General features: G+C 40.6%; 1 protein-coding gene across 2 annotated transcripts; it reads left to right on the forward strand.

The window, feature by feature from the left end:
* The first annotated feature begins 7658 nt into the window (after positions 1–7658).
* Positions 7659–73926, forward strand: LOC147624512 (glycosyltransferase BC10-like). 2 transcript variants are annotated; one of them, XM_086819533.1, is made up of 12 exons: positions 7748–7764; positions 7802–8047; positions 16593–16709; positions 16816–16916; positions 40417–40488; positions 46770–46851; positions 66208–66288; positions 66583–66621; positions 66755–66820; positions 72210–72356; positions 73223–73351; positions 73446–73926. In XM_086819533.1, the coding sequence occupies exons 2-12, from the start codon at positions 7805–7807 to the stop codon at positions 73461–73463; spliced, it is 1095 nt and encodes a 364-aa protein (XP_086675659.1). In that variant the 5' UTR covers positions 7748–7764; positions 7802–7804; the 3' UTR covers positions 73464–73926. The 2 variants fall into 2 exon arrangements, with proteins under 2 accessions (XP_086675660.1, XP_086675659.1); XM_086819534.1 differs by lacking the exons at positions 73223–73351; positions 73446–73926 and adding an exon at positions 72559–72762 and having other exon boundaries at positions 7659–8047.
* The last annotated feature ends 70253 nt before the right edge of the window (positions 73927–144179 follow it).

The raw sequence follows: 144179 nt of genomic DNA on the forward strand, positions 1-144179 counted from the left end.
GATAATGAAAAAGATAAGTTCTTTGATGAGAGGCTAATAGGAAGGTCCTTGGAAGGCCTCAAGGATGTAACATGACAAAGTGCCTTATATTCCCAAGGGCTATTAACCCCATTTTGGGCTTAACAAAGGCACTCCTTAATTACTACAAAAATGAGAGTAGAACAAGACATGTCATATAAAGGCACCTATCTATCTAAAGGCACTTATAAACATTGTACATATTATGAGAAAAGCTAGCAAATGACCAATCTTAATGAGTTAAAGTTAAAGTTTAGGCACCCAAGCGTGAATAAGGGAAGTTGTGTATAAGTGAGTTTCATAATACAATCCCCCTTTGTGCCAATTAAGTCCTATTGTGATAGTTGTACCTTATCCCAACAATTAAAGTGAGAGAGTTGATTAGAGACAATAGCGTGTGGTATCTCCACTCTTGTGATGATGTGAAAGAGAAAATTTCCCTCTGATGAGAGGTTAATATGAAGGTTCCTGAAAGTCCTATTATGACAGTTATACCATATCCCAACAATTAAAGGGAGAGAGCTAATTAGAGGCAATATCATGTGGTATCTTCACTCTTGCTGTCATGATGATGAAAGAGACAAGTTCCCTTTGATGAGAGGCTAATAGGAAGGCTCGTGGAAGGCGTTAAGGATGTAATGTAATAAAGCACCTTATATGCCCAAGGATTGTTAACCCCATAATGAAGGCACTTCTCCCTCCTACATATGGAAGTAGCATAAAGGCACTATAAAAGTTGTACATATTATGAGAAAAGATCACAAATGATTAACCTTAATAAGGTAATGTTTGAGTTTGGGCACCCATGTGAATAAGAGCTAGTTGTATATAACTAAATTTATCATAATAAAGTGATACAATCCCTTTGTTTGCCAATTCAATATTGCTTATCTACTACTGTTCTTTTATGCTCTCGTCTTATGTGAGAGAGAGAGAGAGAGAGAGAGAGAGAGAGAGAGAGAGTTAAGAGTAGAGTGTCTCTTATCTACTATGTGAGAGTGAACAAGAGTGAGAGAGGTGAGTCCTTGCAAGGAAGTGCAACCAACTTTTTGATTATGATAATAAGAAGGAGATTTGAGAGATTAGAGCTAGCAACCACTAGTGGTCCTTGGAGATCAAAGAGATCCTAGGCTTGATAATGTACCTCAATGTGCTTTGTGCAAGCATAAAACACTAGGTTCCTCCTAATGACTAATGCACTATAGTTATTAGTGAAGATGGAGGTGGGAATACACTAAGATCTTCTAAAAGGCATTTGAGCCATACATACTCCATAGTTGCTGTAGAAGTTGCCATGTACTTAGCTTCATAGCTTGAAGTGGCCACTCTTAGCTCTTACTATGAGCCATGGTATATATGAATTACAATGTGAAAGCAAAATCCACTAGTGGATACTCACATATCATAACATCCAGGCCAATCAGGAATCATTGAAAGCATGCAATTGAACATCACCCCCTTTAGCATAGAATAGGCCAAGGGACTGAGTTTCCTGTAAGTATTTAAATACTCGCTTTGGTAGCGTGCCAATGTTTACTTTCGGGACTATGCATAAATGTGCTCAACTAGGAGACACCAAACAAAATATACGACCTCATAATAGATAAATAGATAAGTCATCCAACATCCTATTGATGATAAAGTGATGTATCAAATGATTCACTTGCATCCTAGATACTAAGCCTAGTACATGTCTCTACTGGTGTAGTAGCAACATTCTTATAGTCTTCAATACTAAACCATGTAAGCAGCATGAGTATATACTTTGATTGTAACATCATAATACCATCATCACACTACATAAACTGTATGCCCACATAATACTGCAAAGAGTCCAAATATGAAACTATTTAGTAATAATATTACTAATAGTACCAATAGTATTGTGAGTAGTATTAGTACCAATAGTATTGTGAGTAGTATTAGTACCAATAGTACTATGAGTACTATTAAGACTATCAGTACTCTCAGTGCTATTAGTAATATATGTACTATAATTGCACTATTTAGTACAAATATTACTATTAGTACTAATAGCACTATTAAAACTAATAGTATTGTGAGGTAGTATTAGTGCTCATAGTACTATAAGTACTATTAGTACTTTCAGTGCTATTAGTACTATCTGTATTAGTACTCATAGTACTGTGAGTACTATTAGTACTATACGTATTGTCTAGATTACTATAATGCAATTTAGAACATAATAGGATAATGTACTACTATCTCAAAGCATCAATAATGTCCAGTACTATGTAGCACTATTTAGTATTAGTTACATAGTACTATGTAGCACTGTTTAGTACTATGTAACAAGACAAGATTAAGTATTATAGTACTAGATAGCATTACACTATAGATAAAAGTGTTTAGTGGTTCTATTTAGTGCAGAATGTTACTAATTAGTATTGAAAAACTCTATTAGTACTACTTAGCAGTACTCGATTTAATGGATAACATGTTTTAGTACTAAATGGCATGTGAAGAACCTTTTAACAAGATAAGTTGTAGTGTAATTACAATTATTTAGTACTAATAGAACTATTTATTACTATTTAACTACTATTGGAGGGTATTATTTAGTGTTGGATGGTACTACTTTATACATATGTCATCTCACACAACACATGTAATTTAGCCTTGAAGGTTGAAATATTCTCCTTTTTAGAGCTTGTGAGTAGCATGTCATCAATGTATAAAATGATGACCAAAAAACACACTTTACCCCTCCTGTCATCTCAAATGACACATGTAATTCTCCCTCAAAAAATCTTCTCCTCATTAGGGCCTACAACATGTCATCAACGTATAAAATGATGACAAAAAAACAAATCTTTGCTTCTCTTCACATAGAGGGTACCCTTAGTTGGACTTTTGCAAAAACCATTCATAGTAGTGGTGATTTTTATTCCAGTTTGACAATTAAATCTCTTAATTTTGTCATATGTGAACAACATGTTAATGCTATGCATAATAATGAACAAACTTTGAAAAATTTTCCTAATCTCACTCAACAAGCTTGTAATTTTCCTAATCTCACTCAATAAGCTTGTAATTCTTTGCAAAGTCTTTTGCATGAATTTCATTATGTGTTTCCAAGGGACACTTGCCGTTTGGTTTGCCCCTTGAGTGCAATGTCCAACATGCCATTGACGTGCTCAAGGATGCTAAACCAGTTTGCAAGCTTCCGTGTCGACTTAGTGCTAGTGAAGCCAGTGAGAGGTAGAGCGTCAGCTTGTCGACTCCCTTGCAAGGGGCTTCATTAGGCCTTGCAATTCACCATGGGCATCACCAATTTTATTAGTAAAGAAGAAAGATGGGTCTATCGGTGGACTATCATGGTTTGAATGCAATCGTCGTCACTCACGATAAAGAATAAGTATCCATTACTGCAACTTGATGAGCCTTTTGATCAACTGCAAGGTGCACGATACTTTAGCAAAATTGACTTAAGGTCAGGCTATCATTAAGTTTGCATCTGCATGCAGGACGTGCCTAAGATAACTTTTTGTACCAGATTTGGGCATTATGAGTTTTTAGCTATGCTATTTGGTCTAACTAATGCTCCAACTACGTTTATGATGCTTATGGATAGCGTCTTACGCCCGTATCTTGGTCGATTCATTGTAGTATTTCTTAATGATATTTTTGATCTTTAGCCACACCAAGGAAGAGCATTTGCAACACTCAAGATTAGTGTTTGACTTGCTAAGGCAAACTACACTTTATGCTAAAGAGAGAAAGTGTGAATTCTTTGCCTCAGAGATCTATTATTTGGGTCACATAATCTCGGCAGAGGGAATTCAGATGGATCATATGAAAGTAGAGGCAATCCTTAAGTACCCTCATCCAACCACTCTAGAGGAATTATAGATATTCCTTGGGTTGGCATGGTTCTATCATAAATTCATCCGAGATTATGCTAAGTTAGTGGTTCCCATGATGGACCAATTAAAATCTAAGGGTCACAACTTTGTTTAGGGTGCTGAAAAGCAACAAAGTTTCGATCGTCTTAAGGTTGCCATAGCTATCGCACATGTGTTGGCAATAGTAGATCCTAATCAACTGTTTGTGGTTAAAACGGATGCTAGTGACCATGCAGTTGTGCTTCAAGGAGGAAGACTGGTAGCTTTTGAGACCAAGAAGTTGGATAGAGCTCAGCGGAATTATTTTGCGTATGAACGTGAGATTTGTGCCATCATTTATGCTCTAGGGAAGTGGAGATATTATCTCTACGGTGCTAAGTTTAAGATTGTCTTTGATCATGAGAGCATTAAATGGTTGACAACTCAAACTGATTTGAAAGGTCATAAAGGTCGGTGGACATAAATCCTCCAAATCAACTAAGGTATCGCAAGGGCCGATACAATGTCGTGCCTTAAGTCTCATGCCTCAAGTTAACTCGTTGAGTTTCACGAAGTTGAAAAGTGAATTTTCAGATTCACTCAAAGGCAAGTGCGAATATGATCAGTCATATGCAAAGGTGTGGAAAGTTGTTACACGTAGGGATCCCTCCCACTCCGCATTAAATGGTTGACAACTCAAACTGATTTGAAAGGTCATAAAGGTCGGTGGACATAAATCCTCCAAATCAACTAAGGTATCGCAAGGGCCGATACAATGTCGTGCCTTAAGTCTCATGCCTCAAGTTAACTCGTTGAGTTTCACGAAGTTGAAAAGTGAATTTTCAGATTCACTCAAAGGCAAGTGCGAATATGATCAGTCATATGCAAAGGTGTGGAAAGTTGTTACACGTAGGGATCCCTCCCACTCCGCAGTAGTAGCGAGTGTAGATGATAGTTCCACACCCAACCCTTCTCTTTTAGGGGCGAGCTTAATCATTGGAAGCATTTTTCCATTGATATTGGGTACTTATTACACAAAGGAAGAGTGTGTGTACCCTCAGACTCTAACACTAGGTGCCAAATACTTTATGAGTGTCATGATAGTCCAAGTGCAGGTTATCCTGGAATTAGGAAGACCTATGCCTTAGTGAGAAGGCAATTCTATTGGCCTAGACTTCACAGGGACGTTCAAGAATATGTTTTACATTGTAAAAAATGCCAAGCTGAGCATCTTAAAATAGGCGGGCTAGTACAACCCTTACAGATCCCTGATGGTAAGTGGGAAAGCATCTTTATGGGTTTTATCATAGGTCTACCTATAACTAGTAGAGGCCATGATGCCATTTGGGTTGTAGAGGACAGGTTGACCAAGATGTCTCGGTTTTTTTTGAATAAAACCACAGTGAAAACGCCAGAGTAAGCTTGGCTTTTCATTGAGAGTATCTATCGACTCTATGGGCTTCCAGCCAATATAGTCAGTGTGATAGAGATAAGAAGTTTAATAGTCACTTCTAGCGGTGAGTAGTGTTCAAAAGGTTGGACACAATGCTCAGTATGAGCACAGCTCTAACCACCCTTAGAGTGATGGTCAGACAGAAAGGGTCAACCAAGTACTCGAGGATATATTAAGGGCATATGTGAGTAAATGGCAAATGAATTGGGAAGATGACTTACCAATTTTAGAATTTTCTTATAATAGTATGGGCTTTAGTCCTTTCATGCTTATGTATGGGTTTCAACCTCAATCTCTAGTAGTTGTGGGGTTAGCTACTGAAAGAATTCAAAAGGTTAAAGATTTTTTGCAAGATCATAATGATATGCCGAAGATCGCTAAGGAAAATGTTAAACGAGCCCAAGATCGTTACAAGCATTATGCGGATGAAGACCACATAGTGGTCACATTTGAACAAGGTGACCGAGTATTTCTTAAGGTCCCTCCAAGTTTGGAAACTTTGAAGACGGGCAAAGTGCTAAAGTTGTCGCTGAGGTATTGTGGACCTTTCACAATATTTAAGCGTGTAGGTAAAGGTGACTACAAGTTAGCTCTGCTAGAACATTCCTAGGTTCACTCAGTTTTTCATGTTAGTCAATGACTAGGCAAAGATGCCAATGTGGTGTGGATACAGGTGTTCTTGTAGATTTAATTGAGCCTCCGGTTTTACCACATGAGCCAGAGCGCATCTTGGATTTTCAAGAGAAGCGAACTCGTCACAAAATTAGACAACAATGTCTAGATAAGTGGAATGATAGACCGGAAGAAGGTTCAACTTGGTAGGACGTTAGTACTCTCAAGATACGATATCCTACTTTTGTTTTCGAGGACGAAAACTCTTCTAAAAGAGGGGAGTAATGTTCGGACAAGGGTAGGACTATGGGGAGTCGTGCAGTTTAGGGGAGTTTGGACTAGTGTGGATAGCCAGGGCTATAGTTAGCTGGCTAGGGTCCCTATATGCGGCGGTTAGGTGGTGGAGAGTTGCCCTATTCTCTTCTAGGAGTTCTCATGGAGGTTTCATGGTGGCAAATCGTAATTGGGTTCGATTTAAGAATCATCTCTATCTTCCTATAGATACTTGCTCCCACATGGCTCTTCCACTGCATTATTCACCTCTCCATCTACTTGCCCTAGTAATAAAAAACTATTGACCACTCCATTCTTGCCTTTACAATTTAGCTATTCCTCTACAAAGACTAAGGAAACTTACACTACCTTATTTACATTTCTTCCCCACAATATTGCCCTTTATTGAGCTTACACAATATTAGCAAAGCTACATGTTGTCTCAATCCCCCAACCAACAAGAATGACCAGCCCTTTATCCAAAGCCATGACCACCATGGTGACCAACTCAACCCAGTTGTTTTGTCACTTTTATATTTTAAATCTTAATATAAATATCTACTCCTCATAAATTTTTTATTTAGCTTCACACATTGTGCACATACACAATGCATGGGCCATTGTTGTTGGTTTTTGTGCATGTTGTGAACATAATCATGTGTCCAGACTCCTTAATTATGAAGACACTAATTCAAGCAAACAAGCAAATATCCACTCGAATGTCAATCCAACCTAACAACGCAAAAAAAAGACCCTTTTTGCATTTTTGAAGTCCAAAATTTGGTCTTGCTTTGAAATTATTGATGGGTGAAATTTTGAGAATCTTAGGGGGGCTTCACAACCGTCCGCTCGGGGTGTATGGATGGTGGGGCTGTCCACTAGAGGCAATTCACACAAGTGGATGGACACATTATAGGCCAAAAGCAAGGAGGGCCAATCATAAGTCTATGATTGGCTTAGTGGGGTAAAGCTATTGGGTGGAATAGACGGTCGTGAGGGTTCGATACCCAGTAGGAGCGGCGTATCTTTTGCTGGACACATTTCCATCCGGCCTTTTCATGCCGCTTGCAAAAGTTTGAAAAAAGCATCCCCGTGACGTGTAAAGTTCCCCTAGCTGATTGGTCCAAGTAGGATAGCACCCCTTCACAAACTTTTTGGGCGGATGGTTGTGAAAGCCCCTTAGTCATGTAACAGATTGATGCGTAGATTTTTGAGAGAAAAACAAAACCGTACTTTCATGAGTCTTTGCCTTGAAATTGATGGCTAAGAATTTTAGTTATAAAAACGAGGTGTACAGTTTTTTTTTTTGTAACACCTACATTATTGGGCTGAAGTCACCGGCCGGTAGCGGCACGACTGTTGGAGTGGCTTTTGGCAAGGTTGTCCTGTCTGTAACACGCATCCATCCATCATCAGCACCATTACAACTGCCCACCCCAGTACGCGCGCGCACACACACACGCACGCGCGCACTCACGCATACCCACACACCCACATTCACAAGGAACACGAGAGCTAGGCTTAGTTCTTCTTGAAACCCTGCCCTCATTTCTGTCCAGAGTTCTTGTTACAGTGGCCTGCATCGGCCCGTAGCCTGCACCCCATGTCGAAGAAAAAGAACGTTGGCCATCATCGATGGAGATGGAAATTAGGGTTTTGCCTCTGCATGTGCACCGTGCTGCTGACACTGTTCAAGCTGCAGACCCTGGTGATCTGGCCCTATCTCTCTGTCAGCAGTTACTGGGCCTTACGTGAAGCAGCAGCACCCGCCCAGCCCAAATTGGCCTTCCTTTTTCTCGCCCGCAACAGAATGCCCATTGACATTGTGTGGGATCTCTTCTTCCGGGTCAGTTACATGTCATGTCCATATCCCAAATTCCATGTTGTGTATGTCTGTTTATGCATTCATGTCTATATTCCATGTTGTCAAATCAATTCCCTAACCATGTGTGATCTCTACATTCTATCTGTTTTCTTTGGTTGCATTCAACGATCATCACACGCATCTTGCTTCTTATGCATCAAGAGAAAACCATGTTTTTACAAACACACATGTTCGCTCGCGCACAGAGGTCATGCACACAAATAATGAAATGTTCAGTAAAAGTAGTCATGCCGTGTGGCAACTTGACAAGAGGCGCCAATAAAAGGTCGTTAGATCCAGGGGATGAGGGCTTTTTTACCAGATCAAATTACTAGAACCTAGTAACAGTAGCTTAGAAAGTTATGCACACTCAACTAGTAAGGAAAATTTTCGATACTTGCTGAGGTTATCAGGCTGCTATGATGCAGGCTTATGTGCATGCCTATCTGATGAAAGAGTTAAGGATGGAACATTAAAGGTGGAACCAAAAAACAAGGGATTGTGTAGGCCAACTTGTCTAATTACATGGCCGTCTAAATTCACAGTTCCTCTGACAAGTCGTAATTTTAAAATGTAGCCTTCAAACTATGCAATGTCCCCAGTAGAGCTTGTACCAAGAGAAGGCTTCTAAGAGTACAACATAGTGCTAGGCTAGCATAAATCTTGCTTTTGTGCCATGGCGGTCAGTTTAAACTGCAAACTGCACCTTACATACTAGGACGTCAGGGGATGATGCGCCATTTCTAGAACCAAAATTTTCTGTAGGAACTTAGTGGGTTTATAGCTGCTTAGAGGGATTGATGATATTATCTTTCATTATTTTCTGGGAATTCCTTGGCTGCTAAATGTATCCAGTTACTATTTAACCAAGATAAACGGTGATGCTTAATCATAGATCATTGACCCTACACGTGACACACCTACGAGTATTCAGGGCACAACCCCCAAGCATGGACCAGCCAGACATCAGATAGCAGGCAGTCAGGCAGCATGCACAGCATTCTGGATGGGTGCCTGTGCCACATGGCAGTTAGCCAGTGAACAACAGTTGGCCAGCTCTGAAACAGGTTGTGGCTAGTCCTCTCTACAGGCCGACCAGCACGAGCAACTGCACCTGGGGTGTATATATATATGGGCGTTGGAAAACCACGAAAATCATTTGCATTTCTCAGAGCTAGTCTTTCTATAGAACGTTTCTCTTAGAGCATGGGCTGGCCAAGGAGATCTTCCAGCAATGTTGGGCTGCAAGTTGACGTCTTCACTCTTAGCCATCTTTTGTACTAGAGATTCAGTTGTAACACTTTCTTCTTGTACATAATACGTGCATTTTTTTTCTGTTCTGACACTCTTGTGCGTTGATTGCGTGGATAGGTTAGAACCCCTATATTCAAGAAGTGCACAAGTTCGGGTCTGGGAAAAGTCACTATTTGGTTTCTTTATGGTGTTTTGGTGCTCGCCTTATCCCACGCACCCTTCCTTAGTCCGAAGGGTGCAATTCTCACCATCCTTCTCTTGGTGGTCTCACTGGTTATAGCTCTTCATTATGGATTTGTCATGTGCAAGAATCGCCATGGACATTCTTTGGAGCTAGTCCAGAAGGGGCAGCCAAGGAAAAGATGATTAGAACCAGGTCTTGGAGCATGTTATGCTGTTTTGGCAGGAAGATATTTGATGGAAGAGGCGGTGTTGCTGTCGGCCAGCAAAAGAATAGAATAATGAACCTGTCGGCTTTTTGGACTGGAATCTGGCCGACCAGCAGTCAGCCAGGCCATCAGTGATTTTCCAGCCTATAAATAGGCGCATGTGCTCATTGATAGACTCATTCACTCCCTTATAGAGTGGGTCCTTAGTGTAGGACTGTTTTGGTGTATTCCACCTTTTCAAGAAGGCAGCCTATGGCTGTAGATCTAGGGTACCTTTTTTGTACCATATGAATATACTGAATTTCCAGCTCTCTCTCTCTCTCTCTCTCTCTCTCTCTCTCTCTCTACTCTCCCTTCTGTCTGCGTTTTTGCATTAGCATGTTCTAAGTGGTGTTTAGGGCTGAAAGAAGATTCCTAGAGCTTCCGCGTGTTACATTGGTATCAGAGCATCAGGCTCAGCAAGGCTAAACGCTGTTTCAGTCCCATATGATGGTGTACAGGTCCAAGGTACAAGAAAGTACGAAGCCCAAGGCAAGGAACACAAGATCGGAAAGAGCTCCCAGGAGGTTTGTTGTTGGTGTTCCACAACGCCAGAAGGGATGGTAGTCCTGTGAGCCAGATAGGTTCTCGGGCAACGGTCCCAAGGGAGGATTATCCTCCAAGGGGTGATGTGAGTGCCATACTCATTTCTCAAGAATGAAGACCAAGACAGTGTTTAGAGTCAAGGCAGGAACGGGTTGGGGACTGGATGGAACAGATGCATAGATCTTATTTAGAGTCAGAGTGGTTTTGGAGACCGAACCGGGTTTTCAGTGAAAAGGGTTGCTAGAGATGGATGGATGACAAAAGGACTTCGGGAAAAGAATGGGATGATGACAGTTATCCAAGAACAGGTTGGAATCCCGTCATCAAGTTTAGTAGAGGGGGATGTCATGTGCAAGAATCGCCATGGACATTCTCTGGAGCTAGTCCAGAAGGGGCAGCCAAGGAAAAGATGATTAGAACCAGGACTTGAGCATGTTATGTTGTTTTGGCAGGAGGATATCTGATGGAAGAGGTGGTGTTGGTGCCGGCCAGCAAAAGAATAGAATAATGAACCTGTCGGCTGCCCAATTGCACTTATGGATGCACTTTTCTGTATGGAGGAGCGAATTGGTGCTCGTAGGGCCTGACGGTTTTGAGGATGAAAACTTCCCACAGGAATGCCTATAGGAGGATTATTAGGTATAGGAGGAATGCGTAGTGGTTAGAAGTAGATATTTGTCACCCGACTACATTGAGAGGTTGAAGAATGTGTATAGGAGGATTATTAGTGAGAATAAGAGATGGCTGCACAATTATGTGATCGGTCTAGTGATTAATAGTCCGACTTCAAGAGGACATGGAGAGCCAATGGGAAACCTTTGTTTCTGGGTTATTGGGCCGCCAATCAGTGAGTGAGTGATGGACAGGTTGTGGGCTGTCTTTTGACCTAGCCGATGACATATATGCTGGGCGACCAGCAACAATGATGCTTATATATACATGTATAGGAATTCGTCATTTTTCATCTGCATTTTCAGCGATTAAAGCCTATAGAGCGCCTCTTTGCACGACAATAGGTAATGTGTGGAGTGTTTTGGTGTATTCATTCTCAACCATCTTTTGTACTAGAGATTTAGTGATTTGGCGTCTTCATTCTCAGCCATCTTTTGTACTAGAGATTTTGTTGTAACACTTTCTTCTTGTACATAATACCGACAAACTCTAGCACATAGGCACACATGTTTTACAACAAAGGTCGGGCTAGAGCCTATGAGGACCTTTGCACATAACACTTGGCACATGAATGGAGAGCCTCCCCCCTTCTGAAACTAGCCATACTATGGTTCCTATCCATAAAGTAGGAGATCCCTTGAACCCAAATATCTACCGGACTATCATGATTGGTCACACTTTGGCCAAACTATATGGGAAAGTTTTGGAGGTTCATGTTAGCTCATGGGCGGAGGGACCCCATTTGAGAGCCATCAGCAAGGGATGCTTTGCAGGTTATACTTTCTTACGCATGATGAAGAGTAAGCCCATAGTGCTCCATGAGATCGTCCTTGTAGAGTGGATTGGCGCCTAGTTCTTGATGCTCTCTTCAAGAAGATCACTTACATCTCACACTTGTATACTTTGGATAGAGATAGACTCCCAAGATGGCAACTAGTGTCCTCCATGCAATTGGCATTGGAGCGACATAACGAGTTCTAGTAAAGGAAGTGTCAAAGAGGATGGCTTCATTGAGAAGCTTGGATACTTTCATTCACAAGCCATAAGAATTGCTATTGGCCAGATCAAGGTTGACTCGGGATAGAGATAGGACGAGTTGAGTGTATCCCATGGGAGGCTCAAATATGCAGGCTATGCTCAACCGGGGAGAAGTGTCAAAGTACCACTTGTTCAGATGCCAAATGTACTATGAGATACGGGGGAGGTTTCATTGCCTTGGCCCTCTTCAAAGATGGATTTGTCCTCTTGCTGGAGTGATGAACTACAATGATCGGAGATGCTTGGGATGTGCTTACTAGAGATGCACTGCCATCGAGAAGCCTTTACGCGTCCCACATAGAGAGGAGAGGACAACATAGTAGGACCCCACTCTGGCCTCTATCACGCTTCCCTCTAGAGATCCTAGATGTCTCACCCTCAAAGATGCGAGCTCTCCATCCATTAGCTTCAGAGCCGAGATATTCTTTGATGTTACAAGGAGACACCACCATAGGAGGTGGACATCATGGCCTTATACTTGGTCCAAGACACATGAGACTTTTGTTCTTGCTTACAACATTGTATACACAAGGACCTAGGTAGTACGTAGGCCTTGCTTCGCCCGCCCCCGCCCCCCCCCCATCCCCTCCCTTCTCTCTTTTGATGTTCTATTGAGATCTGCTTCACGTGGATTACATGTAACGTTTTTTTTGGTCTTTCTTTGTATCTCCTGGGTGCCCTGCTTTCTGCTAGTTGATCTGCCTGCTGCGCACCATTTACTAGTTGCTATGTAACACCTCATTTCTGATGCCTTGATCAACTGGTTTCCTTAGTAGCATTTCAACATTAGGATCAATCCCTTCATCAACATTACGGAAGCCATTTTTACGTCGACTTTTTGAAGACCTTTGTAAACTGGCATTGCTAATGGCTCGAGCGTGGATTCTCTCATCGTTTTTAGCATCCAGTCAGAGAGAGGTCTTTTGAGGATCGAGCCAGCTTCGAGTGTAACCAATTAGAGTCTCGCTCATCATGCTCTATCACAAAGGGGATGGGAAAACACCTTGTGATTTGATTCGTGGAGAAGATCTTGTTAATTTGGCTTGGCTTCTCTAAAAAACAAGGCGTGGCTTGACTCTTGAGAAGTATTCATCATTAGTGCCATTGTACTTGTTTTTCTTTTAATGGTTGCATTTTGGAAATCTGGCATCCTATGGTGACCGGGGGTGGGGTGGGGTCTTCAAGCTTGTACAAAAATAATCCTTTGGATAATACAGATTGGGGGTGGGGTTGGTCTATTTGAGCTCGAGTGGTGTGTCATTTTTATTTTATGATTATTGTGGGTTTTGAGTCTTAATTACGTTAATAGTTTTTTTTAAAAAAATCTGGAAAAAGATCCTTATATCACGTAACAAAAAACAGCCTCGAAGGGCTAAATACAACCACGAAGGGCTAGATACAAACTCGCCTCCATGTATGGGGCGAAAACCAAATAATCAAAAGGTGGAGAAAGATGCACTTCTCCTGCGGTCTGCTGGCCGCTCTATGAGGAGAGGGGGTGGGAATAACCACACAGGTGGTCTGTAATGCCAAGTGGGATCACCATCTCTGTCTGTGAGAAAAGGGCCAGGCCGCCAGAGCCTCGAGAAAGCTCTCGTTGCTTCCGCATGCGGTCAGAGCCACCTTTCCCATTGACCACAGAGGGTATGAATGATGTCAAGCCAATGCTTCTGATGGACTCCGCAGGCAGAGTATGGGTGCCCTCGATGGCTTCACTGCATCGAGCTCTCCAGATGCGCCAGGTTGCAATGCTGCTACAAATCTCCCATCTCTGGCATGAACGTGGAGTCCAATGATCAGTAGATGGGGCTGGGACTAGTATTGTCGAAATGCGAAGGTGAGAGACCTAAAGGGCTATCTCCCCACCTTCCTCCTCCTTATAAGCCATGACAACCTTAGCCTCTGTGGCCCTAGCGACAGGGCCCCATGAAATGATACGGGTCGAGATCCCGTCCATCGTGAAAATGCAGAGAATCCGTTGCCAAACCTCTGTCAATCCCAAAGACAGTGTCGCTGAGACTCGTGGAGGTGGCCGCACCTCGGACAAGTTGTTGGTGGTTGACCATCAATGGCCAACCACCCTGTGGGCTAACAACCAAAGAAAAGAGGGTGATCTTTCGAGGCCGAAAACTGTCCTAGAGCCTCTTCCAAAAAGTTGAGAGAAATCGCTGTGAGAGGCCTTGTGATTGCCATTGTACTGCTGCTGCTGGGTGCCCTCAACCCTTGGCATCTAAATCCGCGACTTAGCCGCACGGTGTAAGCGAAGAACGGGGTATCCAATGTTGCCTCTCGGTTAGTAGGATCACGCCAAGTCCACTCCCCCAGGTACCACTGGAGGCGCGAGGGGCCGGCTCTCCCAAATCCATAATCGCCAGTCTCTCTCCCTGGCCACCTTGGCCGACGGGGGTTCAATGTGCCTCATGTGCCTGAAATCTGATCACCCTCACCCTTTGTAAGGTGCAGCCACTGAAATCATCCAGAGGGGGCTCTTATCTCTCTAATCTGCCATGGGGTCCAATAGAAAAAGTGAGCAAAGCGTAGCTCTCATTGGTGCCATGAACAACCAAGAGAATATCATGCTCAGAAAACACGCCCAGCCATTGTGGGGGGTCGGGTCTAGGATAGGGGTTAGCCACTCTTGGGGAATAGTAGAGTCGATGTGGATGCTGAGTCCATCTCTACCCTAGATCCTAGCCAGGCCTCTCTCCTGAGCCTATGGGGGAAGCTGTCTGAATGCAAGCCAATCTCCAAGGGACCCGAAAGGTCCTATACTCAGCGCTCCCCATGATTCCTGAGGTTGGGCCCCCAACTTAGGGCCACTGGGTAAACGGATTAGGGGGTTCTAGATCAGGGGTTGTCAAAGACACTCCTCGGAGGCTACTAGAGCTAACTGCTAGAGGGCCGGCGTGAGGTGATCCCAAGTTCGGGGCCCACAAGAAGTTCCGGATCAACCGCTGTACCTGACCAATGCATGCTCAAGAGAAGGCCCAACAAGAAGTAATGTACCACATGGTGGCAAGAAGGACTTGGTTCGTCACCACCACATGGTTGGCTAGGAGAGCCTCGTAGAACTCGAGTATAAAACCTTCTTCAGAATGCTCAGAAGTAGAGGAGCTGCTGCTCCCGGGAGATACTGATGCCCACCTGGCATCCCATGAGATCCACTGGAAAGTCTCAACTGGATGTCAAGTTGGGGCGGATGTAGAGCCTACCCAAAAACCACACGACTTGTGCTAGTTGATCTGTGCCCTTGATGTGCGACAAAAGTTCTCAGTCACCTCTGCGAATCTTTGGAGATTCCCAACATCTTCGGATAGGTATGCGGCTGTGTCATCTGCAAACTTAGAGTCTAGCAGCTCCTCGAGTATGGATGGGGAGGTGCAATCCTTGGAGCCTCGTCTCTTGAGCTGAGAGAAAACTGCTCATGGCCTCGGCAACAAATAGGAAGAGGTAAGGTGCTAATGGTGGACAACCCTGTTGGACTGAGTGAGAAAGGAGGAATCTGTCACCCATGGCTATAGTGTCCTCCAGAAAGCTCCAGTCAACTCTATCATAAGCTTTCTCAAAGTCTAGGAGGCACAATGAGGTCCTGTTGTCGCATCCAGGCCAAAGCGGTCGCTTCTCAGAAAGCAAAGATGGTGTCCAGAATGCTCCGATCCTGAACAAAACCTGTTTGAGTGTTAGGGATCAAGATAGGGAGGAAAGGCTTCATAATATGCGATGATATGCCAATGTAGGGCCTCATAAATGGCCAATACAAGCATGAAAATGGTGATGTAGACCCTCTGGAGATGATATAATCCAACACATCCTGGCCACGCAACTTGCGAATACCCTCTCTCTGCTTATGAGGGTCTGGAATCTCAAAGAAGTCCCCGGTGACTCTATCTCTGGCCTGGGTCCAAAAGGAAGCTTTGGCATGGTATCTATACTCCACCGTCCTCTCCTTAGTGGATCGTATCTCTGTACGGGCGGCAGCAAGCTGACTCTCAATCCACGGGCTATTGGGGGAACTCTCCTGAAGATGCTGAAGAGAAGCAAGACCCCTCCGAATGCTCCTCTCCGGCTCACGAAATCCCTCCAATCTGCTCTATGCTGCCTCTGCAAAAAGCTGCTGATCTCGTCAAGGCCTGTATCCAAGGTGCACGCGGCAGAGCCTGCGATAAAATCTAGTCCCGCCCATACCTGCTCTTTCTTGCTGCAGATCTCATGAGGCTGTCCAGAATCCTATTGCCCACATGCCTGTCTTGCCTTCAGGGGTCCTCCAAGGACAGAATAACCGGAGCATGATCAGAGAAAGTAATAACATTAATAGTTAAGTGGTTCTGATATTTGCGGTCCGTGTTACAATTCAACAAAAGACTCATGGGCTCATGATTGGGATTACTGATTACTTTCTAAGTTACATTGATGCTTGACACCTTATTTCCTAGCCTTAGCTACTAGGTTTAGTGGTGGGTTTTAAATATTTGTTTGCTTAAAATTCTGAATCAGCCAATGCAATTGTAGCTCATCAAGGGCCTGATTCAGGACACTAGATGCTGCTCTCTGATTTTTGTTATCTTGATGGGTTTCTGTTGTTTTTACAGGAAGCTGAAAAGAATCTTTTTTCAATATACATTCATTCGAGGCCTGGATTTGTCTACAACAAGAGAACCACAATCTGCAAACATTTCTATAACCGTCAGCTGCGGAATAGCATTTTGGTACTGTTGGATTGCTTTTATGAAATTTCACCTCTTCTATTACTTTTCTACCCTTTATGTCTATTTACCTTGTAAAGCACCCCTCAGAGTTCGGCCGATTTTGCAGGTAGACTGGGGGGAAGCAAGCATGATAGAAGCAGAACGGTTATTACTTGCAGAGGCTCTCAAAGATTCTGCGAATGATCGTTTCCTTCTCCTATCTGACAGGTTATTATTCATTCACTTTTTTTTTGGGATCAATTGTGTGCGAATGTTGGAGCATTTGAAAAGCATTATTATTTTCTGAATCCTTGAATATCAGTTTAAACATCAACTTGCATGGTGATTTCCATTTAAAAAAAAATGTATGGTAGTTTTTTATTGTTTTGCCTGGAGTCATCGGTGGGGAAGTTTATGGGATCACAAGATCAAAGTTGACCATGGGCATCAAAATGTGTGTTGCATATGACGGACATAACTCAACAACCTTCAAAGGATGACCTTGAATGTACTTTTATCCCTACAAGTGTAGATATTGACCTATTGTTTATATAAGGCTCCAACACTGCTGGTCAGTTTGTAGAAAAGGTTGTTGGTCTGTATTTGCTGCTCCATGACTTGAATAAGCACCAATAAATCAGGCGCCTTTTCACTGTCAGAGGGCAGTGGAAAGATGTAGACGAATGACAAAAATGCTGAAGCTCCAAGAGATATTAGCTTCAGAAGCCATCATCATCAATATTAGCTTCAGCATGACCATCATCATCATAAACATCATCATGGGAAGGTACAGGAGGCCTGTCGGCTGGCAGCAACAGCATGTTGGCTGGCAGCAGACCTCTGTACAGCAGGCGGCTAAGGGCTAGAAGGTGGGCAGCAAGTGTGGCAAGGGCAACAGACAAAAAACACATATTTTATCACGTATTTCATGCAGGTTCTTGTCCACTGCAGGCCGACAGCAGGGGCAGCTGCCTGACTGCTTTCCAAAACATATATATAAGCACAAGTTATTTTCATCATCATTCATCAAGCGCACAATTCAGTTCATTCATTCTAGCATCAGTAGAAGTATGTAGAAAGGGGCCAAAAGGTCAACCCCTTGGGGCTGACCAAGGCCCACACATGTACTAACATATTTGCAACCTTTTTGTACCATATTAAATATAAGAAAACCCTGACACCCAATCTCTCTCTTCTTCTCTCTCCTCTGTCTTAATCATGTTATTTAGCATGAATGTTCTTAATCAGGCTGAGGGCTGTGGATCAGTATAGCAAGGTTTCTGTGCATGCAACAAAGGTGGTGAGACCCTCACGCAAAAAAAGCTACTACCACCTACCCCATCCATCTTGCCTTAAGAGCTAGACTTACCATTTGGCATGGTCATAGAGTCTCCTCCTATCAGTCTCCAGGGAAAGACCGAGTGTAGGAAGGCCAATACTTTGTCAACCCCTTGCTCTTATCATGGGATAAACTAGAAAAATACAGAGCCTTTTATAACACAAGGTGGTAAAAAACACATAAACATCAAACATTTATTATATCTCATTTTGGGAGACTACTCGAGCAGAGGGCCCATGACACTTACTCACATAGAAACGTAGATATTTATGGGAGATTAGATCCTCCCCTCGAACAGATGTTGGTGATGAATCTTCTTCCGGCAGTGTTGTCAAGCAGTTGTTGGGAAAATCAATATAGGAGTTTTGTATAAGTGTGTGAAATAGGTCTTAAATAAAGTGCTTCCTGTGTGTGAAGAACCTCTAAGTGTATAAGGGTTCTTTGTACATGGGAAGAGCCCCTTAAGGACTTATGTAAGCAATGATGTGTAAAGGTGACACCTCAATGGACACTTGGCACCTCATCTTGACATCTGGCATACGTGGTGGTAGCCTATGGCCACACCTTGTAAGGGAGGTCTCTCCTATTTAAAGATACTTGTAAAGATGCAGTTTCTCGTGGATCCCCGTTTAGTGCAGCTTTAACTTGTTTATGCTTTTATGCTTCATATACCTGCCTCTCGCCATGGCTTAATCTTGAAATATCAATTGGTATCGGAGCTCTCAATTCCTGTCGCCGTTGCCAGCAGACGTGCGTGTGGAAAGCCAGTTGTCGCCGTTGTCCACCACCCTACAAAGCTAGTTGCCGCCTACCCTAGCTGATTCAGAGCCGCCGTCGTCGCTCGCCACTGATCTAGAGCCCACTGCCACCCAACCATGGCAGCTTGACAGATGGCACTTGTGTGGAGGGCTAAGTTGCGGTGGAGACTCCTCTCGTGCTTTTGAGAAGCTTGGACTTTGTCTTGAGCAGCCGTTCGTAAGAAAAGGTTGCCCTTTTGAAGAGAAGCATGGGTGCCAGAGGGAAGGAGAGAGATTCCCAAATCTCCTTAATTTGTTGTGTCATAGTCCCGAATGGGGTTAAGCACAAGCTTGCTGCACACTTATTAATACTATTAAACAAGATGAAATGGCACCAAAACCAAACAAGACAGCAATGCTGAAATTTAAATGACAGTGGCTATAGGGCCAGACAGAGCTGACCCCCCTTGTAATGTGATTGTTTTACAAAGGGTTCCTTAAGATAAAAGCTTCGTGGGCGTCACATGCCAGATTTCCAATAACATTACTCCCCAATCCCCAGTGCTTGCCAAGAGCAACTATGCTCCATTGGCATCCATACACAAGCATGTGGGTGCCAAGACGAGACATAGGAGACCTTAATGGTCAAGCACACAGATATAGAGTAGGTTAAAAGAACTTGGAGCAGCTCTTACTAGTGAATTTGCTGAAATTTTTAAGTAGAAATGAGTTTTAGGTTGAATTGTTGGCGATAAAAATGCTCAAAGCATTCTCAGGAAGAAGATATCCAAGAGATAACAGTTGGAAAGGACATCCAAGGGCTGGACACAATAGAGAAGTAATCATTTGCCGGTTGAATCAAACATTGGAGAAGCAAGAAAGCATCCCAAAAAGCATTGGTTTTGCTGAAAATTGCTTTCCTCCACTTGCTCTTGTCAATTTCGTGAGAGAGAGAAAGAAAGAAAGAAAGAAAGAAAGAAAGAAAGAAAGAAAAGATATATTAACATCTACGGAAGGCCAGATTGGCCCATGAGATCATAGTCACATGGAACGGGAACGGATTGATGGATCGGGGGTCTGTTCTAGAATGGGAACGGGAACCCGGAAAGAAAATGGGAACGACACGTCATCACCATATGGCTACCATTTGCAAGCTAAGGAGATTCAAGGGCATATATTGCCAAGCCTTTTAGATGCAAAATCATACACCACTCTCATATGATATGATATGATCATAGAAAATTACAAAAATTCTCATTTACTCAAAAATTAGACCCAAAACGCCTTAAGCCAAGGATGCACATTTGCGGAACGGGAACGAGAATGAGAACGACACAAGTTATGGAACATGTTCCCTCGTTCCCAAGGCTACGGAATGACGTTCCATGTTACTATGCATGAGACAAATGTAACCGCTCCCTACCGGAGGCCTGACAAATATTCAAATTCAATTCTCAGGAGAGAAGCTCATCCCCTTTTTATTGCACTCCCAAACTGTAGGCAGGTCCTATGTCATGTGCATGAAAGATGTCATGGACATTCTTAGGTGCTGGTCCAGAAGAGGCAGCCAGATAAAGTGTATGAACCAGATAGAGCTAGGACTTGGGGCATAAGGTGCAGTATTGGACTGGAGAAGGACAAGGATGCACTGTCGACTGCGTGGCAGAGCTGTCGGCTGATTCAGATAGGACTCCAGGAGCTGTCGGCTGAGACAGCTGCAGGCGCATGGGCTTTTATAGATTTTATGATTTATTTTGTCCAATGGGCTGCCCGACCAGCACTCCAAGAAGTCCAAGAGGGTATAAAAGGCAAAGTGTGCTCATAGTTTTATTCATTCAACTCACTTAGGAGTTGGGTCCTTAGGGTCCCAGTTAGGGATAGATTTTGGTGATGTTCACCTTTTCCAAGAGGGCAGCCAAGGCATGATGATTCACAGTTGTATCCAGACACATGCACACTTTTTCTTTTGTTTCTTTTCTTCCGATGATCGGAAGAACACAGTTGTATTATTTTTTGTCTCATAGGCCGACTTTGGCCTCTCGTAGACGTTAATATATCTTTCTTCCTGGAAGTCGAATGTCGTGTATCTAGCCTAGAGAAGGTATCAAAAACCTCATAACCAACCAAGAACAGATCCTGTATATAATCAATCCTGGGAGAAGCAAAATGCTCCTCACTGGAACCCTCAAAAATAGAGTCAATCTGCTCCAACTCTGTACCAAGAGTAGCCAAATGCTGTACAAAAGATGTAAAGACTCTGTAGAAAAGATGGGGTCCATCTGCTCAAACTCAGTACCATGAGTTGCCCAATGTTGTACATAAGTACACGCCACTGAGGTGGGCATCGCAAGATGAAAGGACTCCACATCCCCCTCTGAGAAAAGATGTCGTCGAACTGGTACAAACCCAACCTGATTTTGATCCAAATCCAAAAAACTCTGGAAGTGCCACTGTGCTCCAGGCACGGTTAGCAACCACAGATCCAAAGCATCCCACTGGGTCCAAAAAACCATCCTCCAAAACAACAAGCATGCAGAACTCGCAGGGAGAGGGGCATCCTCAGAAGCATCACAACGAGAGGCAGAGGTAGACTCCTCACAATGAGGAAGGGAAGCAAGAATATAAATTGTAGTGGTAACAAAGTCCTCAAAAGCATCATAGATAGCAAAAGACTATTCTAGAAGTAGAACCAGATCCCAAGAATCAGCAACAAATAAATGATCCATGTGAAAGGATCACACCGCAAAGGGCAAAACACCCTCCTTGTTCTGCAAACACTGCAAAGAACACAGGCTCGGACAAAATAAACTCTGCTCAGGATCTTTGAAAAGATCACTGCTCTCCTCCAAAATCTGTAAACTCCTCACAGAAGAAAGTCTCCACAGATACAACACAGCTCCCAAAACTGATCCTCAAGTGAAGTAGTTGGAGATAGGCCCCCTCGAGTGTAGAAAACTCCTGTGGGAAGCAAAACACAGTCAAAACACAGCTATCCAGCAAAAAATAGCACTCCACCGCCAATAGAAGGCAAGGAACATGTAGAAATCGGGAAACCGTGAAGGCCAGAACAAAACACAGGTACAAATGCTCCAAAATCAGCAAAACGCTGACTCAAATCTGAAATTCAGAATCCTCCTCAAGTACCAAACTGCCTCCAAAGCCACAATCCAAACAAGAAACCCCAAGTACAAATGGGTACTCCAGCAGAAGCAGGTGCTAGGTACACCAGCAGGTGTAGTCAGGTATTGGACTAGTAGGTGTAGTCGGGTGCAGGACAACAAGTATAGGATAGAAGGTATAGTAGGTACAGGCACGCCTCTGTCTCTCTCTTTCTCTCTCTTGTGCTGTTATTTTTGCATTGCGTTTTGCTCGTGTTCCCAGATCTGGTCACAATCTCCGCTGCTGCATTCTGACAGGGGAATGTTGCTCGTTGATAGGCCTTAAGGAGCTGGTGATCTGTGGCTGGGATCTCTGGCTGTGCACCTGTAGAAGTCTCTCTCTATGTCGTTGTAGCTCAAGGAGGAAAAGGCCTAGGCATCTCTGATTAGGATACTCCATCATCTGGCTAAGTGGGCCGAAACCCTCTCTGAACAAGCAGTGGTATCTCCCTCTGATCTCATAATATACAAGGCATCTGCATATGTAATGCTCCTTTGACTCTACCTCTCTGTGGCGTAAGCTGCATACTCTGTCCTCTCTAGGGGTCCGTGCTGCTCTCCCTGGAAACTCTTATCTGACCAATAGTCACCCTCATAGCGTGAGACGTGTACATGCATGTAGCTTGGGCGTCTGACAAATCCATCCTCTGTGAATCTAAGGAAATGATCTCTGTAGTACTGCATCTTTGTGGGAAGGGGACCCGACCAAGTCTCCCTGGTGTGCATCTGGATCAAATCTTGTCTTAGAACTCTATTCCTCTCCTCTTAGGAGAGTGTTAAGTATGGGGAGTCATCATCATACTTGAAGGGCGGTAATCTATCCATGTTGAGCCCATGTGGTGAGAACCACTCATCTATTGCAGCATACCATGATGGGTGATGGCCCTCGGTGGCAATATTCTGTGAGGACTCCATCGCTAAGCGGGGTAGTCTCTCTGGACCCACGGATTTGATGCGTCTGATGTAGGCTATGGTATGAAATAGAGCCTCTACCATCATGGGGGGCATTGCAAGCTCTGCTCTGATGATCTCATCTGGTACTGATTTTTTGCTGCGAATCATCCTGGAGATCATGAGGATCTGCGGTCTCTCCATCCGACGCCAATCATATGTGGAAATGTCAGGGGCCCATACTGATGCTGCATACATCATAGCTGGGGTGACTAAGGTGTCAAATAGCCATCTTTTGGTGAGAGAGAGAGAGAGAGAGAAATGAAATGAAATGAAATGTTATATTAACGTCTTCAAAAGGCCATAATGACCTATGAGACCAAAAGTTACATCATGGTGGATCTGATACAATGTCTGGATAAAAAAACCCAGAAAATGAAAAATAAAGATGATACTACTGGCACCTAGAAAATGAAACTGGAACTGGAAGGTACACTATGGAGGTACCTCCATCTCATAATATGTGCCGCATCGGACACTGGCGGATCTCCTCAATATCCTCTGTGGTCAGCACCCTGACTGGGTGTCTCGCATGCCTCGCAAGAATAATCCGAATCTGCCGCTGCAACCTCCGTCTATGCTGGGATGCCCTCCTCCGTGGTCGTGGGCGTCTGGACCACCCAAGCTCAATCGCACGATCAATCAGTGTACCCCTGGTGTGGGCGGTATCCATGTCCTGCTGCTGTGGTCCATCTGGCGCAGTGATGGCTGGACTAAAGAAGTCTGTAATGTGCCTCTGAGTCTGGCTCTCTGTGCGCCTAAGCAGGCTATCTCTATGTCTCCGCAGCTCAAGCAAGAACAATCCCAAACACCTCTGGTCCTGGTACCCCATGACTCTGGAAAGTGGTCCAAAACCCTCTCTGAATAAACAGTGGAAACGACCACGTATCTCATAGTATGCAGTACAATGGCATATATAATGCAGCTCTGTCTCTGGCTCCCCATGGCATACTCGGCATATCCTGGCCTCAGCTGGTATACCTCTATATCGGCCAATCTCAATCTCAAGCTGGTGTGAGGATGTGCGAATCTGACCAATAGCACATCGTACTGCATGAGACAAGTGTACATCCATGTAACTGGGTCTGATCACAAAACCATCTGCTGTGAGCTGAAGAAAATGTTCTCTGTAGAAAGCCATCTTCGTGCCCAGCTCCTCAGTCGGCTGTATCCATGTCCTCCTAATGTCCAGCTGAACTAAATCCTGACGGATGAGTCTGGTAATCTCTGTCCGTGTAAGAGTGAGAGAGGGTGCCTCCAGAGAATACTGGAAGGGAGGCAATCTGTCCATGCTAAAACCAAAGAGAGAGAGAGAGAGAGAGAGAGAGAGAGAGAGAGAGAGAGAGTTATATTAATATCTTCAAAAGACCCAAAGGGTCTATGAGACTGAAATGATGTGTACGTAGTGTCCATGAAATCTTCTCATGGATGAGTAAGAGAGAGAGAGAGAGAGAGAGAGAGAGAGAGAGAGAGAGATTAAGCGTCTACCAAAGATCCAATGGGCCTATGAGACCAAAGTGATATAATAATGTCCATGGCATATCTCATTATGGAATGGAAAATAAAATAGAAACAAAAACATGTGTATATTTTTGTTGAGAGATGAAAATGTTATCTGGCTTTTGCCAAACCTCAATCCCCAAACAATAATGCACGAGCCCAAGATCTGGCATCTCAAACTTTGCACTAAGCATGTGCTATATTTGTGAGATCTTTTTTTTGCGATCCCCTATCAAGATGCAGTCATCTACTCACAAAAGACCATATACTTTCTCTGCTCACAAAAGACATAAATTTGCATTTGAAGGATCAATCCTTTGGTACCTACTACCATGTTCATGGGCTTGTTTCAGCCCATAGAGTGTCTTCGGTAACGTGCAAACTTTGCTTTCGGAATTGGGAACCACGAACTCTAGTGGCTGCTCTACATTACATCCATTTGGAGAACATGCCACCCCCTTGTGTTGCCAATGCAAGAATGGTGTAGATTGTGGTTAGCGTGGGTGTAGGAGCAAAACTCTCCGAAAATTCAAAACCTTTAACCTATGCAAAACCTTTGGCAACTAGCTGTGCTTTGTACTTTCCCAAAGTACCATCAAATCTATATTTTGCCTTGTAAACTCACTTAGTGCCAATTACCTTGCGTCGTGGAGGATGATCTACAAGGTCCCAAGTGTGGTTTTTTAGGATGAGTGATATTCTTCGCCATCCACTTCGGATCCCCTTGTGCTTCAATCAAGGTGGTAGGCTCCTAAATTTTGAGTACCTCTGTCATGAGAGTATAATTCACAAGATACTCCGAACTCCTCTAACCTTTTAGATTTACGAACATCTTGACGTGCACGTGTTGGGGTAAAGGCATTATGCCCACCCTTATAGTGTGTACTAGCCCATAAGTTATAGTACATAGTACACTTAGTACATTAAAAGTACTAAGTGCACTATGTGTACTAGTGCAATATACATGTGTGATAGGGGAGTCACACACTCAATGCTTGAGTTGACTTATCCCCACAACTCTCTCTCTCTCTCTCTCTCTCTCCCTTCTTCTCTGTGTATGTCTCCCACATGAAACCCTAACAATTGAAGGAGCAAGGAGGACCTGCGGCTTTAGGGTTTCATGGGAGAGACATACACAGAGAGGGAGAGTAAGAGAGAGAGAGAGGGAGAGAGAGCACACCAATGTTTGGTGGGTGTGAATAGTTGGCTTGTTGTAGTTAGGGGCACACCACAACCCCTTTATAAGAAGAGTGACCTTTACAATGACTTGGAGTGCACTCCACACATATGACTTGGAGTGCACTCCACACTTATTAATAAGTGAATGTGAAACGGACCAAATAATGGGCATACACTTATACACATGTACACACTTGTACATACTTGGGGCCTTTACCCCAACAACCTCCCACTTAAAGGCCAGTGTGTGCCTAAAAGAGGAGAGAGATCAGCAGATGTCTGATCATCCAATGCCCATCAAGTGCCTGCAGTGAGCAAACCTCTCTGGAGGTAAACTCTTGGTCAACAGATCCGCTGGGTTGTCATCCGTATGAATCTTGACAAGCTGAATCAGCTTGTCCTCTATCACCTCTCTGATGAAGTGATACTTCACATCCACATGCTTCGTCTTTGCATGAAAGACAGGGTTCTTTGCCAACTGGATGGCACTCTGACTGTCACAATGCAACAATGGAATATCCCCTGTATAGCCCAAATCTGCCACTAACCGAGATAGCCATAATGCTTCCTTGCAAGCCTCTGTGGCTGCAATATACTCGGCCTCTGTAGTAGATAAGGCAATGCACTTCTGCATCCTGGATATCCATGATACTGCACCTCCTGTGAATGTAAACACATAACCGGTAGTAGACTTCCGGTTATCTGGATGACCGGCATAATCCGAATCCGTGTAACCATGCACTAATGCATCCTGTTTGCCAAAGCAAATGCACATATCCTGTGTGCCTTTTAGGTATCTCATGATACCCTTCACTGCTTCCCAATGCTTCTTGCCAGGGTTGGCCATATATCTGCTAACCACACCAACTGCAAATGCAATGTCTGGTCTGGTAGCAACCATGGCATACATGAGACTGCCACAAGCTGAGGCATACGGAATCTTGGCCATATCAGCCCTGTCTCTATCTGACTGTGGGCTGTCCATAGCACTGAGTTTCACATATGGAGGCAACGGAGTACTAGTCTTCTTCCCCCCATCCATATTGAACCTCTGCAAGACTTTGCCAATGTATTCCTTCTGAGACAAATACAACACATGCTGATTTCTGTCCCGAAGAATCCGCATACCCAAGATGTGATTTGCATCACCCAAATCCTTCATATCAAAGGTCTGATGCAGCCTCTGCTTCAAGGCATCCATCTCCTTACGAGATTTCCCGGCAATCAACATATCATCAACATACAAGATGAGGATCAATAGACTGCCATCCAAAGCTTTCTTGGTGTACAAGCAGTGATCTATGTCACTTCTCCTGAAATCTTGGGATTTCATGAATGTATCAAATTTATGATACCATTCCCTTGGTGCCTGTTTGAGCCCATAAAGACTCTTTTTCAGCTTGCATACAAGCTTCTCTTTCCCTTTCACTGCATAACCCTCTGGCTGCTTCATATATATCTCCTCATGGAGATCTCCGTGAAGAAAGGCTGTCTTCACATCCATCTGAACCAATTCCAGATCCTCATGTGCAACCAAAGCTAACACAGCTCTAAGTGTAGTCATTTTGACCACTGGAGAGAAGATCTCATCAAAGTCCACACCATATTCCTGCTTAAAGCCCTTTGCCACTAATCTGGCTTTGTACCTTGGCTTAGTCCCAGGTGTAACTTTGAGCCTGTAAACCCACTTGCATGGCAATGTCTTTTTGCCAGTAGGTAGCTGCACCAAATCCCATGTGCTATTCTTATGCAAAGAATCCATCTCTGACTGCATAGCACGCTCCCATAGAGCCTTATCTGCCCTCTGTAAAGCCTCTTTGTAACATGAGGGCTCCCCACAGTCAGTGAGCATCAAGTAGTCAACCCCTGGAACAAACCTGTCAGGGACTCTGGAGGGTCTAGTGGACCTCCGTACCCAATGACCATCATTTGCAGGTTGTTGTCCAGCCTGCATATCACCCATCGGTGGCTCCTGTTCCATGCCATAAGGCTGAAAAATCATGCCCGGTATCTCCTCTAACTGTGGTATATCCATAGGGATATCTTCTGCCATATCTGGCTGTCCATTTGGACCATTTTCAGCACCATTTAAGGGCTGGTTTTCCTGCTGTAATGGCTGATTTACAGCCCTTTGTTGTTGTCCATGATGTCCATCATCATCAAAGATGACTCTGCCAGGCTCCTGTTGCCTTGCAGGCTCCTTATACATGCATGTTTCATCAAAAATGACATCATTGCTGCGTATGATCTTTCTATTCATGGGATCCCAAAGTCTATACCCCATTTCACCTTTGTCACCATATCCTAGGAATATGCATTTATGAGACTTAGGATCAAGTTTGGTGCGCATTTCCCTGCGTATGTGCACGTACGCAACGCAACCAAACACTCTCAAGTGCTTGTATGACGGAGGCTTCCCTGTCCATACTTCTTCTGGCACTTTCCCACCAAGCCTCGTGTTAGGTGACCTGTTTATAAGGTGAACGGCTGTCATAACAGCTTCAGCCCAAAAACCATGAGGTAATGCAGCATGTGACAACATAGAACGGACCTTCTCCTGAATGGTCCTGTTCATCCTCTCTGCTGTCCCGTTTTGTGGAGGATCATAAGGAGTAGAGAGCTCCCTCTTGATGCCTTTAGCATCACAAAAGTCCTGAAACTGTTTGGACATATACTCTCCACCATTATCGGAACGCAAAGCCTTCAGTGTTTTGCCAGTTTGATTCTCAACATGAGCAACAAACTTCTCAAACACTGAAAATGTATCACTCTTCAGACGAAGAGGATATGCCCACACCTTACGTGTGGCATCATCAATAAATGACACAAAATACTTTGCCCCACCCAATGAAAGCTGAGGCATCTCACATACATCTGTATGCACAAGCTCTAACTGAGCATCTTTCTGTCCAAGAGCTTTCTTGTGAGGGCACTGTAGTTGCCTACCATAGATGCAATGCTCACAAAACTGAAAACCTGAGAACTTAAGAGAAGGCAAATAACCATAACGAGATAAGAGCTCCATTCCTTTGACACTCATGTGTCCCAACCGGTTATGCCACAAAGAGATTTGCGGCAACTCGGTTGCATTCACATCGGCATGGTGACAAACACCAGCATACATGAAGTATAGAGTATCAACCTTAGAGCCTCTGGCAACAACCAGTGAGCCCTTACTAATCTTCCACTTTCCACTACCAAATGTGGTAACATAATCAGCATCATCAAGCTGTCCAGTAGAAAGCAGATTCTTCTTGATCTCAGGCACATGCCTGACATCATGGAGCATAAGCTGTGAGCCATCTGAAAATACAAGCCTCACATCACCTCTGCCAAGTATCTTGCATGCATGGTTATCACCCAAATAAACAACTCCTTCATTGCCAGCAGTGTACCTGACAAACAAGTCTCTGCAACCTGTGACATGAAAGGAGGCACCTGAATCAATGATCCATGAGTGCATACCATGACCACCTGTAAGAAGTGAATGGGCATCAAGTGAAGACGTAAATAGGACTTCATCCACACTGTCACCTGCATGTGACACATTGACTTCTTCAATCTTGACTCCACTTTTACCCTTTGGCTTTGCATCTTTGGCTTCACTTGCTTCATCCTTGTCTTTGCCTTTTCCCTTTTCCTTTTGATCATTTTTCCACTTGTAGCATTGCTTTTTGAAGTGTCCCTTCTTGCCACAATAATGGCATTCCAAGTCCTTTTTGGAGCGAGACTTGCTCCTTCCCCTTTCTTGGCTTTTCCCCCTTTGCTGGGATCTCCCACGTGCATTCATTGCATTGGACTTTCCAACAGAGTTGTTTTTCCTGTTCATCTCTTCTTGAAGAAGAGCACCCTCAACATCTGCATATGACAGCATAGCATGCGAATTGCTAGTGGCTGTCCTGAATGTGTCCCAACTCTCTGGCAAAGTGCATAACAAAAAGGTGGCTTTGAACTCATCGTCCATTGCCAACTTTTGATTTATAACCTGGCTGACAATACCATTAAACTCATTGAGATGGGCTGTCATAGAAGCCCCTTCCTTCATCTGAAGGCCTATGAGTTTCTTCAACCAATACACTTTGCTTGAGGCACTTTGTTGGGCATACAAGTCCTGCAATCTCTGCCACATTCCCCAAGCAGTCTTCTCTTCACGAATGCTGAAAAGTAATGAGTCTGACACAGACAACATGATAGTGGATCTCGCAAGCTCATCCACATCTTCCCACTCTTCAGCAGTAAGAGAAGCAGGCATTACACCCTTTTCTTTGATAGGCTTGTGCTGCTTCTTCTGGAGCAACACATTGTAGCACTGAGTTTGCCAAATGTCATAATTATGAGAGCCTTCAAGCTTCTTGATGTGAAGCAAAGAAGAACTTTCACCTGTGGTTGCCATAGCAAAGTACAACCAAAGTCAATACTTGACTCTCTACAAACCTGTGCAAACACTACACCCAAATGCACACAAAGTGCTCAACCCTGTGCAAACACTGCACCCAAATGTTCTCCCAAGGTATATCTCCCACTGCGGAATCTGTGCAAAACACTGCACCCAAATGTTCTCCCAAGGTATATCTCCCACTGCGGAATCTGTGCAAAACACTGCACCCAAATGTTCTCCCAAGGTATATCTCCCACTGCGGAATACTCCCACTGTCAATGATCAAACTGACACAATGACATAAAATACATCTCCCAAAACTGTCATAAACAGTGCAGCCACATACATTTGCCAAAAGCCCCAAATTTTGACAGTCAAACTTGGTCAAAATTGACCCAAAATTGTCAAATATGCATGGACAGTGTTACCACAAGACATATGCATCACCAATTGTCCAATTACATGAGAAGCCCCAAATTGCCACTGCAATGAGCTTCGATTGACGGTCAATTACCCAAAATTGGACTCAATTGATGCAATAATGCTTCAATTAACACCTTAATGCCTGCAATTGTGACTGTCCGGTGCCAATACATGAAAAGCCCCAAAATTTCGGCTTCAATGTCTGCAAATTGGCTTTAATTGACAAAAGCCCCAATTGTTTTCCACCATTACCTGCGTAATCTGCACAATTGCATGGAAAACAAGAAAAAGCCCCAGAAAATGAAGCAAAATACCTCTTGAAATTTGCTGGCTGTGTGTCTGCAGATCTGATAAAGGGAGGCACTCCAGGAGCCCGTGGGCCTGCTGGGCAGCCACGTGGGCTGGGTGGCTGGCTGGCTGGGCAGCCCCGTTGGCTGGCTGCGTGGGCTGGCTGGGCAGCCCTGTGGGCTGCGTGGGCAGCCTGGGCAGCCCCCTTGAGCTGCCTGGGCAGCCTTCTTGGCTGCAACAGCAGGGCGACCAGCAAAAGGAAGGCGGCCAGCTGCAAAAGTGAGGCGACCAGCAGAAAGGGGGGCGACCAGCAGAGGAGAAGAGGGAGGGGAGCACCGGCGACCAAGCTCTTGCAGTTCTTCGCGACAGAGTTGAAGTTCTTCGCGACAGAAGTCGTCCCCAAGCTTTCTTCGCTACAGAATTGGAGTTCTTCGCGACAAAAGTAGTCCCCAAGGTCGAGGGAGATGAGAGGAGAACAGAAGAGCACCGCAGCCAAAACCCTAAGCAAGAGAACCAGGCTCTGATACCAGTTGAAGGAGCAAGGAGGACCTGCGGCTTTAGGGTTTCATGGGAGAGACATACACAGAGAGGGAGAGTAAGAGAGAGAGAGAGGGAGAGAGAGCACACCAATGTTTGGTGGGTGTGAATAGTTGGCTTGTTGTAGTTAGGGGCACACCACAACCCCTTTATAAGAAGAGTGACCTTTACAATGACTTGGAGTGCACTCCACACATATGACTTGGAGTGCACTCCACACTTATTAATAAGTGAATGTGAAACGGACCAAATAATGGGCATACACTTATACACATGTACACACTTGTACATACTTGGGGCCTTTACCCCAACAACAATTAACTCTCCCATTCAACTGGTATCAGAGCCCTGGTTTTAGGGTTTTGTTCTCAAGTGCTGCATTGCTGGAAATCAACTGTAGAAGAGCTGCGTGTGGTGCCGCCTGTTTGTGCTCCCTGCGTGTGCTGTACGGACTTGTTTGCTGCGTGTGTTGAACAAGTCGCTGGCAGGTGGGCCTTAAGCAGGTAGGTGAAGGCTTGCTACCCTCAAGGAAGCGTAACAGCTCGACTCTCCAGCAGCTGCTTTGCTGCACGACTCTCTACACTGGTGGAGCTTCGCTCGAGCTGCTGGTGAAAAGCAGAGGCCTTTAGGTGGACTCCGTGGGGAAGCGTGTAGCGCTACTAGGTGAAGGCGTAAAACCACTCAGCAACAACGAGCGAACACGTCTACGAGGCGAACACAGGCGAACACGCTTGCAGGTGTGCGCATGTGTGCGCTTACAGTTTTGACTCCAACGCGGCCAGCACAAAAGTCATCGCCACGCGTCAGCGCCTAGAGGGAGTTGCAGGCAGCAATGCGATTGGGTGTTAGACGGCTGGCTACTAGGTGCATCAGCATCAACACCAAACAACGAGCAGCAGCACCCGCAGCAGCAAAAGCAACACCAAGCGCAACCAGCGCTTGCAAAGCAGCAGCAGCCAGGCGTATCCGTACAACAGCATCAACATCAACATCAACATCAACATCAACATCAACATCAGCATCAGCATCAGCATCAGACGTGCCCCCCCTCCTGCAACAACAAAATTCAGCCTGCAAATTGTAGAAAATCAAAAAATTAAGAGGTATTTGCCTTCAATTTTGGGATTTTCCTTGTCAATTATCATCAATTGAGCAGGTACAGGTTGCAATGGCTCAAATTTGAGCACAATTGGCAAAATTGGTGACATTGGTTACATTCTGGGTCAATTGGCAAGACATTGGCCGTTAAAATTTGGGGGTTTTGATGTAATTGTGCCATTGGGCATTCATACATGCTGTATGATGTGAGAAATCGCATATTCGGGCAAAATCGCAGCAAATTGCAGTGCAGATCAAAGGGCTTTTGTGCCGATTGGGTTGATTTGCATGCAGGCACTCGCATTTGATGCTTTGGGCAATGTGTTGATGCTTGTCAAGCACTCAATGTGTAAATCAAGGGGCTTTTATGTACTGGATGTATATGTGGCCAGGGGCAAGCATCGTGAAGACTCTGGATGCCTTCATGTGCGTTAATGTACCATGTATGATCAGAAATTGATCTTAAATCAAGGGGCTTTTCAAGATTTTATGCTTGTTGAGCTTGGCAAAGCAGCAGGCAAGACTTTTATGCCTTGAATCCTCAGAAATCAGCTTGCAGTCAAGGGGCTTTTGCCCAATTTCTGTTCGGGACTGTTGTATGCAGTGATCGGGACTGTGAAAGTCTGATTTTCACTCATTTGGACAGCCAAGAGAGCATTTATTGCTACTGTACCTGCTGGTACAGATTTGGTACAACTTTGTGCAAGTTTTGGCATGGCTGTACACTGATTTGAGTGAGGAAAAGGTTCATTTTCAGCTGTTGTACTTGTCGGTACAGGTTTGGTACATCACAGGTGAGCACTTGGTAGTGTTGTACAGTACTTTGGAAGGGCAACAGAGCACATTTAAGGTGCTGTCCTAAATCTTCAGCAACCAGATTTTGGTGATTTCATCACATACAGTGGGAGTAGAGTTGCATTTGTGCTTCCGCAGTGGGAGATAAACTTTGGGAGAACGACTGTGAGCACTTTGTGTGTTTTTGGTGCAGTGTTTGCACATTTTGCAGGGAGTCAGGCATTGACAGGTGGCATATTGCTATGGCAACCACAGGTAAGAGCTCTTCATTGCTTCACATCAAGAAGCTTGAAGGCTCACATAACTATGATATTTGGCAAACCCAGTGCTATAATGTGTTGCTTTAGAAGAAGCAGCACAAGCCCATCAAAGAAAGGGGTGTAATGCCCGCTTCTCTTACCGCTGAAGAGTGGGAAGATATGGATGAGCTGGTAAGATCTACTATCATGTTGTCTGTGTTAGACTCTTTACTTTTCAGCATTCGTGAAGAGAAGACAGCTTGGGGAATGTGGCAAAGATTGCAGGACTTGTATGCCCAGCAAAGTGCCTCAAGCAAAGTGTATTGGTTGAAGAAACTCATAGGTCTTCAGATGAAGGAAGGGGCGTCTATGGCAGCCCATCTAAATGAGTTTAATGGTATTGTCAGCCAAGTTATAAATCAAAAGTTGGCAATGGACGATGAGTTCAAAGCCACCTTTCTCTTATGCACTTTGCCAGAGAGTTGGGACACATACAGGACAGCCACTAGCAATTCGAATGCTATGCCGTCATATGCAGATGTTGAGGGTGCTCTTCTTCAAGAAGAGATGAACAGGAAAAACAACTCTGTTGGAAAGTCCAATGCAATGAATGCACGTGGGAGATCCCAACAAAGGGGTAAAAGCCAAGAACGGGGAAGAAGCAAGTCCCGCTCCAAAAAGGACTTGGAATGCCATTATTGTGGCAAGAAGGGACACATCAAAAAAGCAATGCTACAAATGGAAAAATGATCAAAAAGAAAAGGGAAAAGGCAAAGACAAAGACAAAGATGAAGCCAAAGATGTAAAGCCAAAGGGCAAAAGTGGAGTCAAGATTGAAGAAGTCAATGTGTCACATGCAGGTGACAGTGAGGATGAGGTCCTATTCACGTCTTCACTTGATGCCCATTCACTTCTTACAGGAGATGGTCATGGTATGCACTCATGGATCATTGATTCAGGTGCCTCCTTTCATGTCACAGGTTGCAAAGACTTGTTTGTTAGGTATACTGCTGGCAATGAAGGAGTAGTTTATTTGGGTGACAACCATGCATGCAAGATTCTTGGCAGAGGTGATGTGAGGCTTGTGTTTTCAGATGGCTCACAGCTTATGCTCCATGATGTTAGGCATGTGCCTGAGATCAAGAAGAACCTACTTTCTACTGGACAGCTTGATGATGCTGATTATGTTACCACATTTGGTCGTGGAAGATTAGTAAGGGCTCACTGGTTGTTGCCAGAGGCTCTAAGGTGGACACTCTTTACAACATGCATGCAGGTGTTTGTCACCATGCTAATGTAAATGCAACCGAGTTGCCAGAAATCTCTCTGTGGCATAGCCGGTTGGGACACATGAGTGTTAAAGGAATGGAGCAATTGTCTCGTTTGGGTTACTTGCCTTCTCTAAAGTTTTCAAGTTTTCAGTTTTGTGAGCATTGTATATATGGCAAGCAACTCCAGTGCCCCCACAAGAAAGCTCTTGGACAGAAAGATGCTCAGTTAGAGCTTGTGCATACAGATGTATGTGAGATGCCTCATCTTTCTTTGGGAGGGGCAAAATATTTTGTCTTTTATAGATGATGCCACACGCAAGGTGTGGGTTTATCCTCTTCGTTTGAAGAGTGATACATTCTCAGTGTTTGAGAAGTTTGTTGCTCTTGTTGAGAACCAAACTGGCAAAACACTGAAGGCTTTGCGTTCCGACAATGGTGGAGAGTATATGTCCAAATAGTTTCAGGACTTTTGTGATGCTAAAGGCATCAAGAGGGACCTCTCTACTCCTTATGATTCTCCACAAAACAGGACAGCAGAGAGGATGAACAGGACCATTCAGGAGAAGGTCCGTTCTATGTTGTCACATGCTGCATTACCTCATGGTTTTTGGGCTGAAGCTGTTATGACAGCCGTTCATCTTATAAACAGGTCACCTAACACGAGACTTGGTGGGAAAGTGCCAGAGGAAGTATGGACAGGGAAGCCTCCGTCATACAAGCACTTGAGAGTGTTTGGTTGCGTTGCGTACGTGCACATACGCAGGGAAATGTGCACCAAACTTGATCCTAAGTCTCACAAATGCATATTCCTAGGATATGGTGACAGAGGTGAAATGGGGTATAGACTTTGGGATCCCGTGAATAGAAAGATTATACGCAGCAATGATGTCATTTTTGATGAAACATGCATGTATAAGGAGCCTGCAAGGCAACAGGAGCCTGGCAGAGTCATCTTTGATGATGATGGACATCATGGACAACAACCAAGGGCTGTGAATCAGCCATTACAGCAACAAAACCAGCCCTTAAATGGTGCTGAAAATGGTCCAAATGGATAGCCAGAGATGGCAGAAGATATCCCTATGGATATGCCACAGTTAGAGGAGTTACCGGGCATGATTTTTCAGCCTTATGGCATGGAACATGAGCCACCAATAGGGGATATGCAGGCTGGACAGCAACCTGCAAATGATGGTCATTGGGTACGGAGGTCCACAAGACCCTCCAGAGCCCCTGACAGGTTTGTTCCAGGGGTTGACTACTTGATGCTCACTGACTGTGGGGAGCCCTCTTGTTATAAGGAGGCTGTCAGAGATGGATTCTCTGCACAAAAATGGAACATGGAAGTTGGTGCATTTGCCTGCAGGCAAGAAGGTTTTGCCATGCAAGTGGGTTTACAGGCTCAAAGTTGCACCTGATGCAAAGCCAAGATACAAAGCCAGGTTAGTGGCTAAGGGCTTCAAGCAGGAATATGGTGTGGACTTTGATGAGATCTTCTCTCCAGTGGTCAAAATGACCACACTTAGAGCTGTGTTAGCTTTGGTTGCTCATGATGATTTGGACTTGATTCAGATGGATGTGAAGATTGCTTTTCTTCACGGTGATCTCCATGAGGAGATATATATGCAACAGCCAGAGGGTTATGCAGTGAGTGGAAAGGAGAAGCTTGTATGCAAGCTGAAAAAGAGTCTTTATGGGCTCGAACAGGCACTAAGGGAATGGTATCATAAATTTTATACATTCATGAAATCCCAGAATTTCAGAAGAAGTGACATAGATCACTGCTTACACACCAAGAAAGCTTTGGATGGCAGTCTATTGATCCTTATCTTGTATGTTGATGATATGTTGATTGCCTGGAAATCTCGTAAAGAGATGGATGCCTTGAAGAAGAGGCTGCATCAGACCTTTGATATGAAGGATTTGGGTGATGCAAATCACATTTTGGGTATGCGGATACTTCGGGACAGAAATCAGCATGTGTTGTATTTGTCTCAGAAGGAATACATTGGCAAAGTTTTGCAGAGGTTCAATATGGACGGGGGGAAGAAGACTAGTACTCCTTTGCCTCCATATGTGAAACTCAGTGCTATGGACAGCCCACAGTCAGAAAGTGACAGGGTTGATATGGCCAATATTCCGTATGCTTCAGCTTGTGGCAGTCTCATGTATGCCATGGTTGCTACTAGGCCGGACATTGCATTTGCAGTGGGATGGTTAGTAGATACATGGCCAACCCTGGCAAGAAGCATTGGGAAGCAGTGAAAGGTGTCATGAGATACCTGAAGGACACACAGGATATGTGCATTTGCTTTGGCAAACAGGATGCATTAGTGCATGGTTACACGGATTCGGATTATGCCGGTCATCCAGATAACCGAAAGTCTACTACCGGTTATGTGTTTACATTCACAGGAGGTGCCGTGTCATGGATATCCAGGATGCAGAAGTGCACTGCCTTATCTACTATAGAGGCCGAGTATATTGCAGCCATAGAGGCTTGCAAGGAGGCATTATGGCTATCTCGGTTAGTGGTTGATTTGGGTTATACAGGGGATATTCCATTGTTGCATTGTGACAGTCAGAGTGCCATCCAGTTGGCAAAGAACCTTGTCTTTCATGCAAAGACGAAGCATGTGGATGTGAAGTATCACTTCATCAGAGAGGTGATAGAGAACAAGCAAATTCAGCTTGTTAAGATTCATACGGATGAAAACCCGGCTGATTTGTTGACAAAGAGTTTGCCTCCGGAGCGGTTTGCTCATTGCAGACACTTGATGGGCATTGGATGAGGCCAGTTTCAGCCTTGATATGGCCTTGTATATTATCATGTACATGCTGTTTTTTCTTTTCCTTCATTTAAGGGCACTTTGCCTTTAAGTGGGAGGTTGTTGGGGTAAAGGCATTATGCCAATGATGTGATAGTTTGCTTGATTTCTTCGATGAAGTACATGTACCTTTATAGGTTACAAAGGTTATCCGCTTGATATCACTGCTTATGTCATATCACACTCAAATATCTAGATATTATTATGACCTCTCTAAGAGGTGGTTCACACACAAACACTACAACACTCATAAGAGTGGGTTCACACAGAGGTGAGACCTTGATTCCCAACAAACCCCCCCTCATGGGATTACCTCATATTGTTTTAAGGATAAATCTAGGCTCATGGTTTTTCATGTTAGGTTTCTTGGTCAAGAATAAATCACATGGCTCTAGTTTCACAGGCCAATTATGGGATCCCATGGGTAGAGATAACACATGATCACTCGCAATAGAAAACAACACACAACTGATTCATATTTGGACTTTAAATTTTTTCCACAATATTTGCATGGCTTCTTTGAAGCTCTTCTTTGTGAAGGAGGAGCTGTTCCCCTTGCTTCTTTGTTTATCGTTTTCTCCTCTTCCTTGAAGGGGGTTATGTGTCCTTCCAAGGTATGACTAGGTAGGTTTTTCAAAGTGGTGATGAGGTTTCCGTAAAGCTTTTCTGGCATTGACTTGATCAGTACACCTATGGCCACATCTTCTTTCACTTTAGCTTTAAATGCATCAGCTCGTTCATGAGGGACTTCATTTTGTTCACATGACTGTTGAATATCTCATGTGGCTGCACGATAAGTCCATAGACCTTTATTTGGAATGAAACTTTAGAGTTCTTTCCTTGTGCTTTGAAAAGCCTATCTAGCTTCTCATAGGCCTCTTTGGATGTTGGGAGATCTGCTACATGATGTATGAAATTGTCACAGAGGCCAAGGGCTATTAGACCAAAGGCTCTTTGATCCCTTAGTTTCTAGGCTTTTTGAGCTGTATCTTCCTGCGCAGGCATCTTATCTTCTCCTTTGACAAAAGCCTTCTCTCATGAGGCTAAATTTTAACCTCGTTTGCTAAGTATGGAAGTGTTCTCCATCAAACTTCTCAATGAGCATATGGGTAGCCGTAATAGGCAAAGAAATGATGAAAGGTCTCAACAAAGGATGGGATTGATGTCAGTGTCTAGTTCCTTATAGAGAAAGCCCTAAAAATTAGGATATTTAGAAATTAGGGGGTTTTTAAAATTAGGACTTTTTGAAAATGATGCTATAGGAGGTTGTAGCAACACTTAAATGCTTGATTTGATCTTCTCAATTTTGAAAAATGATGAAAGATTTTGGATTAATGCTCTGATTAAGTTGGATTTGCATAAAGTTAAAAAACACCCAAAATTCCTATGATGAACATAAAACATGAGTGATTAGTACAAACCCCCTAAGAGGGGTGCAGGCTAGCTCACCTCTCCCAACCATAGGTTCTATGCTTCGAACCACCCTCGAGCCAAGGGATAAGGTTTGACTCCCATAGATCGATGCCAGTCCTTCGGCATGTATCTATGCTATGCCAGGCACGTAGCCGGTATCTTGGTTGAACTCTTACCAATAGCGAGGTTATGGCAACAATAACCCATGTCTCACTTATATAGTGCCACTGTCAATAAATAACCATCCTGTTATAAATAGCCAGTATACATGGATTTATAATAATAACCTTGGCCGTTTGTACTAGCCTGCTCTCTCCTTATCCCAGGGCTCCCCTAACCATGCTGGATTAGGCCACTGATCTTGAGGATTAGCACTAGGTTTGTAACATTCATATACATCCAGATTATCAAAAATTGGTAGCAAATGCTCAACTAGCTCACCTTTCTTTATCTTTGAAAGAGTATGTTTATTGAGATGCCCAAATCTCTCATGGCAAAGTTTGTTGCTACCGAAATCGGCTTGGACTGCGAACGCTGGAAACTCTTTCATTCTCATGTCCATCAAGAACGATTGCACCATTCTTGTCAAAGTGAACCCGCAAGTCACGGTCCGTGATGGTTGGGACAGAAAGGAGGTTTCTCCTCATATCTGGAACCCAAAGAACATTTGAAAGACTTTTTGTACATCCTTCTTTAGACATGAGTGAAATAGTACATGAACCTTTGATTGGGTACTTTGCATCGTTGCCTACTGCCACCATGATGCGTGCCATTCTTGGCATTTGCTTGCTTTTTCCTGCACTCTTTGGCTATATGCCCTTTCTTGCTACAGTAAAAGCATTTAACTTTTTCTTTTGATTTGAAGAGTTAGAATCCTTACCCTACTATCAAGAATGAATGAATGGAAGGGGGGCATATGAGAATGGGGAGAGAGAAAAGGAGGGGAGGAGGGGGGGTACATAGAGAAGAGGAAGAAGGGGGAAAGCAGGGGTGACAATAAAAAATAGGGAGGTAGGAGCAAACACGAAAAGTGAAGGGGCGGGAGTGCTGCATATGTGGCCACAAGGAGCTCCAATTCTCTACTTCGCTAGGGGATCAGCTATTCTTGTTTGTTTTCGCTTCCTGTGTTAGTCAAAATAATCAGGCCTTTTACAGATTTCAAGAATAGGAGAAAATTTTCAAGAACTCATGTATGAATCCATTGATGGCAATGTTGTTATGGTTCTGGACATCAGCCCAACTCAAATTTGGAATGACCAAACAAGAAGGGATTATCAAAGAAGAGTATGCATACAGAAGAAGAAGGCTTGTGACACAACTATTGATTAACTTCTATATAAGACATAAGATGGTAATTTTTAGCCTTTTTGGCTGGCTTTTCAGGTAAGTTTCAGTAGAAGTTTTATAAAAACTGGTGTGTATACAAAATATTGTTGACACTTGATGCTGCAGCTTTCAGGATTACAATATCAAACTTTGCTTTGTTAATGGTCCAGTAATTGGTATTGAGCATGTACATGGAGTGTACCCATAAGTCTGATGTCTGCATTTACAGGCTGAAGAATGATAAAAATCTTTTTGTTTTGGCTGCCAGTTGTGTTCCTCTGTACAACTTCACCTATGTATACAATTATGTTATGGATTCACCGAAGAGCTTTGTGGACAGGTATCTGCTTCCGCACTCTATAATCTCATCACTTTAGGCTAAATTTTAAGCCTTGAATGACATTGAACACACCAACCAGGTTTTTATAGGTTGACTATAATGGAATTGATTGTCTTTCACAATAGCTATTAGGTGAACACCCTTGATGGGCGTCTGTTGATTGATCTCCTTTTTCTTTAACGAGGTTAATGTGGCGATGAACTCCTTGGATCTCACACAAGAAAGGAAGACTAGATACTTGATGGTTTTGGTTTCCATGTGCCACTTCTGGAAAAAGAACTTCGAGATTCTTATCAATTATCAGTAAAAAATGAATTTTACATGGCACAGTAGCCCCTAATATGTTCACTAAGACAATTTCTAGCTGTAGGGCTATATGTGACAGGAATCGTTTGTTTTTTTAAGACCTAAGAGACTGTGTAGGATCAATAATATACATTCAAGGTAGAAAGTAAACCTTGTGGCAAACCAACTGTGAACCTAATTGCCCTTAGCGAGTTCACTGTTCCATGGATCTTAGCAATACAACAACTAGAGACAAATCACCACCAGTCTATGTTTCCTGTTCTACAAATGAGCGTGCCGCATGGTTTAGAAAATCAGTTTCGAATGCATGGTTCTCCTAATGATTGTGCATGGTGTTCACTCCATTTTGTGGAGCGGTTCACTTGTGGGGCTTATCCCCTGGCTTGTTAGATTCCTTTATTGGCAAATATTTGCAAGGGTGGAGGATGCCGTGCACACGTTGGTCGTGCCCCCTTCCTTGCGCGTTTCTGGGTCAGCTGATAGAATGTGCAGCGGAAGAAGGGAAAGTGGAAACACAGGGGGGAGAGAGAGAGAGAGAGAGAGAGAGAACACAGGTGAGAACCTGCTCTCAATATCATCACCAAAAGGAATACATGTCCCGAGCAAGAGGGGAGAACCTCGTAAGTGAGGGACTGCAGCTAGACAAGCTAGGCAAGCAATGAAATATGAGGAAGGCATGCCGGCTATATATACCTCTACATGAAGGCAGCCGACTGGTGATAAATATCTCCACGACTAGGAAAAATACCCTGGACCATAAATGAGGATGGGTAAAATACATGCGAGGGGTGACCAGCCCCTTAGACTAACGTGGTCATCCCTAGAGGCTAAAACAAGATGGAAAGACTCTGTAGAAAAGATTGGGTCCATCTGCTCAAACTCCATAACATGAGTTGCCCAATGCTGTACATAAGTACACGCCACTTCGGGTCCAACAAATGAAGCCCAAGTGAAGGTAGAGCTACCAGCAAAATCGGTGCAGAAAAATGCAGCAACCGTGGCTGCAAATCTGTATATATACCTCTACATGAAGGCAGCCGACTGGTGATAAATATCTCCACGACTGGGAAAAATACCTAGGACCATAAATGGGGAATAAATATGGGTAAAATACATGTGAGGGGTGACCAGCCCCTTAGACTAACATGGTCAGCCCTAGAGGCTAAAATAGGACACCAAATAGGAAGCCAGCAAGTAGGGGATGATATCTAACATCAGTCCCTTCCTCTGCTGTGCGCCACTCCGCCCCACTCCTGTCCGCCCCATCTTCGCGTAGCCGCCCTGCTTCCTCCGCCTGCCACCCTCTGTCCGCCTAGTCACTTCTGGAACACGATACAAAGGCTTGTATAAGCTGGACAGCTATGACAAGCGTACTTATGATGCAAATACAGTGGCTGCCCACACTCCTGCTATGCATGATGCAGAGCTATGGCATGCTCGTTTTGGGCATGTAAATTTTCGAACTTTGATGCTTTTGTAGAAGCATCATATGGTTGATAATATGCCGCCTCGAGTCTCCACCAAGACATGTATGTGAGGGGTGTATTTTGGGAAAGATGCAACGAAAACCATTCTCCAAAGATGGAGCTGTTAGAGCTGAAAGTAAATTACAGCTCATACATAGTGATGTATGTGGTCCAATGCGGACACCATCCATAGGGGGGCATCTTTACTTCGTCACATTCATTGATGACTACTCCAGGTTTGCTCGGGTTTACCCTTTGAAAGCGAAAGCAGAGGTGTTTGCATGCTTTCGACACTTTGTAGCAATGGCTGAAAATATGTGTGGATGTAAAGTCCAAACACTCCGCTCAGATAGAGGTGGAGAATACATGTTAAATGCATTGTGCCTTATACACCGCAGCAGAATGGTGTAGCTAAAAGAAAAAATAGATCTCTCATGGAGATGGCAAGATGCATGGTGAAAGCACAAAAGTTGCCTCACAATTTTTGGATGGAAGGTATAATGTGTGCAACTCATGTGTTGAACAGGTGTCCAACAAAAGCTTTGAAACCCATAACACCATTTGAGGCTTGGTATACCCGAAAGCCAACAGTGGATTATATGCGTACATTTGGGTGTTTGGCATATGCACATGTGCCAGAACAACTCCGAACAAAGCTAGATGACAAAGCAATGAAATGCATTTTTGTGGGCTACAACAATGAGAGCAAGGATACCGTCTTTATAATCCAACAACATGAAGGATTTTTGTCAGTAGAGATGTGGTATTTGCTGAAAATTCAGAACAGCCCATGTACAGCTTGTATAAAATTAATAATACAGCCATACAGGACATGTTTGATGGACTATTATCCATTGCAATTAGGGGGGATTCAGATCAGCCAGCCCCTACACAAGAAAATCCTCATGTAGAACATGTGGAACAGCCAGCCATTCAGCCCCCTTCTATGGAAGGAGTGGAAGATCTTGTCAGGGAAGAGCAAACAGCCATAGACACAGCCAAGTCAGTGCCAAGATGGTTGCTGGAAACTTTGCAAGAAAGCAAACTTGCAGCTCCACTCACAGGTAGAACAAGGGCTAGTTTCAGCCATGGAGTGAATATACATCGTGGGGAGTCTGCATTAGCCATGGGTGGTCTCTTTGATTCAAAAGAGCCTTCTTCTTATGAAGAAGCACAAGACTTGTGGCTAAAGGCTACTCCTAGAAAAAGGGAATAGATTATGAGGAGACTTTTGCTCCTACTTCGAGAATGACCACAATAAGATCAGTGATTGCATTGGCTGCACATAAAGGATGGAAAGTGCATCAATTGGACATCAAATCTGCATTCTTAAATGGGGATTTACGGGAGAAAGTATATGTAAATCAGCCCATTGGTTTTGTAACATAAAGTATGCAGATTACACAAAGCATTGTATGGGTTAAAGCAAGCTCCAAGAGCTTGGTATGATAAAATGCATGCTCATCTAACCAGCCAAGGTCATGTGAATAGTCCAGCTGAAAGCACATTGTATGTGAAGAAAACCGGTGCCGATATTCTCATAGTCATCTTGTATGTAGATGACATGCTCATTACAGGTACTAGCAAAGCACAAATTTCAGATTTCAAAGCTGATTTGAAAGCTAATTTGATATGTCAGATTTGGGACCTTTACACTACTATCTCGGCATACAGTTTATGCATACAGATGATGGCATTGGTATGCAGCAAACTAAGTACATAAAAAGTTTGCTAAAAAGTTTTCACATGGATGAATGTAAGCCCATTTCTACTCCAGTAGAACCAGGTGTACGGCTTACTATGCATGATATTGAAGTTTTTTGCGGCCGGCATTCACAGCCAGGCAGTGGGATGTCTCATTTACTTGTGTAACACGAGGCCAGACATATCTTTTGGGGTGTCTTTGTTGAGCAAACTCGTTATCTTCAGGGTACCCTGGATCTTGGTTTGTTCTATCCTAGGGGGGGTAGCTTGCAGCTTTATGCATACAGTGGTTCAGATTGGGCTAGTGATTATGATACCAGGCAATCCACAAGTGGGAATTGTTTTTTTCTTGGCAGTTCATGCATATCTTGGTTGAGTAAAAAGCAACCCACTGTTGCAACATCTACTTGTGAGGCTGAGTACAGGGCAGTCTTCACAGCTACAGTAGATTGTGTATGGTTGAGGAGATTATTGGCTGATCTTCGTGAGTGTCAGCAGACACCCACCACCATTCTCACTGATAGCCAGAGTGCTATGGCCGTGGCACGAAATCTAGTATTTCATGCACGTACCAAGCACATTGAGATTCATTATCACTATGTCAGAGAGAGGTTACATGCAGGGGAGATCAGGTTATCTTACTGCCCCACACGGGATAATGTTGCAGATCTATTCACAAAGGCTTTACCTCGAGAAAAGTTTAAAGCTTTCCGCAAAGCTTTGGGCATACTCTCATACATAGAGTGATCTGCTACCTTGTACAGGTTCACACTTCCACTACAGGGGGGATTTGTAGGCATATGCTCACTTATGGTAGTGCTATGTGTGAACAGGGCTTAACCAAGGGCACTTTTTCCCATGTGGTTTTTTCCCTTGGATATCAAGTGTGAAAGGACACTCTACAAATAATATTTTGTACTTCTATATTATATGGATGTGACACATATGCAAGGGTTGACTTGCATTTTGTGGCTACCACACTTTTGGCTCTCTCTCTCTCTCTCTCTCTTTCTCTCTCATTTCTGTGTGAGCTTCTCCATCCTGCATCTAACCCTAATGTGCAGGTTTGTGTGTGTGAGTGTGTGAGTCCAACACCAACAGTTTGTTGGGATTCGTAGCTTCCCATGAGGACCATCTCTTAGCCCACACTAATCTTATCTCATTATGTGTCACACTCCCCATCACATCCTTTGTATGGTGATGTGTCATACTTCCCATCACATCCTTTGTACTTACACACCTATATAGAGGTGCGCTCTATTCCATTGTACACACTCAACATCATTAGGCAATCTAGTCTTATCATTGAGTCGAGCATTGAGTTTTTATGTTCTTAGTATTCCGTGATGAGTTTTCATGGACAGTTTTGTATCACCCTAGTGAGATAGCTATATTTATGTTTTCTTTCTGTTTTATTTTCCATTCCATGATGAGATATGCCATGGACATTATTGTATCACTTTGGTCTCATAGGCCCATTGGGTCTTTAGTAGACGCTTAATATATCTTTGTTTCTTTTCTTCATTTCATTTCTACACGTATGCAATCATAGCCATGGCAGTTCTTCTCAATCTGCCATAGCCATGAGAGAGAGCATTTGACATTGACACAACCATGTTCATACAAGGAAAAGGTAAAAGGGCTGTCAAATGCAACTTCTACAAGAAGCTCGGATACACAGAAGACGGATGCTTCAAGAAGATGGCTAAGGAACAAGAAAAGGTACATGCAAACTTAGTGGCAGAAGAAGAAGAGGAATCAGAGGAATCCACAATAGTGGAACATGCAGCTACTTTGATGGAGAATTAAAGAGGAAGATTAAGATTGGGTTTTTTTGTTTCTCTTCTTTCTACGAGTCAAAGGGTTCTCTGGCTGGAATGTCCCCCAAAATATGATAAATAATGTTGTGTGATTTTTTGTAAGCCTTATTTTTATAAAAGGTTCCACATTCTCTCATCCCTACTTAGAAATAGGGGAGGTTTTACTTTAATGTGTTGATGTAAGTTCTCTCTCTAGGCAAAATATGACCTCTGAGTCTTTCGCAATGAGCCATGCTACATGAGTCTCTGAGCCATGTTCATGAGTCTCTGAGCCAGTCGCGGAGAACATCTCGTGTTTCTTTGCTAGTATTGAAGGATAGGGACTATTGAAGTGCATCCTAGCATCTCCACCTTTGTGCCGAAGGGGGGTTTGTTGGATATTCAGAGCTTCAATGTTTGAACACTCCCTATGAGAGTATATGTGTGAACAACTCTTAAAGGTGAATGTGTGCAAGTGTGTGTGAACAAGGACGTATAGCCACTTAAGTATTTGTGTTTGTAAGCAGAGATGTCATTGGTATAGCCAAGTGTCACTGCCCCAGTGAGTAGAGTGTTGAGAAAGATACGGCATTTTGCCTATAAAAGCATTGTACCTTGTAAACTTCAAATCAAAGAGCTTTCAGTTTGTGACATCACACACTCTCTCTCTCTTTTGCACCTACACTATGGAAGTACATAATCCTCCATAGTGCTGGACTGTGAACCTTCACAGCTTCTTTATTGGCCATAGTGATAGACATCACATACTTTTGTATGAGTAATTTGTAGGATTAATTTAATCTATTAGCTTGCATGTTTACTCTAAAGTGCATCAAACATTGACTCATTTTTGAAGTGTGTGGGGCCTAAGCCTCATAAATTGGCTGTGTCATCTTTTCAAACTACAGTTATGGACATTAAGATGTCAAGAGGTGCTTGTAGATTTTCCAATAGTTTCAATTGATTCTGGAGAGTTTTGTTCTAATTGTTTTATTTGTCAAAACAGTTTTTTGGATGCCAAGGAGAATCGCTACAACCCTAAGATGGCTCCTGTAATTCAAAGAGACAAATGGAGGAAAGGATCACAGGTCGTCTTTCTTTTCTTGATATCGTTGCACTCAAACATTCAAATTCTTTACATTGTTGCTTGGTACCAACAATTTGCTGCTGTACAGAAGATGGTATAGGTTCCTTTGGCATGCTAATGCAGTAATCTTTTGATCTTTGATGAGCTTGTTAAGATACTTCCACAACAACCAACCCAACCCTCCCTTTCGTGTGCAAAATAGCAAAACTTTCTGTTAAATTGCCATTAGAGCTGCCTGGCTGCTTATGTTTGAGAGCACTTTCATTATAAAAGAAGAACAGAGATTGTTGTCGTAGTTTGTGTTTCAAACATACAGCTGTGAGTTGCAAATGCTGAAGCTACCAAGTTTACTACTTTTTTTGTTTTTTTTTTGTTTATTTGAGATCATCATGCTTCTCTTGAGTAGCTGGAAGATGGTATTGGTTGCCATCTTGAGATTCATGGCAGGTGGAGATCACATCCACGGTTGTCTAGATCAGGCAGAGTAGAATAGCATTGCAACTCTGGGTTGATAACAAAGTGATGATGAGGAGCAAGGAACTCCACTTGACGAGCAGCCCCTGACAAACCACCTATTTTTCGGTGACTTTGGAAACAAAAGTCACAGAGCAGAACTACTCTCCCACTTTGAGAATCCCAACGTGACGGTTCCTAGTTGTGTCATCACCAACATTGTAGTTGGCAGAAGCAGTTCTTGCTGAGTTTGTAAGCTCATCCATTTCCAGTTATTATCAGACAAATAGCAAGCTCAGACATTGAAGATCTGGACACCCAAAAAGTTTTGTGGGGAAGATAGATGGTGAGTAGGTAGACAATCAGGTAAGAGGAATGGTTTGGGGTTGGCAGCATCTGGTGAATGGTTTCAGCTTCATTTTAATCGGACATTCGAAAGTGTCATCAAGTTTGGGATTGGAAATCATGCCAGTCAGCCATTTTGAGGGACTTTTCTCCATCATCATAGTGGTGCAGGCTGAAAGAGCTAGAGAAGAAATTCGATGAGGCCCAAAAAGATGAAACCCTAGCATGACATACTATGATTAACCATCCAACCATTTCATGAACCAGTGACTTGAGTGTCCAGTGTGTACTTAAACGGTGGTCACACACCATACTCACGTGGCCCGTGTTCGCATGGTATCCCCATTGCTACACATTATTTGGTCTTTAGTCCTCCAGCCATTATCCAAGAACCTCGTCAACTGTGGACAAACATTCAAACTTAATTATGTAAGCCGTGATGTGTAATCACACGCCACCAACGGGTCCCACATTTTGCCAACATATACTTGTAGGGGTCGTAACATTCTTTCTCCCTTTTAGGAATCATGGTCCTTCATTACAAACATTGAACAAGCCGCTATTCACACTTGAAGCTTTCCACGTTGCCCACATGAATCTTGATGATGTCACGATCATCCTGCTCTTCTTTCCAAAAACAAACATAATTTATGATTAGCTCGATTTGCTACAAAGCCAATCAACCACTTATTTCTTTGAGCCTCTTGTCCCTTGTTTCCTTTCAACACTTAAGAGCAAGTGACACACGCAGCCCATAAGATTTATGTCTACACCTTCCTAGATTGTGAGAAGTCCTTAAAATTCAATCCCACTTTGTAGAACTGTTAAATAGACTTTTTACACTCCCAAATTCTCGTGGACTACAACATGTACAAGTCTCTTTGACCTCCAAAGTCTTTTTGACTTAACATTATTGTTGAAAGCAAACCTTAAATCCCAGCACAAATGTTGTTGGCATGTAAACATCCTCTTAGTGTGTGCGTGTTTGTGTGTGAACCAACTCTTAGAGGGGCACATAATATCTAGATATTTTTTGTGGTTTGACCTAAGCAATGATGTCAGCAGTAGTGCCATGTGTCAACTCCATGTGAGTGTGATTTAGTCAAAAGATAAGCCCCATGGCCTATAAAAATGTACTCACTTCTTGTACTTTCAAATCATAACAATCACATCAATATAGTACTTGAGTTTTGTGCAATCATTGTCTCGTAGTCTCTTTCACTCAACCATGGCTGCTTCACTGTTTCAACCACCATAGCTGAATTTGACCCGAACACTAAAATACCAACATGGTATCAAAGCAAGACTCTTTCCATCTCTCTATGGTGCCAGCCTTCTTCCCCTGCTGCCTGCTGTGTTCTTCCGCTGTCGCCCCTTTTCAAATGCCTAGCTTACCATAGCTTAGCTTTGCTTAGCCTGGCCAAGCCCTAAGCTCAGCTAAAGTACAAGATGACCAGCTCCCTGTGTGCATCCACTTCAGCCTCTGCTTGCAGCCTCCTTTGCCTGCGGTGCTGCTCTTCACCAGTGCTGCCACCCAGCAACCAATAGCGCGCACGTTGCGCGATACTCCTCGCTGGATACAACAGCCCATAAGTGCCGTCTGACATTATTGAACTACTGAAGCAGATCTGCCACTACGCTAGCCACATCAGCAAACTAACACCAAACAGAAGGTACAAGTTTGGGATTTTTTCAACTTTCAAAAATCAGAGAAAATTAGGGTTTGGGCTATCTTTTTCAAAAATCGAAAGTACTTTTATGACACTGAGCTCATGCTCTACCCTACTAAAGCATTAAATTGAAAAATCCCCTTGATTGAAAACCCTAATTTTTTAAGGGTTTCATAAGTTAAAAATATTTTTTGGGGATTTGGGCATTTAGCATCATCTCTGGAAGGGTAGACACTAGCTCATCATCTATAAGAGCTAAGACCCCCTGTCTCCATCATTATGGGTTCACACATGTTCATTGAAAAGTTTGACAGGGAGATTTGAGGGGCGGAAGAAAAAATGCCCGAAGAAGGGGAAGATGCAACACTAAAAACCTGGAAGCTCAAAGATCAAAAAGCCTTTGGGCTGATAGCCCTAGGGTTGTCCGACAACTTCATACATCATGTAGGAGATCTCCTAACTTCTAAGGAAGCTCATGAGATGCTAGACAAGCTCTTCAGAGCTAAGGGGAAGAACTCCAAGGTTTCCCTGTAGATTGAGTTCTATGAATGCATGATGCAGTCACACGAGAGCTTTGACACTCATGTGAATAAGATGAAGTCCCTCATGAACCGACTTGCAGCACTCATAGCTAAAGTGCAGGAAGATTTGGCCGTTGCTGTGCTTATCAAGTCCATGCCAGAAGAATCTATGGTACTCTCATCACCACACTCAAAAATCTCTCGAAACTCACCCTAGAAGGAGTCATAAACTCTTTCCAGGAAGAAGAAAAGAAGTTCAAAGCCAGAGCAACAGGAGGGGACAACTCCTCCTACATAAAGAAGTAGAACTTCAAAGGAAAAAAGTGCATAATATGTGGTGGGACCAACCACATTGACAAAGACTTTTTCAAAGAAGCCCTGTAAGCATTGCGGTAAGACAAATCACCATGAAACAAGCCTTGCAAGCATTGTGGTAAGACAAATCACCATGAAACTAATTGCTATCACAAAGCATAAGAAAATGTCACCTAGGAGGAAGAAGACTGCAAAGAAGAAGCAAACTTTGCATAGTTCGAAGCAAAGTGGGCTTTCACAAAGAAGGTGGCGGCTTGACAAAGTACTTCATCACGGATTGCACCAGTCATAACATTCAAGTGAAATTAAGTCATAGGCTTAGATTAATCCAAGGAAGTATGTACTAGGATAACGCTTGAGGAGGGTGTTAAGCAAGCCATAAACTCTAGTACAAAAGTTGTTGGCATTTTAGCAGCCTCTCAGTAAGCGTTTGTGTGTTTGTGTGTGAACCACCACTTAGAGGGGCACATAATATCTAGATATTTAATGTGGTTTGACCTAAGCAATGATGTATAGCAGTGCCATGTGTCAACTCCATGTGAGTGTGACTTAGTCAAAAGATAAGCCCCATTGGCCATAAAAATGTACTCACTCCTTGTACTTTCAAATCATAACAATCACATCAATATAGTACTTGAGTTTTGTGCAATCATTGTCTTGTATTGTCTTTCACTCAACCATGGCTGCTCCATTGTTTCAACCACTATAGCTGAACCCTAACCCTAACCCTAAAATACCAACAATTATATGAGTTTCCTTGACCTTTGAGGTCTTGCCGGCAAGTAAATGCTGTGCATCTAGGTGTGCACTTATGTGTACCTATACTAATACAAGTGCCATGTGCTAGACTAATGTCTACAACCATTCAATTAATCCTAACACCTAATGTGCTCCTAGCACTTATTTATGTGCCGGTGTGTACTATCCCTATTATGTGATATTATGTGCACATTACACCACTATTTATCCTAACTTCTATGTTCCTTCTGAGGTATCTTCAAGGTTGTCCTCTTCATCTTCATTTGCATGCTTGTGGCTTTTGAAAAAGGCATAGGCCTTTTCTGCCTCGTCGATGGAGATGTCTTGCTGGTAAGCTACATGTATGGTATGAATTGTGGGGTCTCCAGTGATGGGGCTTGCTGGAGGTAAGTGTAGATTATGTGATGTAGTTGGAGGATGGCATGCAAGTATGAATAGTGGCATCTCTAGTGGTGCTTGCTTGAGGTAAGTGTAGACTACGTGATATAGTTAGTTAAGAGGATGCCTTGCGGGTTGTAATGGTTGTTGGGTATGTGACAAAGCTGGTAGTGATTGCTTGGCAAACGAGGGTCTTCATGGCTAGCATGGCTGAGTGTAGTAAATCTTGATGGATGGGGAAGTTTAGGTCGTGTGGTGGCGTGTGGTTGCGGAAGTGAGTTTCCTTGATAAAGAATGTAGAATTGACAAGCAGGTGGTGTCATGTGGTGAGGTTGGACACAATCGAATGGGACTCAGAGGCGTATAACTATGTGATGTCCAAGAATGAGATGGCTTGGTTGAAGAAGAAAAGGGCGGCGAGGGTGGGTTGCCCGCATGGTGTTGATGCAGGCTCTAAGATGGTGTGGAATGTGGGGGTTGAGATAGGGTCTGATGAAAAGATATTGTATTAAAGCAAGTAAAGGGCACGGGTATGGTTAATGAGGGGGTAAGTGTATCTACAAGGGACCTACTCATGCTTGGCAAGGCGTCGAGGTCAGTGGCCCATGAGAGAAGCATGTCTAGCTTCTTTTGGTCGCACCCTTCCAACAGGGTATCATGTGAGCCAATGGTTTCCAACTTATGGATTTTGGCATGTGAGGCCTTCTTTGTGGTGCAGTTCTTGATAGCTTGGTTCTCAAGCGTCCCAGCTAGTGTGAGTTTATTCACTATCAACAGGCACCCAATCAATATCATCATCCCTCACTGATGGTTTGATGTGCACTTTTGTCATGGCTTGGTTGTACTCATGGAAATCGGTGAGGGCTTTGGTTGCCTCTTCGGTTCTTGCGAGGGCAGTGTCACACTTCTTTGCAAATTGGTTAGTTGCACGGACTGATTGGGCTTCCTCGGATTTAGCTTGCTTGAAAGCTGATCTCATCTAGGAGTTGCTCTCGTTGGGATTTATGTGCCCCGGATGTCACGATCTTGGCGGTTTCTAGTGCTTGGTATTGAAACTGGAGGGCATCAATGCCGTGCTTGTGTGGGCTAGCTCTTTCAGGGTGCTTCAATGGCCAACGAGCTCATTCTGAAGCCTATGGATTTCACGTTTTGCTCTCTTGAGCTTGACTTCTAGTTTGGTATTCTTCTCATGTGCGGTGTGAAGCAGTTGTTGGGAGTGGTTAACGGTTCCGAAGCTCTTTGTGGATAGACTCATCCTGGCACTTGACTTGATGTTGTTGCCAGAGGATGTGGTGCTTGGATGTCTTGGCCACATGGCCGATAAGCTCCACCCACCACCGCTTAGTGTCGATTTCTGAAGTGCTTCGGGGAGCTGAAAAGTCATTATGGGTCGGGTCCTGTGGGATGAGATGGTCTGTGAGAGAACAATCGATGGCATCCTTGAGTGTTTCACGGGTAGTGGATATGGGATGGTCCCAAAGGTGGAAGACTGACCAAAGCGGATGTGGTAGACATTGGGATGATGTGGGAGTGGGTGCCAAATTTGTGAAGGGCTGGGGGAGCCTGCTCCCAGGTCACTTGGTGACTTTCTTCATGAGCATCATTGCCATGGGCTTCAAGCATCTCTCCTAGATGTGAAACCTATGCGAAGTATCACCTGCGGAGCTGATAAGAGCTTCCTCGAGTGGATTGGGGAATGACTAGTATGGCTGTTGGAGGCAGCGGTTGTGGTTGGGCTGGTGGTAGAGGCATGTGGGCGGTTGAGGGTTCTCCATGGTTGGGCTTGGTGAGGAAAGGGATAGGTTTTGGGATGTCTCCCGCTTTTGCCTCTTCGAAGGGACACTGCGTCATAAGGCGGGGAAGGGTTGGGCAAGGCACATGGGGTGGAAGCTCTTTGTCAATGGCATGAAAGGGATCTTTGTGTGCATGTGGATGTAATGTACCTTGCTCGCCGGGTTCGTGCGTGAGCTTTGGGGTTCATTAGTAAAGGCTTTGGGTGTGTTTGTGTTCAGGAGATCTGTGGGGTTGTAACACTTGGTATCAGAGCAATCTAAATGCAGAAGGTATCTTGATGCACGAAAGGTCGTCTGAGTAAGCTTTTCCTTTTTGCTGAGAGTGGGGAAAAGATGTGACAATTGCACGTTTAGATGTGCAGAGAACCCTTATGAAGCCCTAATTTCTCGCAGGTTTAACTCCCATATGGGCTGCATTTTTGCTTAGCTAACTATCCTTGACATGTACTATCTACGTGTAGGCAAGGGGCTGAGTTTACCTTGAAACTGTGGCAGAGGGCTGTTACAGCCTGCCCACAATGGTTATGTGGGCAGTAGACAGGTATAATGTGAAAAAGCGTGACATGTGGGCTTCCTACAGGGCAACAACAGGGCAGATGATGTGCAGCAAAGAGTCAGAGAGTTACCAGGGTGGCCAACAGATAAGTAGTCAGAGCATTGTACGACGTGTACAGGTGCATGCGGGTATAGACAGCAGCTTGATGTGTGCTGTGTGCACAGGCCGCCAGCAGGGGAGGAAGTGGAAGTTATTATTTTTGAAGTTTTCCTAAAAAGAGTTAAAACAGAAAAGCATTGGGTTCTTTGGGCTATACACACCAAGGACAGGCAGCCATAGTTGGAAGGAGAGTTGTTTGAGTCTGTAACAAGAAGTAGATTTCTTGATAGCTTCTTGATTTGTATGTGCTCGTGATGTCTTAGCTGAATAACTTGGACCAGCAGCCTCCTTGATTACTTGAGCTTAGACCGATCTGAAGGAGTAGATCCGGACTATTGTAGGGGTGATGCCACCATTTGGTCCATCTCCATTTCTGGAGCCACTTCTATGGGACTATCACTCCATAGAGCGACCAGATTTGTGCCATGTTCACATGGGGCTGGCCAGTGTCCCATGTGAAAGGGCCAGTCTTTTGGTGTCACATGGATGGGAGCCAGATTCGTGCCACCCGTGTGTGACCAGTTTTGTGCCACTCGTGTGTGACCTGTTTTGTGCTATATGGATGGGAGTCTGTTGGTGCCACCTGTGTATGGCCTGGATGGCGTCTTACCTATGGGACTGTCACTCCATAGGAAGACTAGGACATATATGTATATTTCTATCACGCCAGTTTTGTGCTCGATAGGAACTTTTTGTACAAGTTTCATGAAAGGGAGATTTCGTCCATTACATGTGCACATGCATTTATAATTGCATGCATAAACTTGTTTTCACATGATTTGTTTGCGTGTGTTTGCTTGTTTTGCCATGCCAGTACACTAGACGGGAATGCCCCCAGTGTACCGTGGAGTGCTGCTTGCTGACACATTGGTGTGGCATGTGAACAGGTGATAAGCATTACCATTTTGGCCCTTGTAAACTGTAAAATCCATAAGCTATGGTAACTTTAATATTTATAAGCCAATGTGTTCACACACATTTAAAAGAAGGGCTGGACATTTTCTAGTGTGGGTGCCCATAGTATTAAATAGGCATTAAGGTTTTATAACCTTTGGAAAAGGTCTTGCATGAAATATTTTAGTAATATTTCCCATGTGGGTGGCTGGCTGCATTTTTCTCTCCATCGCCTGTTATCTCCTTCTCTCTCCATCGCCTGGCTCTACCTAAATTGTACCCGACTGCCCTGTACCTGGATTGTACCCGACTGCCCTGTCCCTGAATTGTATCCGCTTGATGGTACCCGTCTGCCTTGTATCTGAATTGTACCCGCTTGATGGTACCCGATTGCTGTACTTCACCCGTATCTACCTGTACTTGCTGCCCGCTTGTTGTACTTGCCTTGAACCTGTTTGCAACAGCACGTATACCTGCTGTACCTGAATTGTACTTGCTGCCCATGTGCTGAAATCTGCTGTTGTACCTATTGCAAGTATAGTACTTGAATTGTATCTGGCTGGTTGTACTTGCACACATGTGAAGCACCTGATGTACTTGTTGCAAGTATAGTACTTGAATTGTACTTGGTTGGTTGTACTTGCACACGTGTGAAGCACATGTTGTACTTGTACCTGTTGCAAGTACAGTACTTGAATTGCACTTGGTTGGTTGTACCTATACGTGTGAAGCACTTGATGTACTTGTCGCAAGTACAGTACTTGAATTGTATCTGGTTGGTTGTACCTCCACACGTGTGAAGTACTTGATGTACTTGATGTACTTGATTGTACCTGGTTGGTTGTACCTCCACACGTGTGAAGTACTTGATGTACTTGATTGTACCTGCTATAAATTGTACCTACTGTACCTAAATTGTACTTGCTGTACCAGGTGCCTCATGTTTCTTATTTGTGTAGATCTAAAATTTGTTGAATTAAGTTCAGAGATTTCTTTAAGTTTTGTGTAGAGCAGGAACAAAGCATGTTTATGCTGACCATGCTCAGGGAGTTTTCTTAGTGTGGTTAGTTTTTCCTTGTGTGGTGGTGCTAACCGCGCTCTCAGAGCTTCTGAGAGCTAGTGAAGGTTAGACACACTAGGGAATCTGGGAACAAAGCTTATTTGGGATAACCAATCATGTTCCCTCTGGAAGACCAGTGAAAGGCAGGTGTGCACCCAATGAAGGTGGGAATGTGCCTGTGATTTGAGAGTTCTCCGACCAACACAACTTCATCGACTTGAATCAATTTGTTTGAGTTGTATTCACTCCCTGTGTGGAGAAATCTGGCCTATTTGGCCCGTGACACTTATACTTATAAATACTCCAAGAAATACAAATGTATTGAGGGGGGAGGGGGGGTTTTTCTTTCCGGCCCCAGTATTGGTGTCATTTGTATTTTGGTATTTCTAGTATTTATGTTGCTAATGTTGTTTTCAAAGTGTTCTAAATGAGTGTATATTGTCTTCCGATTTGTAGGCCTCCTGTAGGGAGCGGTCACAAGAAATCTGAGGGATGGGACCGAGGAGTGATTGATCTCTTGGGAGGTTCAGATGGAGATACATACCTTGGAGACATATACCTTGGTCACATCTAGTACACGATATCTGACATATCATTGTTCAAGATTGTTGAGTGGGTCCAGTTGTAGATGAGTGATTTGCTTCTAGGTAAAATTCCTGACCTGTAGAGAAGAATTTATTGTAGAGACCATTGACTTGGGAGACCACAGAACGTTCTTTGGTTGGTCTTGTTAAGGTAACCTTGAGTTTGTTTAGATAAACTCTTGCATGCAGATGTACTTTGTTGTTTATTCCATGACCCGTGTGTTGCAAAGTGGGAATCCGTGAGGATCCTAGTGATTGCAGGCTACTTGGTGTGAACTGGGAGACGATGCAAAGGATGGATAGCATGACATGGATCGTGCTATGAATACTATGCACTTATCCAATTTTATTTTGTTGGCATAGTTATCACGATTGATAGTTCCTTCATGCGTCTAAGAATAACATTTGTTAGTTTTGGATAGATAGACGCCAATCGGGAAGCCTCAACGAAGAAATTTTGTCAAGCATTTGCTTCGATTGCAATCCATGTGTGTCACATCTGAGTGCTAGTGACTAGATTTGTGATTATTTGTAGTTACTTATTACTTTCATGTACGATCATTGATCTTGCCTATTTTGAGTTACCAGCAGTAACCTTAGATCATGATTTTGATTGAGCACATTTCTTGGATGTAGTGCACAAGATCTCAGGGATGATTCATTCAGTCATGTTTTGACAGAGAGTTTTTGGCTTTAGCTAGGGATTCAATGTAGCTTCATGTGGGTAGTTATTTTTTGATGAGTTGACTTTTGTCCAGAAGATTATAGTGATGAGGTTTCTTTGTGACCATGAATAACTTATTGTTGTTAGCATGGTGAGGATGGGCTGTTGTGCCATATTTTCCTTGTGGTACTTTTACAATGTGTAGATCTGGGTTCTTCAGAGCAGAGATCCTTGTATAGACCTAGATTTAGGTTTATCTTATAGAGTTGGATCGGTACTAGGTTTTAGTACTAGAGATGTTATCTCAGGGAGACATGATATGCAGAAGTGTGATATACACAACATCGATGGTATGACTTATATTTGATTTTTTAGATGCCTTTGGCTCACATATGAACTCTAGCGCACGATCATAGCAACTGTTTTATGGCATTTGTTGTGGAGTTATAGCATGCTACAATGGTAGCAAGTTTCCTTAAGTGCGCATTTTGGATGCACCTTTGTTCCAGCTTAGATTTTGAAATGAGAGAGGCTATCACTTATTGCATGTAAGATGGGGTTCTTGGATATAACTTGATTATCTGGGGATTTTATCTTTTGGATGGGGCTTGAGTTTCTTTTTAGTGCGTAGATACAAAGGTGGAGTTAGGTATTATGGTTAGTTTTGTGGGAGGGTTTAGCAACTTCGTTTGGGATTTCTAATTTCTTTCGAGAAACAATGCTATTCTGGGTAAAGGCAGCGTTCTTGAGACTATCCTCCCAATTAAAAATTGAGGTTCATAGGGTTTACATGTGATAGTAGCCGTGCTCAAGATTTCGCCAGCCTTATGTAGTGAGTTGCTACAGACATAGTATTACTTGAGGCAACATTTTTGTTGATGAGTGTTCTATACTTACGATAACCTCATGACCTTATTTGGGGCAGGATTGTCATTGACGAATGTTCTACACTTATGGTAGCCTCACGCTTATGGGAGGAAGTAAGAGAGAATATCACATAGGGAAGATTGATGTGGTGGGATAACATGAAAGTCAGTGTCCTTTAGGTGGAAGTTTGATTGTGTGAATACGAGATTGGGAAGGAATTGATTTCTCCGACTTAACCTTATGTGTATAGGGGATCGTGTATTGAGTGTATTCTAGTGCTATGGGATGCTAGAATATGCTACATGCAGGGCTTCTAGATACATCTATATTCCTATTTGGTGGAATTCTGGCCTGAGGAAAGCAAGCAATTGATTTGAGAAATCAATCAAGGAAGGAAGAGTGAGATTGTGGATTGCAGATGGTCGGAGAGAGTGTTACATATTTGCTCTTGCAATTATGATTGGGTCTATGTGTTTTTGGATAAAGCGGTTATGCTTTGTTAGATGCTGGGTAAAAGCTTCTTTGCTTTGCAGAAACGGTTATGAGGGATCTTAGTGTGCGCAAATATATTTTGTAGCGATCCATATTGAGAGCAGATTTTTCTGATATTGAAATCAATATGTTTCTTGGATAGATTTATTCTCTCGAGAAGGTTCAGTTTGTATGCCGAAAGAAATTGCTAGCAACCTTTGGTAATCTTTCAAAAGACTCGCAAGGTGAGGAGTGATGGATTTGTAACACGCATATGGGGTATGTTTTGGTGGTATGGGATGCTAGGATGCATCACATGTTCTGGTGGTATGGGACGCTAGGATGTATCACATATGTGGGTTTATAGGGTTCCGTCGAGGCAGATGTTTTAGCTTTTGATGGGATAGTTATCTAGAATTCATGATCGCTAGATGCCTAGTTCATGGGGTGAGTGCACTAGCATGTGATATGACAGTGTCCAAATCATTAGCCACAACTTTGATGTGGCAGATGTTTGGTTTATGGGCCACGCCTCTAACATGCTAGATATCCAGATTTTTGGTTTTTCCAGGGCTGCGTAGCAGGGTTGACTAATGGGGTTATTCTAGATTGACCTGGTTCTAGTAGAGTGTTGATGTTAGCAGATTTTGCGTACATCTTGGCTACGTTGACATAGTAGGTTGAGTTGGCACTTGAAGTTTCCTTCAACAAGAAACGTGAGAAGCAGAGAGAGGAACACGACTGCTCATGTATTCAGTAGTGATAAAAATGAAGTACAATAGCCACATAAAGAAGTGACCTAAAAGGTGTGTTCACATGGTCCGGCCATAAAATGTGCCAGGTGGACCAAATCACTTATAAACTATTATAAGTGGAACTAAGCTGCAACTGGGGAAAAAACCTCCACTAACTGAAGTAAAAAGTGTCCCAGTAACCTACTGATGATCACTAGCACTCCTCTGGGTGCATACACAGCATAGAACCCAACAAACCCCCCTGGAGTGATATGTGATCACTGTACATCATCCACCAAAAGGAAACAAATTCAAAGGAGTGCGGAATGCTTCGAATTTCGGACGTGGTAATGCCTTGGTGAAGATGTCTGTCACATTCTGATCTGGAGGACAGTAGATCAGACTGATATCACCTGCCTGGAGTCTCTCCCGAACAAAATGATAGTGAACCTCAATGTGTTTCGTGCGAGCATGAAACACGGGATTCCTGGCCACGGCAATGGCACTCTGACTATCAGTATAGATAGGTGTAGGCTCCTCCACTGAAATATCCATATCAGTCATGAGACGACGCAGCCAGACACACTCAACGGTAGTAGTGTAGGCTGCTCTGTATTCTGCCTCACAAGACGAAGTGGCCACTGTGGTCTGTTTCTTGCTTAGCCAAGAAATACATGAAGAGCCAAGAAAGAAACAATTTCCACTAGTGGAATGTCTGGTATCAAAATCACCAGCCCAATCTGAATCGCTGTAAGCATATAACTGCATGTCACCCCCCTCAGGATAAAGCAATCCAAGAGACAAGGTACCCTGCAAATACCGAAATACACGCTTCACAGCTTGCCAATGTGACAATCGTGGGCTGTGCATGAATCTGCTCAACTGAGATACGGCATACTGAATATCGGGCCGTGTAGTACACAAGTAAATAAGGCACCCAATAGCCTGAGCATATGTAGTGGCATCAAAAGATATACTGTCATCTTGTAGTGACAGTTTCATCCCAGGCTCCATAGGAGTGCTAATAGACTTGCAATCTTGAAATTTAAACTTCTCTAGAAGTTTAGCAACATACCGAGATTGCAACAACCCAATGCCTCTGTTATCCTGCACAAACTGTATGCCCAAATAGTAGTGTACGAGCCCCAAATCAGACATGTCAAATGTCTGTTGCAGTATCTCTTTAAAAGCTGCAATTTTGTCATCATTTGATTCCATGAACAAAAGATCATCTACATAAAGGAGGCTGATGACCAGCAGATCTTTCTCTTCTTTCTTTACATAAAGTGGCTTCTGATGGAGTGTTTACAAAGCCTTGAGTGAGTAGGAAAGCATCTATCTTTGCATACCAAGCTCGTGGAGCTTGTTTCAAACCATACAAGGCCTTTTTCAGCTTGCATACTTTCCCTTCATGACCATGTTCTGCAAAACCTATGGGCTGATGTACATAAACTTCCTCCTCGAGGTCCCCATGTAGGAAAGCAGTCTTGATGTCCAACTGGTGAACAACCCAACCACGATGTGCAGCCAATGCAATGACACACCTAAGTGTCGACATACGGGATGTAGGAGCAAATGTCTCCTCATAATCAATGCCCTTCTTCTGTGCATAGCCCTTTGCAACTAGACGGGGGCTTTGTACCTGTCAATGGATCCATCTGCATGTCTTTTCAACTTATAGACCCACTTAGTACCAATGGCTTTCTTGCCTTTGGGCAGATCAACCAAATCCCATGTTTGATTCCTTTTAATAGAATCAAGCTCATCCTGCATGGTTTTATTCCAATGCACATTGTCTCGTGCACCCACAAATGAATCAGGCTCATCATCATCCTGTAAACTGGCTGCCGTAACTATATTCAAATCCATGATGTGTGCATGCTCATTGGTCCGTGTCTCCCTACGAGTATGACCAGCAAGAGGACCCTCTAGATGGCTGTCCTGTAATGTCCTCAAATACCATCTAGGTATGTGTCTGACCTGTGGAGCCTGCTGCCCCATATTTGGCTCAACTTCTGGCTCAATAGCCTGCTGAATTTCTGCACCACCTTCATGATTTGCTGGCTGTCCTGTACCCTCATGGGTTGGATCACCAACTGTGGAATGAAACTCCATAGGTAGTAGACCTTCAAACACATCATTTTCAGCCTGATTTACATCATAACCAGCCATGGATATTTCAGATTTTTCATCAAAAATCACATCCCGACTAGTGAATATCTTTTTGGATAGTGGGTCATATAACCGGTAGCCCTTGCTCTCACGGCTATACCCAACAAAAATGCATTTTGTGGCTTTATCATCCAACTTCCTCCTCAACTCTTTCTTTGGGTATGTGTGCATATGCAAGACACCCAAAAGTATGAAAATGTGATACTAAAGGCTTGCGGCCATGCCAAGCCTCAAAAGGAGTAATGGAAACCAATGCCTTAGTGGGACATCGATTCAAAATATGACAAGCACACATAACAGCTTCCACCCAAAAGATATGTGGTAGCTTCTTTGCCTTTAACATACATCTGGCCATCTCCATGAGTGACCGATTCTTCCTTTCTGCAACCCCATTCTGCTGTGGAGTATAAGGAGTAGTATACTGATGTTTGATACCTCTACTCTCAAGAAAGGAATTCAACATGTGTGACACATATTCCCCTCCTCGGTCAGAACGGAGAGTCTTAACCTTGCATCCTGACTCTGGTTCAGCAAGTGCTACAAAGGCCAAAAATGCATCATATACCTGTGATTTCTGTGTCAACGGATAGACCCAGCATATATGAGAGAAGTCATCAATAAATGTAGCAAAATAGAAGCAACCTCCTAATGACTTCGTCTGCAAGGGACCACAAAGATCACTGTGTATAAGCTGCAACTTTGCAGTTGCTCATAGAGCCTGATCACGTGGAAAGGAAAACCGATGCATTTTTTTCGAAATACATCCTTCACATATGTGATCTGGAGGCTTCTCCATAAGAGGTAGGTCTGTCAACATGTTGTCGCTGCATAAGCATAAGACTACCAAAATTTACATGCCCCATGTGAGCATGCCATAACTCCGCATCAACCATAGCTGGAGTAAGAGTGAATGCATTATAAGCAGACTGATCCACTGGCTGAAAAGCATCCAACTGATAAAGTCCATGACATAATGTACCAGTAAGCATCAAGGTCAAAGCATTAGCTGTCTCTGACCATGCATTTGTCATCATCAAAGTGGACTTGCATACCACACTGTGCTAAAGAAGAAATGGACAACAAATTCTTCTTTATCCCTGGTACATATAAGGCATCTGTAAGGCGAAGAATAGAGCCATCAATGGCTGTGAGCTGAATCTCCCCAATGCCACAAACTAGATATGAAGCATTATTGGCACACTGAACTGTTTAGCCAACAGGGGCAGGGCCTACATGACAAAACAAATCCCTGCGAGATGTGATATTCTTTGAAGCACCACTATCAAAATACCAAGTACATGCATGCTCAAGAGGCATCATAGCTGCATGTGTAGAAACAGTAATCCTTGTCCTCAACAAAAGAAGCAGTCTCCGGAGGAGCTTTAGAGGCATCATTTACAGACATCCCAGATTCCTTTGCCTTCGCTTTGGCAATCCTCTTCCTACACTCTGTGATGTAGTGACCTGGCTTCTTACAGTAATGGCATTTGCCCTTCTTCTTGGGCTGTCCATCACCTTTCTTGGTATCCTGAGATGAACCACCATCACCTGAATTCTGATTTGAACTCTTTGGCTGAGATTTGCCTTTCCCTTTTTGACCTGTAGTAAATGCTTGTTCAGCACTTGTGTTCATATTCATGTTCTTCCTGATTTGCTCTTCTTGTAGCAAGAGAGCAACAAGTTCCTGATACTTAAGGGGTTCAACAGCATTCCTCATGCTGAGGTTCAAAGAGGTATGAAAAGCCAAGTAAGATCTTGGCAAAGAGTTCAAGATGGTGGACACAAGCTGTGTCTCAGGAATAATCTCATCCACATTGATGAGTTGCTCTCTCAAATCCTGCAGCTTGTTCAAGTGGCTAGACATATCATCTCCTTCATGCATTTTCTGATTTTCCAGCTCTCTTTTCAAAAACGAGATCCGAGGCTCATTACGAGCAGCATACATCTGATCCAAAGTCACCCATGCATTCCGTGAAGAGCCAGCTGAACGAATATGAGGTATAATAGACCTCTGTACTGACAATGCAATAAGTGACAAGGCCTGTGCATCTCTGGCATCCCATGTCTTTTGAGCATTTGTTCATTGAACAGGCAATGGCTGACCTGGCGCCTGTACCTGTTGTCCTCATCCACGAGCACCCCCTTGGGGAGGAGTCTCTGGAGCCAATGGACTTGGACGTGGTTCATCACCACTAACAAAATCCCAAAGACCTTTTGCCACGAGCACATTTCTCAACATAAAACTTTACAAGGAGTAGTTCATGCCGTCCAACTTGTCTTCCTTAGACAAATACGTGAATACATCACTTTGCTGTTGATTTGCCATTATGCCAATGCACAATGTTGTACCTGTGTATCAAAAAACCCAATAGCAACAACCTTGAAAGCAACTGTACTCCACTGAATACAGCTGACCCAAAGATGCCTGCACTGTCAATCCTCTGAATGTGCAACACAACGCACCACTGACTGAGTAGAGCAGCAAAGATGGCTCACACAGTGCCAAAATGCCCAAAAATGCCCAAAGTTAGTGCACCCTAAACCTTGCAAAAAACCTGTAGAGATTTCTTTGCAAGAAAATCTGCCTGTATCTGCCAGAAAATTTTCACAGAGAAAATGCCCAAATTTCAGAACTAGTAAAGCTTACCACAAATGGGATTTTGCAGGTACAGGCGGCTGTAGACAGTATGGAACTAGTGTACGGTATAGTGCAGGTACAGGTCGACTGCACGACTGCACGCTGTACGGAAGCAGGTCGGCTGTACGATGATTGTACGGAGTAAGTACACTTAGCAGGTACTGTACTGAAACAGCAGTCGACAGGTACTGTATGGAGCTGGGCGAGCAGGTACACGGCAGCAGGTACTGTACGGAGCTGGGCGAGCAGCTGACGGCGAGTGTAGGTCGCCTGCAGGTACTGTACGGGGCTGGGCGACTGTGTACGGAGCAGAGCGACTGTATGTGCTGACGGGTATAGTTCAGAACAGGCGAAGAGCCTGTACGTTTGGTGCAGCTGGTGGCGGGGACCAGTACGGACAGAGTACGGAGCAGAGTATGGAACAAGACAGGCGCCTGTACGGAATGTACGACTGAAGGCGACTGTCTGTACGGACAGTGATGGTGTGGAGCAGTATGGGCAGGGCAGGCCAACTCCCCCCCGGACCCCCTGCAGAGAGGGGCTCACGCCCCCCTCCGCACCTTCCCCCAAGTAGGCTGGTGTGAAACTGCGCGCCGCAACGGACCCAAAATTTACAGCCCATATGCAGTAGGTGTATAATAACTCACCGCATATGCATGTAGCCTGGTTGGCAGTGTGCCAACCTTCTCCAGAATCGTCTCATGCTATCTGGCCACAATTGGCCACCATCCGGTGTTAATATGACTCAAAAGCTTACCATTTTATGTAAATTTGTGCTCATTTTGATGTACTTCCAAAGTAGAATAAGTGTAGAGTAGAAAAACTTTAAAAAAAAGTATTTTTTGAGTGCCGTTCCCTCCCCCGTCTCCGTTCCCTACTTATGGCCGTCCCCCGTCCCGTCCCCGTCCCCCGTCCCCGTCCCCCGTTCCTTGTGACTATGGTTACGAGTGGAAAGAGCAGACATGGTGGACCAGATTATGGAGTCAGTTGTGAGATGTAGTTTGAGTTTCTTGTGTTTATTTCCAAGAGTGGGAATGTCTTAGGAGGGAAAGTCCAGTCTTTGATGTCAGTGGACTGAAAGAGATGCTGGGAGGTGAGGGTAGCATTGTGACTCCTCTAGAGCTTGTTGAGGTTGAGGACTTGTCTTATGTTCCATATGAATCGCAAACGGTGGTTGATTTTTGGAAAGACAGCTTACAAATAAGTTGATCCTTGAGTATAATATTAAGTGGAAAGATAGGATAGAGGAGAACTCGACTTGGGAGCCAGTTGCTAGTTTGTAGCATAGGTTTCCCAGTTTTCTTTCTTAGATAAATTTTTGTTTCCAAGAGTGGAAACGTTTGAGGGGGGGAAGTATGTTACGTATTTAGTGCTAATTCGACAAGGTTAGGGGAGTCTTGGGATTAGGAGGAAGCAGACTAATATGGGCGGCCAGGGTTATTATTATAAATCTATGTGTACTGGCTATCTATAACTGGATGGTTATTTTTAGTAGCAATGGGCACTATATAAGTGAAACATGGGTTATTATTGTCATAACCTCTCTATTCGTCAGAGTTCATCCAAGACTCCAACCACACATGTGGCAGAGCATAGATTGGCACGTAGAAGGCCTTTGTGGGGCAGGTTGGCATGGATCTTTGGGAATCAGACCTTTCTCTGGCTCGGGGGCGGTTCGAAGCATAGAACCTATGGTTGGGAGGTGAGCTAGCCTGCACCCTCTTAGGGGGTTTGTACTAATCACTTGTGTTTTTTTGCTTATGTTTATCCATGGGGTTGTAACACCTTTTTAGCCTGGAGAGTCTCTAGGTGGATTCTGGTAAGTGGTGCAGGGGTGAGCATCCCCACAGTGACTTGCGCCAACAGTGACTTGTGGTGGGATAATTTGATGCATGCCGCTTGAAGTAGCCGTTGAAGTACTTGATTCTTTTGGTCTAGTGTCCACTCTCCTTTGGTCCACTAAAGTGGAGTTCCACTAGTTCACTCTCCACTGGTCCACTAAAGTGGAGTTCCACTGGTGTGCATCCTGAAAGTAGAGTTCCAAAGATCCGGGGAGCTCCAGTTCAACAAATCTGTGGTACTTGCGTTAAATCTGAACTTGCAAAACAAGAATATCTCATAATTAATATCAAATAAAGCGAAGTCCTAAAGTGGAATGCCAAAATCCATTTCATGTCTCTCTCTCCCGCTCCACATCCCCCCCCCCCCCCTCCCCCCCCTCTTTCCCCCCTCCTTACCCCTGCGTTTCTTCCTCCAAAGAAAGAAGAAGAAAAAGAAGCCCTCCAAGCATAGGATTACTGTGTTTATTTAAGGACTGATCATACAGATTTCTTGCATCACTTCATATTCCTTCTGAACAGTTGGGTAATTTTCTTTGGATGCAGTGGTTTGCTTTAAAGCGTGATCATGCAGCGGTTATTGCATTTGATGCTGATGTCTTCCCTTTTTTCCAAGAACATTGTAAAGTAAGTGAACCACACGGATTGGTGTCTTTTGCTGATGCTTGTTATCTCTTTATGAGTTTGATAATGTTGATTTATCCATTAGAGCACAGTTAGACATCTATTAATCCTTGTTAAGGTCCTTGTATTGAATGTGAGGACAGGTGTAGCCATTTCTCAGGCAAAAAACTAAAAAGCACAAGAGCCTTTATATTTTGCAGGAATCATATGAAATGTTATTCCCATATGATTCAATATTTTATCTGTGTTGTAAGGTAGAAAAATTTGACGAACTTATATTGATTTCTGTGTTTCCAGAGGCGCCCATTACCAGAATTTTGGAGGCAACAGTACACGGTAGATCAATCCACTTCGTTTTGTTTTTAAATTCCCTTTATTTTTAGCTGTCATAGAGTCCATCTTGTAAATGCCTTATAAGATGGTTATGTAGATACTTACTACTTCTCAAATGCTTGCTCTGGTTGTTCAGAATGGGGATCCGTCAAAGCAGCACAATTGCATACCAGATGAGCATTATGTACAGACGTTGCTGTCAGTAAGAGTCATCCCTGTTCCTATCTTTATAAAGTGATTGGTATAAGCAACAAGCATTAACTCAAAGGAGCTTATGGAAATATGTAGTTTCATTTTCTAAATATATTTATAGGCAAGAGGGTCGCCAACATATTACATTTGAAAAGCATCACGAGAGCCACGGAGGTAGCCCATCTGCTCTCGACAATCTTCCTCCAAGGAATATGGTACAGCAAGAATGATCTCATTGTATCAAATGGAGAGAATACCAAAAGTGTTCAATCTTTAGTCTCTAGAAGAAACAAGAAAATGTGGTTTGTGCAAGGTCAAGGTTTTCACCAGATCTTGCAAGGAACACTATTGATGACTTACTAAACATCTACACCCCAAATCTGCAGCTGTCATGCACCTCCAACGAAAATTTTTGTGCTGATGTGTAGACCAGAAACTGCCAACAAGTGCCATCAAATGTAAAGCCAAGATGATGCACCCAGCTGCTTGGGCTGAGGTGCCGCTTGCTGCTAGAACTGAGGGCTTCTTGCCATGTGCTTTCTACACCATAAAACCAGCTGCAATGCAGGAAAAGGCCTAAGGAAAACCACAGCAGGCTATGCTACTATTGTACTTTGCTTGACTGCCTCTATGAGCTGCACTGCATAGTTGTATTTCTAAAGGTTATGAAAGCTGCATTGTTGATGATCTGCAGCTTGCTTAGTGGTTAGGTGCAAGCAGCGTGTTGTGCGATTATTACCAAGTGACATGAAGCTTTTGGAATCTTATCATCAAATGCTGGTTGCTTGCAACAAGTGAATATACGAAATCCTCATTCACTATATGTAACTATCTTGGAACGTTCTCACCTAGGCATGCTGGTGAAACCAGGGCTCTTAAGAGAAGCAAGAGACCACAGTAAAAACACGTCACTCTTTTCATCAAATCAAACAAATGGAGTTGCTCAGGCACAGTCATGGGAAACTCTGGAAAAAAACAAAGCTTTTGTGCCGTCGATATTTATTGTTAGATTCAATCAATGATGTAGATTTGACTTACGGTCATACTTTTACACTTCTATTCTGTATAGTAAATTGTGTTCTCAATATTGACCATAGATCATAGTTGTCAAAATTTGGTGTTGGCAAGGTCCCAATCTCAATCTCACGTTTTTGCTGGGGAGGAAGTTGTTGCCAACCCGTTGGGACGTTTGCATCCCAACTAGGCAGCCAACCTTTTCCAACACTGTTGACTGCAATGTTGGAAGCGTTGTTGGCAAGTTGGGATAGGCTAACCGCTACATTACTAAGCTTGCACTTGTCCAAATAATGTCCTACCTAGAAAGATCGTGAGGGCTGTCCCAAGTGTAGTCCTGTCATTGCCATTGTGGTGCACACTTCAAATAACTTCTGGACAAGTACTGAGGAATGCTCATCTTCTGCAAATACTCTAAGCTGAAGGAGCTCAAACGGAAGATCAAAGAAACAATGAGGACTGCACATTTTCATTTTTTACCATTTTCAAAACGCTTTGGGGTTGCCGTTTCCATTTTATTGGGATGTTTTGACAACTATGCCATAGATTCAATTAACAATGTAGATTGAGTCTATGGTGATGCTTTTACATGTTTGTTTTATAATAAGATGCTTTTTTATCAAGTCTCTTTACATCGTTTACAAAAACGTGTCTTCCAATTATATGGAAGCATTCGATCAATATCCTAGGCTTGTTAGCTAGTGCCTTGAGTGCAACCACACACTAGTGGGGAGAAGAGGGAGAGAGATGATAATCACCAAGAGAATCAACAAAATATTAAAGGGATCGAGGAAGTACAACATGTAGTGGAAAGCATAAATTCATTATAGAAGTAGGTCCTTTTTATAGGAGAGACCTCATTACATATTATAAGCATCATAGTTGTCAGGTACGATACCGTACGGTTCGTACGATACGATAATGTATGGGAAAATGCGGTACGATGTAATTTTTTTTCTTATTGTACGATAAAATACGGTGTTTAAAAAAAATGCTTATAAAATTAGGTATTTCCAAGTGCAGATATAGAGTATTTTAGAAAGGAGAGAAGCATCATAGTACAGAGGAAGCTCAAACAGCCATAGATAAGCAAAAGAAAGACCATTACCTACCAATTTTTTTTTTTGGGGGAAAAAAATATTTTTGAAAAAAAAAGTTTTTTCTGAAAAAATCCGTACGGTATTCCGTATGATATGCCGTCGTACGCCGCACGAAAACAACCCTGATAAGCATATGCTAGATTCGATGCCACCACGTATGCTAAATATGATTCCACCACATATTCTAAGTATGATGCCACCACATATGCCACCAGCAAATATGCCTTTTAAGAGGCTGTTCCTACACAAGAGACTTGTACATACTAGCTGTTGTTGACACACATTGGAACTGCATTATTTAAGACTTACATTTAGTGCTAGTTTACTCAACCACCTAGCACTTGTTTATTTCCACATTAATCACTATTAATATTTAACATTCTTCTCCAAAGTGAAAATGTGGCTAGAAAGCCCAGTCATCTTGGACTAGGTTTACTTTATCTTCTAGTTGCTGCTTCTTGTTGTCGGAGGTAGAAGAAGCGGAATTTGCAGAGTCTTTATGAGCTTTCAGCTTTGCGAGCCTCTTCCGAGTCCCGACACTCTTTGATGTAGTGCCCTAGCGTGTGGCAGTAGTGACACTTTCCTTTCTTCTTCTTGGTGTCCCCCTGTGAAGAGTCCACTTTGCTTTGTCCCTGGAGAAGTAGGCTTGGTCTTCTTTGGTTGCATCACCCGTGGATTTATTCTTCCTTGTTTGCTCCTCTTGGAGAAGTAATCCAACCAACTCCTCCAAGGATATAGGTTTGCCCCCTCCTCTCATAGAGAGATTCAGAGAAGTATGGAAACTGTGATAGGACTCAGATAAGGAGTTAAGAATGGTGGTGACTAGTTTTTTGTTATCAACACTATCTCATCTATATTCAACAGATGTTCTTTTAGGTATGGTACCTTGGTAAGATGATCTACAATGGAATCAGCTTCGTTCTTGGTCAAGTCGTCCAGCTTCCGCATCAGATACATGACTCGTGCTTCATTACGGGACTGGAACATAGTCTCAAGGACCACCTAGGCAGTCCTTGCAAAGTTGTAGGATCGGATGTGAGGTACAATTGAGCGCTTGACTAAAAGAGTAATCATGGCCATTGCTTGAGCATCACGGGCATCCCACTGTCTTTGGTCTTCAGTGGGTCCAGGAGGCAGTGCTATAATGCTTGGCACAACTTGTGCCACAATTTGAGTCACTCTTGATGTCAAGGTGCGAGGAGTTGGTGTAGCAGGACGAGGCTCTTGCCCTATGACAATCTCCCATAGCCCCTTGGCAATTAAGAGATTCTTTAGCATGAAACTCCATAATGAGTAGTTGGGACTATCAAGCCGATCTTCAGTTTTCATGAATGCACCAAATCCAGAAAGCTTAGTGGAAGTAGCTCTTTGCAACATTCTCGCAGTAGTATAAGATTTCCCAAAGTTGGCGAAAGAACTAGAACCAGGAAAGCCTCCCTTTGATGTGACTCTTGGGAAAATATGAGAAAAAGAGAGTTACGAGAGTGTGCACACAAGGCACGTGGTATGACGAGATTTAAGGTGCGATCGCTGAAGTATACCACAAACAGGGTGTATACTTCAATGAGCTAACTCAAGACTGGGGGAGTATTGCACAAGAACAAGAGTGCCTATGGATGCTTCCACCTTAGAAAATCCCCCCTTATGAACAAGAATCCCCAAATATGCAGCACATCATAGCTGTGTATTGGCGGCAGGATATTAACGTGAAGCCCCATGGCTCTGATACCAAAATGTTAGCTAGTGCCTTGAGTGCAACCACACACTAGTGGGGAGAAGAGGGAGAGAGATGATAATCAACAACAGAATCAACACAATATTAAAGGGATTGAGGAAGTACAAGATGTAGTGGAAAGCATAAATTCATTCTAGAAGTAGGGCCTTTTTATAGGACAGACCTCATTATATATTCTAAGCATATGCTAGATGTGATGCCACCACATATGCTAAATATGATTCCTGTGTATACTGATAGAGAGCCAATACATAACTTTTTTGGCTCCTTGGTTCCAATCCGTGAACTCTTGGTTATCACACACATTGGAACCGCTTTATTTAAGGCTTACATTCAGTGCTAGTCTACTCAAACATCTAGCACTTGTTTATTCCCACATTAATCACTATTAATATTTACCAAGGCTTTGCACTTAGCCGTAGGCTCTAACCTCAGCTTCATTCAATCCATGGTACAAGGTATACTGGAGAGTAGTGAGGGACAAAGAAAATCACCTAGAGCTGCACATTGAAGATTCAATGAAAGAGCTGAGCATGCCATGCCAGGCAATAGACTAATCATCTGAGGATGCAGATTCTCCGTATTAACTTGAGAGCATGGTATAGAAATCTATTCAACTACTGACAATCAGATCAGATCTTTCTCTTGTAGTATGAAGGTTTTATCTGTATATGTGAACTCAAAGAGCTTAACAGGCAGAACAGCCAAGAGGACACTTACATATGTTGAAAGGGCACTTTGACACAAGGACTGTTTTCCGTGTTGCTGATGACCGTATATGTATGTTAATATTTGCAGAACAGAAATGTTGTCTGCTGTTGAATGGGGAGTTGAAGGTGGCTCGAAATAGCCTCAATCCTGTCACTCATTTAATCCAATTGCTTAGTCTTCAGAAAGATCAAGCAGGAGGGGAACAATTTGTGGGGTCTTTTCTAAGATATTCACTGCAAAAACACATCAATAGTTGATACTTGATATACCTTAAGACCGAGCATGGCCCAAGTTAAGCCTCTTAGGGGAGCCTCACAGCTGTAAATGGTATTGATTACTCGGGGAAAAAAAAGGTATCAACTTGTGCTATGCACCATATTTAGAGCATGCTGACGAAGGCTTGTTTTGTAGATTATAGCTCCTCATGCTCTGGGTTTGTGTAGCACTTATCTGCAACTCAATGCTCACCTTTCTGAAGTGTAATAAATTTTAGTCTTCATGTGCAAGGTTACCCCAGAATACTTTTGATGCTTGTAGACTCTAATCAAGTCCTAACCTAACTGAATCCTCCATGGTTTGAGATTAGATAAACATGCAAGAAGCCTTTAATAGCATCACTGTAAATAAATAACAAGAAGATTAGAAGAGGTAAGACTACACGTGCACGTGCATGCATACATGTACATACACATGTATGAATGTATGTGTATTCACACACTCACGCATGCATACTTGCTTGCTTGTATGTTTGTATGATTCCCTTGTTTCGACTTCAATTCAAGTACAAGGTTTTTAACTGACAAGATGTTCGATTCTGTATCTCTTGTGGAAAAGACCAGATAAGAGGATTTGAAGGTGAGATCGAACGGAGGACTCTTACATACACGTTATGGAACCAATCAGGCAAGGACCGGGAAAGAAAGGGATGGCATCCTGTCACCTTTGCATATTCCGATGCAAATCTTGAGCTTATTAATGGTATCAAGGTGTGTACTTCGTAAAGCTGTCTTGCCTTAGAAGTAACTCTAATTGTTACAAATTTAGTGGTGTGTAATTGGATAAGGTTTGCAAGCTTCCCTTTTCTAAAAAAAATAAGAATTCTTGTTTGGGTGGGGACATTATTAGTTATAGTGCGTTCAGCAGCTGTTAGGTTGGCTGGTATCAAACCCAGGTTGTCATCCTTTGCAGGTGAAATACTTCACCAGCCCAGATGCTCGTGGAATGAATATAAGACTTTTGAAGTCACAGAGAGCTGCATCTCCTTGAAATAAGTGAAATGATTTGATCTCATGCAATGGTTAATGGCAAGTCTTTGTGTTGATGCATCTAGAGTTGTACTTGTTTAGTGATCTCTCATGTGTAAGCGACTTTCTGCCAAAAGGGTTTCTCCCACCTCTGTTTGTGCACAGAGAAATGCCTTAGCACTAGTCTCTGACTCTGTTCCACCACCAGCTTGTGTGCACATTACTTTGTACAACAGTCAGAATGGCACAATGATGCCCCAAACCATCCCCCCCCCAAACCCCCCCCCCCCCCCCCGCCCCCTGCGCGCGCGTGCCCCGCGGCGCTGACCTGGCAGCCATGCTTCTGCTCATGTGGGAGGCTGTCATTGCTGGCAGGGGTCTCCAGATCCCACCAGCCTGCCCCCCTAGAGCTGGGCCTGGAGGAAGTGAATATGGCCAGCTGGGCCTGGTTGAAGCTCAGCAGCAAATGGGCTGGAGAGGTGCACTTCTAGTGTGGATATAGGTGCTTTGTGGCTGATGTTGGCTGGATCATCCAATAAGTCGTTTAAGGGGGATGTCATGAGACTCTAAAGTTGGAAAGTCTGTTGAAGTAATTTGTCTTTTAACAGGGCATCAAATCTGTTTACTATGAAACGGAATTCCGAACAGAGTGGTGCAGTAGTAATGAAACGCTTCGACCATGTTTTCTGTTCGCAAGGAAGTTCACGAGGGGTGCGGCTCTTAGGCTCCTAAATCAGGTGAATTAGGGCATAGTTCTGCATTTGCAAGTGGATTATGCATTTGTTGCTTGATGTGGCATATCAGAAATAATTGCGTTGTAATTGTTTGCAGACAATCTCTAAAGAATAGGGGGATATAACAAGCACAACGTTCTCATGGCAAAATGAAAGCATTTACTTCTTGATGGGCTTTGTAAGTCCATAGGTTTGTAGGAAAGATCCACCCTTCATTTAGAAATTTTGTATGTCATCCCTCTCAAAGAAACTGCAACTTGTACAGACTGAAGTTTTCTTAGATTACATGATACAAAAAAAAAAAAAGAAATTTATCTTTCGAATGCACCTTGGAATTTCATGGTAGAGAAAATAGCCTTGCTATCATGAGTAGTTTAAAGAGCATGTCAATGCAGGGGATCTTGTTCTGTAATCACACGCCTTTTGATGCCAGCCATACATATAAAAATCTACAGACTTAGATGTCCATAAAGTTTTGAAAGATATGGGATGGGCCTTGTAAAAAAACAAAAGATATAATGGCTGTTAGAATCACATGGTTGCTGAAAAATACACTGATGATGTTTGAAGTTGGAGCTTGAAGTAGATTCTACCTTTTGACAGCATTACAGTTTATGTTTCAATCCTCCTCGGTGATTCAAATCAGTGCACACCTAGGGTCACATTTAGATGTGCATAAAAGTAACCATCATAGTGTTAACTTGTGCTTGCGAAGGATGTTAAAGTGAATGGAGTGATATTTCTCATCAGTCCAGGTTATGCGGTGTATGCTTTTATTTATGCGATATTGAAGGGCATTCAATTCTTGATGACTGAGGCCGCCATCAATGCCTGAAAATTTTTACTGTTTGACTCAACTCAATGCCTGCGAGGGTAATAGTTGATTCAAATTGATTAAATGTACCCAAAAGAGATGACAGGCTTCGAGCATGCACAAAGGTGTTAGTGTTACATGGTACCAGAGCCTCCTCATGCTTGTTTATGTGTTTATGGAGTTTTTTTTTTTTCAATCTTGTATGGGTAGAGCATTCATGATGGGAAGGTATTACAACGGCATGAATAGGTGTTTGTCAAGAAAAGGGACATCGAAGGCTTTCGCTGATAGCATTGGTGTTAAGCAAGTGCTTTTGATGTGTGATTCTTTGCTCTATATCTAGATAATTTAAAATTACAATGATGAAATGTATCATGAGTGCAAAGATGTGCTACAGATGGGACAGTGTACACTCGCATTCCTTGGGTAAAGGTGATGCTATGGTCCTTATATTCTGTATTTAGATAAATAACATAAGATGGATGTTTCTGTTTTAACCATGGTGGATTAATGAATTAATGTATAAAAGATAAGAGGCCATAATTGCAAAACACTAGAACCTATAGTATCACTTGCTTGGACATTCAACACTGAAGATACTAGGGTTGTCGATTTTTTAAGTAACATGGATCACAGGCTGTGAAGGAGTTTTTGCAGGTGGCATCGTGTATCTTATTTCTTGAAGCACCAGTCCACAAGTACGGATGCAAGCATCTTCAAAATTGGACATACGAATTGCACATGTAATTCTATTCTCCACAGGTAGCAATGTGGCATATTTGCCCTACAATTGAAGTCACTGGTAGTCTTGCACACTCATATATTGCCTATATTGGAAAGCAGTGATGCATTTCGATGTTAAGGGGGAACTGGTATAGGGTTGGGACTCCCATAGCTGTTGCCCCTCCTATTGGAATTTGGAATAGCATTCACTCTTGGGAGTGTAGGTAGAAGTTGAATGAGGCTAAGGTTGAGGGATTAGACATGGCTCCTTCTCCCCTTGCCAAAGCTTTTTCAAGCGTTGATCTGCTTCCAGCTCATCAAAGGGAATATATCTATCATCATAAACATCCTTGTAGAAAAAGAAACTTGAGTTGGGTCTTATCAAGTTTTTGTCATGTTTGATGGAGGGAGTTGGACGTACTGTGCAAACTTCTAGTTTACATCAAGAAAACTTCGAGTTTTTTCATGATTTTATTCATTTGCATCAAGGTAGATGGAAAGTACAAAATTTTGTTTGTATTTTTGTTGAGTAGGACGACTAAATTAGTCTTTGTTGAAAGGTGGAAAAAATCTATTCGACTAGCCATCAGGTTCCATCTATAGGTCAGTGCATGCCATTGAATTCCATTGCAATTGTTTAATTTTGTCGTGTATACACCGTTGCTACTTGATGTTCACCATTGCTGCCTTGTTGCTCATCATTGCACTCATGCCCATGCCACCATTTGTCTCAGCCTTTGTTCCTACACGCTCTCTCTGTCTCTCTCTCTCTCTCTCCCTCACTCACTGTAGCTCCTTTGAGAAGATGGTCAAACATGCCTAGCGTGGTAGCTTGACGTGGCAAATAACTCATATTACCGATGCTCGGCAATAAGGCATGACAGCCATGCCATATTGGCTGCATCCTTGCCCACCTTAGCGAGGTCCTTCCTCACAAGAGGGATGGGGTAGTAATAAGCGCAAGTTGGGGTAATAATAGGCGTGGGCTAGGGTAATAATAATAACACCAGCTTGAATTTTTACAATGGCTCCATTCATTGTAGCCTTGTGTGAGTAGGCAATGATCCATCTACATCATCACGTTAGTGAACTCTTCAAATTGATACTTTATATAGATCATCAAAGTAAACTCCCTCAAATGATCTAGTTGTATTACTTAAGTGCATGGTTAACCATGGTTAGTTTGTGTATAAAAGATCATCTTGATGCCTTTTTTTTGTATTGGCCAACAGGAGCAAGGAGGTGATCTCTCTCTCTCTCTTTCATTTTTGAATACAAAGTCTTGCACATGTTGCATGCAACTCCCCCCCGCCCCCCCCCCCACAAATACACACAAAGAAAAACACAAATGCATATAATCACTCTCGATCTTTTACACAAATTATAAAGGTGATTCTCTCTCTCTCTCTCTCTCTCTCTCTCTCTCTCTCTCCTTAACATACACACACATGCATCACTTGCTTGCATCCTAGGCCTATACACACGTACTCCCTTGCTTTCTTTCTCTTGTATACACACATCTCTCCTATACACACAGACCTCTCTTCTATACACACAGACACACACATAATCACTAAAACACACACACACACACACACACACACACACACACACACACACAAATCTATCACAAAAATCATGGTTCCGAGGATTTTTTATGTTTTCTTCTTTAACACATTTACACACACCATGCACACTAACACATTTAAATCCACTTATCTACCACATAGCTACACGTTACACTAACTCTTGCATTTCGCCTCTCGTCAATTATGGGATATGTACCTTGCTAGGTTTTTGATACATTTATATCAACACATGAGTTGGTTATTAAATAAACACTCGACACATATATTAACTTCAATAATAATCATGTTTTGGCGAGCCTCCCGTGTCAGAGGCTTAATATATGAAGGGTTTTGGCTCTTTACAGGCTTTAGCCCTGCACGGATATGGCTCTGACGATTCCCCTTCATGAGGGCAATTGGCGAGAACTACGACTCTACCTATTTAAGAAAACCAATTGGTGAGTCGTCCTACTCACTTAGCCTGTGGTGTTTGGTGTTTTCCTCTAGCATGTCTATGGCACTCATTACCGTTGGGAGTCCTTCTCAGGCAGCATATCTGGATGCTTCGATTGATCTATTGTATTACCTTGTATTCACACGAACTCTTTGCCCTTGCACCAGTTGCGGAGGGAAAGTCGTGACTATGCAACTGAATTGGGATTTTGTAATATAATCTCCTAGGTTTATTACGGAATGTATGCATATTCTGACTCCTTAATGTTAAGTGTCTTCAGAAAAAAATGTTGCATGCTGTACGACGCATGCTCTTGTGGGTCAATGATGGTTTAGAGACCCACAACACGCATGTAGGCTACGATGTGGTCCAACGACTGGATAAAATTCTTCTGTGGTGATTTATATGGCTTTTCGCAACTTTATATTTCAAGGACTGGCTTTTTCTAACATATGTTACCTTGATTGTTGACCATTGATGGGGCTAATCAGGCTTATATTGGGCATATTCTTATGATGACTGTAGGTTTGTAAACTTGATGTTGTTTTGGTCTTTTCGCACACATATGTTGCCTCAACTAGGTACTTTGATAGTTGACCTTTGATTGGTTAATCAGACCAATAGCGGCTATATTCCTCTAAAGAAAATAGTGCGAAATTGACTCCTTTCATCTGGCATAAGTCAGTGTTGAGATCTGACTCTACATATGTTCCTTAGATTCATTACTTAATCATTTTGATGATTGCGAATATATCACAGTATTTATATAGATTCCGGAGCGCTATATTATTTTTTTGACACCTATGGGGATGCTGAAGTAAATAATTTTTAGACATCATGGATGCATATAGGTTTTAACTATCTAATAACGTCTTTTCCTGGCATACGAATTGATTTGAGAAATTGCATATTAGCGTGTACCTTATGATATTTATACAGGACACATAAATTGGCCACAGCTGATTGGATGGTTGGCTATTGTTCAGAGTATTGAAGGATTGATTAGCTTGTCAATATAGGATAAATTGACTGGGGTGTCCCTGATTAAATCCTAGCATGATGAGTGACACTTGCTTAGGAAATCATTACATAACATATATCTACTATGGTTTCAACCTGGGGCTACACTACATCCCCAAAGGTTGTTTATACATCACTGGATACTGGGCTATGAGCCTGACTATAACATAAGACCAAAACTATTTTATGTGACATCTATAACATGTAGTAGATCCCATGACACCTGTAAAACACATTGGGCCAACAAACTGTTTTGTTTGTATGGATGGATGCAAGTAATAGAATCTACTCTCCCAAAATACTTTGTAGTCTTTGCTCTACTTCAAATATTTTCAGTAAATGGAGCCACGGACTCCAATTATTTGTAACATGATTATTGTATACAAATATATTGTTATATAATCATGTTCAACGTTTTCACTAGTCAAGTTGGATAATATCCTTGGATTTCTCTGACTTGTTGATGTTGAAGATTACACACACACAAAAATACACTCACACACACACACACACACACACACACACACACACACACACACACACACACACACACACACACACAAGACACCTCTCTCCTTGACTTTTAACTCTTTTACAATGTTGTATGTTGTAGAATGGCTTCATCAACCTGATCTTAAAAAGCTCATCAACAACTGGAGGTCATTAACATTTCTCAAACGACGATATCCAAAAACAGTTAAAATGTAGGGACAAGTGAGATTGTGTCAAATGTGGTCCAAGAAACTATTATAGCAGGCTTCTCTACCCCACAGAGCTCTCAAAAAATCATTATTAGTCAATCGGTGTGGAAGAAGAGGATGAGAACTTATCCTCAATTTTGGGAGGTGGTGCAAACTGAGATATTGTAGGGTTGAAAAGTTTGAGAGGTGGTGTAAACTGAAAATTTTGGGAGGCTGGTGCAAACTAAGATGTTGTAGAACTGGTTGCCTTTACACTTTGTGGATGATGTGAGACTTTCACTTGTACATTGAATAAGCTTTGTGTGAATCCAGCCATTCGAACTACAGACGACCATGTTTTGAAACTAAGACGTTGTAGGACTGGTTGCCTTTACACTTTGTGGATGATGTGAGACTTTCACTTGTACATTGAATAAGCTTTGTGTGAATCCAGCCATTCGAACTACAGACGACCATCTTTTGAAACTTGAAGAGAGCTTTAACAAGCATGGTTATGTGCCATTGATGGGAGTGTTCATTGTTTCGAAGAGTTTTCTCGGGGAAGCCTCCCCCCCTTCCCCAGATCATAACCCAAAAGACCCAAGATGGAAAAATGGATTTTGATGGTAACAAACGAATATGTTTGATGAAAACCTCAAAGAACCACAGAAGTGAACACACTTTACGAGAAAGAATTTAGTTGTTTGGGATAGAAACCACAGACTTGTGTCATGGCTACAATGCATGCAAAATAATAAGTTAAATTCACACTTCTTTCTTTGAAATATTTTTCTAATTTGCTTGAGAGCTCGAATATAGTTCTTTATTTGCTTGGATACGTAGAATGGTTACATTCACAAGATATGTATTCTTAAGTTCGGTGTTGTGTCATTTCCTTTACAAAGGAAGAAGAGGCATAGTTATTAATGAACCTTACAAACCTCAATAGATATACAAATATTTCACAAGTTTAATAAGTAGTTCAATGTCTTGCATGCAAGTATTTGGTGGTGAATGGCTTAATTATTATTTTTGTTAAGGTGACTCGTGTGCATATATCGCACTATCAGGTCATGATATTTTTCTTATGCAACATTTCTGCCTTACAAATCCAAATACTTTGCTACAAAAGCTAAAAGACGAGGAACACAAGTGGTAATATTTGTGTGTACCTCTAATATTAGTGTCAAAGACATAGCTTGTTTAACTCAATTTTTCTTAATTTTTCAATCTTGAATTATAACTACAAGATTACAGAAGATTATTCAAATGAAAACAAGAGGATTACCTAAGGAAGGGGAATGTAGTGAAGATGAGAAGGAAGTGTACCAAAATTACTTGAAGAAAATCGACCCGGTTTTCATAAAAAAGGGCTACACATATGCAACCATAAAAAATCTAGAAAATGGAAGAAAGGACTTCTTTGATGTTATATTTAAGTACGAGGATTGGCATGAGAAGCAATAATTATTCATAATAGAGAAGCTGCAACTCATAGCTCGCTTTAGCTTACCTCCAAATGAGTAAGTTTAGTGTGCTATGTAAAGCATTGTATTTGCATGTATAAGAGTGTAATTTGTGGTTGCTCTATTTGTGTAGAAAGAGCAAGTTGGTATGCTATGTAAAGCATTGTATTTTCATGTATAAGAGTGTAATGTGTGGTGGCTCTATTTGTGTCGAAAGAGCAAAGTTAGTATGCTATGTAAAGCATTGTATTTACATGTATAAGAGTGTAATGTGTGGTTTCTCTATTTGTGTAGAAAGAGCAAGGTGGTTCAAATAATGTGTGAGAGTGTAATGTGATTGGTCAAGACAAAGGTGCGGCATGAAAGAGAAAGGTGGCAAGTCACCTATGAAGAGAATTGCTCCTTAGAAAAGTAAGAAAGTCACCAAAAAAAGAAAGTTATAAGCGAAGATGAGGAGGATGATGGTGAGGAAGAGGACAGTGAAGAAGAAGATAAGGAGGATGATGAAGCAGAGGATGAAGACGATGAAAGAGAAAGGTGGCAAGTCACCTATGAAGAGAATTGCTCCTTAGAAAAGTAAGAAAGTCACCAAAAAAAGAAAGTTATAAGCGAAGATGAGGAGGATGATGGTGAGGAAGAGGACAGTGAAGAAGAAGATAAGGAGGATGATGAAGCAGAGGATGAAGACAATGAAATTTTATCTAAGCATGGCACATCGAACACAACCTATGACACAACAATCCTCTAACTAGTAATTGTTATTGACTTTCTTTTAAAGCTATTATAGTTGTTTTCTTTAATGCATGTGTCCAATTGTGTGAACATGTTTTGTTTTTGTATTCTAGTGTTTCAAAAAATATCACCAAAACACACGGCTATTTGGGGAACTATCACTGACATGGCTGACAATATAATTGGAAAAAACATATCACAATAAGTGTATCTAAACCCTAACTTGTATTTTGAACATAAATGCTTTCCAACAAGGTATGTTCTAATATTAACTTGTCCCCCTAGGAATTACACTAGGTTGGAAAAGCTTACTGTAGGTTTGAACAAGTGAGGAAATATAGGAAGCCAACCCTCATCTTTGGGAGGATGTTCAATGGTGTGGGTAAATTTCCCAACAGGGTTGCCTATAGAGAAGGAAAATCCTCTAGTCATAAAGCTCTTGTTAAGACTACATCTGTGCTTAATCTCATCTTTGGAAGGATGTTCAATGGTGTGGGTAAATTTTCCAACAGGGTTGCCTATAGTGTGTGCTTACCAATGAGTTTTTAAGAGAAGATGGATACTTTGTTACCACTTGCATCGGTGATCATTTTAATGATGTAGTGGAGATAGCAAGAGCATATGATCTAGCTCTACAACACACTTTACATCTTGAGTTACAAGAGAGTTACCATCGCTTTGATGAGATATATTTTGAAGAGGTATAAATCACCACTTTCTTTCTTTTGGGATTGGGGTATGAAAAGAAAATTCCAAATCACTTTTTAAACAAACAAATAACATGTCATGAGTGTGCAGGTAATAATGCTGATTATTGGGGTATTTGTTCGGCACCCACCAAGCGTTCGACCTCCAACATATATGAGTGAATGGCAATAATGCATCATCTCTACAGACTATGGGTTTACACACTTCATTGAGCTTTTGAGTGGGAAAAAGAACCTAAAAGGAAAGCATGCCACTCAAATTAGGGGGACATATAATCATCCTCTATGGGGTGCAGCTGAGCAACCCATTGCAAGATTAAGAATGAACACTACTAGCTTTTTGTTGGTAATGATTTAATACAATCATGACTATTGATCTTAAGTTCTTCGTCATTTTGGCAAGTGGCTCCTTGATACTTTTACAATGGAGGGGGAACTAGTCGTTGATTGCTTTTTGCAGGGACTATAGTGTCATGGCTAAGGCATGTAAGGAGCTTCACCAACATTGTATAAGCATAAAAAATGTTTGGTTGTGCTATAGGAGCTGGCTCATTTGTAAGAGGTGCTCGTAGACCTTGAAGGAAAAGAATCTAAAAAGATTATTTAAGCAAGAATGCAGCCTTATATTTAGTTGGAGGCACCTTGATATATGGACAACACTAATGGTTGCTAGGGCATGGTGCATATGTACCACATGGTGCTACTTCTACAGCTCGGCAACTTTTTTATCATCCACCACCACTTCGAGCTACCAATATAGCCCGACAACTTGCTTACTATCCACCACCATGTGGAGTAGACATGACACAAGTAATGATGCCTTATTGTATACCATAGCCTAACGTGAGCAACCCATATCAGCATCGGAATTGGGGGGAACCTCCACGGCCTAATACTAAGTAGCAAGATCATGCAACTTCAAGTAGTGCTGGTGTCCCACATGGTACATGAGTCATGGAGATGTCCATGTCATTGGTTGCCAAGAACACTTATTAATATCTTTCATGGGTTTTGTATTCAATGTCTCAATATGGAAGTGACTTTAATCAATATCTCATGTGCATTGCAATGTGTTAGTGTGTGTATGTGCCATCAGTAATAAACGAGAGAGAGAGAGAGAGAGAGAGAGAGAGAGAGAGAGAGAGAGAGAGAGAGAGAGAGAGAGAGAGAGAGAGAGAGAGAGAGAGAGAGAGAGAATGTTAGAGTTACCTATGTGGTACGATTTTAACCGCTCCTCCAATTCTAAAAAACCGCTTGCACGCAATTGGTCGGCAAAAAAATGTGCCCCCCTTGATACAATTGATCGATTTGCATTATTGACAAAAAAATACAAGGATATAAGCAAACAATTGAATTTGCAATATTGCTTTCTACTTAAGTTGCAAAGTATGAAATTTTGAGGGATGGTATTTATAGCTTACCTAGAAAAGAGAGCATGAATGAAGATTTAGAGATCGTTGCAAATGAGATAGTTGGGAACTTCATGCTTTGGTAGTAACTATCATGGACACCAATCCATGATAGTTATTTGCCAAGGCATGAAGTCCTGAGATATGGTATTCATAGCTTACCTTAAAAATAGAGCATAGATGAAGATTTAGAGATCAATGCAAATAAGATACTTGAGGCACACATATTGACAATATAAGTGAATAATAGATTAGAGGTAAATATCGTTCTTCAGACAAATAAATCATACACAATTCATATAAAATTTTAAATTTTGTTTCAAATTATTATGAAATTTAAGTTATATAAATTTATATTTTTAATAAAAAATACACATAATAGAAGAATTTAATAAATATATAATATTATTACAATTATAACTAATATCAACTCATATAAATGTATTATTAAAAAATAAAACATATAACCATTTTTAAATTTATAGATTGTTTTTTATGAGAAACATTAGCTATATTTACATACTTAAAGTAAGCACTTTAGATGCCTTATGCAATTTATGTGAAAGTATATGCAATTTTTCTATTCTAAAAATAATCTATATAAGAATAAAATTTAATTATGATTTATACAAAATTATGATTTATGTACGTTTATAATTTTAATATACAATCTATACTATATAAATTATCTATTAATATATACAAATTATAAATGATCTTTTAATAACTATCTTTATAATTTATGTTTTATAAATTTAAATAACTATTATATGAATTTTATTATAAAATTATATTGTATAGTTTAATAAATAATACTTTTAATATATATTTAAAAATTATTTACTATTTATAAAAAATGATAGCCCTTATAGAGTCTTGGGAAGGACCTTCTTTGGGGCCAATGAAAACCCCCCACTCTTGCCCTGGTTCCATGGTTCTCACTTCTTTCACTACCCTAACTCCCTCCATTGCCTCTACTTCCTACTGCCCTGGGTCTGCCTCCTCTTTAATGAACTCAGAGATTTTCAGAATCTTCTTATATACAATTCAAACAAGCCCCTGAGCTCCGACTTAAGATCCACTCCTTCAAAATAGCACAAAAAGTATAATATAGTTTAAGAAAACTCTTACCCCATAAAGATTTAAGGTTGTTAAGAACATAAAATGTAATACATTCATTAAGAGACTTTCTTCTTTTATTCAAATCAAAGGAGCCCCCTTAGAGTAGGGTGTACTCTGACTTATGATCCACTCTAACAAAATACGACAAAATAGACAATAAAGTTTAAGAGAACTCTTGCCATAAGGGTTTAAGTTTGTCATGAACATAAACTTTAACATATTAGTAAGACAGAAGATAAATACATTGGAAAATTTCTTGAGATATCAGGAGTAATGTAAAATAACAATTTTCCCCCTTTGGAAAAACATCTTACAAACATTGTCAGTGATGAGTGTTCATGTCAATACATTTCTTTGCATGCACTTCTAAACTTCTAAGTACTATCTTGGTTCAAAGTTCTTGATCCTATGCAAGCTGTTACCATTTTGAGAACACCTCTTTAGTCAATTCATAAGCCTAGAAAAACTTGCATGAAACAAGTCGCTTGAGTTAGAATACCGATACATTATAAACCATTGTCTATTGTGGTGAAAATTTCAAATAGAGTGGTACCTTTGTGTTACTTGTTGATATTCAAGAGACCATGATCATTTAGAAATTTATTAATAAATGCCTTTGTAGACTAAGCCTTCATGCTAGTTCCTCGTTTGCAATCCAATCTTTTAGCTAGTGAAATCAATTGTGGTGCCTTCATGCTTGAAATGTGTGAATGTTCTTTTAGCAGGATATCTCTTTTTCATCTCTTGTGTGTTGAGATGAACTATGGCTAAGGATCTGCATACTACTTGTACCAAGTGTTGCTCCTTTATCACCTCTTCAACCACTTGTATCAACCAAATTTGCTTTTGCATCACCCTCAAAAACGTCATGTATTTGCTTTGCAAAGGAAGTTTAGGTTTTTTTGAGGTTAATTTTCTTCAAGTAATTTTGGTACACTTCCTTCTCATCTTCATTCTCATTTTCATTGGATTAACCTTCCTTAGGTAATCGTCTTGTTTTCATTTGAATAATATTTTTCAAGTAATCCTGTAGTTACAATTCAAGATTAAAAAAATTAAGAAAACTTGAGTTAAATAAGCTATGTCTTTGACACTAATATTAGAGGTACACACAAATATTACCTAAAAAATAAATTGTAACAACAGTACCATTGGGACACTAAACTAACTTGGTTTAAACTTGGATGGGAAGATATAGTAACACATCCTTTATATGGAGAGTCATCAACAAGAATGGTCCTCCTAGGATCACGTTCAAAGGATTTAGACATTCTCTCGAATGCCTTAAGCATTGCCTCTCCAATGGCTTAAGCATTGTCTTGACACCTGGAATGTCTGGCCTAAACAATTTCTTCTTCTCATAAGTGTAACAAGCCTATTGACCACAAATGACAAAAAAGGAAGTATTTTCTCTGTGTTTTTTTTTCCCCAAAGCTCTCACTATTTGAATAACATTATCCTCTATTGCTGTTGATCAGATCCCAACATTACATCTTTCAAAAAGGGTATGCAAAATTTTTATACATCTAAGTCGGAGAATAAAATATCTAGTTGGACCATACATAGTGGATTCATGCAACGTTGATGGTTGAATACAACACTTCAATAGCAATCCATTCAAATATAACACCACAATCAACATTGACTTCTTAGAAATGTCTTGTATTGTATAACTCTTATTATCGTCTGCTGTTAGCTGACTCCTCCAAAACTTCAATAGCATTTTCATTTGGAGGAAAATCGTTGAAGCTTCTTACCGAATGATCTTTCATCGTGAATATTAGATGTTCCTAGTCAATTCAAATATTTATAATGTTCATATCATTTGTAATATTAAAACACCAGTGACACTTCAGTATCACAAAAAATCTAAACACCACATAAAATATTAAGATAAATGGTCCCATGGCCATTCTCTACATGTGCATGCATAAAACATCAAGAATGTGCATGGTACAATGGCCCTAGTGCCATTCTTGCAAGTACAATGGAATGGCCCTAGGGCCATTCTACCATGCACAATGTGCTTGAAAGAGTGGCCCTAGGGCCATTCTACCATCCATGATGTTCTTTAGAATGGTCCTAGGTCCATTCTTTCAAGCAAATTGTGCATGGTAAAGCGGCCTTAGGGTCATTCTAAAAAGCACATTGTACTTCCAAGAATGGCCCTAGGGACATTCTCTACTCTCTTGTGTCAACTGTTGGTGAATTTTAGAATGGTTTGAGGGCCAATATCTACATGCGCATGTATAAAACATCAACATTGTGAGGGCAATTCTTGTAAGTAGAATGTGCTATAGAATGGCCTCAGGGCCATTCTACTTGTACAATGTTCTTAAAGAGGAATCCAAATCAAATTGTAGATGGTAGAATGGCCCTAGGGCCACTCTACTTGTACAAGTAGAATGGCCTCAAGGCCATTCTACTTGTACAATGTTCTTAAAGAGGAATCCAAATCAAATTGTAGATGGTAGAATGGCCCTAGGGCCACTCTCCGTCCTCTTATGTCAACATTTGGTGAATTCTAGAATGATTGTAGGGCCATTCTCTACATGTACATATAGAAATGATCAACAAAGATTTTTGTAACGGCTCTACTTTTTTTCAAAGCAATATCTGTTTGAACCATAATAAAATACACCTTATAAAAAGAGACAAATATTATCCAGTATGAAACCATAAGAGAATAATCTTTCAATTATGAATGTAGAATGTACATAGTGTTAGAGAAACTCGTAGAGTCAGCAAATAACTCCTCCTTGACATGAATATTAGATAAGGTTTCAACACATATGTAGCCATACTTAGCTGAATTGACCTTTATATCTACTATACACCAAGGTGGTAATTTTGGGACAAGAATGTAACATACATTTGGTATCATGTTTGTGCCATGAAAGCTATTTATATATCCTACCACATTTTCATACTCTACAGCACCAACAATATACACCACATTATCTGGACAATCTACCTTCTTGGAATCCTCTTGAAATGAGTACTTCAAAGCCCTAGGATACACCTTCCACAACTCCTTTCAATCATCCTGACAATACGTATCTCCTTCATAGTGGAGAATAGTTATACTTCTTGTGTGATAGGAGTGTGCACAAAAAGGCCAAGACCTGCACCTTGTATAATTGATGCATGGACCATAAATGCTACACTATTTATCTCAAACATATCACCAATTGGAATAGAGAAGATGGGGGTACCAAGAGGATCATACTTTCTCATGTATTGTGTAGCACATGAATTTAATAGACCTATTTCATTTGCTTGGTGCTAAAAAACAAGGAGTCCAAGTGTCTTTAGAGATAAACAATTAGGAAGCCCATGCAATTGATGCTACACCATATCCTTGCAACTAATGCTATCAAAGCAAAATCAAAACATATTAAAACATACATTCTCTACTCCCAGCATGCCTATTTGGAAGAATGGCCCTAGGTCCATTCTCTACCCCTTGCATGCCCATTTGGCGGAATGGCCCTATGGCCATTCTATACCTCCTCCTGCCAAAATAGGTGAATATTAAAATTTTCCTAGGACTATACTCTACTCGTGCATGCATAAATTGTCAAGATTGTGCATGGTAGGGCTATTCTTGCAAGCACAATGTGATTTAGTATGGCCCTAGGGCTATTCTACCATGCACAATGTGCTATAAGGAATGGCAATAGGGCCATTCTAAAGCACATTATGGACGATAAGCTAGCCCAAAGCTCATTGTGCATGAAAGAACCATGGTGCATGTTAGAAAGGCCCTAGGACCATTCTATAAACCCATGTGCCAACTATTGGTGCATGCTAGAATGGACCCAGGGCTATTCTCTACGCCCTGCATGCATAGAATATCATGATTACGCATGATAGAATGGCGGTGGGACCATTCTAGGGCCATTATACTATGCACAATGTGCTAGAAAGAATGTCCCAAGGGCCATTCTAAAGCACATTCTGGATGGTATACTATGCACAATGTGATTTAGAATGTCCGAAGGGCCATTCTAAAGCACATTCTGGATGGTATATTGGCCAAAATGTTGAAATCCATGGATATCATGTGCATGAGCAAGATGATAAGTACTAATACTATACTAATCTAATGTGATTAGTATACTATACTAATCTAATGTGATTAGAGTGATTAATCTAAGGTGGGTGCAATCTAAGCTTACTCATGATGATGAGTATATGAAATATAGCCAAGCACAATTAGGTTACAAGATTAAGACTTGTACTCATAAGAGGCATGAGATGTAAGTGATATGATTTCATTGCTTGAAATAACCCCCTTTTATATGAGGAGGTACACCCTTGGGCTTGTACATCAATGTGGGATATATCCCTTTGCTCATGTGGCTTCATGCTATGCTTTGCACTTTCTTGGCTACTCAACTCACTCCCTACCTCTTCCTTGTGCTCTTTGGCACCACATTTCTCAACACCCCCCCTTCCCCCTTGGTGCCAACAAATCTTTGGGCTACTTAAGGTGGTCGGATTTGAGGTTTACAACATACTGTCACCCCCCCTTCTTGATGGTGACTTAACCTATCTTTGAGGCCTAGAGGTTATCTCTAAGAGTGAGGTCCCCATCTTGATAGACCTATCTTTGAGATCTAGAGGTCTCTTGATAGATACTTGACCTATCTTTGAGATCTATCTTTGCGATCTAGAGGTCTCTTCTAAGAGTAGGGTTACAACAATCATTACCCCCTCTGGGTGCTCAACTGGCTACTCTCAGTGGTCGGGTATGATACACATATAACAAACAAGATGATAAGATGGGTGTCTACTCATATGGTGGCTTCTCTTTTACAATAGATGGCTAGGCTAGTGGTGGTAGCTTGATGTTGCTTAGTGCTGTTTGCTGCCTTGAGATCTCCTTGCCTCTGCTTGATGAAGATCCCTTGTTGCTTCCTTTGTTCTTCATGTCAATATTGTTACCTTCTTCACTTTGTTGACTTCTTCTTGGCTCTTGGTCTTTGCTCTTTAGCTTGACTCTTGGCTCTTTGACATATTTTTTGGTGTGGACGTCGTTCTTCTTGTTGCCACTTGATGCTTAGTGCTTGATTTTCTTATGTGCTTTTGATGCAATTAGTGTGGATGCCATGATGTGTGCTATGGTCATCTCATGCACTTGTGCTTTGAGCATGCTCATGATAGTGTTTAATGCACCTTTCCTTTGCTTTTAATGCTAATGCACATGTATTTTTCCATGATGAGTTTCCCAAGGATTTAACCCTTCCTCAACTAATGCTTTGAAGTGCAAAACGCTTGTCCTTTAAGAAGGTTTTACCAATGATCTTGTGTTTTGCTTCACTGGCAGTGTCTAATCTCGTACAAGATTGGCGATGTACTCTTTTTTTCCTTGTAAGTTGATTTTAAGCTAATGAAATATGACTAGAATGCAAACTATGTGCTAGAAATACACTAAAAGTGGTAAAAAGTACTCAAATTGAGCAATGAAGATGGGTGCTATGGATTTTGATGTAAGAAAAAACTTTCAAGAGCATATTGATGCTCCAATTATCCAATTTTAACATTAATTTGGACCAATTTTTTCTAACATTATATTAATGATAGTGATTAGTGCTTAAACATAGTGATTAGCAAGACTAATTATTGGAGGCTTTAATTGAACTTGAGAAAGCAAGAATTTAAGGAGATTTTTACACCGGCTTTTTGCCCATGATGAGGACAATTGGACTATGCTAAAAACCTAGCTCAAACCCCTCAAAATCAAGCGAGTCTGCACTTTTTGCAGCGACTAGTTGCTGATTTCACATCGCCTAGTTGATGAAATGGTATGGGATTCAACCTGTGCACTCATGTTATTGTTGGTAACAAGATCCTAAAGGGGCTTTCCCTAATTCAAAGCACAAGAAAAACGTCTCTTTTTACGGGCGATTCTCGATGAAATCAAATGATTCCTTGGAGGTGGAAGGTCGCCTATAGATGCTAGAGATGTGGCTTGAAGGATTTGCAAAATGGTGAGAGGATATGCAATGCCAAGCCTTTCAATTTTGAACCACAAAGGGGGTTGGATGGATAAGCTTGGGATTAGTGGCCTAAATATAATTATTAATACTAATGATATTTAGTGAGATAAGAAGAATGTCATGGAGAGGCTCATGAGGAGAGGGATGGCTCTAATATCATGTTAAAATCCATGGATATAATGTGCATAAGTAATGTGCGTAAGCAAGATGATTAGTGCTAATCCTAAACTAATCTAATGTGATTAGAGTGGTTAATCTAAGGTGGGTGCAATCTAAGCTTACTCATGATGATGAGTATGTGCAATAGACTCAAGCATAATTAGGTTACAAGATTAAGACTTGTACTCATAAAGAGGCTTGAGATGTGTGCAAGTGATATGATTACATTGCTTGAAATGGCCCCCTTTTATATGAGGAGGTACACCCTTGGGCTTGTACATCAATGCGGGATATATCCCTTTGCTCATGTGGCTTTATGCTATGCTTTGCATTTTCTTGGGCTACTCAACTCACCTCCTACCTCTTCCTTGTGCTCCTTGGCACCACATTTCTCAACACATATGGCCATTCTTTAACACATTGTGCATTAAAGAATGGCCCTAGGACCATTCTATAACCTTGTTCCAACTATTTGGTGCAAATTAGAATGGTCCATTGGGTTAATTCAAAATCTCATTGTGCATAGAAAAATGGCCTTAGGGTCATTCTATAACCCCTAGTGCATGTTATAATGGTCCGAGAGCCATTCTCTACCCTCTAATGCTAATATGTGAATGTAAAAATTACCCTAGGGCCATCCTATACATATTGTGCTATTTATTGGTGTAGAGTACAATGGTTCTAGGGCCATTCTATACCATATGCATGCATAATATATAACAAATGTGCTTGGTAGAATGGCCTTAGGGCCATTCTACTAGATGGTTCTAGGGCCATTCTCTACCATATGCATGCATAATATATAACAAATGTGCTTGGTAGAATGGCCTTAGGGCCATTATATATATAGCACCTTGTATCAAATATTGGTGCATGGTAGAAAAAAGTCTTAGGGCCATTCTCTATCCCCAACATGCCATTCGGGAGTATGCCCCTAGAGCCATAGGACATTGTAGATGGTAGAAGGGCCCTAGGGCCATTATCTACCCTTTTGTTCCAACTACTTGTCAATATTAGAACATGTTCCTAACTAGCTTCGCCATATCAGGATTGCACAAGTTAGAATGGTCCTAGGGCCATTCTTGCAAGCACAATGTGATTTATAATAGGCCATAGAGCCATTCTACCCTCTTGCACAATGTGCTTGAAAGAATGGACCAAGGGCTATTCTCTGCCCTATTGTGCCAACTGCTAGTGAATATTAGAATGGTCCTTGTGTATAAAATATTAAGATTATGCACACTAGAGTGTACTTACGCCCATTGTTTGCAAGCATAACGTGTTTTAGCTAGTTCTATTCTAAAGCACATTGTGGATGGTAGAATAACCATTCTCTAACCTCTTGTGTCACCCTATTGGTGAATTTTAGAATGATCATAGGTCCATTCACTACACCTACAAGCACAAAATATCAAAATTGTGCATGGTAGAATTTTAGAAAGGTCATAGGGCCATTCATTTCATGTGCACACATAAACCCCCCTCGGGTGCCATTGTAAATCACATGAAGGATGGTAGAATGGACGTAGGGCCGTTCTCTACTCTCTCTTGTGCAAGCTTCTAGTGAATATTAGAATGATCATACATATTCTTGCATAAAATGTCAAGATTGTGCATGGTAGAATGGCCATAAGGGCCATTATAACAAGCACAATGTGTTTTAGAATAGCCCTAGAACCATTCTACCATGCACTATTTACTTGAAAGAATAGTCATAGGGGCTTCCAAAGCACATCATTGATGATAGAATGGCCCAACTTGGGCCGTTCTATACCACTTGTGCCAACTATCGGTGCATGTTAAAGTGGCCCATAGGGCCATTCTCTACCACTGTATGCATACAATATCTAGATTGTACATGGTAGAATGGCTCTAGGTCCATTCTATACCCTGTGCAACTCTCTTGGTGAATATTAGAGTAATTGTAGGGACATTTTGTATATGTGCATGCATAAAATATTAAGATTGTGCATGGTAGAATGGCCCTAGGGCCATTCTTGCAAGCACAATGTATTTTAGAATGGCCCTAGGAGCATCCATGGTGTGCTTTAGAATGGCCCTAGGGCCATTCTAAAGCACATTGTGTTTGCAAGAATAGACTTAGAATCATCTTCTACCCTCTTGTGCCGAATGATGGTGAATATTAGAATAGGCATGAGGCTATTCTCTCTACCCATGTATGCGTCAAATATCAAGACTATGCATGGTAGGGTCATTATTGCAAGTACAATATGATGTATCATGGGCCTAGAAACGATTCTATTATGCACAATGTGTTATAAAGAATGGTCATATGGCCATTCTATATACCCTTGTGCCAACTCTTGGTGCACAATATGTTATAAAGAATGACGCTACGTCCATTGCAAAGCTCACTTTGCATTGAAGAATGGTCCTAGGACCATTCTAGTAGTATAACTTGTAATGCATGTTAAAATTTTCCTAGGGCCATTCTATAATCCCTTGTGCTAACTATTGGTGCATGCTAAAATGGTACATAATTATTTCTTGTTATAACAATGTGCATTTGACAACTTGTACCCTCTATTACTTTACAAGGCTTTTAACTATACCATACACACACAAAATTTGATAATCAACCAAACAAAAACATAAGACTTATCAATTTTACATCACTATAAAGAGCATGGTCATGTCATTTCTTAGCATTAAAATAGTTCACAACAATATACAAAACATGGGTCAATCATCTTCATTCTTGGAACATAAAAGGCGTTCAATCGCACCTGAAGTGTCAAAGCTTATTGTAGTTGGTTAAGTTTTCATATCAATTGGTTGGGAACTACATGCAATGGAGGTAGAAGCTTTGGGTTGTGGTTGGTCATCAATAATACCTACCAACTATCTAATATCACTGTCCATTTTTGCAAGGCTTATAAGCTTTGATTGCACCTCTTTACTTCCTTGAGCACTATCAATCAAGCATATCAAATGTTTTTTTTTCTTTGAGTGTATATCCTAACACAAAACCATTGCTGAAAGCATTAATGAGCATGAGATCTTATATACAATACAACCTAATACATTGATCGATGTGACAGTGGACCTTTTGTATCGTAAATAAGCTATGGAATCTAAACCTTTCACTCTCTCATAGTCTTGATTTAAAAGAGCTACATCCAAGAAAGCCAACAAACTGATCAAAGCCTTCAAAAGCACATTCTAAAGTACATCATGGATGGTATAATGGACCTAGGGCCATTCTTTCAAGCAGATTGTGCAAGTAGAATGGCCTTAAGGCAAATCTTGCAAGCACAATGTGCTCTAGAATAGCCCTATGACCATTCTCCTACACAATGTGCTTGAAAGAATGGCCCTAGGGCCATTCTACACTCCCTTGTGTCAACTCCCTAGGGATAATCTCTACATACGCATGCAAAATACATCAAGATTTTCCATGGAAGAATAGACCAACAACCATTATTGTAAGTACAATGATGTCTTAGGCAATTCTAGCACATCATGGATGGTAGAATAGCCCTAGGGCCATTCTTTCAAGCCCATTGTGCAAGTACCTAGGACCATTCTTTCAAGTACATTGTGCAAGTAGAATGGACCTAAGGCACATCTTGCAATAACAATATTCTCTAGAATGGACCTATGCCAATTATCCTACACAATGTACACTCCTTTGTGTTAACTCCCTAGGGCCAATCTTTCTATACGCATACAAAATACATCAAGACTGTTCATGGAAGAATGACCATAGGGCCATTCTAAAGCACACCATGGATGGAAGAATGGCCCTACGGTCATTCTTTCAAGAACACCATGGATAATGTGCTTTAGAATGGCCTTAGGTCCATTCTCTCAAGCACACTGTGCTTACAAGAATAGCCCTAGGGCTATTCTTCCATGGATAATCTTGATGTATTTTGTATGCATATGTCACAGAGATTGGCCCTAAGGATTTGACACAAGGGAGTGAAGAATGTTACTAGGACCAGTCTTCTAAGCACAATGTGCTTTGGAATGGCCCTAAGGCTAGTCCACCATGCACAATGTGCTTTGGAATGTCCCTAGGGCTATTAATTCAAGCACATTGTGCTTTGGAATGTCCCTAGGGCTATTAATTCAAGCACATTATGCTTTGGAATGTCCCTAAGGCCATTCCACCATGCATAATATGCTTGAAGTGTAATGGCCCTAGGACCATTCCACCATGCATAATATGCTTGAAGTGTAATGGCCCTAGGACCATGCACAATGTGCTTGAAGTAATGGCCCTAGGGTCATTCTAGAGAACATCATGGATGGTAGAATGGACATAGGTCAAATATTTCAAGCCATTGTAAAGAACAATTTTGATATTTTACGCATGCACATGTAGAGTTTATCCCTATAACCATTTTAAAATTCACTAACATTTGACACAAGAGAGTAGACAATGGCTCTATGAAACTACTCTTACAAGCAAGATCTTCTCTAGATTGACCAAAAGGCCATTCTACCATGCACAATGTGCTTTGGAAGAATGGACCTAAGGCCATTCTAAAGCACACCATGGGTGCCAGAATGGCCCTAGGGCCGTTCTTCCAAGCACACCATGGATGGTGTGTGTTAGAATAGCCCTAGGGCCATTCTTCCATGGACAATCTTCATGTATTTTGCATGCATATGCTAGAGATTAGGGAGTTGACACAAGGGAGTGGAGAATGGCCATAGGGCCATTATTTTGAGCACACCATGGATGCAAAATACATCAAGATTGTCCATGGAAGAATGGCCCTAGTGCCATTCTAAAGCACACCATGGATGGTAGAATGGCCCTAGGAGCATTCTAAAGCACACCAGGGATGGCAAAATGACCCTAGGGCCATTATTTTAAGCACATCGTGGATAGCATGCCTTATAATGGTTATAAGGCCATTATTTCAAGCACATTATGCTTACAAGAATGGCCCTTCTTCCATGGAAAATCTTGATGTATTTTCATGCATGTGTAGAGATTGCCCGTACGGAGTTGACACAAGGGAGTGGAGAATGGTCCTAAGACCATCATACACATGTAGAGATTGGCCCAAGGACAATTCTAAAATTTACCAGTAATAGTAGTTGACACAAAGTGGAGAATGGCCCTATGACCAATCTCACAAGTACAATGTGCTTTATAATGGCCCTAAGGCCATTCTACCATGCACAAATATGCTTGAAATAATGATACTAGGGCCATTCTAAAGCATATCATGGATGGAAGAATGGCCCTATGGCCATTATTTCAAGCACATGATGCAAGTAGAATGGCCCTAAGGCACATCTTGTAAGCTTAATGTGCTCTAGAATGGACCTATAGCCATTTTCCTACACAATGTGCTTAAAAAAGAAAGGTCTTAGGGCCATTCTACAATCCCTTTATGTCAACTCCCTAAGGACAATCTCTATATATACATGCAAAATACATCATGATTGTCTATGGAAGAATGACCCTAAGGCTATTATTATAAGCACAATTATATCTTTAGCACATTCTAGCATATATTGGATGGTAGAATGGCCCTAGGGCCATTCTTTCAAGCATATTGTGTAAGTAAAATGGCCCTAAGGCACATGTTGCAATGTGCTTTAGAATGGCCCTATGGTCATTCTCCTACACAGTGTGCTTAAAAGAATTACCCTAGGGTCAATCTGCACTCCCTTGTGTCAATTCCCTAGGGATAATCTCTACATATGCATGTAACATACATCAAGATTGTCCATGGAATAATGGCCATAGGTCCATTCTAAAGCACAACATTTATGGAAGAATGGCGCTAGAGCCATTGTTTCAAGCACACCATGGATGGTGTGCTTTAGAATGTCCCTAGGGCCATTCTTTCAAGCACATTGTGCTTACAAGATTGGCTCTAGGACCATTCGTCCATGGAAAATCTTGATGTATTTTGCACGTATATGCACAGATTGGCTTTAATGTGCTTGAAAGAATGGCCCTAGGGCCATTCTAAAGAACATCATGATGGTAGAATGGACCTAGGTCCAATCTTTCAAGCCACTCTAAAGCACAATTTTGATATTTTATACATGTACATGTAGAGTTTGGCCCTATCTAACCATTCTAAAGTTTATGAACACTTTGACGTAAGAGTAGAGAATGGCCCTATGACTATTATTGCAAGCACAATTTGCTCTATACCAACCAAAATGCCATTCTACCATTTATAATATACTTTAAGAGAATGGCCCTAGAGCCATTCTTTCAAGCACACCATTGATGGTGTGCTTTATAATGTCCCTAGGGCCATTCTTTCAAGTACATTGTGTTGACCCTAGGGCCATTCTTTCAAGTACATTGTGTTGACCCTAGGGCCATTCTTCCATGGACAATCTTGATGTATTGTGCATGCATATATAGAGATTGTCCATGGAAGAATGGCCCTAGGGCCATTCTTCCATGGACAATCTTGATGTATTATGCATGCATATATAGAGATTGGCCCTAGGAAGTTGCCATTCTAAAGCACACCATGGATGGTAGAATAGCCCTAGGGTCATTCTTTCAAGCACACCATGGATGTAAAATACATCAAGATTGTCCATGGAAGAATGGCTTCTCTAAAGTACATGTGTGGTAGATTGGCCCTAGGGCCATTCTTCAAGTACACCATTCTACCATTCACAATAATGATGTTTTATGCATACACATGTAAATATTGGTCCTAAGACAATTCTAAAATTCCCCAATAGTTGACATAACTTAAGAGATTAGAGAATGTCCCTAGGGCCACTCTTGGAAGAACAATATGCTTTAGAATGGCCCTAAATCCACTCTACCATATGCACAATGTGCTTGAAAAAGAATGGACCTAGGGCCATTATAAAGAACACCATGAATGGTAGAATGGCCTTAGGGCCATTCTAAAGCACATTGTTCGTGGAAGAATGGCCCTAGGACCATTCTAAAATTCACAAGCTCTTGGCACAAGAGGGTAGAAAATGGCCCTAGGGCCATTCTACAATCCAAATTGTGGTTTGGAATGGACCGTAGGGCCATTCTAAAGCACATCGTGAATGGTATAATGGCCCTAGGGACATTCTTTGAAGCACATCATGCATGGTAGAATGGTCCTAGGGCCATTCTACAACACATTGTTCTTGCAAGAATGGCCCTAGGGACTTTTTACCATGCACATTTTTGATGTTTTACGCATGCCCATGTAGAGGATGGCCCTAGGATCATTCATCTTGATGTTTTATGTGGTGTTTAGATTTTTTGTGATAATGAAGTGTCAATGGTTTTTTAATGTTATAGATGATATGAACATTATAAAGATTTGATTTGAACAAGAACATATGATATTCATGATGAAAGATCATTGTACAATGTCCTTGAAAGAATGACCTTAGGGTCATTCTAAAGCATACCATGGATGCTTAATAGATGCACTACTAAGAAACCCTATGTATCTCAAGGGGTATTAAAAAACCCCATTACTTGTGAATTTTTCATGAATAAAATGACCCCCTTTTTGTTTATGGACTTATGGGTTTTTCTTTCAAAATTGATTAAAAAACCCATTTTCTAAATGTATTTCTATAAATTTACCGTGAAATTTTGAATTAAAACATCTATTCATTTGAACTCATGTGCTATACTAACGTATTTTTAGGTGAATCCCTGAGCATAGATGGTAGAGTGGCCATAGGCCATTCTAAATCAGAATGAAAGTGAAGTACTTATGTATCTTATCTTGTATGAAATATCTCCTATTAAATATGGTTACTTAAGGATGGGTGAAATACTTGAGAAGCATAGTCAAAGACACATACGTTGCAAAGAGAAGCATAGTCAAAGACACATAAGTCACAAAGAGCACAACTAATGAGATTGGCAATAACAGTGAACTGCTTATGCATCTTGGCTTGTAAGAAATATGCATCTTGGCTTGTAAGAAATATGCACAACACTCATTCCAAATCACATTATCGATGGTGCCAATAACTGTTTAATTTTCAAATGATCCTAGGGATATTATTGCAAGCATGATGTGCTTTAGAATGGCCCCAGGGCCATTTGCCATGCATAATGTGCTTGAAAGATTGGACCTAGGTCTATCGTACCATCCATCGTGTTCTTTAGAATGTGTTGAAATATACAAGTGAATAGGGTGTGTGCGAGAACAAGCCCTTGGTTAGAGGCTATAAAAGAGAATCTATAAATGTGAAAGAACTTGTGAAAAGGTGAGAAGAATCTATTGGGAGAGAATAAAGGGTAGCATGAGAAGATTTAGGAAGTGTGGAGATATTCTGGGAGAGGTGGAGAGAATCATGCAAAAGAGGTGCAGTGAATCAAGGAGAAATGAGTGGGATTAGATGCTTGGATGTAAACTCTATAAATTGAGGCATTGACCTAATGAGAATTTGCTGGTTTTTGATTATCCATGCCTACATTAAGCTATTTATTAATCACATCTTAATTATTTGCTAATCACTTTGTTAATGATATTGATTCTAGTATTTGATCCACCATGGCTCATCACATTGCTGTAATTTTAACATGGTATCAGAGCCAAGCCTAGAATTCATCAAGTTTATGAGCCCATTATCTAGTTAATTAGGATTAGTAGTAGATAATTAAGAAATAATAAATTTTTTAAGTTATTTTCAACTAGCCTCTGTACCCCTAGCTGGTGGAGGACCTCTATCTCCTTGCACACTCAACATTAGTCCAAGCCCTTTTAGGTACTCATAGTAGACTTAAGGGGCTACACACAGCCCAAGGGAATTGAACCAATTCAGCGCAGAACGCCAGCGGGGGCGGTAGCTCGATTTGCAGGTGCCATTTTTTCAGAAGGGAATTTGAGATATCTTCTTGCTCATTTGTAATGGCTCTAATTCCTCTAGCCCCAAGTGTTTTCAAGCATGCTCTACAAGTTGGTGAAGTCAAAAATTGATTTGATCAAGTCTACAATGAGATCCAAGCTCTTCATCAAATCTACAGGTGACTTTGGTAAAACAGAGATTAAACATTCAATGTTTGGTCAAATCTTGTGTTTCTTGGCTTAATCCTCTACTAGACTAATTGCTATTGATGGCCTTGAAAGGATTTGAGCTCATTTGAAGTCTAAGGTCCCAGATTTGGGCTCCTCGCATACTCTGTTTTTTGCACACAAAATAAAGGATTAATTTGCTAATTAATGGTGAGCTAATCACTATATTTTGATGTAATTGAGGGTTCAAATTAGACATAAGGTATCTGATATAGATCCCTATAACTTCATATTGCAATTCGGAGTTGGTTTGATACTCTAACCATTCCGTGTAAATTAGTTACCCTTGATTTAATGTAATTTCTAGTAAAATTATGCTGATAAATTTGTGGTAATCATCATTTTGCATTTAACCCTTGGTTAATGCTTGCAAATCACACTCAAATTCAAGATTATTCACAGCCAGAGTTGCATTTGGGAATGTGCATAAGAATGAATGCCATATGCATTATGTATTGGGCACATTACATCAGTGTAAAAATGGGATCAGACACTGCCCTTGTCCAGAATAAGGCAAGAGGTAAGACAGATTTGGGTTTTCATTGCATAATGATACAAGATAAACATCAAAAGCCCAAAAGAATGGTCAAACAAACATTTAAACATGTTGCTCACATGGAGCAAGAAGACCTGACGGACAAGCTCATGGCCCCAGCCATGAAAGAAGAAGAACATCTCTTTCCAAGAGGAAGATCCACATCTCTCATTGCATAATGATACAAGATAAACATCAAAAGCCCAAAAGAATGGTCAAACAAACATTTAAACATGTTGCTCACATGGAGCAAGAAGACCTGACGGACAAGCTCATGGCCCCAGCCACCATGAAAGAAGAAGAACATCTCTTTCCAAGAGGAAGATCCACACCAAGAAGATCTAAAGGAAGCATTGAAGGAAGACATGGACACGAGAAGAGAAGCTGCCACCACAAGAAGACTAAAAGAAGAGGAAGACATGGACACGAGAAGAGAAGCTGCCATAAGAAGACTGAAAGAAGAGGAAGACATGGACGCATGAAGAGAAGCTGCCACGAGAAGAAGACTAAAGAGAAGAGAAGATGTGAGGCTCCAAAGAGTGAGGAGCCATGTGAAAATCTCTGAGAGAGAGAGAGAGAGAGAGAGAGAGAGACCCCACAACCCAATGTAACCTGCCCCAACAAAGTAAAACCACCTCTGAGCCATCGATGATGTAGGCCACGTGGTAGATGTATGTGTGAGCACTTTACTCAAGGTCGCGGGCACTTGTAGTAAGCCTTGGACACATAGAGAGAGAGAGTGTCAAGGACTATGAGTTTAGGGACTTGAGGCACTGCTCATGGGCTATCAAGTAAGAGAGAAACTTGGTACAGGGTCTAGGTGTGCTAGGTTAATTTGAGGGGAGGTGTGCTAGACACTGGTCGCGCGAGGGAAACTTGGTATAGGGTCCAGGTGTTCTAGGAGTATTCACTTGAGGGGAGGTGTTGAAATATACAAGTAAATAGGGTGTGTGCGAGAACAAGCCCTTGGTTAGAGGATGTAAAAGAAAAACTGTAAATGTGAAAGAACCAAGAATCTACTGAGAGAGAATAAAGGGTAGCATGATAAGATTTAGGAAGTGTGGAGATATTCTGGGAGAGATGGAGAGAATCAAGCAAAAGAGGTGGAGTGAATCAAGGAGAAATCAGTGGGATTAGATGCTTGGATGTAAACTCTATAAATTAAGGCATTGGCCTAATGAGAATTTGCTGGTTTTTGATTATCCATGCCTACATTAAGCTATTTGTTAATTACTAATTACGTCTTAGTTATTTAATTACTTTGTTAATGATGTTGATTCTAGTATTTGATCCACCATAGCTCATAACATTGCTATAATTTTAACAGAATGGACATAGGGCCATTATTTCAAGCACATTATGCATGGTGGAATGGAGTTAGGGTCATTCCAAAGCACATTGTGCTTGTAAGAACTGTCTTAGCACCATTCGCCACTCCCTAGGTCCAATCTATGCATATGCATGCAAAATATATCAAGATTGTGCATGGTAGAAAGGAACTAGAACCATTCTTGTAAGCACAATGTGCTTGAAAGAATGGATCTAGGAGGGCCATTCTACCGTCCACAATATACTTTAGAATGGCCCTAGGGCAATTCTACCATGCACAATATGCTTGAAAAATTGGACGTAGGTCCATTTTACCATCCATGATGTTCCTTAGAATGGTCCTAGGGCCATTCTTTCAAGCACATTGTGTATGGTGGAATGACCATAGGACCATTCCAAAGCGCATTGTGCTTGTACGAATGGTCTCTTAGGTACATTTTTCACTCCCTTGTGTCATATCCATAGGGCCAATCCCTACACATGCATGCAAAATACATCAAGATTGTCCATGTAAGAATGGCTATATGGCCATTATTGTAAACACAATGTGCTTTAAGGACTAGCCCTATGGCCTTTCTAAAGCACACCATCCATGGTGTGCTTGAAAGAATGGCCCTAGGTCCATTATACTAACCATGGTGTGCTTTGGAATGGCCCTGGGGCTATTCCAAAGCTAATTGTGCTTACAAGAATGGCCCTGGGGCTATTCTTTCAAGCTAATTGTGCTTACAAGAATGGCCCTAGGGTCATTCTTTCATGGACAATCTTGATGTATTTTGCATCCATGGTGTGCTTTAGAGTGGCTCTAGGGCCATTCTCCACTCCCTTGTGTCAACTCTCTAGGACCAATCTCTACATACGCATAAAAAATACACCAAGATTGTCTATGGAAGAATGGTCCTAGGGCCATTATTGTAAGCACAATGTACTTCAAAGAATGGCCCTAGGGCCATTCAAAAGCTCGATCAAAAAGCTTTCGGTTGCTTATAAAGCCAATTTTTTTATCGCTAATATATCAATTAATAAAAGTATCGATCGATATTGTTTTTCGATCGATATATTATTGATCGATAAATTTATCAATCTATAATGTATCGATTGATAAATTATAGATCAAAAAACTTATTGATCGAGAATGTTATTGATCGAAATTAAAAAAAAATGTTGTTCGTCCATCTAAATGAGAAAATGATAAATAACCCATGTTATTCATAATAAATCCATTATACGACCCGTAGTATAATGCTACGTAGGACATAAAACCCCCCATTATTTTAAAATTTCTCACCATTTTTTGGAAACTACTGGCCTAAATTTGCTTGCCAAAAAAAATCCCCCCTTTCATCCCATCTAATTGCATAATCTATAGCCACAAGAATATAATACTTGCCTTATGAAGAACGAGGGAGTGGACCCACAAAGTGCAATGCCCACCTTTCGAATGGACCATATGTTGGAATTTAATTAAAGGGCATAGGAACCAAGTGTCAGCACCCATATATCTAGCACATTTCACATTTCACAACTTAGGTACCACTTCTAGACATCTTTATGAAGCCAAGGCCAATAATACCTTGTGTTAAGGATCTTTTTGAAGCCAAGGCCAATAATACCTTGTCTTAAGGATCTTCTGAGTTGTGCTAGCTAAGGAAAAGTATCATGAGCATTCATGAAATATTTTAATATCCATTTATATTCTTCAGGAATCGCACCCTATTGGGAACCTTATCTCCTTACCTTACCAATAGAGGATATAACCTAAAATTGTATAAAGGCGAGATCTCTGTTGAGATATCGAGCTCATCTAGTGAGGCAGTGGACAACACTGATGACCCGCCTGGGGGATAGGCCCCACACTTACACCACTGGCATGGTTGGTGAGATCTTGGGTGATATGCAGCCAGTGGGATGACAGGCTGTGTGATAGAGACTGGCATAGTTATAGCGCCAACTCGTGTAGTCGGGTTCACATTATAGAGAACCCGTGTGTGTATTGGTTGAGTACCTTTCATATTATGTGTACTCTTATTCTTGTATATGGTGTGTTGAGTGTTGAGTAGAGAAGAAGAAGAAGAAGATTTTCTGCCTCTCACCTTGTGTGTTCTCTATTAGGGTTTTGTGAGTGTGTGTGTGTGCTTGCAAGAGCTCAAGCTCTCTTCCCCCCTGCATCTTTTCATGGTATCAGAGCTTGGTTCGTGCTAAGGGCTGAACTGCAAGCAAGAGAACCATAGGAAGTGGTACGAGGGTAAGAGCTGCAACTACTCTTCCCTATTCGTGTTGGTGAGACTACACGCTTGTCGGGAGCTCTACGGGAGGCACCGGCAACGATCTCTGATTGAGGAGCTTTCTTCGCGGGAGTAAAGCTATAGGGCAACTATACAATCCTATCGGACTAAGATTTTTAGGCCGAAAACGCGTTTCGGGCGTGTCTGGACCTCCGTTTTTCAGAAAGCAAGCGATTTCGAGCACTGCCGGTAAGTCATCGATTCTCTGGAGAACTCTGTTTTAAGAACTGCAGGAAGACAGATTGACTGTGCAGACACTGTGGGTTCTACAAAGAGGTCTATAGTTGGTTGTGACATTTGAGAGTACTACAGTATCGCTGTGCAGAAAATACAACAGTTTGTGCAGAAAAACCAGAGTGCTGTTCTGGTAAAATTGTGTGTTTGGCAAGATGTCAAATGATGGGATGACTCAGATTGTGGCTGAGAAGCTTGATAAGAATAACTTCCATGCTTGGAGGTTCAGGTTGACAAATTTTCTGATGGGAAAAGGCTATTGGGAATACATAGAAGGTGAGCATGAAGAGGCACCGGAGATACCGGATATAAATCTGAATGCTGCAGATGTGAAAGAGTTTAAAGACTGGAACCAAGGAGCCAGGAAGGTTATGTATTGGCTATCCATTAGTATACAGGACACCATGATTGGGCACATTCAGGATGCCAAGTCCCCCAAGGAAGCGTGGGACACCTTGGTAAAGCTCTATGAAACAAATACCAAGGCACATAAGATACAGTTGAAGAATGAACTTCATATTGTGGAGAAAAAGAGCATGTCTATGAATGACTATGCGCTAAAGATAAAGGGTATTGTGGAATCCCTTGCATCTATTAGTGTGTCAGTAGATGATGATGACAAGGTGGAAGTCTGTCTACGTGGTCTCGGGCCACAATACAAGGTGTTCAAGACGTCTATTCAGACTCGAGAAAACATTCCCAACTTTACAGATTTGGTGTCTATGCTGATTATCGAAGAGAAGAGCTTGGGTGAAGACCAACAGTCTTCACAAAGCAAAAACAGTTCAGAGCAACAGACCTTCTACACGAGTTCAGGAAGAGGACGAGGTAGAGGAGGCCGTGGACACGGTCAAGGAGGTGGCCGAACAGGTAATTAGAATTATGGTCAGCAGCAGCAAACAGCAACAACAACAGTCCCAGAATCAACAATAACAACAACAACACGCAGGTGGAAGAGGCAAATTCAGAGGCAGGGGGAGTCAAAGAGGCCATGAAAATTGGCAAAGGCAATATAATGCTGCACGTGAATGCTATTATTGTGGTAAGCCTAGACATGTGCAGGCAGAATGTTATAAGAAGCAGGCTGACATGCAAAATGGGAAAGTGCAGCAAAACAACTATGCATCCTCAAGCAGAAATAATGAGGATAATGAAAGTGCAAAATGGGAAAATGCATCCTCAAAACAACTATGCATCCTCAAACAGAAATAATGAGGATAATGAAAGGTTGTTTGTTATGCAGCATGTTGTGAATGCCATGTCTGAAAATGTTGATGCAGCACAGAAAGATAATGTATGGTATGTGGATTCAGGTGCTTCGAACCACATGACAAGTCATGGGGAGTGGTTCAAGGAGATGAAAAACTCGGAAAGACCAGGTTTTGTGGAAACAGGGGATGACACTGCTCATCCAATTGCCCATGTTAGAGATGTGCCATTGTCTATGCAGGATGGCAAAGTAAAGTACCTTGCAGATGTACTTCATGTACCGAACATAACAAAGAATCTGGTTTCAGTTGGCCAGATGATTGAGCAGGGTTTGTAGGTTCGGTTTAACCCTGATGGGTGTTATGTTGAAGATTTCAAAGACAAGTGCAGGTTGGTTGCAAAAGGCAACAGAGTGGGCAGAATGTTTACGTTGAATGTAGACATGCCTGAAATGAGTGCTGCGATGTTTGCAAATGGTTCAGGAATTGTTGCAGACACAGACATTTGGCATAAAAGGATTGGACATGTAAATGTGCAGAGATTGAAGTCTATGCGGACAAAAGGAATTGTGACAGGGCTGCCAAAATTTAAAGTGGAAGGTATGCAGAAAATATGTAAAGCATGCCAATTTGGGAAGCAAACAAAGCATGTGTTTCCACGTAACAGATATGTGAGCAGAAATGCACTAGATGTTGTGCATTCAGATGTATGGGGTCCTACGAAGACCATATCTATGGGAGGCTGCAGGTATTATGTGACTTTCATTGATGACCACAGGAGAAAAGTGTGGGTATATTTCATGAAGGAGAAGAGTGAGGTGTTCACTCACTTTCAGAATTTTAGAGTTTTGGTTGAAAAGCAAACAGGGAAATATATAAAGTGCCTAAGGTCAGATGGAGGGGGAGAATACTTCTCCAATGAGTTCTCTGAATTTTTGAAGAAGAATGGTATTCAGAGACAGTTCACATGCAGATACACTCCGCAGCAAAATGGAGTTGCGGAGCAAAAAAACATGCACATTGCTGAGATTGCGCGAGCATTGATGGAAGAGAAAAATATGCCGCATTGCTATTGGGCTGAGGCTGTTTCTACAACAGTATACATCATGAACAGGACTCCAACTTTAGCCATACATGATGTAACTTCAGAGGAGAGGTTTACTGGCAGAAAACCAGATTTGTCTCATCTAAAAGTCTTTGGATGCATTGCATATGTGCATGTGCCAAATGAGCTGAGAACTAAGCTGGATCCGAAAGCTGAAAAATGTGTGTTTATTGGATATTTCCTTGAGCAAAAGGGATACAGGTGTTATAACCCTGCTACACGTGAGCTGAGGGTAAGCAAGGATGTTGTGTTTGATGAGATGAGCAGCTGGTATGTTGCTGAAAAAGAAGCTGTTGGGGCTGATGTGAGTGAAAGTGTGGTTGCACAGAATGCAGGTCAGCAATCACAGTCTTTGCGTGGACCAGGAGAGTCCTCATCTAGTGGGTCTGTTTTGATAGACCATGGAGTGGCAGGCTACGTCATAATACCAGTCCTGCAAATGTGATTACTACATCACGTAAAGGAAAAGAGAAAGCGGTTGAGCCCCTTGGTATGCCCGACATTTTTGCAGGGCATTCTCATGTTGATGGAGAGCTAGTGGCTCAGATATGAGCCTTGATGAGGAGCTTGGGATCCCAGCTATGAGAACACCTGGTGTAAAGAAGGCTATGGAAGCCATGAATGAAAAGCTGCGAAGATCAGGGAGAGTGAAGAACCCTGTGGTGCAGAGATTTACATATGATGGTTATGTGGCACATCACTATGCATATATGGCAAAGGTTGTGCAGGTTGTTGAGCCCACATGCATTGATGAGGCTGTTGGAAATGTGTGTTGGGAGAGAGCTATGGATGAGGAGATGGATGCACTATATGGAAATGAAACTTGGGATTTAGTTCAATTGCCTGAAGGCAAGAAAGCCAAAGAAGTTGTGCTTGTTGTCATCTATGTAGATGACTTGATCATTATGGGGGACCATGATGCAGAGATCTTTGATGTAAAAATCTTGCTTAGACAGAAGTTCGAGATGAATGATCTGGGGGAGCTCATATATTTCTTGGGCATTGAGGTGATTAGGTCACCACATGGTATTGGATTACTGCAGAGACAGTATGGCTTGGACATGTTGTCCAAGTATGGTATGACAGGCTGTAAGCCTATTTCCGTGCCATTGGATCAGAATGGCAAGTTGAGTGCAGATTCAGGAGAGATCTTGGAGGATCCTACTATGTACAGACGCATAGTAGGAAGTTTGATCTACATGCCCTATGCTGTTGGGTTGGTGAGTCAGTTTATGCAGGTTCCACGGAAATCGCATTTGGATGCAGTGAGACGCATACTAAGGTATGTGAAGTCTACTTTGCATTGTGAACTATTCTATGAGACTGGGACAGAGATATGTGTACATGGGTACACATATGGGCTGGTAGTATCTCAGATAGAAGATCTATGTTGATTGGGCTGGTAGTATCTCAGATAGAAGATCTACCAGTGGATTCATGTTTTCTTTGGGGAGTGCTGCTGTGACTTGGAGCAGCAAGAAGCAGCCTACGGTTGCTCTATCGAGTACAGAGGCCGAGTACAGAGGAGCTGCTATGGCAGCATGTGAGGTAGCTTGGTTGAGAAAGCTACTTGCAGATTTGGGTCTATCAGTGGATAGACAAGTTGTCATTTTCTGTGACAACATTAGCAGTATACAGTTGGCCAAGAACCCAGTCTTTCATGCTCGTACGAAGCACATAGAGGTCCACTACCACTTCATCAGAGAGAAGGTCTTGGCAGGAGATCTTGACCTTGTTTATGTCAGCATAGAGGATCAGGTAGCTGACATCTTCACCAAAGCATTGGGTACAGAGAAGCTCCGCAGATTCAGGGCTTTGCTTGGTGTACATGAGATGGAGTTGAGCTCGAGGGGGAGTGTTGAGATATCGAGCTCATCTAGTGAGGCAGTGGACACTGATGACCCGCCTGGGGGATAGGCCCCACACTTACACCACTGGCATGGTTGGTGAGATCTTGGGTGATATGCGGCCAGTGGGATGACAGGTTGTGTGATAGAGACTGGCATAGTTATAGCGCCAGCTCATTTAGTCGGGTTCACATTATAGAGAACCCGTGTGTGTATTGGTTGAGTACCTTTCATATTATGTGTACTCTTATTCTTGTATATGGTGTGTTGAGTGTTGAGTAGAGAAGAAGAAGAAGAAGATTTTCTGCCTCTCACCTTGTGTGTTCTCTATTAGGGTTTTGTGAGTGTGTGTGTGTGCTTGCAAGAGCTCAAGCTCTCTTCCCCCCTGCATCTTTTCAATCTCCTTGCAAGCCTTTTTCTTTTGTTGAGAATTTAGTACTTGGGGAAAGCATCCTTGGTATAAGGATTGTTACAGATCCTTGGCACAAGCCTTTTTCTTTTGTTAAGCATTTAGTCCTTGGGGAAATCATCCTTGGTATAAGGATTGTTACACATCCTTGAGCTCTAGTTATCATCTTTTGTCTCATTAAGAAAACCATTGCTTCTTCCCTTGACATAGAAAGAGCTCGCGTGGTGGCCAATGCATCATCCCTTTGGTTATCTTTTCTTAAATATGCTTAACTTTACAAAAAATAAATTTTCCTTTAAGATCCTAATCTTTTTGGTAAAGCTCTTTTAAGTGAGATCTTCCTACTTCATATTTGCCTAATGAATGAGTTATGTGTCTCCCCTCACTTCCAACTCTTGTACTTCATTTTTTTAATATTTTTTAAAACCACAAGTTAAGGAATAATATTCACTAACAACATTTGTTTTAACATCCATGGATGTTTCTCCCACACCCTATACTTCTTGACCTTAAGGGTCAAACAAAACAAACCCCCACCACCTTAGAGGCTCCATCAAAGTCATTGTGAAAGTTGTACACGGCGTCCTTACATTCCTCCCCTTAATCCTTATCAAAATCTTATCATCCTTTTGTAAGCAAATTGGCCAAAGAATCCCCTTGTTTTTGTGATCAAGGTAAAGGAGAACTCTTCAAGCTCTAAGAGCCACTTAGCAAACAAATCTCCATGTAGGGTTAGGCTTGCAACCCAAATATTGCAAGCAAGTTGATTTGTAAAAATAAAGTAAAAAGGGTGAGGTAGAACTTTCTTACTGGAAACTCCAGTGAGAGTTGCTCCTTTTAATTTTCTTTATACCTTTCTTATGCTTCTATGAGTTGTCAACTTACATAGAAGATGGGGTGCATGCCCCCTGATTCTCTTTTTTGTAGAAGAATTACACCAATTAAATGAGTAAACACACACAGATTAACATAGAAATATGCACCCAATTAGCTGGTTGGACAATTGGTGGGATTTTACTCATGACATCCTTGAGCTTCATGAAGGTCTCATCTTTACCTTTGACCATTGGAAGATGAAACCTTTTTTTAATCTAGCAATTTTTAGGATTTAGCATTTATGAAAACATCCAAAAAAACCTTTGATAATATTTTTCCTTTCCAATGATCCTCCTTACACCCCTTACATTTCCTCGAATTAGTAAAGATAAATTGCTTGCACCTTTTTGGGATCAATTTTCAAAATACCTTTGATAATATTTTTCCTTTCCAATGATCCTCCTTACACCCACCCCTTACATTTCCTCGAATTAGTAAAGATAAATTGCTTGCACCTTTTTGGGATCAATTTTCAATGTCATCTATGGAAACTACACGACCCAAAAGATGCACTTTAGTCTCTGTAATATGGCATTTTTTAGGGTTTAGATATCCTTTGCATCCTCTATCCTTTTTGAAGCAAGTTATACCTTATCTAGATTATCTATACACATTGAATAGATGTAAAAATCATGTAGAAACACTCTTATGAATATTCCAAAGTAAGGATCCAATATTTGACTAATAAATCTTTGCAGTGTAGCTAGGGAATCCAATCAAAGTTTAAATACCCCTCTTTTTTAAACTCCAACCCAATGTGAGACATTAAACAAGTATGATTCAAAATCTCTCTTTACATCATTTTTTCAAAATACTTTTTGTTTTATCCTCAAAGGTTATATTTGTAACCTAAACTTTTTCTTCCTTTGTACCAAAACATATGCTACCCACTATTTTTCATTCTATTTTAAGAGTTTGGTACTAAATCTCTTTGCCCTTTTGGGCCAATTGATTAAAAGAGATAGGTATTAAAGCTTTTTCCCATTATGAGATAATAAACGAGCTACACCAGCTTCACCACATAGATGAGTTGTACCTTCACCACAAACCCTTTGCATAAGTGTGGTACTAAAGCTTTTTGCCCTTTTGGGCCAATTGATCGGGTACATCATCTTGACCCAGCTTGATCATATGTCAAACTAACAACCTTAACCACATACCCTTTGTGACAACCTACACCAACTCACATGCCCATTATTATTCACTCTTATATCAAGTATATTATTGTACTAATCATTATATTATTATTATTATGATTTATAGGTTAAGTTTTATTAAAGTAATAATATTTCTTATCTTTAAAATTTATTTTTTTTAAAAATAATAATTTTAAAAAATATTTCTAAAGCCTAGAGTGAAAGCCATAGACTCTAAATCAACTCCCAATCTAGAGCCATGGATTCAACAAGAATTATGCATGGCCTCACTCAAGCAATAAAGGATTAGATCACATGTCTATTGTCAACCTAAAACATGGCACATCCCAAACTCTAGAGCAGTAAAGGATTAGATCACAGGCCGATAACCAACCTAAAAAATGGCACATCCTCAACTATACCAAACTCCCCACAGAATGTTGTGCTCACATAACCATGATCTTGATAGCTAGATCTAAAATATTGAATATCATGCTAGAAAATAGCTATAGTCACATGGACATGACTAAAAGGAAGAAAGCTATGGATTCCTTCCTCTATTGACTTATCATACAAATGACACAAGTAACTCCACCACATTAGGTACATACATACCATATGCATCTCCTTAGGTCATTTTGATTAAGCATTCTTGTATAAGATTTATTATGGCCTTAAGTAGACCTATCGCTCTAAGGGTCACTTTACATTTTACAAAAAGTGACCCTTAGAGTGAGCTTCATGGCTAATATGTGGGATTTATCATTTCCCTTGAAACCATCTATTGTATATTTTACATGTGTGCTCGCCGTTGCTTGTCTATTAAAGGCACACCACGAGATTTTAGGTAGAGAGTACTATTTGTAGATTAGGTGTTTACATAAGCTAGAGTGGCCAAATGAGCCCCAGGACCTAAGTTTTAACTTTGGCCACTCAAGAGTGTAAACCCTAGCAGCCACACATATGCGGCAAAATGTAACTCTCACAACTTATTCTTTTAGGCTAATTCAGTAGAGTGCTCTTCTTATATATCTAATATCTTATGCTATGGTTTGCTTTTGCTTGCATGTTTGAGCTTTTATATGTGCTTTCTTGCTTGCATGTGAGAGAGTGAGTGTGAGAGATTAGGTTGTGAGGAGGGTTGAGCTTCCATTGGAGTGCGGTGTGGCGGCAGCGCGGCGGAGTGGAGCTTTCGGGTGGCGGCTGTGTAGCAACATCATCTCCGAGAATCCCAAGTAACAAGCTTTCACAAGGTGACACACCCCAACTATGTATTTGTGTGTTAGACCATGATAATTTGGTTTCTCGATTGAGCAAAAGTGAAAAAATAAATAAAAAGAAAAAAAATAAAAAGTAAAAAATAAGTAAAAAAGAGAAAAAGAAAAAAGGAAAAGAGAAAAGGTAAGATCCAAGCAAAAAAAACATAGGGATTTTTTAAAAAGTGAAACACAAGTTCTCTTATTTTATAGGATTTAGGCCTTACGATCATTTTGGCATACTTGATACAAAACCCCCCAAAAAATGCAATTTCCCACAAGGGACCCATAGGAAACCCTCTGGTCTTCCCGAAAAAGTGCATACACAACTCTTTCCAAAGTGTTTAGAATTGTCTGAAATCCACTTTGGAAAAGTTTCTCTAACACCCAAAAAATTTCATAAAATTAAAAAAATGACCATTCAGATCCTTTGCCCTTGACCAGCCTTAAGTCACATACACTTACGCCCTAGACATGTCTTAGAGGCCTATTTAGGATAGTGTGTCTATTGAGCTAGATGTGTACCATCCTACATTTGGTTCAGGACCTTTGGTCCGAACCCAATTTAGCATTGTACAAGGACCTACAATAGGGGCCAGTGATACTTTGTTCAACATTTGAGTCAGTGGAAGGCTCTCAGTCCCAAGAAGTGAGAACCCTAACCAGGCCTTACCAATCAGGCTAGCTACCAATTTTTTTGGCCACATAGCTAGCTATCTCAGAGGTTCTGCCTCAACCGCTACCTTTAAACCAAATCTTACTACATACTGATCACATGATGAAGGAGTTGAGGTAAACTCCAAAGCGACACCTGGGGTAGCGTCATCTTTACAAGAAATGAGAATTCGTATTGATATCCATGTCCATAAAACTCCTATTGCACTTGATGTGATTGTGATCATCAACTCACCCCTTGCACAAGTTCTTATGCTTGATGGTAGAACATTAGAAGAAGTGCAGGCAGTAGAGGCACTAATCCAGGTTTCTAGGGAAAAGGATTTGCAATTGGCACAACAATGATTAGTAGCACAAACAACTTAGTATGCCCAAAATGGTTCCCAAGCAAGGACTACACAAGTAGTACCCAACAATCTTGACACAAGCAATAACATTGTATCTACCTCAAGGAAAGAGTTAGGCCTATAAATCTTGGATCAACATCTTCTCATAGATGATTGGGAGTATGATGATAAAGACTCTTGTGGATTTTGGTACACGGCAAGCTTAAGGTTTTAGTTGGGAAGGGATTGTCCAGTCAATATCTAGGGCCATAATAGAGGAGGAATGGTTGTTGCAGGGCACCTGTGATTGCATACATAGGGTCATTGAACATGAAAGGGGGTCCAAAGACCTATGGCACAAGTCTGGACATCCAAGGCAGGAATACCCACAATGAGCGAAATGGTAACACGTCCTATGAGCCCAACGGATCCTACTTTTGTAGTATCACCCATGGCTATTGTAAGATTCCTCCCCCAACCCCTTTTTGATGTCTAGTATCTTCCCCTGTAATCAACCCTCTTCAGAAATATAAAGACCCTGTTGCTAACTATTTTAGCCTAGAGAGAGGAAAATTATTCTAGAGAGAGAATATTCAGATTTTGAATATTTTTGGATAGAAAAATATCTCTTATAATTCAGATGAGTTCCCCTGAAACAGAAATTCAAAAAAGAATTTTCCAATGTGCAATTGGAATTAATTGGAAATAGGTATAAAGAACCTTAGTCTAAGGGTCTAGATTTTCAAAAATCTTTAGACTATGGTCCAATTAAGGTTCCTATGGGCCAATAGCATCAATCCATGTGTAGGGAAGAGATAAATCCAAATTTGTAAAAAGAAGATACCCAAAAATGAGTAAATGCTTACATAAGGTGAAGAGTTGAAAATGTACAAGGTTTATTAGTAAAAAACTATGAGCAATATTAAAATGATTCCATTATGACACATATGTAAGGAAGGGGAATTCTTTAAAGGAGGTGCATATTTCACATAAGATGAAGAGTTGAAAATGTACAAGGTTTATTAGTAAAAAACTATGAACAATATTAAAATGATTCCATTATGACACATATGTAAGGAAGGGGAATTCTTTAAAGGAGGTGCATATTTCACATAAGATGAAGAGTTGAAAATGTACAAGGTTTATTAGTAAAAAAACTATGAGCAATATTAAAATGATTCCATTATGACACATATGTAAGGAAGGGGAATTCTTTAAAGGAGGTGCATATTTCACATAAGATGAAGAGTTGAAAATGTACAAGGTTTATTAGTAAAAAAAACTATGAGCAATATTAAAATGATTCCATTATGACACATATGTAAGGAAGGGGAGTTCTTTAAAGGAGGTGCATATTTCACATGCTTGAATGAGTTTTAAACTCATAAAAATTGAGATATTTCATCTCTCCTCTCTCCTCATTCAAGTCTAGTTCCAAAAAGTTAGCTTAACTGACCTAAAAATGGTCAAATATTGACCAAACTGATTTAGAAAATTCTAGAATCAGTTTGTTTGGTTAGGAGCTCAATTTTTCCTATAAATAGAAGCCTCCCCCTTGTTGAAAAATATATAGTGTTTATGCATCGTTACTCTACTCCACCTAAGCCAAGAACTGTGAATTCATTTAATAATTCACTAGTTTTTGGAGCTTCCCTCTTTCTTCAATCCCCATTAGTGGCTCCATCAACATACTTAACCAATTGATTGGTTGGGGGCCTCTACCGTGAACAAAGAATCAAGCAAGTTGTAAGGTAATTAGTGAATATTGATCTTTCTATAATTTCTCAATGTTTCTCTCTTCTCAACCCCTCTCAAGCTTGAGAAGTTTAATTGGTATGGTTTTTTTTTAAATGCTATTGAAGTTTGAATAGTAGTGAAGAGTTACATAATGCTATTGAAGTTAATTTTCATTTATGTTTAAATTCTAATGATTTTTATGTAAATTCTCTCTCTCACTCAAGAAATGGTCATACTCATGACCCATTCTCAATCCAAATCAAGCTTTTCATAAAGCTTTTCCTAAACCAAGATTAAGCTATGCTTGAGGCCAAATTAATGGCTTTTTTCTATGCTTTTAGTTTATGTATATTAATGATTCAATCCATTATGAATTAATAATCCAATTAGAGATTATTTTAATTATTTCCTTAATGATAAGCATTATCCCTTAGAAAAATTGAGATTTATCAGTCATAGCAGCGGAGCTATGGCAAAATTTTTATAAAAATTATGCATAAAATAATTTCATTCAAAGCATAAAAAGAGGACTTCCTACCATATTCTAGGAATTATCATCCTAGATTAATTGAAAGAATTTCATTATAATCATGGAGACATTGAATTTTAATATCATGCATAAAGGATAAGTTTTTATATCAAAAGTGTTATTTTTACCATTTTTATTTCATGCATAGAAGTATGCATAATGGATAAATTTTTATATCAAAAGTGTTATTTTTACCATTTTTATTTCATGCATAGAAGTATGCATAATGGATAAATTTTTATATCAAAAGTGTTATTTTTACCATTTTTATTTCATGCATAGAAGTATGCATAGTGGATAAAATTTTTTAGATCAAAAGTGTTACTTTTATCATTTTTAATTTTCATGCATAAAAGTATGCATAAAAGAAAATTTTTATATCAAAAGTGTTACTTTTATCATTTTTAATTTTCATGCATAGAAGTATGCATAAAGGAAAATTTTTATATCAAAAGTGTTACTTTTATCATTTTTAATTGTCATGCATAGAAGTATGCATAAAGGAAAAAATTTTATATCAAAAGTGTTACTTTTATCATTTTTAATGCATAGAAGTATGCATAAAAGAAAATTTTTATATCAAAAGTGTTACTTTTATCATTTTTAATTTTCATGCATAGAAGTATGCATAAAGGAAAATTTTTATATCAAAAGTGTTACTTTTATCATTTTTAATTTTCATGCATAGAAGTATGCATAAAGGAAAAAATTTTATATCAAAAGTGTTACTTTTATCATTTTTAATTTTCATGCATAGAAGTATGCATAAAAGAAAATTTTTTATATCAAAAGTGTTACTTTTATCATTTTTAATTTTCATGCATAGAAGTATGCATAAAGGAAAAATTTTTATATCAAAAGTGTTACTTTTATCATATTGGATTTCATGCATATAAGTATGCATAAAAGATATTCTTTTTATACTAAAAGTGTGATTTTCCTCATAAATGGATTTTATGCTTAACTTAGATGCATAAGAGAAATTCTTTTATTCTAAAAGTATAATTCCCTACCAAATTGAAATTATGCATAAGAAGATGCATAAAAGATTGATTTTAATTTTGAAAGTGTTAGTCTCCTTAAATGGAATTTATGTATAAATAAATGTGTAGAGAAATCTTATATCAAATATAAGAATTCTCTTTTTTAAAAAAAAGATATGAAATGTGATAAGATGTGATAAGAGGTGTATGAGATGTGATAAGAATTGATAAGATGCGTATGGAAAGTGATAGGATGTGATAAGAGGTGTATGAGATGTGATAAGAATTGATAAGATGCATATGGAAAGTGATAGGATGTGATAAGAGGTGTATGAGATGTGATAAGAATTGATAAGATGCGTATGGAAAGTGATAGGATGTGATAAGAGGTGTATGAGATGTAAAAAGATGTGTATGAGATGTGATAAGAATTGATAAGATACGTATGGAAAGTGATAGAATGTGATAAGAGGTGTATGAGATGTAAAAAGATGTGATAAGATGTGTATGAGATGTGATAGAATGTGTTAAGATGAGTTAGGATGTGTTAAGATGTATATGGGATGTGTTAGGACGAGAATGGATGTAATATGGTTGTATGAATGTGATGTGGATGTATACATGTAGATGTATATGTATGAATGTGAATGTTGATGTGGATGTGGATGTATGGATGTAGATACGGATGTGGATGTATGTATGAAATGTGGATGTATGAATGAGGATGTGAAAATGGATGTATGTATGTAGATGTGGATGTGGATGTATGGATGTGAATGTGAATGAAGAGGTGGATGTGGATGTATGGATGTAGATACGGATGTGGATGTATGTATGTGAATGTGGATGTATGAATGAGGATGTGAAAATGGATGTATGTATGTAGATGTGGATGTATGGATGTATGTATGTAGATGTGGATGTATGGATGTGAATGTGAATGAAGAGGTGGATGTGGATGTATGGATGTGAATGTGAATGAAGAGGTGGATGTGGATGTATGGATGTAGATACGGATGTGGATGTATGTATGTGAATGTGGATGTACGAATGAGGATGTGAAAATGGATGTATGCATGTGAATGTGGATGTATGAATATGAATGTGGATGTGTGGATGTGGAAATGGAGGTATGGATGTATGAATGTAGATGTGGATGTATGCATGTAGATGCGTATGTATGAATGTGAAATTGGATGTATGATGTGGACGTACGAACATGGATATGTATGTAGAATAATGAATATGAAGATGTATGTGAGATAATGTAGTCTATATGAGTGAATGGATGAGAACGAGTACACACTGATGAATGAAATGTGGAATAAGTAATGTGGTCCGAGAGTGGATAATATGGAAAGACAAGAGTTCGTTATAGAAACTGTATTTGTGACTGTTTGTAAATGACTGTTTTATGTCAAGAATACTGGAGAAGCATTTTGACCGTCTTGAGGATTAAGGTCATGAAGACTGAACTGATAAAGTTGCAACTGCTGACGGAGAGTCAATGGAGGACGTCTCGCGTAGCAAGGTTGATCGAGGTCTTGACCAGCCTCGGTTCGATTTAAATGGTGAGCTTCCGGTACGGTGGATGAGGGACCAAGGAAGCGGCCTATGAGTGAAGCGCTAGGTCACCTGCGAAGGATCCTAGAGGGTGCTGACCATACGGTGCTCGAGCTCTGGGTCGCCGAAGATACCCACACGTGCGTCGTGGAAGATATTGGAACAAGGAGTAAGAGTTGTTTTCTGAAACCGGGCATGGATCTGGTTGATTGACCTTGCTGGTCCTCAAACAGATGAGTCCATGGCTCTTTTATATGGATCTGTGGGTTGATCTTGCTGATCTTCCACGGAGATTCCATTCTATTATATGAATATATTGCCGGTTACTATGAGCTAGGAACTATGGAAAAGGCCCCTGAGAGAATAGGTGGTGAGCCTTCTGGTTGCCAATGATGCCATAAGTACACCGATGAAAGAATGACTGGAAATAAGGATTCAACCAGAGACTTTGAGGATTGTCATCAGTGACATAATGGTTTTATTAAAGGATTGTTTTAAAGCTAGTTGATGCTAAGAAAAAGGCAATTTCATATTGGGTGTGTAAGTGGTATGACTAGTTTTATGTTTGCATGAACTTCCGGCTAGGGGACCTTGGAACTCTTTTCCTTGGTACCCGGGACAAAACCTAACCAAATTCCAAATTGGATCCCATCACTACAGTGGTTGGGCGGTTGGCTAACCCATGGGATCGGATGGGGTTAGGCTGGACTGATGGATCCGTAAATCAAGATTTAATTTCTATTATTACGATAGATGAAGTAAATCCCGGATAGAAATTGTTCTATGGATAGGAATCAACGGCTGTGCCTCTTGATGGGGAAAAAAGCGTTGATCCCAATGATCCAAGTGCAAGTTCTTCCTTGATTTGACCAAGTACCGTTAAAGGTGCAGTCAGATCAGTTTGATCAGTAATGATCTTGACTACGTTAGAGTAAAGAGTTATCCTGGTGGAATCGCCCGTGCTTTCCGGGTAAAGGAAGTTTTTCCGGTTTCGGTTTTGGACAAACCGACGGATTAGTCTCTTGTCCGGATATCCGTTTGGGCGAGGCCCCGAGTGTGGGACCCCTGTCCCACGCGAGAAGTGCTACTTCCGCTGCTAGTACCCCGAATCCGTTGCTCGGTGGGAACAAGGATCTCACAGTTGGTATTAGAGCAGGTTTTGAAAGCTAATAAAGATAATTAAATTCTTATCTGAAATTGGTAATAAGAATTCAGAAACAGCATTTTCATAATGTATTTTCATTCCGTAAGCTTCTTTAATGAAAAAATTTTAATCAAAGAAATTGTTTTTATAGATGGAAGTTTCCCATTTATCTGGTATTCCCGACCTCACCCAGTCTCAAGATATGATTGCATTTGCTTTCGAGCATCTCATCTCTTCCGCTTCAACACGAACAAGCCGAGCAAGACTCGCACGCCATTTCGAGGAATTATATTTTCCTAACCCAGTGGAGAGACAACAGCATAAGTGGGTTGCAGGGCTATATATCCACGCCTCTTATAACCGGCGTGCAATGATGAGGCAGAACCTCTCATTGGCCATGATTTTGATAAAGCTGAAAATGACGCGTGGTGTCATTCTATATCTTTCAACGCCTCAAAATTTCAGACGTGCTTGCCGAGTTTATAGACTCCTTAGTCGATTTATCCCTAAGGAGAAAATAATAGCTCCCTTCGCAGTTAGAGAACTTATGTAACAGGGCATGGCTATGGCCCCCAGTACGGTCCTCTTATATGTCTTTCGAGGAGATTTTGAACTCAGAGCCGAGTTGCTCTATGTATATATTGCAACTTTTATATAAATAAAGAAACGTTTTCTGGTTAAAAAATTCCTGTTGAATAAATGATTGTTTATGGCGAACGATCTACTGCTGATAAAGAAAAAAAAAAATCTGTTTATTGGACATATGCCATAGATCTCCATTAAGATCTTGTCTTGTATAAGAAATTGTTTTCCGAACTCTTAAGTCTTAGGATCTCGTGAATAATATCAAATTAAAAATTTAATAATATATAAATTTTGGCAAAATCATGAGACGAGGAAACCGTGGTCGTCAGCTAGACCCTGTCTCTGAAGATGACGAGCTTGACCTTAATGTTCGCAAGGCTCTTCATAGGTCTCAGCCAGGACCCTTCAAAGGAGAAGGGGAGAACTTGGGTGAGGCTGTGGAGAAATGGGTGGAAGCCTTGGAAGAGTATTTTGATGTCACAGGATACAATCATCAGAGCAATTGGCTAATAAAGATCAACTGAGAAGCCAAATATGTCAAAAATTTATCAAGAAACACAAAAAGGTTGTAATTGTGTGATATAATTCATACAATTTGATATTCAAACTGAAAAATTTGTAATTTAGTAATTGGGTTTTCAGATGCCGCAATTGTATGGAACCCTAGACTTGCTTGAGGCCTAGACATGATGGTATCTATCTTATAGTTCCAAGTATCATGACTACCCGTATATACCGAGAGTATAACTGCAGCTCTTTATTGACAGTATATACGAGTAAATCTAAGACTTGAAATTATAAGCGTTAATGCTATCCAGATGATGATTTCGAATGTGGTTGATATGATTTTTAATTCTGTTTGAGAATTGATGAATTAAATTGGATTCTGATTGAAAAATGACGATTTCCGAAATTTAGTTGAAATGTAATAAGCTGAGCGAAACCACAATGAGGATGAATGGGACGAGTCCCAGTGATGATATTCATAACTGGAATGATGATAATGATTTCACCAAATCACTATGAGATTAGTGGATTGTGCTGTCAGATTGCTACTGTTAACACTTGAGACGGTAGATTAAGTTAAGGAATGACAAATTGAGAACTTGCTTAACTAAAATTCCAGTGGAGGAATGTTCAGAAGGAAAATTTTCAGTCTAATGGACCATTATCGTGTTAAAGATATGAATGATATGATCTGAATGAATTGTTATTTAATGATGAGTTCTATATAAGGGATAATTATCCCCATATTCTGTTGGGTTGACCAGAATATAAGGAACCCCAGAATAAATTGAATCTTAAGAAAAAGAGTTGTCCTCTACCTTGCGAGATGAGGACATCTCGCACTTTTCAAGTGGGGTAGAATGTAAGATTCTCCCCCAGCCTTCGAGGTATACAGGAGTAAGTATCTCCCTTTCTGATCTTATAATTATTCTCTCTCTAAAATAAAAGAAAGATTCTGTTTAAAAAAGGAAGAACCTTTTCCCTGAATACTTCTCAAGAGTCCCACCTGTTTTAAGATTCAGAACAATGAGTTCAGAAGTGAGAATCGATGTTTTGGATATCAAGGTTTTGGTCTTCATTCGAGTACGGCCCAAAAGAAGTTCTTTATCTCTTGGGAAGTATAAGAAGTTATCTCCCAGATATTGTGGACCAAAGAAAGTAGGTGATTTAGCTTACGAACTTCTTTTATCTCCTCATCTCAAAGTTCTAAATGCCTTCGATAGAAAAATATGCCAAACCCAAATCATGGAAAGACGGTAAAACTTTAGTGGCAAGTTACCGTTGGCTTCTAAGTTACGCTAGCTCCTTCCTTTATATAAGTCGTAACTTTTACTTGTCGTTCACAGTAATCTTACTCCCATCGATCTCCTTTCTTTCTTAATCTCCTTCATGGCTTGGCAACAAGAATTAGTTTTATCCATAATGATTCCTCACCTTCAAGACGCAAGTGAGTCTGTGAAGAAGGATTTTATAGAACAGTATGAGCGCTCACTTTTTCCTCACCTAGGAACTTCTGTAGCGTAGACCAAATGGCGGACCTATCAAGACATAACTAGGGTAACACCCTGGGGTCAGCAGCACTTTCGTAACAATGTCCGCTTGGCCATGGTTATCGAAGCCTTGGGTTTGGATCCTCGATACTACTGCGTCATGAGATCAAGACATCTTGGGTTTTCTGAGCGGGTCTTCTTACTGGCGTGTTTTCTTCCTCATGAGAAGATATGCCTTTACCCCGTTTTTGGCTTGCCTCTCAGAGGTCCTTTTGTTAGAACACCTCATACCACTGAGATAGGCGCAGCAATAACCGACAGAATCATTCCCATAGATGAGTTACCTTATACTTGTGCAGCTTGTGAGGACTGCTTTTATGACCATATGATGGACGGGCTTATGGAAGTGTAAAGAGTTCCTCTATCTTTACTGTATAAGTTCCGAGAATAAATAAAGTTTAAATCTTGTTCGTATTTTGAATCTTGCTCTCTTTAAGACTTATCTTGGTGGTTAATCTTGATTAAAATTTTTTCTCATATTCGTGAATCTTGCGAAATTATCACAAGTTTCGAGATGAGGACATCTCGCGTTTTTTAAGTGGGGTAGAATGTAAGATTCCTCCCCCAACCCCTTTTTGATGTCTAGTATCTTCCCCTGTAATCAACCCTCTTCAGAAATATAAAGACCCTATTGCTAACTATTTTAGCCTAGAGAGAGGAAAATTATTCTAGAGAGAGAATATTCAGATTTTGAATATTTTTGGATAGAAAAATATCTCTTATAATTCTGATGAGTTCCCCTGAAACAGAAATTCAAAAAAGAATTTTTCAATGTGCAATTGGAATTAATTGGAAATAGGTATAAAGAACCTTAGTCTAAGGGTCTAGATTTTCAGAAATCTTTAGACTATGGTCCAATTAAGGTTCCTATGGGCCAATAGCATCAATCCATGTGTAGGGAAGAGATAAATCCAAATTTGTAAAAAGAAGATACCCAAAAATGAGTAAATGCTCACATAAGATGAAGAGTTGAAAATGTACAAGGTTTATTAGTAAAAAACTATGAACAATATTAAAATGATTGCATTATGACACATATGTAAGGAAGGGGAATTCTTTAAAGGAGGTAAATATTTCACATAAGACGAAGAGTTGAAAATGTACAAGGTTTATTAGTAAAAAAACTATGAGCAATATTAAAATGATTCCATTATGACACATATGTAAGGAAGGGGAATTCTTTAAAGGAGGTGCATATTTCACATAAGATGAAGAGTTGAAAATGTACAAGGTTTATTAGTAAAAAAACTATGAGCAATATTAAAATGATTCCATTATGACACATATGTAAGAAAGGGGAATTCTTTAAAGGAGGTGCATATTTCACATAAGATGAAGAGTTGAAAATGTACAAGGTTTATTAGTAAAAAAAACTATGAGCAATATTAAAATGATTCCATTATGACACATATGTAAGGAAGGGGAGTTCTTTAAAGGAGGTGCATATTTCACATGCTTGAATGAGTTTTAAACTCATAAAAATTGAGATATTTCATCTCTCCTCTCTCCTCATTCAAGTCTAGTTCCAAAAAGTTAGCTTAACAGACCTAAAAATGGTCAAATATTGACCAAACTGATTTAGAAAATTCTAGAATCAGTTTGTTTGGTTAGGAGCTCAATTTTTCCTATAAATAGAAGCCTCCCCCTTGTTGAAAAATATATAGTGTTTATGCATCGTTACTCTACTCCACCTAAGCCAAGAACTGTGAATTCATTTAATAATTCACTAGTTTTTGGAGCTTCCCTCTTTCTTCAATCCCCATTAGTGGCTCCATCAACATACTTAACCAATTGATTGGTTGGGGGTCTCTACCGTGAACAAAGAATCAAGCAAGTTGTAAGGTAATTAGTGTTGAAAGAACAGTAGAGGAGGAGGAGACACACACACAGGAGCAAACCCTAATGTATATTGCAAACCCTAACCATAGAGGGAAGCCATGTCCACTCTCACACAAAGCATAATGCACTAATCCATAATCCACACAACACACAATGAGTTGTGTCCACACTCTACTAACCCTAGCTAATGTCCACACACTATGACCAGCTGGACACGCGGTCATTTATGTCTCACACATGTTCCTACCTAATCTGCCAGCACATAACATAGCTGGCTCACACTGACATATCGAGCTTGAATCTCAACAGCCCCTCTCAAGCTCATGATGTACTGCCGATGAAGATGTAGATGAGCTTGGGATATCAAGACTCTCAACACTCCCCCTCAAGCTCATCCCATGTACTCCCAACATAGTCCGGAAGTACTCGAACTTCTCCCTGCTAAGTGGCTTCGTGAAGATATCAGCCACCTGCTCATCAGTCTTCACATAGTGAAGATCAACTGTACCATCCAGCACCTTTTCTCTGACAAAGTGATAATGGACCTCTATATGTTTGGTCCTCACATGAAACACTGGATTCTTTGCCAGCTGTATACTGCTCATGTTGTCACAATGTATGACAACTTTCCCATCAAGAGGCTCACATAAATCTGCCAAGAGACTCTTTAACCAAACAGCCTCACAAGTAGCAATGGCTGCACCCCTGTACTCAGCCTCTGTACTGGATAAAGCAACTGTAGGTTGCTTTTTGCTACTCCAACTCACCACAGCACTTCCAAGTGTAAAAGCATATCCACTAGTAGACCTCCTGTCATATGCGCTACCTGCCCAATCAGCATCTGTGTAGCCATGAATGTCCAAGCTTTTACCACTCTCATAAAATAGACCATAATGTGCTGTGGTCTTCACATATCTCATGATGCGTCTCACGGCATCCAAATGTGGTTTCCTGGGGCTCTGCATAAACTGACTGACTAGCCCCACTGCATAACTCAAATCTGGGCGTGTGATAGTCATGTATATGAGACTACCAACCATCTTCCTATACATGGAAGGATCATCCAATTCCTCGCCATAATCAGCCCTCAACTTCATATTTTGCTCCAATGGTGTACTCATAGGTTTACACCCTGTCATGCCATACTTTGCCAACATATCCAAGGCATATTGGCGCTGTACTAACCAAGTACCTGCATGATCTTTCACCACTTCAATGCCAAGGAAGTATCTCAACTCACCAAGATCTTTCATGTCAAATTTCCCACTTAAAGCTTGCTTGACATGCATCACATCTGCACCATGATCACCTGTAATAATCAAGTCATCCACATAGATGACTAGTAACACAATCCCATGCTGTGTCGTCTTCACATACAGTGAAGAGTCTGCTGTAGAAATCTGGAAACCAAGTGAGATAAGATATCTACTCATCTTATCACTCCAGGCACGTGGTGCTTGCTTTAGACCATACAATGCCTTTTTCAACCTGCATACGTGAGTGGGATATCTAGGGTGTACATACCCTTCTGGCTGTGCCATGTATACTTCCTCTTGTAGATCTCCATTCAGAAATGCATTCTTTACATCCATCTGATGCAATGACTGCTCTCACTGTGCCCATCTTAGCCACTGGGCTAAACGTCTCATCATAATCCAATCCATGAGTCTGTGCATATCCCTTTGCTACCAATCTTGCTTTATGTCTTTCAATAGAACCATCAGATTTGCACTTCACTTTGTAGACCCATTTACATCCAATAACATTCTTGTCCTTTGGTAGGGCAACCAAGTCCCATGTATCATTATGGACCAATGCATCCATCTCTATGTCCATTGCTTTCTCCCATACATGCTCTCCAATAGCCTCTGTGTAGCATGTAGGTTCCACATGCTTTACCATAGATGTCATATATGCATAGTGCATAGCAAAATCTCTGTATGTCAACCTGTCAACAGGATATCTGACCCTCTGGGATCTCCGCAATGCATGCGGGTCACTCTGTACACCTGTGACTCTAGCATGTGGTGGCACATATCTGTCCTGTCTAGCACCAGGTGTGCGTAAAACAGGTATACCAAGCTCCTCATCCAAACTTTCAGAACTGGATGACTCATATCCTGTGATTCCAATTCCTTCGACTTTCTTCTTTCCTTTGTCCATAGCACTACTCCCAGTGCTCACGCTCTCATGCCTCAAACGTCCTGACCATGGACGTACACTGCTACTCTCAGCTTCTGCTCTGCTGGCCCAGACATAGTAGTAGAACTTGAACTTGCTTGTGATGGCAAGTTCACATGTACATCAGCCTCAAGTGACTCAATAACACCCTCATCTTTTGCTTTATACCAACTAGCAAGCTCATCAAACACCACATCACGTGAGATGACCACTTGTCTAGTTTGAGGGTTATAGCATTTGTATGCCTTTCGATCCTGTGCATATCCCACAAATATACATTTCTCTGCCTTAGGATCCAACTTCTTTCTTCTTTCATCAGGCACATGAACATAAGCTATGCATCCAAAAACTTTAAGATGTCCAATGTCTGGCCTGTAACCTGTGAGCCGCATCTCTGGCGTGCTTCCATGAATGGCTGCTGTAGGTGTTTTGTTCAATATGTATACTGCAGTAGCACAAGCTTCTGCCCAATAGTAATCTGGCATGCTCTTTTCATTAAGCATTACCCTTGCCACTTCACATATAACTCTATTCTTTCTCTCAGCCACACCATTCTGCTGAGGTGTATACCTGCAAGTCAATTGTCTCCTTATTCCATGCTTCCTCAAGAAGTGCTCAAAAGCTTTTGAGGTGTATTCACCACCTCCATCTGTCCTCAGACATTTAATCCAACAGCCATACTGCTTTTCTGCAAAAGCTTTGAAATCCATGAATTTTTCCAATACTTCACTCTTCTCCCTGAGAAAGTATATCCATGTCATCCTGCTAAAGTCATCAATGAATGTAACATAGTATAAGCTGCCTTTGATAGATGGGTTTTGTGCAGGACCCCATACATCACTGTGCACGATCTCAAGTGGCCTGTTACTCATATTTCCTTCTCTAGGAAATCTCAACCTTGCCTGCTTCCCAAACTGATAGGCTTCACAAACATGCATATGTCCATCATATTTGAACCTAGGCAATCCATTCACAATGCCTCTTGTTTGCATGTTCTTTAATCTCTGTATATTTACATGGCCAATCCTCTTGTGCCACATATCAATATCCTATACCACATTCCTGCTCTTTGAGAACATGGCTGATTTGAGCTCAGGAATTCCAGCATCCAGCTTAAACAGTCTTCCTTCTTTCTTGCCTTTAGCAATCACTCTACATCCATGTTTGAAGTCTTCAACAAAGCATCCATGCTCGTTGAATCTAACCTGTAATCCCTGTTCCACCATTTGACCAACTGAGGCCAAGCTTTTAGTGATCGAAGGCACATACAGCACATCTGACATAGACTTTGTCTAACCATTATGCATGACCAATGGTACACTTCCAACATGTGTAATGACATGCTGGGTATCATCACCTGTTTCCACATAGCCTTTGACATCCATTGGCTTCATGTGCTCAAACCATTCACCATGGCATGTCATATGATTTGATGCTCCTGAGTCCATATACCATGTATCATCATTCTCAGCATTTGTTGTCATAGAACCCACAACATGCTTCATGGCAAACAAATGATTTGCAGTTCCATCATTGCTACTTGATGCATAGTTGCCACCATGTTGTGCATAGTTTCCACCATAATGACCACCACGCTGTGCTCTTCTCCCTCTCAAATCATTCTGTTTGCGAAAGCAATCTCTCGCCATATGACCATATTTGCCACAATAATGGCATTCCACATCTTGCATAGAATTTTGTTGGCCTTGCCAACGTCCTCGACCACGGGGGGTACCTCTACCTCGCTGAGGTGCATAACCACGACCACCTCGAGCACCATAAGAAGGCTGAAAATTCTGTTGTGGAGGTCTATCCTGCCATCCACGACCATTACCACCACATCCACGTGATGCAAATCTCCCCCTGCCTCTAAAACCTCTCTGCGAGTAAAATGCCTGATTTCTGCCATCATCATGGCTAGTAGATGCATCCTGAAATGAATCATTGAGCTTGATTTCCTCAACCAACAAGAGGGAAACCAACTCATCGAAGTCGGGTAGACCTGTACTCCTCACTGAGATAGATGTATCAAAGGATTTGTATTCCTTGCCAAGACCACGCAAGGTAATATCCACCAAATCATCATCAGGCATGGGGGCATTTATTGTGGCCAATGCATCTGCAAACTTCTTGATTTCTTGCACATAATCATGTATGCTCCTTTTATTCCTTTTCACATTGTGTATCTACTGTCGCAATTGAGACTTGCGCACTCGTATCTGTATCAAACATTTTGACCAAAGTATCCCATGCATCTTTGGGATTCTTAGCATCCTGAATGTGTATGAGCATAGCATCAGATATACATATAGACAAATAATGCAGCACTTTGAATGCTCTCTCTGACCACTGCTTATGAGCAATAAGCTGCTGCTGTGTAGGTTGCCGAGGTAGCTCAGGCTCTGGCTCAGCACCTGTAATGAGATTCCAGAATCCTTTCCCTTTCAAGAAACTCTTTATCCTGTACTTCCATGCCTGGAAGTTCTTCCTATCCAGCTTCTCACCAACAATCTGAACTGGATTGTCCGACATGTTCGCTCAATGCATACACCTTCCGCACACTTCAAATCTGTAAGTGAGCCTTCCTCAGCTCAACCACACTCCAATGAATGTTGCAGATACTCCAAGATAGCCAACAAACTCCAAATTTGATGTAGAAAATCAACCTGTAATCATCTGAGATGAACTGACTCACGCAGTGCGGAATACCCTGAATGTACACGCCTTCCAAGGCTCCAAATCGCAATGTAATGGTGCAATCAAGTCTAGGCAACTTGCATTGACACCTAATGAACCTCAATGTTGAGTATCAACTCCATCTGACATGTGTAATTATCAATTTTTGAAAACCCCTTTTTCTGTTTTTGAAAAAAACCAGAAAAACCAGAAAAACCAGAAAAACCAGTAATGATTTGGCTCTAATTCCTTCAATATTTGACCAAATTGAGCAACCAGGCATTCATTGGCTTAGCAATAGTGTCCTTCAACTCCATGTAAGAGGAATTTGTCCAATTGTAAAACACCAAAGATTAATTGCTCGATTAAAATGCTCTGTTTCTCTGCAACCAGTGGACAGCCTATTTTAATCAGCTCATTCCCAGCTCAATTAAGCATCATTGGCCAAACAAATCACATAGCCCTCTTCTCCAAGATGTAAAGCATCCAATTGCTAAGGAGGTTGTGGAATATATCAAGCACCGAGTGAGAATTTGATCTCCTCGTGGTGAAAAAACCAGAATTCTGCTCTGTTTTCCCTGTATGGGCTGCGCCGCCTGCTGTAGAGGGGTTTGGGAGTGTTTTTGATGTTAATTGAAGAGTACTAAAAGTTCCCAAGACACCTAAGTATGTGTGCAACCCACCAATGGTTGAATTTTCACCAAAAATAGGCTCCAAATGCATCAATTTTGGGCTTCCTCTTCTCTGTTTTGTGAGAGCTCAAAAAACCAGTAATTTCTCTCAATTAAATGCATGTAAATTGCTCCAAATTTTGTTCAAGGCTTGCACATGGGTTGCCAATACATCCCTCTTTGTCAAATACATGTTTGCTTTGCCAGAATCACACATATTTCCACCATACATCAATGTTGTCAAGCTTTAATGGAAAGCTTCAAAAACCAGAATTTTGCCTTGCTTTGATTTGCTCTAAAATGCTTTGCTTTTGCCTGTTTCACCTGCAATCCGCTCAAGGATGTTTAGAAGACCTTACCCGGTAGGCCAAGCTCTCAGATTTGATAGTATTTGGTGTGCTCCAAGCTTCACAGCTCCAATGGCAGCTTCACAGCTTCTTTTCACAGCTTCTTCTTCTCCCTCTTCACTCACTCACTCATAAACCCTAATAAACAGCACAAGGCTCTGATACCATGTTGAAAGAACAGTAGAGGAGGAGGAGACACACACACAGGAGCAAACCCTAATGTATATTGCAAACCCTAACCATAGAGGGAAGCCATGTCCACTCTCACACAAAGCATAATGCACTAATCCATAATCCACACAACACACAATGAGTTGTGTCCACACTCTACTAACCCTAGCTAATGTCCACACACTATGACCAGCTGGACACGCGGTCATTTATGTCTCACACATGTTCCTACCTAATCTGCCAGCACATAACATAGCTGGCTCACACTGACATATCGAGCTTGAATCTCAACAATTAGTGAATATTGATCTTTCTATAATTTCTCAATGTTTCTCTCTTCTCAACCCCTCTCAAGCTTGAGAAGTTTAATTGGTATGGTTTTTTTTAAATGCTATTGAAGTTTGAATAGTAGTGAAGAGTTACATAATTTAATAAATGCTATTGAAGTTAATTTTCATTTATGTTTAAATTCTAATGATTTTTATGTAAATTCTCTCTCTCACTCAAGAAATGGTCATACTCATGACCCGTTCTCAATCCAAATCAAGCTTTTCATAAAGCTTTTCCTTAACCCAAGATTAAGCTATGCTTGAGGTCAAATTAATGGCTTTTTTCTATGCTTTTAGTTTATGTATATTGATGATTCAATCCATTATGGATTAATAATCCAATTAGAGATCATTTTAATTATTTTCTTAATGATAAGCATTATCCCTTAGAAAAATTGAGATTTATCAGTCATAGCAGCGGAGCTATGGTAAAATTTTTATAAAAATTATGCATAAAATAATTTCATTCAAAGCATAAAAAGAGGACTTCCTACCATATTCTAGGAATTATCATCCTAGATTAATTGAAAGAATTTCATTACAATCATGGAGAAATTGAATTTTAATATCATGCATAAAGGATAAGTTTTTATATCAAAAGTGTTATTTTTACCATTTTTATTTCATGCATAGAAGTATGCATAATGGATAAATTTTTATATCAAAAGTGTTATTTTTACCATTTTTATTTCATGCATAGAAGTATGCATAATGGATAAATTTTTATATCAAAAGTGTTATTTTTACCATTTTTATTTCATGCATAGAAGTATGCATAGTGGATAAAATTTTTTAGATCAAAAGTGTTACTTTTATCATTTTTAATTTTCATGCATAAAAGTATGCATAAAAGAAAATTTTTATATCAAAAGTGTTACTTTTATCATTTTTAATTTTCATACATAGAAGTATGCATAAAGAAAAATTTTTATATCAAAAGTGTTACTTTTATCATTTTTAATTGTCATGCATAGAAGTATGCATAAAGGAAAAAATTTTATATCAAAAGTGTTACTTTTATCATTTTTAATGCATAGAAGTATGCATAAAAGAAAATTTTTATATCAAAAGTGTTACTTTTATCATTTTTAATTTTCATGCATAGAAGTATGCATAAAGGAAAATTTTTATATCAAAAGTGTTACTTTTATCATTTTTAATTTTCATGCATAGAAGTATGCATAAAGGAAAAAATTTTATATCAAAAGTGTTACTTTTATCATTTTTAATGCATAGAAGTATGCATAAAAGAAAATTTTTATATCAAAAGTGTTACTTTTATCATTTTTAATTTTCATGCATAGAAGTATGCATAAAAGAAAATTTTTTATATCAAAAGTGTTACTTTTATCATTTTTAATTTTCATGCATAGAAGTATGCATGAAGGAAAAATTTTTATATCAAAAGTGTTACTTTTATCATATTGGATTTCATGCATATAGGTATGCATAAAAGATATTCTTTTTATACTAAAAGTGTGATTTTCCTCATAAATGGATTTTATGCTTAACTTAGATGCATAAGAGAAATTCTTTTATTCTAAAAGTATAATTCCCTACCAAATTGAAATTATGCATAAGAAGATGCATAAAAGATTGATTTTAATTTTGAAAGTGTTAGTCTCCTTAAATGGAATTTATGTATAAATAAATGTGTAGAGAAATCTTATATCAAATATAAGAATTCTCTTTTTTAAAAAAAAGATATGAAATGTGATAAGATGTGATAAGAGGTGTATGAGATGTGATAAGAATTGATAAGATGCGTATGGAAAGTGATAGGATGTGATAAGAGGTGTATGAGATGTGATAAGAATTGATAAGATGCGTATGGAAAGTGATAGGATGTGATAAGAGGTGTATGAGATGTGATAAGAATTGATAAGATGCGTATGGAAAGTGATAGGATGTGATAAGAGGTGTATGAGATGTAAAAAGATGTGATAAGATGTGTATGAGATGTGATAAGAATTGATAAGATATGTATGGAAAGTGATAGAATGTGATAAGAGGTGTATGAGATGTAAAAAGATGTGATAAGATGTGTATGAGATGTGATAGAATGTGTTAAGATGAGTTAGGATGTGTTAAGATGTATATGGGATGTGTTAGGACGAGAATGGATGTAATATGGTTGTATGAATGTGATGTGGATGTATACATGTAGATGTATATGTATGAATGTGAATGTTGATGTGGATGTGGATGTATGGATGTAGATACGGATGTGGATGTATGTATGAAATGTGGATGTATGAATGAGGATGTGAAAATGGATGTATGTATGAAATGTGGATGTATGAATGAGGATGTGAAAATGGATGTATGTATGTAGATGTGGATGTGGATGTATGGATGTGAATGTGAATGAAGAGGTGGATGTGGATGTATGGATGTAGATACGGATGTGGATGTATGTATGTGAATGTGGATGTATGAATGAGGATGTGAAAATGGATGCATGTATGTAGATGCGGATGTATGGATGTATGTATGTAGATGTGGATGTATGTATGTAGATGTGGATGTATGGATGTGAATGTGAATGAAGAGGTGGATGTGGATGTATGGATGTGAATGTGAATGAAGAGGTGGATGTGGATGTATGGATGTAGATACGGATGTGGATGTATGTATGTGAATGTGGATGTACGAATGAGGATGTGAAAATGGATGTATGCATGTGAATGTGGATGTATGAATATGAAGAGGTGGATGTGGATGTATGGATGTAGATACGGATGTGGATGTATGTATGTGAATGTGGATGTACGAATGAGGATGTGAAAATGGATGTATGCATGTGAATGTGGATGTATGAATATGAATGTGGATGTGTGGATGTGGAAATGGAGGTATGGATGTATGAATGTAGATGTGGATGTATGCATGTAGATGCGTATGTATGAATGTGAAATTGGATGTATGATGTGGACGTACGAACATGGATATGTATGTAGAATAATGAATATGAAGATGTATGTGAGATAATGTAGTCTATATGAGTGAATGGATGAGAACGAGTACACACTGATGAATGAAATGTGGAATAAGTAATGTGGTCCGAGAGTGGATAATATGGAAAGACAAGAGTTCGTTATAGAAACTGTATTTGTGACTGTTTGTAAATGACTGTTTTATGTCAAGAATACTGGAGAAGCATTTTGACCGTCTTGAGGATTAAGGTCATGAAGACTGAACTGATAAAGTTGCAACTGCTGACGGAGAGTCAATGGAGGACGTCTCGCGTAGCAAGGTTGATCGAGGTCTTGACCAGCCTCGGTTCGATTTAAATGGTGAGCTTCCGGTACGGTGGATGAGGGACCAAGGAAGCGGCCTATGAGTGAAGCGCTAGGTCACCTGCGAAGGATCCTAGAGGGTGCTGACCATACGGTGCTCGGGCTCTGGGTCGCCGAAGATACCCACACGTGCGTCGTGGAAGATATTGGAACAAGGAGTAAGAGTTGTTTTCTGAAACCGGGCATGGATCTGGTTGATTGACCTTGCTGATCCTCAAACAGATGAGTCCATGGCTCTTTTATATGGATCTGTGGGTTGATCTTGCTGATCTTCCACGGAGATTCCATTCTATTATATGAATATATTGCCGGTTACTATGAGCTAGGAACTATGGAAAAGGCCCCTGAGAGAATAGGTGGTGAGCGTTCTGGTTGCCAATGATGCCATAAGTACACCGATGAAAGAATGACTGGAAATAAGGATTCAACCAGAGACTTTGAGGATTGTCATCAGTGACATAATGGTTTTATTAAAGGATTGTTTTAAAGCTAGTTGATGCTAAGAAAAAGGCAATTTCATATTGGGTGTGTAAGTGGTATGACTAGTTTTATGTTTGCATGAACTTCCGGCTAGGGGACCTTGGAACTCTTTTCCTTGGTACCCGGGACAAAACCTAACCAAATTCCAAATTGGATCCCATCACTACAGTGGTTGGGCGGTTGGCTAACCCATGGGATCGGATGGGGTTAGGCTGGACTGATGGATCCGTAAATCGAGATTTAATTTCTATTATTACGATAGATGAAGTAAATCCCGGATAGAAATTGTTCTATGGATAGGAATCAACGGCTGTGCCTCTTGATGGGGAAAAAAGCGTTGATCCCAATGATCCAAGTGCAAGTTCTTCCTTGATTTGACCAAGTACCGTTAAAGGTGCAGTCAGATCAGTTTGATCAGTTTGATCAGTAATGATCTTGACTACGTTAGAGTAAAGAGTTATCCTGGTGGAATCGCCCGTGCTTTCCGGGTAAAGGAAGTTTTTCCGGTTTCGGTTTTGGACAAACCGACGGATTAGTCTCTTGTCCGGATATCCGTGGGCGAGGCCCCGAGTGTGGGACCCCTGTCCCGCGCGAGAAGTGCTACTTTCGCTGCTAGTACCCCGAATCCGTTGCTCGGTGGGAACAGGGATCTCACAGTTGGTATCAGAGCAGGTTTTGAAAGCTAATAAAGATAATTCAATTCTTATCTGAAATTGGTAATAAGAATTCAGAAACAGCATTTTCATAATGTATTTTAATTCCGTAAGCTTCTTTAATGAAAAAATTTTAATCAAAGAAATTGTTTTTATAGATGGAAGTTTCCCATTTATCTGGTATTCCCGACCTCACCCAGTCTCAAGATATGATTGCATTTGCCTTCGAGCATCTCATGTCTTTCGCTTCAACACGAACAAGCCGAGCAAGACTCGCACGCCATTTCGAGGAATTATATTTTCCTAACCCAGTGGAGAGACAACAGCATAAGTGGGTTGCAGGGCTATATATCCACGCCTCTTATAACCGGCGTGCAATGATGAGGCAGAACCTCTCATTGGCCATGATTTTGATAAAGCTGAAAATGACGCGTGGTGTCATTCTATATCTTTCAACGCCTCAAAATTTCAGACGTGCTTGCCGAGTTTATAGACTCCTTAGTCGATTTATCCCTAAGGAGAAAATAATAGCTCCCTTCGCAGTTAGAGAACTTATGTAACAGGGCATGACTATGGCCCCCAGTACGGTCCTCTTATATGTCTTTCGAGGAGATTTTGAACTCAGAGCAGCCGAGTTGCTCTATGTATATATTGCAACTTTTATATAAATAAAGAAACGTTTTCCGGTTAAAAAATTCCTGTTGAATAAATGATTGTTTATGGCGAACGATCTACTGCTGATAAAGAAAAAAAAAATCTGTTATCGGACATATGCCATAGATCTCCATTAAGATCTTGTCTTGTATAAGAAATTGTTTTCCGAACTCTTAAGTCTTAGGATCTCGTGAATAATATCAAAATAAAAATTTAATAATATATAAATTTTGGCAAAATCATGAGACGAGGAAACCGTGGTCGTCAGCCAGACCCTGTCTCTGAAGATGACGAGCTTGACCTTAATGTTCGCAAGGCTCTTCATAGGTCTCAGCCCAGGACCCTTCAAAGGAGAAGGGGAGAACTTGGGTGAGGCTGTGGAGAAATGGGTGGAAGCCTTGGAAGAGTATTTTGATGTCACAGGATACAATCATCAAAGCAATTGGCTAATAAAGATCAACTGAGAAGCCAAATATGTCAAAAATTTATCAAGAAACACAAAAAGGTTGTAATTGTGTGATATAATTCATACAATTTGATATTCAAACTGAAAAATTTGTAATTTAGTAATTGGGTTTTCAGATGCCGCAATTGTATGGAACCCTGACTTGCTTGAGGCCTAGACATGATGGTATCTATCTTATAGTTCCAAGTATCATGACTATCCGTATATACCGAGAGTATAACTGCAGCTCTTTACTGATAGTATATACGAATAAATCTAAGACTTGAAATTATAAGCGTTAATGCTATCCAGATGATGATTTTGAATGTGGTTGATATGATTTTTAATTCTGTTTGAGAATTGATGAATTAAATTGGATTCTGATTGAAAAATGACGATTTCCGAAATTTAGTTGAAATGTAATAAGCTGAGCGAAACCACAATGAGGATGAATGGGACGAGTCCCAGTGATGATATTCATAACTGGAATGATGATAATGATTTCACCAAATCACTATGAGATTAGTGGATTGTACTGTCAGATTGCTACTGTTAACACTTGAGACAGTAGATTAAGTTAAGGAATGACAAATTGAGAACTTGCTTAACTAAAATTCCTGTGGAGGAATGTTCAGAAGGAAAATTTTTAGTCTAATGGACCATTATCGTGTTAAAGATATGAATGATATGATCTGAATGAATTGTTATTTAATTATGAGTTCTATATAAGGGATAATTATCCCCGTATTCTGTTGGGTTGACCAGAATATAAGGAACCCCAGAATAAATTGAATCTTAAGAAAAAGAGTTGTCCTCTACCTTGCGAGATGAGGACATCTCGCACTTTTCAAGTGGGGTAGAATGTAAGATTCTCCCCCAGCCTTCGAGGTATACAGGAGTAAGAATCTCCCTTTCTGATCTTATAATTATTCTCTCTCTAAAATAAAAGAAAGATTCTGTTTAAAAAAGGAAGAACCTTTTCCCTGAATACTTCTCAAGAGTCCCACCTGTTTTAAGATTCAGAACAATGAGTTCAGAAGTGAGAATCGATGTTTTGGATATCAAGGTTTTGGTCTTCATTCGAGTACGGCCCAAAAGAAGTTCTTTATCTCTTGGGAAGTATAAGAAGTTATCTCCCAGATATTGTGGACCAAAGAAAGTAGGTGATTTAGCTTACGAACTTCTTTTATCTCCTCATCTCAAAGTTCTAAATGCCTTCGATAGAAAAATATGCCAAACCCAAATCATGGAAAGACGGTAAAACTTCAGTGGCAAGTTACCGTTGGCTTCTAAGTTACGCTAGCTCCTTCCTTTATATAAGTCGTAACTTTTACTTATCGTTCACAGTAATCTTACTCCCATCGATCTCCTTTCTTTCTTAATCTCCTTCATGGCTTGGCAACAAGAATTAGTTTTATCCATAATGATTCCTCACCTTCAAGACGCAAGTGAGTCTGTGAAGAAGGATTTTATAGAACAGTATGAGCGCTCACTTTTTCCTCACCTAGGAACTTCTGTAGCGCAGACCAAATGGCGGACCTATCAAGACATAACTAGGGTAACACCCTGGGGTCAGCAGCACTTTCGTAACAATGTCCGCTTGGCCATGGTTAATCGAAGCCTTGGGTTTGGGTCCTCGATACTACTGCGTCATGAGATCAAGACATCTTGGGTTTTCTGAGCGGGTCTTCTTACTGGCGTGTTTTCTTCCTCATGAGAAGATATGCCTTTACCCCGTTTTTGGCTTGCCTCTCAGAGGTCCTTTTGTTAGAACACCTCATACCACTGAGATAGGCGCAGCAATAACCGACAGAATCATTCCCATAGATGAGTTACCTTATACTTGTGTAGCTTGTGAGGACTGCTTTTGTGACCATATGATGGACGGGCTTATGGAAGTGTAAAGAGTTCCTCTATCTTTACTGTATAAGTTCCGAGAATGAATAAAGTTTAAATCTTGTTCGTATTTTGAATCTTGCTCTCTTTAAGACTTATCTTGGTGGTTAATCTTGATTAAAATTTTTTCTCATATTCGTGAATCTTGCGAAATTATCACAAGTTGCGAGATGAGGACATCTCGCGTTTTTTAAGTGGGGTAGAATGTAAGATTCCTCCCCCAACCCCTTTTTGATGTCTAGTATCTTCCCCTGTAATCAACCCTCTTCAGAAATATAAAGACCCTGTTGCTAACTATTTTAGCCTAGAGAGAGGAAAATTATTCTAGAGAGAGAATATTCAGATTTTGAATATTTTTGGATAGAAAAATATCTCTTATAATTCTGATGAGTTCCCCTGAAACAGAAATTCAAAAAAGAATTTTACAATGTGCAATTGGAATTAATTGGAAATAGGTATAAAGAACCTTAGTCTAAGGGTCTAGATTTTCAGAAATCTTTAGACTATGGTCCAATTGAGGTTCCTATGGGCCAATAGCATCAATCCATGTGTACGGAAGAGATAAATCCAAATTTGTAAAAAGAAGATACCCAAAAATGAGTAAATGCTCACATAAGGTGAAGAGTTGAAAATGTACAAGGTTTATTATTAAAAAACTATGAGCAATATTAAAATGATTCCATTATGACACATATGTAAGGAAGGGGAATTCTTTAAAGGAGGTGCATATTTCACATAAGATGAAGAGTTGAAAATGTACAAGGTTTATTAGTAAAAAACTATGAACAATATTAAAATGATTCCATTATGACACATATGTAAGGAAGGGGAATTCTTTAAAGGAGGTAAATATTTCACATAAGATGAAGAGTTGAAAATGTACAAGGTTTATTAGTAAAAAAACTATGAGCAATATTAAAATGATTCCATTATGACACATATGTAAGGAAGGGGAATTCTTTAAAGGAGGTGCATATTTCACATAAGATGAAGAGTTGAAAATGTACAAGGTTTATTAGTAAAAAAAACTATGAGCAATATTAAAATGATTCCATTATGACACATATGTAAGGAAGGGGAGTTCTTTAAAGGAGGTGCATATTTCACATGCTTGAATGAGTTTTAAACTCATAAAAATTGAGATATTTCATCTCTCCTCTCTCCTCATTCAAGTCTAGTTCCAAAAAGTTAGCTTAACTGACCAAAAAATGGTCAAATATTGACCAAACTGATTTAGAAAATTCTAGAATCAGTTTGTTTGGTTAGGAGCTCAATTTTTCCTATAAATAGAAGCCTCCCCCTTGTTGAAAAATATATAGTGTTTATGCATCGTTACTCTACTCCACCTAAGCCAAGAACTGTGAATTCATTTAATAATTCACTAGTTTTTGGAGCTTCCCTCTTTCTTCAATCCCCATTAGTGGCTCCATCAACATACTTAACCAATTGATTGGTTGGGGGTCTCTACCGTAAACAAAGAATCAAGCAAGTTGTAAGGTAATTAGTGAATATTGATCTTTCTATAATTTCTCAATGTTTCTCTCTTCTCGACCCCTCTCAAGCTTGAGAAGTTTAATTGGTATGGTTTTTTTTAAATGCTATTGAAGTTTGAATAGTAGTGAAGAGTTACATAATTTAATAAATGCTATTGAAGTTAATTTTCATTTATGTTTAAATTCTAATGATTTTTATGTAAATTCTCTCTCTCACTCAAGAAATAGTCATACTCATGACCCGTTCTCAATCCAAATCAAGCTTTTCATAAAGCTTTTCCTTAACCCAAGATTAAGCTATGCTTGAGGTCAAATTAATGGCTTTTTTCTATGCTTTTAGTTTATGTATATTGATGATTCAATCCATTATGGATTAATAATCCAATTAGAGATCATTTTAATTATTTCCTTAATGATAAGCATTATCCCTTAGAAAAATTGAGATTTATCAGTCATAGCAGCGGAGCTATGGCAAAATTTTTATAAAAATTATGCATAAAATAATTTCATTCAAAGCATAAAAAGAGGACTTCCTACCATATTCTAGGAATTATCATCCTAGATTAATTGAAAGAATCTCATTACAATCATGGAGAAATTGAATTTTAATATCATGCATAAAGGATAAGTTTTTATATCAAAAGTGTTATTTTTACCATTTTTATTTCATGCATAGAAGTATGCATAATGGATAAATTTTTATATCAAAAGTGTTATTTTTACCATTTTTATTTCATGCATAGAAGTATGCATAATGGATAAATTTTTATATCAAAAGTGTTATTTTTACCATTTTTATTTCATGCATAGAAGTATGCATAGTGGATAAAATTTTTTAGATCAAAAGTGTTACTTTTATCATTTTTAATTTTCATGCATAAAAGTATGCATAAAAGAAAATTTTTATATCAAAAGTGTTACTTTTATCATTTTTAATTTTCATGCATAGAAGTATGCATAAAGGAAAATTTTTATATCAAAAGTGTTACTTTTATCATTTTTAATTGTCATGCATAGAAGTATGCATAAAGGAAAAAATTTTATATCAAAAGTGTTACTTTTATCATTTTTAATGCATAGAAGTATGCATAAAAGAAAATTTTTATATCAAAAGTGTTACTTTTATCATTTTTAATTTTCATGCATAGAAGTATGCATAAAGGAAAATTTTTATATCAAAAGTGTTACTTTTATCATTTTTAATTTTCATGCATAGAAGTATGCATAAAGGAAAAAATTTTATATCAAAAGTGTTACTTTTATCATTTTTAATGCATAGAAGTATGCATAAAAGAAAATTTTTATATCAAAAGTGTTACTTTTATCATTTTTAATTTTCATGCATAGAAGTATGCATAAAAGAAAATTTTTTATATCAAAAGTGTTACTTTTATCATTTTTAATTTTCATGCATAGAAGTATGCATAAAGGAAAAATTTTTATATCAAAAGTGTTACTTTTATCATATTGGATTTCATGCATATAGGTATGCATAAAAGATATTCTTTTTATACTAAAAGTGTGATTTTCCTCATAAATGGATTTTATGCTTAACTTAGATGCATAAGAGAAATTCTTTTATTCTAAAAGTATAATTCCCTACCAAATTGAAATTATGCATAAGAAGATGCATAAAAGATTGATTTTAATTTTGAAAGTGTTAGTCTCCTTAAATGGAATTTATGTATAAATAAATGTGTAGAGAAATCTTATATCAAATATAAGAATTCTCTTTTTAAAAAAAAAGATATGAAATGTGATAAGATGTGATAAGAGGTGTATGAGATGTGATAAGAATTGATAAGATGCGTATGGAAAGTGATAGGATGTGATAAGAGGTGTATGAGATGTGATAAGAATTGATAAGATGCGTATGGAAAGTGATAGGATGTGATAAGAGGTGTATGAGATGTAAAAAGATGTGATAAGATGTGTATGAGATGTGATAAGAATTGATAAGATACGTATGAAAAGTGATAGAATGTGATAAGAGGTGTATGAGATGTAAAAAGATGTGATGAGATGTGTATGAGATGTGATAGAATGTGTTAAGATGAGTTAGGATGTGTTAAGATGTATATGGGATGTGTTAGGACGAGAATGGATGTAATATGGTTGTATGAATGTGATGTGGATGTATACATGTAGATGTATATGTATGAATGTGAATGTTGATGTGGATGTGGATGTATGGATGTAGATACGGATGTGGATGTATGTATGAAATGTGGATGTATGAATGAGGATGTGAAAATGGATGTATGTATGTAGATGTGGATGTGGATGTATGGATGTGAATGTGAATGAAGAGGTGGATGTGGATGTATGGATGTAGATACGGATGTGGATGTATGTATGTGAATGTGGATAAATGAATGAGGATGTGAAAATGGATGTATGTATGTAGATGTGGATGTATGTATGTAGATGTGGATGTATGAATGAGGATGTGAAAATGGATGTATGTATGTAGATGTGGATGTATGGATGTATGTATGTAGATGTGGATGTATGTATGTAGATGTGGATGTATGGATGTGAATGTGAATGAAGAGGTGGATGTGGATGTATGGATGTGAATGTGAATGAAGAGGTGGATGTGGATGTATGGATGTAGATACGGATGTGGATGTATGTATGTGAATGTGGATGTACGAATGAGGATGTGAAAATGGATGTATGCATGTGAATGTGGATGTATGAATATGAATGTGGATGTGTGGATGTGGAAATGGAGGTATGGATGTATGAATGTAGATGTGGATGTATGCATGTAGATGCGTATGTATGAATGTGAAATTGGATGTATGATGTGGACGTACGAACATGGATATGTATGTAGAATAATGAATATGAAGATGTATGTGAGATAATGTAGTCTATATGAGTGAATGGATGAGAACGAGTACACACTGATGAATGAAATGTGGAATAAGTAATGTGGTCCGAGAGTGGATAATATGGAAAGACAAGAGTTCGTTATAGAAACTGTATTTGTGACTGTTTGTAAATGACTGTTTTATGTCAAGAATACTGGAGAAGCATTTTGACCGTCTTGAGGATTAAGGTCATGAAGACTGAACTGATAAAGTTGCAACTGCTGACGGAGAGTCAATGGAGGACGTCTCGCGTAGCAAGGTCGATCGAGGTCTTGACCAGCCTCGGTTTGATTTAAATGGTGAGCTTCCGGTACGGTGGATGAGGGACCAAGGAAGCGGCCTATGAGTGAAGCGCTAGGTCACCTGCGAAGGATCCTAGAGGGTGCTGACCATACGGTGCTCGGGCTCTGGGTCGCCGAAGATACCCACACGTGCGTCGTGGAAGATATTGGAACAAGGAGTAAGAGTTGTTTTCTGAAACCGGGCATGGATCTGGTTGATTGACCTTGCTGGTCCTCAAACAGATGAGTCCATGGCTCTTTTATATGGATCTGTGGGTTGATCTTGCTGATCTTCCACGGTTACTATGAGCTAGGAACTATGGAAAAGGCCCCTGAGAGAATAGATGGTGAGCGTTCTGGTTGCCAATGATGCCATAAGTACACCGATGAAAGAATGACTGGAAATAAGGATTCAACCAGAGACTTTGAGGATTGTCATCAGTGACATAATGGTTTTATTAAAGGATTGTTTTAAAGCTAGTTGATGCTAAGAAAAAGGCAATTTCATATTGGGTGTGTAAGTGGTATGGCTAGTTTTATGTTTGCATGAACTTCCGGCTAAGGGACCTTGGAACTCTTTTCCTTGGTACCCGGGACAAAACCTAACCAAATTCCAAATTGGATCCCATCACTACAGTGGTTGGGCGGTTGGCTAACCCATGGGATCGGATGGGGTTAGGCTGGACTGATGGATCCGTAAATCGAGATTTAATTTCTATTATTACGATAGATGAAGTAAATCCCGAATAGATATTGTTCTATGGATAGGAATCAACGGCTGTGCCTCTTGATGGGGAAAAAAGCGTTGATCCCAATGATCCAAGTGCAAGTTCTTCCTTGATTTGACCAAGTACCGTTAAAGGTGCAGTCAGATCAGTTTGATCAGTTTGATCAGTAATGATCTTGACTACGTTAGAGTAAAGAGTTATCCTGGTGGAATCGCCCGTGCTTTCCGGGTAAAGGAAGTTTTTCCGGTTTCGGTTTTGGACAAACCAACGGATTAGTCTCTTGTCCGGATATCCGTGGGCGAGGCCCCGAGTGTGGGACCCCTGTCCCGCGCGAGAAGTGCTACTTCCGCTGCTAGTACCCCGAATCCGTTGCTCGGTGGGAACAGGGATCTCACAGTTGGTATCAGAGCAGGTTTTGAAAGCTAATAAAGATAATTAAATTCTTATCTGAAATTGGTAATAAGAATTCAGAAACAGCATTTTCATAATGTATTTTAATTCCGTAAGCTTCTTTAATGAAAAAATTTTAATCAAAGAAATTGTTTTTATAGATGGAAGTTTCCCATTTATCTGGTATTCCCGACCTCACCCAGTCTCAAGATATGATTGCATTTGCCTTCGAGCATCTCATGTCTTCCGCTTCAATACGAACAAGCCGAGCAAGACTCGCACGCCATTTCGAGGAATTATATTTTCCTAACCCAGTGGAGAGACAACAGCATAAGTGGGTTGCAGGGCTATATATCCACGCCTCTTATAACCGGCGTGCAATGATGAGGCAGAACCTCTCATTGGCCATGATTTTGATAAAGCTGAAAATGACGCGTGGTGTCATTCTATATCTTTCAACGCCTCAAAATTTCAGACGTGCTTGCCGAGTTTATAGACTCCTTAGTCGATTTATCCCTAAGGAGAAAATAATAGCTCCCTTCGCAGTTAGAGAACTTATGTAACAGGGCATGACTATGGCCCCCAGTACGGTCCTCTTATATGTCTTTCGAGGAGATTTTGAACTCAGAGCCGAGTTGCTCTATGTATATATTGCAACTTTTATATAAATAAAGAAACGTTTTCCGGTTAAAAAATTCCTGTTGAATAAATGATTGTTTATGGCGAACGATCTACTGCTGATAAAGAAAAAAAAAATCTGTTATCGGACATATGCCATAGATCTCCATTAAGATCTTGTCTTGTATAAGAAATTGTTTTCCGAACTCTTAAGTCTTAGGATCTCGTGAATAATATCAAAATAAAAATTTAATAATATATAAATTTTGGCAAAATCATGAGACGAGGAAACCGTGGTCGTCAGCCAGACCCTGTCTCTGAAGATGACGAGCTTGACCTTAATGTTCGCAAGGCTCTTCATAGGTCTCAGCCAGGACCCTTCAAAGGAGAAGGGGAGAACTTGGGTGAGGCTGTGGAGAAATGGGTGGAAGCCTTGGAAGAGTAATTTGATGTCACAGGATACAATCATCAGAGCAATTGGCTAATAAAGATCAACTGAGAAGCCAAATATGTCAAAAATTTATCAAGAAACACAAAAAGGTTGTAATTGTGTGATATAATTCATACAATTTGATATTCAAACTGAAAAATTTGTAATTTAGTAATTGGGTTTTCAGATGCCGCAATTGTATGGAACCCTGACTTGCTTGAGGCCTAGACATGATGGTATCTATCTTATAGTTCCAAGTATCATGACTACCCGTATATACCGAGAGTATAACTGCAGCTCTTTACTGACAGTATATACGAGTAAATCTAAGACTTGAAATTATAAGCGTTAATGCTATCCAGATGATGATTTTGAATGTGGTTGATATGATTTTTAATTCTGTTTGAGAATTGATGAATTAAATTGGATTCTGATTGAAAAATGACGATTTTCAAAATTTAGTTGAAATGTAATAAGCTGAGCGAAACCACAATGAGGATGAATGGGACGAGTCCCAGTGATGATATTCATAACTGGAATGATGATAATGATTTCACCAAATCACTATGAGATTAGTGGATTGTGCTGTCAGATTGCTACTGTTAACACTTGAGACGGTAGATTAAGTTAAGGAATGACAAATTGAGAACTTGCTTAACTAAAATTCCTGTGGAGGAATGTTCAGAAG

This window comes from Cibotium barometz, chromosome 25 (genome assembly GCF_041138505.1).
Source record: "Cibotium barometz isolate CiBa-2024 chromosome 25, ASM4113850v1, whole genome shotgun sequence".
NCBI classification, from domain to species: Eukaryota; Viridiplantae; Streptophyta; class Polypodiopsida; order Cyatheales; family Cibotiaceae; genus Cibotium; species Cibotium barometz.

What these genes read in the sequence shown, in the direction of transcription:
- LOC147624512 (XM_086819533.1), top strand. Translation starts at nt 7,805, where the DNA reads ATGTCGAAGAAAAAGAACGTTGGCCATCATCGATGGAGATGGAAATTA. An exon ending in TGTGGGATCTCTTCTTCCGG is followed by an intron (nt 8,048 to 16,592) that starts GTCAGTTACATG and finishes TTGTTTTTACAG; the next exon opens with GAAGCTGAAAAGAATCTTTT. An exon ending in CCGAAGAGCTTTGTGGACAG is followed by an intron (nt 40,489 to 46,769) that starts GTATCTGCTTCC and finishes TTGTCAAAACAG; the next exon opens with TTTTTTGGATGCCAAGGAGA.